Below are 140842 nucleotides of genomic sequence, written 5' to 3'. Positions count from 1 at the left end.
AAGCCATTGGCGGCTGCTTGGAAGGACAATGCTTGATTAGCTAATTCAAAGCCTTCTGCAATTCACTAGAAATGTAAATAGAAACTATGAGGTCTTGATATCACACGATCATGTCAGATAGGGTACTGATTCGTTGAAGGATCAAAATCTTAATTAAGCATCGCAGAAAGCTCTCTAATACTGATCTTTTCTGTATTAAATTATAATTAATCACTAATGTGCAAAGCTTACTCTTTTGATAAGGACTTAGGAGCTGCTTTTTGCAACATTCTAACAAGATCTCTAAATTTATTATGGCAGTGAGTCTAAGAGAGAGATCTTAGACCAAGACATCATTAAAATAATTCTATGATCATTTTACCATGTAATAATTTAGGCTCGCGAATTGACTTTTTCCAACCTGCAAATCAAGTAAGTCAAACCGTCAAAGGGGGGAAAAAGATAAATGGAAAATCCACTATAATTTATATGTAAAAATCAGTTTATATATATATATATATATATATATATTTGGTGGAGACATTGGTATTTGGAAACACAAATTGAGCCCCTACTAATCCAGTCGAGTCGAGTTAGTCTACTAAGGATAAAGCTCTTATAACGTAGATTTTTTTCATTCACAAGACTCGAACTCAAGATCTTACTTGAGGAGAATAAGCGCCGAACAACTTGAACCGACTCACGATGGTCGTTAATTATATTTTGACTTGCTAGTCTTCTATAAAGCTATTAACAACAGCTTAGTTATGGTAACTTCATAGAGATTCATCTCAGCTTTCGAGTTCTTTGATATCATTCCACGTAAATGGCAGAGTTCAGTTTATACGTTCAATTTGCCTTAGTAGGAGTGATATTACTCTTGGGAACCCTCGCAACTTCAGGCATGTCCGGTAGCGATTGGCATGCTTATGAAAATTCCATTGCTGCTGCTGCCGCCGCCGCTACTGCTCCATCTCCTGGAACCACTGCTGGTGGAGATGGTGGATCCGTCGCTGCTGCGATTCAGCCTCACCTGGTCACTGCAGCTTTCTTTGCTTCCTTTGCATTACTGACAGGCAGCTCCATCCTCTAGCTGCTAATACATGTGTCCCTCTTAAATGAAAGTTTTCTTGTTGAATTATTATCTCTGCTTCATTCCATAAGGAGATCTTTATGGAAGGCACAAACATATGATAATGTGTAATACTGATTAATCCTCGATTGGAGAAACAAGATTGCCTATTCCGACTCCGAAACATTCCATCATTCTATTGTAATTTTAGCACCGCTTTGTTAAATGCGCAGTACTGAAATATATATATATATATATATATATATATATTGTTGTTGTTCGTCTGTCGGAAGTCAAACATCTTATTCGCCTATTGATTCAGCACTCGGGTCCGCTTGGACAAATTTATCCATAGTTCCAGCACTTTCATACCAAGCCTCACGAGGACGAGAAAAGGTGTTGCTTGCATCACCAGTTTGACCGAAGCAGCAGTATTTATTTGAATCAACTCATTTAGTTTGTCTTTTTTTTTTTTATACATTGGAACATATCGAGAAATAATGTAAAGCAATTAAACAAAAGGTACTACAATATATGGATTAAGGCATTAAATCAACAACCGTTTTAGCTCTGATTGAGCAGCGCGCAAGGAGTGGATGCATCGTAATGCATTGAGAGGACGTTGTCTCGAATCTCGATTGACGACAGAGGAGATCGAACATGCTGCATTTGAGTCATGAACTACGACTAATGTTTGAAATTGGCAATGCATTATTTCTGTGTTATTCAGAAGCTTCTCCGCAGGTAAGGAGCTCTCCATTGTGTTTAGTATTAGAGTTGAATTGAATTTTAATTTTAATTAGTTTGTAATAAATTGTGTTATTGAATTATGAGAAAAAGTATAAAAAAAGTAATGAATAGTTGATAAAAAGTAATGATTAAGTAATGATTGTATTGTTGAATTGTGAAAAAAATAATGAGTTGTTGAGGGAATTTAATATTAAAAATTATATTGAATTGTTAAAAAAATTAAAGAAAAAAATTAATAATTATATTATTAAATTAAAAATAAGTAGAGTTGAATTGAATTGAATTAAAAAAAAATTAAAAAGTCAAAAAGGAATGTGCTTCCGATTGTAAACGCTGGAATTATGTCAGTGGGCCAAAATTTATAATGAAAATTGAGAAATCTACACAACACTTTTTTTAACTTTTCTGTTCACATTTAACTTATTAAGGACAAAAATGGCAGCAATCATATTTCCTCTAGGAAAAGTGGACTCGAGGAAAAATCTATCACACCCTCACTAAAAATCAGACTCCACGATCACGAGAAAATATGATACAAGGACAAACTGAGTTCTCAATGAAAAATATTTGACTTGCAATATATAAATTTGAAATGAACTGGAGGTGCTCATATATACGAATTAGTTTTGGCCTATAAATCAGTAATACTTATAATATCCCCCAACACTTCCCCCCCCCCCCCCCCCCCCCCCCCCCCAATAAAAAAAAAAGGCAGCTCCACACTGGTCCATGTAAATGTTGGATCGCTAGCAACACAAAGTTTCATCGAGGACCACATGCATGATCATTTACAGCATAATAAATAATACAGCAAAGCAAGGGATGAATTTAATTAACTCAGGGTATGGGACGACCCACACCAAAAATTTTCTAAACTAAATGGCATTTAATTATCTGTAGAGACATCCATGGTATTCCCTAGTTTATATTAACCATTATGAATATATATGTGTATATTGTATATCCTGGATTGTAGATATGATTCCCTTTCTAGATCTTTTTATTATTCTCAATTTATTTATATGATATTATATATCTGAAGATAAATTAAGTGTGCTCTAAATAAGACTTACTTTAGTGCTGGAGTGGTGCGAGTTTACTGACAATATATTAATCCTTTCGCAGACAAAAAAACCACATGATTATCACATGAAATCAACAATGAACTACATTTGTATGTAACGGGCCTAACGGCTCTAAACATACCATTTCGTTGGTCTATTATTTGGAAAATTACAATTAATTAAATAATCAAGTTAGTAAAATAAATAAAGGAAAAAGAAAGCCTAATGGCCAGATTTAGCCAAACATTGGCTAAATAGGGCGAAGAGAAACAAAATAAAGGTAGAGAACCATTGAAATATATCGCTGGGGAAGGTAGGGTTGCAAACAAGATAAACTCCTCATGACTACTCGAACTCGGCTCGATAAATACTGGACACAAGACTTGATAAACTCTTGAATTTAAATGAGCTTACCTACAATATTGCCACTCCTAATTGAACAAAACCACATTTATATGGCTCATGACTCGGCATTAAGATTACATATTTCTCCATCACCAAAAAAAAAATACATTTTCTCTTTCTTTTTGTTATTTATTCCGATGATTGTTAGTCAATAAATCTTGCTGTTCCCATACTCTTGTTTTTCAATTCTAACTCTTTCATTTCATATATACTGTACAAAACTGTATGCATGTTGAACTTAGTAATCAACTACTCTTGAGTGAGCTCAAGCTCAATATTATTTTTTCAAACGTGCATCATGATGTCTGAAAGTTTAATTGACATCGAATAATTTAGTGCGAGCTTAATCGGCTTATTAAAGGGTAAAATCCTTCAGACATAAATTTTTTATTTACAAAATTCAAATTCGAAATTTACTTAAAAGAAATTTTAAAAAAAACGTAAAATCAATTAAACCAAATCACGTTAGTTAAGCTCGACACTATATTAAAGAGAGCAGAGCTTGATTTGCTCAATTATTCAGCTCGTTTACATCCCCCAGGAAAAGGCTCCCAAATTAGGAATAGCGACCACGTGAATCTTGTCGGGGAAAGGTCACTGGTAAGGGGGGCCCGTTAGAGATACCACTTGAACTTCAGCTTTATCAAAAATAAAAATAAAATTTGAACTCACAGCAGAAAATGTTAATTAGAAAATGTCAATTTTATTTATCAAAATTCATTATTGTTCTTTTTGACAGACGTACAGTACTCAAATCCTCTGTCTGCCTCTCGATAGAGTCTGTCCACATGACAATGAGGACATCGACGTGTTCCTTTTTCCCCTTTTATTTATCAAAGAAAATAAATTATATACAATATATAAGAAGATCTTATCTTCTTCTTCCACCCCAAGCCCGAGGTAAAAATTTATTGATCAAACTCACTTTCTTTTAACTTCGGCCTGCAATCTTTCGGCAGCTTTCTGTGGTCAGCACTTCCTGTTAAATAAAGGACAAATTACACAAAAAAAAATTAATTTTATAAAATATCTTAATTTTATTTTAAATTTTATTTTGTAATAAAAAAATTATATGTTTTGAAAATCGTCGCAGATTTGACCTCCCGTTACCATTATGTTAAGTTTGCCGTCTATTTGCTACGTGTACTTCACGGGACCCACAAAATTTACATATAATCTGACCATCTTCTCTTTTTTTTAAATAAATAACTTAAATTTTCAAAAAAATCCAGTTTTGTTTCAAATTTTATTTAATAATTTAAAAAAATACATATTTTAATTTTTTTTTTCAGAAATGGTCCAGGAGATGAGATGCTAGCTGGGGCCGACTTTAGGAGCAAAAACATATGATTTTTTTCATTACAAACCAAATTTATGATGAAATTGAGACTTTTTTGAAATTTAATTTTTTTATTTAACCTATCTTATTTTTTTTATTGATTTATATCTGAAGTTAACAGTTCACGTATGCAAAATTGACGGAATTTATAACGAATGTCATTTTTAAGACAATTTTAAAAATTTATGGTTTGTTTTGTTACAAAATAAAATTTATGATAAAACTGAGACGTTTTACAAAAGTTAAATTTTTTTGTGTAATATACCCTTAAATAAATGTGTTCAATCCGTCGAGGGTGTCTATCCTGTGATAGAGGGCAAATGATATAGAGCCGGATCGATCTTTTCTTTGGCATATTTGAAAGTTCAATGAATTTCGATTAATTCAATTTTAATGGATCAACTCACTTAAGAATAAAATTAGGTCATCATAATTTTTTTTTCATTTATAAGATTTGAACCGAAACGTTATTTAAGATAACGACAAGGCGAGCAGCCGGGTCGGACCTTTGCCTAATTCGAAATTCCATAACCGTTAATTTGGTTTCTCTCTCTCTCCTCTATGAGAGCCGAAAGTTGCAACTTTTAAGCACAATTTTCTTCTTCAACCTCCAGCCTGTGTCTTGCGGTCTCATCACTGTTCCCCATTCTCATCCTCATTCCACACACAGACAGAACTCACTCGCTCACTCACTTTTGGCACTTAGCTACTGAGTTGCCCTTGCTCGAGTTGGCACTGACTCGACCTCGGCTCAGCTCACAAGCACTCCATATCCTCCCCCCTCTCTCTCTCTCTCTCTGTAGTCTGTCCTCAGTTTGGAGCTCAGGCATTGCATTAATGGAGCTCTCCATCTCTCTCCCGGGCCTCTCTCTGTTTCTGCTGCTGCTCCTCTCAGGTTCGCTCTTCTTCGCCATCATTTCCTCAAATGGGTCTGCTCCATTTCCACCATTAACGGTCGAGATCTTGCAGGGGACTTCATAAGCAAACAGCTTTCAGTTGGCAATGTCTCTCTCGAGATTCTTGAATTTTTTTTCTTTTTTGCTGAATGTCGTCGTATTTTGTGATGTGTATGTGTGTTGGATATAATATAATTGTTGTTGGAAATTGTTTGATGAGTGCACTTCTTTCTAGCTCTTCCATTAATGGCGTCTCAGATTTTCGAGGGAAGTCAATCGGTTTGAGACGAGATAATTTAAACTTCTCGCGTTTCGGAGATTAATTTGTTTAACTAAGAAAAATGTGGTCTTTTGTTCTTTTGTGTTGTCATTGGGACGAAACTGCGACATGCCCATGAAAATCCTGCTTGCATTTCTTGGCTAATTCATATTGTTCCTGTCAAAATAATTCAGCTATGGCGGCTCCTCCAATGGTGGCCGGGATCGGGATCAACTACGGCCAAATTGCGAACAACCTGCCCTCACCCGAGCAAGTGGTTCCGCTCGTCAAGTCCATTGGGGCCACCAAGGTCAAGCTCTACGATGCTGACCCGAAGGTCCTGTGCGCGTTTGCGAAGACGGGCATTGAGTTCACGGTGGGACTGGGCAATGAGTACCTGGCCCAGATGCGGAACCTCGACCGTGCCCGGGCCTGGGTTAAGAACAAAGTCCAGGCCTTCCTGCCCGACACCAAAATTACCTGCATTGCCGTTGGTAACGAGGTGCTCACATCCAACAATACCGTCCTCGTTGAGAGCATTGTCCCGGTGATGGAAAATGTCCATACTTCCCTCGTCGAGCTCGGGCTCGATAAACAGGTCACTGTCACCACTGCCCACTCCATCGCTGTGCTTGAGACATCCTACCCACCCTCGACCGGCAGGTAACATACCCACTAAACAGAAAATTTTGACACGCGAAATACAACAAAAAAATGCAGTTTCGCGATATTATTGTTATTATTCAGTTGCACTGCCTTTATAATAATAGTTCTTTCATAATGAGTTATATAGAGGTTCGTCATCCTCAACTGTCCTATGTTGCTATTATTAATGGTCCTAAAACCTTAATATGGTCCCATGGAACTCTGGTCGTGTTAAACTTCTCATTGTAATGATTTGGGTCGTGTGGCAGGTTCCGACGGGATCTGACAGGGTGCATGACCAAGGTCTTGGACTTCCAGTGCAGGACCGGCTCGCCGTTCCTGATAAACGCCTACCCGTACTTTGCCTACCAGGCCAGCCCCAAGCAGGTCACCCTGGATTTTGTGCTGTTCCAGTCGAGCCAGGGGATCCTGGACACATCGACCAACCTGCATTACGAAAACATGTTATTTGCCCAAATCGATGCCATGTACTCGGCCCTGAGCGCCATTGGATACAAGAACTTGACTGTCCATGTGTCCGAGACCGGGTGGCCATCAAAAGGAGACGCAAATGAGGTCGGAGCAACACCAGAGAATGCAAAGAAGTACAATGGGAATCTGATGAAGATCGTGTCCCAGAAGAAGGGTACACCAATGAGACCGGACCACGAGTTCAACCTCTACGTCTTCGCCCTCTTCAATGAAAACCTGAAGCCCGGACCCACCTCGGAGAGGTACTACGGTCTGTTCAACCCCGACGGCACCCCGGTCTATTCCCTGGGAATTCCTGCAAAGGACGGCAACAGCAACAGCAACACCACCAGCTCCGGTGGCAGCGGAGGAGGCTCAGCCATTTGGCCACCACCCCCAAACGGCTACCTTTCGATCACTTCCAGCTCGGTGAGTTCAGAGTTTTTTTCCTATCAAATATTGGTTTCATTAGTCAAGCTATGATTTTAATCCTCTGTCATGGTCGGAATTTCCATAAGAACTGTTTACTGAGGATGGCGGATATCTTAAACATCAAATGAGAACTCATATGTTCTGTTCGGTGTTCTCTTTTGCCCAACAATTTCGGGGTGGATTATGAAAGTGATTGCTTATTCAAACGAAGAGAGCCAATCGGATTAAGGGCTGAATGATTGCAAATAGGCCACTGGGATGCAATTATTAGATTCTTCTCGGATTCGCTATCATCTCTTGATATAAGCATATTGAGAACGATGGTGCAATGCGGCCATGTATGATTAAACGCACATGTCCCCAGCTGTCTCCTCTTTAAGGACTCTGACTGGAGTGGACCTGAAAATTGTCATATTTCTGTGCTGCTGTGCCATTAAAGAAATGGGATGTCCTGTACATTGGAATCTTGTTAAAATCATCAATTCCCTCTTGAATAAGATCACTGGTCGGGTTATGGTCCTGGTCATCCATCAATTTCATGCCTTGTCATTTTAGATTTACTGGGATAGTTTAGAGAAGAAGTTCATTCTAGTATAACGGGAGGTATTGATTAACTTGTGAATCTTTAACTTTACGGAACAGAATCTTTTGGCTGCTCATAATCATAGATCTCTTTCGTATTCTTCTCCTAGTAGAGGCACTCAGAGAAAGGTCTCATACTTTGCTTTGTGTAGGGTCGAGTGGAATGTGTTTGGTCCTTCCCCGAGCTGATGACTCTTGTTCTTTCTAATTTCAGGGAAGGACGGAACCGGCAGGTGCATCTGTTGTACTGGGCCTGGCATTGCTTAAGCTGTTCTTTTTGTATCGAATTTATTGAGCAGTTGATCTATGTGATACAAAGTGTAATCGAAATTGAGCGATGTTGGAGCTTTGGGGGAAAGGAAAGGCAAATAATGGGCTACTTTGCTAATCCTGAAAGGTGAGAATTTCGCTCCTGTTTATAATGAAACCATTCCGCTGTGATCATTCCTTCTCTCCTTATGATGCCAAGCTGCGATACTTTGCGTAAGACATAAGATTTAAGAGTGCGAGCATGAGAATTATTTATGGCCATCGTATACATGGTCTGCAATAAGCAATTGACTGGATCTGGTTGGACTCTACACCGAGGACCATGAGCCATTCGATCATTGGGACCTCAGCGTAGGATCTGCAGTGCCTGATGGCTCGTTCACGATAGGAAGATTTTATGTATAGTTAAGAAGGACCGACGAAACAACCAGACAGACGGCTCATATTAAGATGATGTACGTCCAGTGCACATGGAATTCCCTGTAGAGCGCTTAACATGTGGCGCGGATATCAGTTTCTGGAAACTGTGAAGGAAGTGGTGATAGTACATGTAGGTAGGGTCATCTGAGTGATTAAAGTTGGGGCAGGACCAGCTGGCTCTGAACTATCCCTTTTCTAGTTACAAGGCTAATAAAGGGCACGAATAGTTTCACAATGAGTATCGTATCGAATATGAAATCTCTTGACTACCGGGCGTGAGTATCGAATATGAAATCTCTTGACTACCGGACGTGAATATGTGTATTACTGTGTTATACTCTCTTTGATTATGTGCCTTCTCACTCCCTTTTTCTTCCTTAGTAAAGAATATATTTTTTTTTGGTCAATTTTGCAGGATATTTATGGGGGTGAAGAATTCAATGTGTCAATAATTTTAGATTGCCAGCGGCAGAGATTGCGGAAAGATTTAGGTAAAGGGTGTGATGGTAGATGATGTATTTGTCTTTTTGTAGGATAGCTGCCCTCTTTCTTGTTATGAGGCTACGAACCTGTTTGGTCAGTTAAGTAATTGGAGGTTTTTTTTTTTTTTTCCCCCGAATGGACATTCGTTTATTAATGTACTTACCGCTGCTTTTATATGCGAAAACTGCCTAAATACCAAACAATCGAGCGGGCTGTGTCCGGACCAACTTTCACCTATGCTACCTCCACCGATACTATAGCACGAAGGACTGGCTAGTTTTTTTAAAATCGGGAAAAATGATATGACATGCTCCAAAAGCTACATCACAATACGGTGTTAGATCACCCGAGGTTGCGAAAGTTCCCTACACGGCACTGGGCTGGCTGGGTCTTGGATTGTCATGATGGGCATGAACGTCCAGGCTACTAAGCCTATAAAAAGAACCTCAGTGATGAGATCCTGAACTGTCCGTAAAAATATCAGTGCTCCATGAGGTAATGCGCGTAGGGTAACTCGGACCATGTGATCGGGATTTAATTAACTAGGCTCATAGCCGCTTTTAGTGGGTGCGGTCAGGACTCCCGACCAAATATTTGCCTACTGAGAAGATTCCAAGAACAGAGATCAGTACATGCTCTTTCATTACTCTTGGCTGCTCCTCAGCAATTGACAGAACACACAAGTAATTAATTAATAACAGTGCGATCTGCATTGTAACATCCAAGTTTTGCTACAAGAATTGCTAGAAAATATGCTCCCGTTATGACGGAGTATTATACGAGTCTGCCACTAAAACAATCAGCCGTTGATATCCCCTCTTACCAAAAGACAAGTATATATCGTAACTTTTTATAGCAATACCACAACTAATCAAAACCCGCCTAGCTCCCATTGGTCGTGCTTTCCGAAATCCCCACCAAGCTACTATTCTGCTAGTGCAATCGGAGCGCCGCTTTAGTTGTTAAAAAGATATCCAGAGACCTTTGGCTCTTTCGTGGTGTGTGCTTTCAACTGACATGCCTTGACAAATGCGGAGAAGAGGACTGAGCATGAGAAGCTACCGGGAACCCAGAGACACCAAAATTGGACTGCAGCCTATTACCCTTCAAGAAGACATCATGTGGCTCCGGGATGTCTCCCCCACTCAGACATTGCGATCGGTGGCTTTGACTCTTTGGTAGAACAATAAGTATGCAGCTGCAGTCCTTATCTCCGCGTCACCAACTGGAGAAACATGACTGTCGTCAAAATGGTACCATCTGTTCTCATCGATCAGCTGCATAGATTAGCAAAGAAAATTGTGTCAGCTAGTGAATATATGCCAGGAAACCTGCAAGAAATGCATCACAAAGCCCATCTATATGGTCCCTATTCACAGCTTCATAAGAAACTTTAGGTGTATTAGATCCCAGCAATCTATTCATGGCTGACTGAGTCATGTCGGTCCGCCAGGGACCAGGGAATGGTAATAATCACAATCACCAATAAAACTGCTAACCTTAGCATAGGCGGTGTAGTGCCCCCCACCAAGACCACCGTAATGATTGCTGATAGCGTATAGCTCGTACACGTATGTCCGGCCATTGTCGGCTTTCACGTATTTCGTCAGATCGAGATTGTGGATGGGGAAGTTAACGAATGTATCGAGTTTATTCTTCATAAATCTGCTGTAGGAGAACCTTTTCAAATGAACGACAAGAATGTCAGGCAACTTCCACAAGTCCAGCTTTTTTGTGGCCTGTCTATGTTCCTTGCATCTGGGACAGTACCTGCATCCAAAAAATAAGTGAAATAAACACGTGACAACAGTGACCTTTAAAAGCTACCTCATAAATTAGTGTTTCGCACAATTTCAAGTAGCATACCACATATCATCGGGCCCAAGTGGTTCTTCCTTCAAAAACGCATCCAAACACGAGAACAAGGAGATTGCTTCCTGCCTGGTCTTCTTCACAGTGAACCCACTCTTATGGACTTCAGGTAGATCTTTGAGGTAGCTGGGATCATATAGTTCACGCTCTTCCTCAGTCCAATCCAACATAACCTTTATTGTTAGACCAGGCTTGATGATAGTATCTTTATGAATTGGCTTGATAGTAGAAGGCCTATCCTCAACCAAGGACAGATGGAAGGCTAGCTCCCTACTCGAAGAATCCTCCTCATCCGTCTCCAGCATTTCGTGGTTCTTAGATCCAGATTGGTCACTGCTGCTATCAGACGGCTCTTCAATGCCCCTTGAAGGGGAGCCGTTATCAATTTTGCCCGGAGAGCATGCTCTTCTCAAAGGAGACAACATTCTGGAAACAGCCATTTCTATATCTGCTCCTGTTAGTGAGTCTGCTCCTAAATACATGACGAGAGGTGTCAAAAAGTGCTTCCGATCATGGCCCTTCAAGCTGTCCAGTGTGTCCCTATGAGAAAGAAATTAAAAACAATCGTTATAATTTATACCTATATAATTAGCAAAGCAGCCCCTTGACATGAAAACCCCCTACATAATACATAATACATCTGATGATGCACACTTCCATAATTATAGCAAATCGTATGCTTCAGCCAAGTTTCCAAACAGATCAAAACACCTTGGGCAGTCTTCCAAGACTTTTTCAATAAAAATGCTCAGCAAGGAGCAACTCAAGGAGCAAGAGACCTCTATCATGCTCTAAAAGTATCTCGAAAGAAGCAGATATGCTCTCCACACTAATCAATCAGTCCAAAAAACTGACAATGTTCTGCAGAGTCCAGAGCAACAGCAGCAGAGCAGGTACTAAACTACAAATTGGCCATGCCGGAATAGATAATCTCCCACACAAAGACAAGTCAGAGACTTAACAAGACTTTGCATGTTGTCTACCATAAAGTTAAAAAAGTGTGATGTGAAGAAGAAAGCTCACCTTTCTAGCCAACGATGCATTATTTCCAATTTTGTTTTTCCAGCCCCTCTGTTGGGAAGCCGATATGCGACTAAACAATCCTCATCCTTAACACTGGTCAAATCCAGTGAGTTATCCAAATATCGAAATATTCGATGATCATAAACCTGAGCATTGGAAGGCAGTGCTTTAGCAGCTGAACAATAATATGCTCAGAACCCAGCTATAGAAGGCATGCAATGACTCATGGCAATAACACCTCAAAAATAACATGACAGAACACCTTATAAGTAATAAATCTAATAATTATAAGATCAGAGCCAGTGGAAGTTTCATTTACCTCAGCCAGCAGAAGGCTTTCATCAGGCCTCAAGCAGCATGCTGTACCCAATGCCTGGCTCAGGTCTTTACAGGAACCATGTTTAGGCACTGTCACAGTATATGGCATTGGAAGACCACTTCCATCACAGTAAAACACTGTTACTGTAATTATACGCGTCACATTTGAAGGTAGTGGCAGTGTCAGGTACATGAAGGGATCGAATGTTATAGAAACTTTGCCGCAAACTGGACATACAAGCGTTGATTTATACTGACCCTGAGAATTAGAAGGCAGAAATTATGATGTTAAGCTGTAGAAACTAGCAATCTGGGTCAAAATCCAAAGACAGACAATAACATTCTTTCTAATTATAATAATTGGTAATAAAATGTTCATGTATGCTGCATGCCCACAAAGTCTATTTGTCACTAACCCAGAAATTATAAGCCACACGTAGAAAATAATGAGAAAATAAAACATAGTATGCACTTCCATCATTCCCTCTCCTGAGCCTCAAATAATAAGAGCTACTATTACCAGTGAAATAATAAGTCTAGACACAAAGGTTCTGATTTCTCTTCAGAACTATCATATTTGACTCATCGAATCTGATAAGTATCACAAATCCAGGGAGCCCTTATAAAAACAATGAGAAACAGAAAATTAAGAAGATTATTTACCTGGCACACATCCACAATTATGGAATCATTCCGTGCCTTATGATATCTCCAGGATTCTTCAGCAACTTCCTTGTCTGGACGACCATCTGAATCTTTTATCTCAATGTAAGGCTTTTTTTTAACACGATTCAGGTCCTCGTGAAGCCCATCCAACAGGAAGGCAAGAAGTTCCTATAAAGCAAAAAGAAGCAATAAATATCAGTGAGCAACAAGCAACTCCTCCATGAAATTACATTTACACGGAACACATTGGTAAGCTTAATATGTATGCTAAAAGTTTAACTTCTTTTTATATTTAATTCCATTATTTAGCTGAATAAATCAACATGGATGCACTCACTTGAGAATCATGCTGGTTATAGCCACTAAATTGTGGCGCAAATCTGCCAAGCTTCCCTTTGAAAGCACGTGGAGCCATTGTGGTTCGCCCTGAGGACCACAATTTCCTCAACAACTCACCAAATGCAAGGGCAAGCTCACCCTGCAGGAACAGAATATATGAGAAATTTCTTTGACGTAATTTGAAGCACGCATTCTGAAATCCTAAGAAGGTACACACACGCACGCACAGACACAGAGAGAGAGAGAGAGGAAGAGAGAGAAAAAAAGACCAGTTCACTCACACGCATCCCAAGTGGATTCTCTGCATTTATATCATCAGTATAATCTCCCAAAAAATACTCAACAATGGGGGTTGTGTGGACTAAACATTGGATGGCACTATTCATAAAGCATGTATTTCCAAGATTTTGCAATCCTGCCAGACCTCCTTTCTCGCCTTTACTGGTGGAGCTGAATACATCATATGCATCATCCTTATAAGAACTTGTTGAACTTAAGGAACTTCTTTGGTAAAAGTTTTGTCCTGTTGAATGACCATTTGACATAGTTGGTCCTCCTGCAATTGTCACAGATGACCTCGAAGGTTCAAGGGCTACCAAAGCTAAATCATTCCTACTAGAATGGGTACCAAGTCGAGGATCAAAACTTCCATCATCTGCCACCTCCAGAAGTATCTGCAAAAACAAGAAAACCAATAAAATAAGTGATTACAGAATGAAGCATAGAATAGCCCATGGCAAGAAAGAATTAACTACATTTTGAGTATGAGCAGTAAGAAGTCTGTATCAGATGTAAGGAGGAGCAATAGAGTTGGAGTACTCACCTCCTGGTCCATTTGCAGAAGCTCATCGTCTAATGTGTTGCTTGAACGAGCTAATAAGACCCTCTTCTGTTTGTTGAAGCAATCCCAGATATTAACCTGCATCAAATATACTACGAAGGTTCAGAAATCAACTTAGCCAGATAAGCCAAAAAATATAGGATTTCCTTCTATTCAACACTAAATAACATGGATACAAGCAACCAAATTAGCTAAAAACGTTATAAAAAGATCAGAGGTACGAATCTTAGTTTTGAAAAAGATGAGATTGCGATGGATAAAGACACACCTTGTCTATCTCTAATCCTTTGAGTGAGCATACTCTTTGATAAAGCTCATCAATGGAAGCCTGAAATGCAGAAAATGACTCAGAAACTGGCATGAGGAGAGTCACTTTTATCCAAGACACTTTTAATTCAGAATGAAAGTGGCGATACCTTTTTGCTTAACCTTATAACTGACTGGCTATTGTCTCTAGAGTCGACTAACTTCAAAGAAAGCAAGTAAACCTCCACAATGAAATTATTAGCACTTGAAATCATCTTTCTGGGTAAGGCTGGTCCTCCTTTATACCTATGAATAACAAAGGAAAAGTGACAAATCATTTACCAATTTTTTACACTATAATATTGTCCAATTCAGATCGGTGTTTAGAATGTTTGTAAGAAGACAATGTATCTAACCACATCATGAACAAATTGACTAGCTCGACGCCGAGAATAACAGAATATTAACTTTGATTTTGTATATATCAGACCGTACAAAATAAAATGATAATAGACTAAATAATGCAGATTTCAAGATGGACTGACAGAGTCTAACAACATATAGCACATTCCACCACACATTTTCCTAATCTCATCTTTTCTATACTATACTAAGAAATGACAAAATGATGTAAAAATGGAGGGAGTAGGCAGTAGGAAAAATGTTACTATGAAAAAGAAAGTCTCACCAGCTGAAGAGCTTCTCCCAAACTTCTTGAGGAACTAAAACATAGTCTTGCCCCTCTTGTAGCACTCTATTCAACTCTAGATCATCACCCTCACAAGTAGTCACATTCGACAGTATATCAGAATTATCAATTGGCCCCGGTCTATTGGATGTATCTGAAGAAACCAAGGAATCTAATGATTGCTTGCCATCTAAGTTTTGATCTCCACTCTGCGTTACATATCGCTTCCAGGAACTGTACCACCTGAAACAAAAGAACAACCTCAGACTTGATATCATGATGTACAGGTTTTTCTCGCTCAAAAAATACATAACTTGTACAACTCCCTGGAAAATGCACAGTGAAGCCTTTTTTTTTTCCCAGCTAAAACGTTGTTAAAGAAGCATAAAAAAATGCTCGAGATTGCCAGTGAAAACAGAGTGATATATTGACCTCGACAAATATGGCTTCTGATAAGTTTGGCAAATATTATAATTTGTGGGAGGGGGGGGGGGGGGGGGGAGATGGAGGAAAGAAAGTCCAAGATCAATAGCTTCTTCCTGCCTTCGTTAATGATAATAGCACAAGGGCAACGATCTTTAGTTTGAAAAGATAAATAACTTTCAAAAGCTACGTTCAATCAAAGTAACGGTCACCAAAAGGCACAAGCTGAGCTTCAAACGTGCAACTTCACTATCAAACGCCATTGTTATTCTAAAAGCTTGCCCAAGAAACGCTTCACTCTTAACAATTCTACAGTGGCTTTATTACATAATGCATAACCTAAAAATTAACGAAGAAATGGCCATCAACGAGCTACCCGCAATAATTACCTATTAGAAATGACGTAGTAGACATTGCCTTCCTTCAGATTGCACTCAGATATCTTCGTCAACTCCTCGACGATCCGGTACTCCTCCTCCGGAGGGATAGGCAAGCAGCTCGCGCCATCATCCATCATGGACCCCGAATCGGGGATCGTCATAACCAACAGCTCGAGACCTGCAAATCCGAAGAACCGCATTCACATCAAATCCCAAGAAATCGCCTCCTGATCTCCAAGATTTTCGAATCTATCGGCCTCGCAATACAGACGGCATTCCAATCGAACAGAAAGATCAAATCAGGCACGGCGGAGAAGAAGATCGGGGAGGGGAAATGGCCGGAATCCCATACCTTGGAGGAACCGGCGAGCTAACGGAATCGAAGTTGAGTGAGCAGGAGAGCAAGAGGGAGGGGGAGAAGGGAAGAAAGGAACCCTAGATTGGCGGGAGAAGGTTGGGAGGTAGGGAAGAGGAGAAGGAAGGTGGAAGTAATGATCCGCGCGAGGAGAGGGAAGGGAAGCGACTAGACAAATCTTTTTTCAACGATCGTATTCATTATTTTTCCTCTTTTAATTTTTTTTTTCAAAAAAAAAAGAAAAAACTCGACTTTCCCTCTTTTATAGCCTTCTATCCTGAGACCAAAAAAAAAAAAAAGGAACAAAACCGGAAAATAGCTTCCAATAAATGAATTTTCGGATATTCCGAGCCCAATCTGAATTATTTTTACCTATGGGAAAGTCGTTCATCGAGTCCTAGGTATATACTCTACATTTTATAAGCATGAATAGGGTTGTGAACGAGACGAGCCAACTCGTGAGTTATTCAAAATTAACTAAGTAATAACTCCAACTCGACTCAGCCTTGTCGAGCTCAAGCCAAAATAAGCTTTTCTTTCAAATGAGCCGAGTCGAGCTCGGTGATACTTGGTTCGTTCAGCTCGTGAACTCAGTCGAGCTTCTATATAAATTTACATATATCTCCAATTATTAGTAGAAAGCTTAAACCCATAACTCATAGGCTTTCTCATTATTTTTCTAAGCCTAAACTATTAAAATAAAATTAAAATTGGAATACAAAATAATAAATAAAATAGCCAAAAACCTAAACGAGTTCTAATGAGCTGAGCTCGAGCTCAAGCCTCCATATTGGAGCTTGACTGAGCTCAATTTCGAGTCAAGCTTGAGCATTTTGTTTAACGAGTTGAGTTGAGTTTGCCTATATTCGAACTCGAATCAGCTCATTTACACCACTAAATATGGACCGTGTCGAAGTTGTAATATATGATGATGATGATGATTGAGAATATAATTGAAATGCCTCATTTTCTGACTTGGTAAAATTATATGTGATCTCATTTCGAAATTTGATTCTATAGGTATCTTAAACTGAGGATCGGTCGCTTTATTTCATTTGCAAATGTAATTAGATGAAGACCCATACATCGAATAGGAACTAACAAACATATCTTTTAATGATTGTGGTGAAGAATAATATTATAAATTCATGGTTTTCTAAAGAATATGGCTCATAAATTGACGTTGTTTAATAGAATATAAATACGTAAATATCTCTCAACTATATATATTCATAAATTCATAAATTGATTTACGTATATGAGCATTGATCAACCAAATATCATTAATATATATATATATATATATAGCACATCCAATCAATATATGTGAGAATTATTTATCAAATAAAATTTTCGTATAATAGACGATTGATATATCTAAATATCATATAAAAAATATATCGTGTGTAATAATAGTGGAAAACTCTATTTTAATTGGAAACTGTATATTGAAATTATATCATTAAAAGTTCTTAAATTTTTTTTAAAAAATATAAGATACTGATATGACGACATGAAATAGCTTAAAATTTCAATGATATGGCAGTGTTAGAGAAGGTGACTTTAATTTTGATGATATGGCGGCATAATACACCAGCTCGAGAGTTTATTATTATATATGCTAGTCGTGGAGCCTGTGCATTCCACGAAATTGGACATGATCCATTTTTCATTTTTGTTGATTTTATTATATGTTATGCTCGTATTTTAAACTGTTATAAATCGTGATTTACAATTAACAAAAATATATTATATCACTAATATTGAATTAGAAAGACGGTCTATTTTATTCAAATCTTATCATAAAATATCTTTTAAAAATTAAAAAAGAATCATTTTTCTTAAAAATTATTATAAAACTAAAAAAATGCCATTTAGTGATCGATATTAGAAAAATTCATAATTTTTTTTAAAAATTTAATATTAAAATTAGAAAAATTGAAAATCGATTTTTAATTTAAAATTTCAAAAACCCGTGATTTATTAAATACGTCAAAAAATTTAGAGGATATTTCTTTTTATTTTGATTTATCATAAAATATCTTTTGAAATTTTGAAAAAAAATTAATTAAAAATTATCACAAAAATTACAAAACTAAAAAAATTAAGGAAATTTTATTTAGCAACGAAGCATTCTGAAATCATGCACACTATGTTCTTGCTTCTATATATAAATAGTTTTGATTGATTAGTACAGAAGAGTATAAAGTACTTAAAGATAATTACGTTTCATTACAGGTATGAACTTCACTGGATAGGAAATCAAATGTGATGATACGATTTTAATGCACTAAATATATTACCGAGTTATTTTTTTTGTCTTTCGATATTTGTTCAGTGGGGAATGATGAAAGCATATACCGCAGAAGTGGCATGGAAGCTATCCTTTCCTTCGGTATTATAATATTAACACTATTACTATGAGAGATGCAAATTCCCTGACCACACAATGATCAACCCTCCCAACAAAAGTCCATTGTGACGTAATTTCCGTGACGATTAAACGATATATCCCGCACTCGAAGCCAACTCTGAAATGCAGCTGTATCCGATAGATATCACAGAAAATGGTAACAGAACGGACCTTGGTTACATAAGATCAATGGGACATTATTCGCGATGGTACCGGAAACAGTAACTTAGACCGAGAACACAACTACTGACCACAAAACCAACTTCTGTACAAGACCAAAGCTCTAACATGTTCGAAAAGTCTCTGAGCCAGAATCAACAGGCCCGCTGACGGCAATACACTAGTGCTACAACAAAAACACCAAAAAGGACACGAGGGCAATCTACTGTGGCTAAAGAATTTAGCATTAATTTACATTAGTACATCGTTTCCCTCGGTCAGACCTAAAGACTAGCAGCTACCTGCAATGGCTTCAAAACCCATTTTACCTGAAACAAAGGCCTACCAGAACTACGAGTTGTTAACCTCATCTGAGCCGCTGGAGTCATCTCCGCCTCCTCCCCCTTGGATCTCATCTTCCTCAGTGAAGATGCTGTCCTCGGTTGAGTTTGAGAAAGCTCCATCATCATCGTCAGTGAGCATATCAGCCTTCCTTCTGCTCCTCAGATCCTTTACGTCTCTTCCTTGGAGAGCCAATCTCCGCCTCCGTGCTTGTCTCTTGCCCTTGGGGAAGTCGTCCCGCTGAGACTTCAGCCTTTTACTCTCCATGTCCCTCGAAGTTCGCTGCTTTGAATCCTCGTCATCCTCAAAGTCCTGAGAATCCACCCTCCTCCTTTTCCTACTTGAGTTAGACTTGGGACAGAAGCATGGAATATTTCAATTTCTCCAACAATAAGAAGCTGAAATAAGACAAATGCATCCGCATATACACAAAAAAAGACACCACAAGTATCCTCCTACCAGTAAACACTTATCTCTCTCTCTGTTAAACTTTAATGTCTCTATGAATGATGATATTACTAGCATCTATTCTCATCAATAATTTCGATGCTCACCGAACTAAACAAGCCATTACCAGTAACCCTTCAGATCACTTAAGCCCACAATGCCATCTTTGCGCTCCACGTGCAGTCAGTTAGCCCTGGACTATTTTTACACAAGGTATATAATCTTGTTTAAAACCAAGCTGCATGCACTCTCTTTCAAAATGCAGCTCTTGCAAAATTTTCTCATAACAGGAGGAACTAAAAGGATGATATCCGTCCAACTCTGTATCCTCAAGTAAGTTTGCTGAACAAGATGAAAGAACAGCAGCCGTATACATACCTTAGGACCACGATCAACGAGCTGAGCCCATTCCTGCCGATTTCTCAAGCAATCAAGAACAGCCTGTGAGTGACTTGAATAAGCGTAGCGCTCTCCATTATGCTTCCGCAAAGAAGGCCAATGCTGCAAATAGGCACATTAGACCATAAGGATAAAAATTATCTTTCTGATGATAAAAACGGGAATAAGATGAAGGTGAAGAAATCAGTCATACGAAAGCAACAGTACCGGCAAGACTGCATCACAGAGTTCTTCATAAGTCATCCTCCTGCCTTTGCTCATGATTTCATTTATCAGGCCTGCCAATCTCACATAAGGAAATTTCAATATCAACCAGTCAGTGATAAATTTTGGTCACTGCACAAATACATCGAGTCAGTGCAACTGCAAATGCAGGAGCATTCACCAACTTTCAGTCATTCAACAATTGTTTCTACCTGGTAAAGTACGATAAACCGGAGGCTGATCTGTGGTGAAATCATCATCGGAATTGCTCATTGGAGAAGTAAGCCTGGCAGGCCGCTTAACATCATTTGCCTCATTGGAGGAAGAAGGTCCACTGTTGGCGCTGGTGCTCAACGAAGCAAGCCTGGCATTCAAGGAATGCACATGGGCTGGGGATCCTTTGGCCTCTCTTGTGCAGGCATCTCCACTGGAAGGTCTATCCTGTCTCCTCTGATCAGATGACGATGTCGCTCTGCTCGTCTTCTTAGCTTCATCTTCAACCTCACGAGGACAAGTTGCACTCTCTTTAGCAGAGTCCCTACCCTTCCTTTTAGGAATCTGCAGATACTGTCAGTTATTAGCTCGAATCATGACACAGATTCTCATGATCTATGTTGCAACAGTCAACAAAAGTGAGCAGGTTTACGTATGCAGCCACCAACAGCATAACACAGTAAAAAATACAGAGAGATCAAAAGGGCTGAATCATCTCACCAGGTTCTGATCCTTTGTCCCTGAGCTTGAAGTCCGCTTTATATGTAGGGTTGAGGCAGCTTGAGAAGCCAGCTGGGGCAAGTTAGCTTGGCGAACACGAGGTACCCGAGGAACTCTAGGAGAACTATTGAGCTCTTGGTGCAAAAGTAAGGCAAGCTGCAAAAATAGTTGCAAAAAAGCTAAATGAAATATGCATTTCTGAAGAAAATATCATCATATTAAGAAAGAAGGGTATCAGTAGGCACACACTTCTTCATCACTTAGAGCAGCAGGAGAATTAGATACAGGTTGGTGTGCTGCTGCCGAATGACTGCCTTTTGAAGATGGAGGGATGGCTGCATGGTTGGATTTTCCAACCTTTTGATGTAATCCAGATGTCGAAGCCCTGTTTTGTGCTGGCAAAGCACTTTGATTTTGCAGAGTACGTGTGGAATCAGCAGAACCTAAACTAGTTGAAACATTCTGAGCAGAAGAAGATTTTGAAGTAGACGAAACTGCACAATCTTTTGAATCAGATGCATTTCTCTTTGGAACTGAAGTATGAAAAATCCTGCTTGAACGCTCCTTCTCTGTTTTCCGCATTGCATCTCGCTTGCCCTCATCCGTTGTGGTGTCATTTGAGGCATGGTCCTTAGAATCAGCAGCTGGTTGGTTACCAGCAGGAAGTGTATTCCGAGAATCAGAAGGATTGGACTTGTTGGAGCTGGATGATTTGGAGATGACAATGGAGGATACTGTAGGAGATGATTTTCCAAGAGAAACTGCCACTTTGAGCCTACTTGATGGCGCTGCTGAAGATACACCACCACCTGATTTTGATAACTCTTCATCCCCAGAAGCATGTTTAGGTTCTGACAAACTTTTGCACAACACATTTGAGCCTTCTGAGCCATTTGCCTCTTCTTTATGGTCATTGTGGTTAACAGAAAAGTCAACATCTTTTTGCCCCTTATTTTCACTTGATTCCCCCTCATTTAGAGTAACATCCACGGACTTCTTGAAACCACATTGCAAGCTGCTCACCACCATATCATTCGCTTTGCAGTGTCCAGATATGTCTTCCGAGACTACTCCAGTAGACTTGGCAGTATCAGGTGACATCTTCAGAGAGTTTGCGTCAGGAAGAGAAGCAGAGAGATTCTTCAAGAGCCCTTCTGAGTCATCATGTACTTCAATTTTCACATTAGGCTTTGGGAATCCAAGCGACTTGTCTGTGATAATCGCTGATGAGGTCTGGGAATCCTTAATTTCAGGACTTGCATCAGCTTTACATTTTTCAGGAAGATCTAATAGCTTATCAAAGGAACGACCATTTGAATCATCAGTAGCGCAGCTCTCTCCCTATTACAAGAAGAAAGAACTGTATTCAGCATATGAAGAAAAACATATTTTTCACGTGCAGTCTATTAGGCAGCAAGACATCACACCGATTCAACCACCACATCAGAACACCATATCAGATATATGCTGCAAAGCAGCAAACTACCATAATTTAACAAAGAATAGTGAAAGAACCTCCTTTTTTTTTTTTTTCAATCACAGTGAAAGAATCATTAGCTAGAAGAAATATGAGAACCAAGACAATTTTAAGCGATCTCTGCCTACAGCCTGATTGATGACTAATGGACAGGACATTCATATCTGAACATGTGAAGAACGTAGAAGTCTTCTACTATGCATCATCCAGAGATGTATCCTACACCTATATCTAATGCTAATACTGTTTATGTAACAAATATATTAAACTAATATCCATATATCAAAGAGTATCAAAATTTAACAATCCGCTTGTAATAATAGGTTCAAATCCAAGTCACAAAGTTCTATTTAACTGTCTCTTTTGCCCAATATCATACGTCAACTTTCTGACAAGCCAAAACTCAAAAGTCAGGCCTCTAAGCCGATCATTTATCTCTCAGCCTACGATAACAGATAATCAATTAACTTACATGAAATACAGACATTTCTTGTTTTCTGACCAAAGTTTCAGTCACCAACAAACTAGATTTTTCTTCACCATGACGGACTTTTACCAGTAAAGTGGTCCAATTTGAATTTTTCTTTTTTTGGGGAAAATTTTCTAATTTAAAAAGTTAATATGACCAATTATTGAAACATAGCACCCACAACAGCTTAAATTGCAACTGAGCAAAACTCACTCAACCAGCAACAGATCTGTATCCAAGAATTGCTGTTACGGCAACACTCATATGTATCTAATCTCAAGACCATCAGTTTGTTAAAACATTAGAGGACATAATTAGAGCAAAAGCATCACCTTACAAAATAAATAAATCCATCAATATTAAATGGAGATGGAACATACCACTTTCATTTCGCAAACACTATCAGTCCCATTGCATCCTCCCCCAGAAGTACCTTCCTCTGCTGAACCATTAACCCCTGAAACATTGTGGGGAATCTTGTCTTTCACCAGTACATCTTGATCGTGATTAGTCAATTCAGATAAAGAGCCTTCCGGAACACACATTGTGGCTGCAACATCATTCTTAGGAATCTCATCAGTCTTGCTAACTGCAATACGACAATCCGAAGTTGGTTCCACAGCTACAGTGTCCCTTAAATTCCTGTTCTTGACACTCCGAATGTCAGTCTTGAAAGACCTTGCACCTCTAGCCTCATAAAATTCCAATTGTTTTGCATCACTGGTAGGTGTAAACACTAGTAGTAGAAATGAAAACAAAAAGCTGAGTCAACAAGCTAATGTGGAATTAAAGTGACCCGCCACTAAGGCTTTTGCCTTGAACGTGGCAAATAGGTTCATGGCTGAAAAAAAGATTCACTGCCCTAAATGTACATATATGCACATAAAATGAATGAAAAATTCAAACACATTGAGATCATGCAATAGATCAAATTACCTGCTTTAGAAGCATGTGCAGCCCTCTTCTTAGTATCTAAATCGTTGTCAATAATCCTAGCCTTCTTTTTTCCACTTATATCTTTGGACATGCCCGACTCTTCTTTCTTCCTTTTACCAGAATATACTATAAAAGGCCTACGCAAACTCTTCTCCTTCCTCGCTCCATTCTGAGAGCGTCTAACATCTGCAGAACCCACCTCTGATTTCTTCGTTTCCTTAGAACGTGCTTTCCTATCATTACTGACATCATCAACCTTGGTCCGCGTGCGCATGATAGCTGTGACAGGGGAAGCCAGAACACTTTCCTTAGACAAAGAAAATAGAACCCCTGCACCCTTATCTGCAGCATTCTCACTGTCCTCTTCAACATTAGCAACATCCTCTTTGCCAGAATCCCAGCAAGGAAACTCCTTATACTGAAAATTGAACTTCTTGGGCACATATCCGGTGCATTTCCATAACTGCTGAGAGAAAACCGAAGACAACCCACTGAACAACCCTGGATCCCCACCTGGAATCCCTTGCACATGAACCTTCTCCTCCATCGGATTCTCTGTCCAGATCCTAAAAGGCGGCCTCTTTGCAGACCCAGTTGCAGCATAGTTACTCTCGATCCTCACGGTCTTGGTAGGCAATTCAACCAGAAACTGCGCGACCTCGGTCTCCTCAATATCAGTCTTATTGTTCTTATTCTTACATTTATCACAAGCAAACAGCTCCTCCTCCTTCACATAGCGGGAGCAACGGGTGTGGACCCAAACCCCGCACTCATCGCACTTAACCATCTCCTCCCCATCATCAAAATTTACACCACAAATGCAGTCAACAGTCCACGACCCATCCACCCAATCGTCGGGCGGGTTCGCAGTCTGAAGCCGCTGCGACCTGCCCTTCATAATTCCAATCCTCTATGCCCTAATCTCCAACATCAGCGCAGAACAAACCCTAAATCTTGCTGCAAAATCCCCAATTCCCGCAGGACCGATAAGATTGCTCCTACAATGGAATCGCTGGACGTTTAGGAGAGTGAATAAGTTACCGCGAAACTGAGCACCGGCACAGGGACGCTCCGGCAGCGATTCCGTCCAAATCCCGGAGAAGAGCGGAGGCGCGTCCTAATGGCGATGGAGATTGAGACAACGGAGAGGTAGTTTTCGCCGATTCCGGCAAAGTCTACAAGTGATAAGATCTCTCTCAACCCGCACAAACGAAACGACAATGGCTTGCCCTCCCTCTTCCTTTCTTCCCTGGAAGTGAAAGGATAAATTGGCGATGGGAAGCCCTCTTGGCGTCCGTTGACACTTTGACCTAGAAACGAACTGGCTCGGCTCGGCTCGGCCTGGCCTCCAAATATCAATTCGGTCGAAGAGCAGGCTGGTGAGCAACGGCCCATGATCCGAGAAAACTGGGCCTGCATCAGCCCATTAGTACTTCAGTTCTAGAATCAGGTACCACGCGGGTGGGCAACTGCCAAGTCCGACACTTTTAAAGTTCTCTCGTTGGATCGCGACTCGACTCGAGTTCAAGTGAGCATCAAACGCATGAGAGATTCAATCTACCCGCAATTGATTCGCTCGGTTGATCTAAATAGTTAGAATTGGAAACTCGTCAGATGACCGCAGCCTGTGGGTGGAGACGGAGTCAGGATTTTCTCTTAGCTGGAGTAAAATACATATAAATGCATATCTACTTTTTCAGCGGAGGCAGAACCTTAAATAATTTACAATTTATTGGAATAAAACCTTTAAAATGTACAGTTTATGGGTAAAAATTTAATGGTACGTTTGATTTTAGAATTAAAGTAAGTTTGATTTTGATTGTGAAAAATGACAAATGAGATGAAATTATAAATTTGACTTGGAAAACGTGTATTTTTGTTATGTAGTGTGTTGAGTTAAAATCAAAATTATGACTCTAAAATCAAACTTACAAATCAAACGCCTCCTAAATGAGGCACGATTCCATGAGGGACAAGTGCCCCCCCTCAATCAACTGTGGCTCTGTCCCTGCTTGCGAGTACTTAACTTCCAAACGAATAAAACACATGCCGCTGAATTGAGGAGAAGCCATATGTAGAAAAGTCGATAACCCAAAGCTTAGGGTGGGGCCAGGGATCGATCTAGGATTTGATTCCAAGGGGAGCAAAATGTAAACGTAAAATCAAGTTTCTTTTTCCAATTAGAGAAAATTCACGAACTAATACTAATTTATTTTTATAATAAAATCAGTAATTTAAGTAAACGAGACAATAATAAAGTAACTAAATACTTCCCAAATATCCATGTAATTATACTTATAAAGAGTCACTAGTTTCCATAGTATTTGATATATAAATTTATATCTACAAAATATATATACCAAAAAAAAATTACTGTATAATTCTATTTCTCAAAGATAGGCATCATAAGCTGTATTCTTCAGTTTTTCATGAGATCGAAGTCATCGATGATAGAATCTGTTGAAATTTCTCGAGCTAAATGTCCTTCTTGATATATGTCACCAGGTAAGTTGAGAGAAAATCATCCTCCATCTTGTTCCGGAGCCTTGTCTTTTCAATTTTCATGACTGAAAATGCTCGTTCCGTCGTTGCAGTAAACACTGAAAGAGTAAGCACGAGATGAATAATCCTATCAACAAGAGGATAAATTCTTGACTTTTCTGTCTTTGCTAACACTTGACACAGCTCTCGTTTTGTATTTTTGAAGGGTATCTAAATCTCAGTACTTTTGTAATCGGTTCTAATCTTTAATTTCAATTTATAATTTATTCAGGAAAAAAAAACACTTGATATAGCTCCATAATCATTGACACTTTTTTCAATTCTGAGTTTTGATGAGCATGAAGTTCGAAAGGCTCTAATTGAATCTTAAGGTGCTGCTTTTCTTGCTCGGTAAAATCATCTAGATAAAAATTAGGGACTTCTATATCATGAACCTCACAAAATATGCTTATCTTCTCAAAAAGAGGATCCCATTGACATTCTCTGAATTTCTAAAGAAGCGCCTTAGTGGATGACACCAACTATATTACATTTAGTATATCCTGGGATTTCCGCTGCAAAGCTTGGCATAAATCATCAATAATTCCAAGTATCTCAATGATAAAATGTAAGATGAAAACAAACTCAAAAGATGTCATTGCATCATACACTCCATCAGCATCACTTCTTTGAGAAAGGTTCCCAAATTTGATGATATCCCGCAGTACAGAACAAATAGAATCGAGCATCCTCATCAAACTGTTAGGAGAAGTTACATGAGAGCCACATCTGAGTATCTCCTAGACATTGGAGAGTGCCAACTTGATTTTTCCCCTTGCTAGTCTCAAGGTCACCATTATCAATCAATTCCGAAATATGAGATGCCTCAATATCTCTTAGTTGATCATGTCGCTTACATGACGAACTAACCAAATTGATTATGCTAGTCAAATATGAAAAGAATTGACTAACATGAATCACCTTTTTAGATGCGGCTACTAATGTTAATTGGAGACGATGCGTAAAGCAATGAACATAATACACAACATTGTTTAGCAAATAAAGCTTGCAATCCACTCCATTCATTACGCATATTACTTGCACCATTATATCCTGTTGGGGTTAGGGATGTACTCAACCAAACAATAATGCAGCAATTAATCTTCCTCCCCTACTGGTGTAATCGAGATAGGAACTAATCAAATCAACCAACAAGCAGTAAAGTAAAACAACACCAAGAATTTTACGTGGAAAACCCCAATGTGGGGAAAAACCACGGGACCAACTCCGAATCAACGATCCACTATGAAGGTTATACAATGTCTTTCATCAAGGATAAACCCTTGGATCACCAAACTCAAGAGAAACACTCTCTTGGATCACCCAAATACTAAATTCGTCACCCACACCGGGTGGTTCACAAAATCAGCTAAAACAGCACCTACAGAGCTCGAATAGAAATTCTGACCGTTCAGAAGTTAACCCCACGTGTTGTGAAGCTGCTGTCAAAATTTCGTCCCAATCGGAGTTCGTTTGATGTCCCGATCGAGGTTTGATCTCCAGCTGCGCGCTGCCCCTGTTGAGCAGAATTCGGCTCTGCTCTTCCTTTGTTCTTTGTGCTGTTTTGCTGCTTGCAGCTCCTCTGCCGCTGCTGTCTACCTTCTGCTGCTACTGCAGTCTGCTGCTGCTTTTATACCTCAGCTGATTTGCTGAAGAATAAACCCTAACAAAATGGGTTCTTGGGCTTATTAAGGCCCGATAAAAGCCCAATACAATTTGAGCCCAACTTCCTCCAAATTGGAGGGATACCCAACAAACTCCCCCTCCCGACTATTTGGAGGCTTCAAGCATACCGGCTATACTTCGGCAAACATGAAGTTTCTCCCTAGCGAGAGGTTTTGTCATCATATCAGCTCCATTCTCATCAGTGTGCACTTTGTCTAGCTTCACCAGCTTGGACTCCAACACATCTCTAATCCAATGAAACTTGATATCGATATGCTTCGATCTCGAATGGAAAGTGGGATTCTTGCAAAGATGAATGACGCTTTGACTATCACAGTGTAGAACATACCTTTCTTGCTTCAAGCTCAACTCCTGCAAAAACTTTTGCAACCACAACATCTCCTTGCAACCTTCGGTCACCGCAATGTATTCGGCTTCCGTTGTAGACAAAGCGATGCACTTTTGAAGCCTTGACTGCCATGAGATAGCTCCCCCTGCAAAAGTCATCAAGTATCCCGAAGTGGATTTCCGGGAATCGATATCTCCTGCCATATCTGCATCCGTGTAGCCCTCTAACTCCGGCTTACCAGTGCCAAAGTGTAAACACACCTTGGATGTTCCTCTGAGATACCTCAGGATCCATTTAACCGCATTCCAATGCTCTTTCCCCGGATTGGAGAGAAAACGACTTACCACACCAACAGAATGAGCAATATCTGGCCTTGTACAGACCATGGCATACATTAAACTTCCTACAGCTGATGAGTAAGGAACTTTCTTCATCTCTTCTTTCTCCTTCTCACTTGTAGGACATTGCTTCGAGCTAAGTTTGAAATGAGAAGCAAGTGGTGATGAAACTGGTTTAGCATTACCCATGTTGAACCGATCCAAAATCTTCTCGATGTACTTCTCTTGAGAAAGCCAAAGTTTTCCACTTGATCTGTCACGAGAAATATGCATCCCAAGGATCTGCTTTGCCGGTCCCAAATCCTTCATGGCAAAGGACTTGTTGAGCTCTTTCTTCAACTCTGCAATCTTGCTCATATCATGACCGACAAGCAACATATCATCCACATATAACAGTAAAATGATAAAATCACCTTCCGAGAATTGTTTCACGAACACACAATGATCTGAAGTTGTCCGTGTGTAGCCATGGCTCAACATGAAAGAGTCAAACTTTTTGTACCACTGCCGAGGTGCTTGCTTAAGCCCATACAAGCTCTTTCTCAGCCTGCACACCAAATGCTCCTTACCTTTAACTCGGAATCCTTCAGGCTGCTCCATATATATTTCTTCCTCCAAGTCACCATGCAGGAAAGCTGTTTTTACATCGAGCTGCTCGATCTCCAAATTTAGACTAGCTGCCAGTGCGAGAACAACTCGGATCGATGACATCTTGACAACAGGCGAGAAGATCTCCTCGAAGTCAACTCCTTTCTTCTGGTTGAAACCTTTCACTACCAGTCGAGCTTTGTATCGAGGTCGCGAGTTCTCTGTCTTCAACCTGTAGACCCATTTGTTCTTCAATGCTCTCTTACCTTGCGGTAGCTTCACTAGGTCATACGTGTGATTTTCAGACAAGGAGTTCATCTCCTCATTCATCGCCTTCAACCAGTGCTCCTTGTACTCATGTGCCACAGCTTCATCATAGCACTCAGGTTCTCCCCCGTCAGTCAGTAGCACATACTCATGAGGCGGATATCTTGTAGATGGTTGTCTTATTCTATCAGATTGTCTAGGTAGATCTGCAGGCTCTAACTGTAACCGCGAGCCTGTATCATCCGTAGTCACATCATCATCTACCTGAGGAATCTCACCCCCAGTCGTGGTTTCTTCATACTCACCAGGTACCTCTTCCACTGGATGCTCTACATCAACCGGTACAGGAATAGAGATCTCGTGAGGATTGCCTACACTGGCCTTCTCTAACTTTTGCAAATCCTCGATTGTCTGGTCCTCAAAGAAGACAACATCCCTGCTCCTGATGATCTTCTTGCTATCAGGGTCCCAAAGCCTGTACCCGAACTCTTCATGTGCATAACCCAAGAAGATGCACTGTTTTGCCTTGGCATCAAGTTTTGATCTTTCATCTCGAGGAATGTGAACAGATGCCCTGCACCCGAATACTCTGAGATGCTTGTATGATACTTTCTTGCCGGTCCACACCTGCTGGGGTACATCTCCATCAAGTGCAACTGACGGTGTAAGATTAATAAGATCAACCGCTGACCTCATTGCCTCGCCCCAGAAAGGCTTAGACAGTTTCGCTTGAGAAAGCATACAACGAACTCTCTCAACAATTGTGCGGTTCATTCTCTCTGCAAGCCCGTTCTGCTGTGGTGTCTTCGGTACCGTCTTCTCAAGTTTGATACCGTGAGTCCTGCAATAGTTCTCGAAAGGACCCTTATACTCACCACCATTATCAGCTCTGACACATTTCAGTTTCATGCCTGTTTCTCTTTCCACTGCTACATGGAAGTTCTTGAAAATCTCAGTCACCTGATCTTTAGTTCTCATAGGGTAAGCCCAAACTTTCCTGGTGTGATCATCTATAAATGTCACAAAATAGAGAGCACCACCAAGAGATCTATCCGACATAAAACAAACATCTGTATGCACAAGATCAAGTATATGATGGCATCTAGAGGGACGACTTCTAACAAAAGAAACTCTCCTCTGCTTACCAGCTAAACAGTGATCACAGGTGCTCAAGTGCATACCTTTAATGGGCAAAGACTGCTTTCTAGCAAGAATTTGAATACCTTTCTCGCTGATATGCCCAAGTCTCCTATGCCATAGCTCGATAGGATAATCCTCAGCAACATTAATTTGACCGGAATTGTGTCTGGCACGCAGCCTGTAGAGAGTGTCGGTCTTCTGACCCCGTGCCACAATCAACGAACCCTTGGAGAGCTTCCATCTCCCATTGCTGAATTCATTACTGTAGCCTTCATCATCAAGTTGACCCGTCGAGATTAGGTTAAGGCGAATTTCTGGAACATGCCTCACCTTCTTCAAAAACAACTTGCAGCCAAGCTCGGTCTCTAGACAGACATCACCAATACCGACAATCTTGCATGATTGTCCATTCCCCATTCTCACATAACCATAGTCCCCGGTAGTGTAAGATGAAAAGAAATCCCGATGAGGAGTGACATGAAACGAGGCACCTGTATCTGCAACCCAGGTAGAGTCCTGACATGTGAAATTCACATAAGCTTCATCACAAATGATGTAGGTCTCTCCATCACATGCCACTGCTGTAGTGCCTTCTTCCTTCTTGCTCTCACCGTTGCCATTCTGATTTTTCTTCAGAGCTCTACACTCCCTTTTGTAGTGTCCCTCTTTTCCACAGTGATAGCAAGTGACCACTTTCCTCGTCTTCGACTTTGATCTGCCCCTCGATTTGCCACGTGAGTTACTATGCTTGGAAGAGAAATTTCTGCTTTGACTTCTCCCCCGTTGTTCAGTAACCAAAGCTTCAGACTGAATGGAAATTCCCGTGCCTTTCCTTCTAGTCTCCTCATTAAATAAACTGTCTGTCACCGTGGCCAACGATAGCTTCTCGTTTGGCGCAGAATTGCTTAATGCAACCACGAGTGTGTCCCAATTATCCGGTAGAGTCCCTAAAAGTAGACAAGCCTGCAACTCATCGGGTAATATTATCTCCAGGTTCGTCAACTGATTAATAATATCCTGGAAATTACTCATGTGCGCAGCCATATCACATCCATCCTGAAAACGAAGATGAACCAGCTTCTTCACGAGGAATGCCTTATTTTGCGGTGTCTTCCTCGCATAGAGATTTGTCAATTTATCCCACAAAGCTTTTGCATTTGTCTCCTGAGCAACATGATGATAAATACTATTGTCTATCCACTGCCGAATCAAACCAATAGTCTTCCGATTTGTGCGTTCCCAAGCCTTGTCATCCTTATCTTTGGGTTTCGCGGAATCCCCTTCAATGGGATCGTACAAATCCCTGCAAAATAGAAGATCCTCCATCCGAGACTTCCATATAGAGTAGTTGGTTGCATTCAACTTGAACATAGATCCTGTAGATTCCTCCATCTTCGAAAACACCGAAAAACTCAAAACTTCTCTAACCCGAGGCTCTGATACCACTTGTTGGGGTTAGGGATGTACTCAACCAAACAATAACGCAGCAATTAATCTTCCTCCCCTACTGGTGTAATCGAGATAGGAACTAATCAAATCAACCAACAAGCAGTAAAGTAAAACAACACCAAGAATTTTACGTGGAAAACCCCAATGTGGGGAAAAACCACGGGACCAACTCCGAATCAACGATCCACTATGAAGGTTATACAATGTCTTTCATCAAGGGTAAACCCTTGGATCACCAAACTCAAGAGAAACACTCTCTTGGATCACCCAAATACTAAATTCGTCACCCACACCGGGTGGTTCACAAAATCAGCTGAAACAGCACCTACAGAGCTCGAATAGAAATTCTGACCGTTCAGAAGTTAGCCCCACGTGTTGTGAAGCTGCTGTCAAAATTTCGTCCCAATCGGAGTTCGTTTGATGTCCCGATCGAGGTTTGATCTCCAGCTGCGCACTGCCCCTGTTGAGCAGAATTCGGCTCTGCTCTTCCTTTGTTCTTTGTGCTGTTTTGCTGCTTGCAGCTCCTCTGCCGCTGCTGTCTACCTTCTGCTACTACTGCAGTCTGCTGCTGCTTTTATACCTCAGCTGATTTGCTGAAGAATAAACCCTAACAAAATGGGTTCTTGGGTTTATTAAGGCCCGATAAAAGCCCAATACAATTTGAGTCCAACTTCCTCCAAATTGGAGGGATACCCAACATATCCTTGACCTCAAATATCATTCACATTAAGACATTGACGTGAAAGAATCTCACAAACTACTTTTTCTAAAGCCAATGATGTGGTCTCATTCACATGAACTAAATCAAAGAATCGTTCACGTATAAAACCTTCTATATCAACGAACCTCAACACAATTGCCATCTGTTCTCTCTTAGATTCATTTCGAGCTTCATCCACTATGATGCAAAACTTTGAATCTCTAATTACTTCCTGAATAAATCTTTGAATCTCTACAATAGAGAGAATGTCTTTTTGCACTGTTGGACTAACATATAATGCATTTTTATGGGCATTTTATAAGACAATCACCCATACTTCCTCATTGTAAGAAGCTAAGAGCTTTATTAATTCGAGAAAAATTACCTCGATTTTTTATATCTTGTGCTTCATCGCGGCCTCTAAAGGCACAACCTTGAAATGGACAACATCTATGGACACCTTCAGTTGTAGCCGATTTCTTGCAACTTGTTGAAAAGTTTGTTTCCTAATAACCCTCTTAATACTTTGCAAGGAATTTTGAAGATCAAGATAACTCTTCGTTGCTTTCTTATGTAAAGAATTTGCTTATCCCACACGAGTAACAAAGGGACATTGAGATTCTTCATTGACTTTCTTCCATGACCGAAATCCCTTACTCGTAGAAGTATTTTCATGACGTCCAAATGGCTTGTTGAAGAGAAAGCGGCATTCTTACTTAATGAAAACTCAAGCCAATCCAAAAATAATTTGTACCAAGATGGGAGAAATCGATGTCCATTCTTATCGGCATACTCGGGAGATCTTGGAGGAGTAGGTTAGTATGGCCCAAACTTGATGTAAGCTCGACGAATTTCATCTTATTGATTCGAAGAATACTCCCAATTGATTTCCGATGTTCTGGATTACGCTCTAAAGAAGAAGCATCTAAGTCCTTTATTTCGACTCTAAGAGCCTTACAAGGACATTCACAACCTTGCGAAGAATCAATATGAGATCATTGTTTATCACTAGCAACGAAAGATTTTGACATCGGTGGATCAGTATTACTCTCAGACACTCTTTCCTTGAAAAAAGATTCAATATTTTCCGTTGATCATGATGCGATAACCTAAAATAATAAATCAAGCGACTATGTTAAGTTTGCATCAATTGCAAAATAAAACTAATGTGTAATGATTGTTTGGTTTTAGAGTTTATATTTAACTTTACTCCATTTATCTTCAATTCACCAACACATTATTACTTTTCCATTTTTCTTCAATTTTTTAACCATTAAATTCAATTCTTAATACTAAATTCTCTTAACTATTCATTACTTTTTCCACAATTCAACAACACAATCATTACTTTCTCTCAAATATTCATTATTTTTTCACACTTTTTCTTATAATTTAACAACACAATCATTACAACCCAATTAAATATATAAATATATTTATATATACACAAAGTTAGAATAGTGTTGAGCTTAACTCAACTCTAATCCCAAATAAGGCATAAAATATCATACAATATGATCACCAATTAACTATTAAAAGATCAATTAAAGTTCTTATGCTTATTAAATATGCTTCAATTTGATGGATTTTTAATGAATATTAGTATATCTCTCTAATAAAGAAGATCATATGTACGTAAAAAAGATAAACAATTAGAGATAGACTTTTTTTTGGTAAATTACAAAAAAAAAATCTAAATTTTGTAAAAAATTTCAGTTTTGTCCTAAATTTTACTTTATAATAAAAAAATTACATATTTTGAGAATTGCCTCAGATTTGACTTTCCTTTATTATTCTGTTAAGATTTTCATCTATTTGCTTACGTGGACTTTACGAGACTCGCTGAATTTACGCATCACCTAACCATCTTCTCTTTTTTTTACAAAAATAATCTAAAATTTCAGAAAAGTCTCATTTTTATTCTAGATTTTGATTTGTAGTTTTATATATATATATATATTAAAATTTTTTAAGAAATGATCCATGAGAGGAGATGCTAGTCGGGGCCGACTTTAGGAGCACTGCAAAGAGACACAAACAAGGAGAGAGATTATTTTCAAGACAATTTATAAAACATATGGTTTTTTTTTTCATTACATCGTAAATTTATGATGAATTGTGTCTTTTTTGAAAATTTAAGTTTTTAAAACCTATCTTATTTGTTTATTAATGAAGGTTTTATAAGTGCTGTTTATGAATGTTTAAAATGTCACATGAGTAATGCCAATCAATGATTTCAACATCTCTGTATCGAATAATCAAAGCACACATAAATTGAACATATTTTAAAATAACTTTTATAATTGCAACTAACAAAATACTCTTCCAAGAAACATACATATATATATATATATGCCAAATCGATGCCAAAACATACCAAATTCAACAAACTCGATATCATGCTAAAAAGACCCAATACATGTCCAAAACATACTCAAGACCGTGCCAAACTAATTAAAGTCAGAGATTTAATTCCGAAAAAGCCTAACTAAACATCATATAAACTATCCTAATGATGCTGCTACTCTTGATCAATGTCATATTGATGTTGTTGTTGCTGATGGTACTTATGTTGTTGTTGTCGCTGTTGTTGGTACTGTCGCTGTTGTGGTCATCTGCTACTTGAAATCATTCCTCCATGTGTACCAATGTAGCTAGTATTAAGTGGTTCTTTGGGCATCTAGAACAATGACATTCAGTACATTATAAATCGAAACATTATATAAGCAAATTCAACAAGAAAAAATAATCAAAAGTACTTACGTGAATATATGCCATTCATGGGCAGTGCTCATAAGCACACCGTGGTTTTTTTCTCACTTGAGCCATCTCCTAATGCACAAGTCTCTTGATTCTTACCTCTGAGCTTTGTCCCCTCAGACTTCTTACCTTTGGTACCAATCAATTTTGTCTTCCATCCTACCTACAAATCTGTGGTTATTATGGATTAATATTCAGCAACAATTACAACAATAAAACGTCAATAAAGATAATCATACCAATACATATTACCAGTATTTTTGGCTTTAAGCTCCCTGTTAAGGATGGATGTTACTCCCCAACTCTCTGATTACCCTTAGAAGAGTGTGCTTGACTATTCACAAATGGCCGTTTTTGGGAAAACTTCTTTTCGGGGCCTCCCTATTTTTTTTACCTACAACAATCCCGACAAAGGTAATCATATCGATGCATATTCATTAGCATTTTTGACGTAAGATGCTCTGTTAATGATGGATGTTGTTGATCATATTGAAAATACTACCTGTTGAGAGCAGTTTGTTCATGAACTCTAGAAACGGATAATTAAGTATGCTGCTGACCAACTCCTTGATTTATTCAAAGAGTGCACTTAACTGCTCATGATTGACTGTTTTGGAGGGACTTCTTTTCCGAGCATCCCTCTCTTTTTTTACCTGCAATGATCAGTAAGAAAAATTTGCAAAAAAAAAAATCATAATAGATAATAACAATATAAAAAAGTTAGATTACTTACTTGGTTTGGTTGCTGCTCTTGGATCGGTGGCTCCTTTTTGCAAATTTTTTTTATTGTAACCATATCATTTGCATGTGGACTTTATATCCTTTCCTAGGATTATTTTCTTGTTCATGTATATCATTTTTCCTTTGCTTTTTAGGAGTTCCAAGTTGTTTCTTCACTTTTGGGGCATCACTTTTTCATCAGTAAACTTCATCAACATCCTTTTGCCATTTAGTGACAACATAAGATTCTCATATGCCATCATATATCTTTCATTCTTCAAATGCTCGTCTACAAAATCTTCAACATCCTTTTTTTCATAATTAATACAACTAATAGCGTGATGGCAAGAGATTCCACTAATATCCACTTTTTACATGTACATGTCCGAACCTTCAAGTCAACCACAACACCACTTCCATGCTCCATGACCTAGAACTTCCTATTTCCAGCATAAATTGGACCGCAAAATTTGCTATTCATCTTATTTTCTTCTACCTTCTTCCTCACTCTAGGGCACAATTTATTATTACAATTTACCATCAACTCCTTATTTTGTGCCATTTTCATCATAAATACTAGTTCTAATCTCTTCAAGCATATCAATCAATGGCTTTGCCATGGCCTTCAATATGAATCCGTTAAAACACTCACATAGATTGTTATCTAACAAATCACACTTAGGCAATTCCCTAATGTCATGCCTTCAAAATTTATCAACACCTATAATCTCAAAATCTGTAGATGCTTTCTCAGGTAGTGACCTCATTTTATCCATAGCCTCTCTGTTGTCAGCTTTATTTGAACTCTTTACTGCTCTCCAGAAAACCATCTTCAAAGCACGCCTAAAGTGTGGTTCTTCCTCCAATTTGCATAAATATGTCGAGCACAATTTCTATGCTCAACATATGGTAACAACTCTCTGACAACAATTTGTAGACTCTACATTATGCAAAAATATAAAGTATTAGTCAACACATATAACTAACCATGTAAAAAAATATATAATAAGAAGAGGAAATGACCATGTAATACCTTTTGTTGGTCACGAATGAATGTCCATCCAAGTCCACCATGAAAAACTTTGGAATAGCAAGAAGGAACAATTACGTTGATGTAGGAGTTAAATTCAGATTGCATGGACCGAAAGAAACTTCACGAGTCAAAGGGGAAGTTAGGGTTTTCATATTTGGGGGGAATTGTTCTCTGAGATGGAGAGACGTGAAATAAGGGGGAGAGGGTGGGTGATGGTGATCCGTAAAAAATGGATCTTGTAGAGATGATGTTAAAAGTTCACTTATGCAAAATTAACGGAATTCATAATAGAGATCATTTTTGAGACAATTTATAAAACTTAATATTTTTTTATTACAAAATAAAATTTAGGTCATATCTGAGATTTTTAAAAAACAACAACAACAACGATCTGTCCACTTACGCAAAGAAATAGCCGAACCCGAAAACATTCAAGTAACAAGATTCAGCTAAAAAAAATTCAACTTCAAGCAACAAAAATCAAAAGATCTTCCTAGTTCTTACCCTAAATATATAACAAGTCAAAAGAGATCATCAATAATTACCACGGCCTATTTTAACGATGATCAACCAAAGTTTACAATTCATATAACAGTAAAATCTCAATCACATAATACTTGCTCTAAAATCACATGGGGCAAGATGATTCTTCAATTTTTTGTAGCCGTTATTCCGTATCTCGGACTCCGAGCTTTAGTTGACTGTCGCTCCGTTCCCTCGCGAATGGAGAAAGATAGAGTGAAAAAGAGAATAAAAGAAATTGTTTAAAAAAGAAAAGAAAAAGAAAAGTCGATTAAAATATTCAAATAACGATCTGGGCCTAATAAAATGGTTGGGCCTCAAACGAAATAATGCTTATGATCGTGACCCAAATCTTGATGGTAAAGTGTTTGGAGTTTAAAATTGAAATCTGAAGGACCAAATTTACATCAATATTTAGTATTAAAGTTCTATAAACTTTAAAACTAAAATTTAATATCTTATTTTACCAAAAAAATCAATCTCTAATATAAATCTCGTGGCAAGGGGGCGAATTAAGAATATAAGTAAAAATCATATATGCAAACTAAAAATTTAAAATGTTCAAGGGGAACCACAGCCCCTCCCCTGGGTCCATTCCTCAGGGTAACATTTTGGAGAGTCTTCAAATGTGTACTTTTGCCTTTTAGAAAGTAACTAATTGAAGTTGTATTTGCTTGTCATGGGTGTACTTCCCAAGATGCTTTGCTCTGCTTTTTAATCAGATGGCATCGGAATTTCATTTTTCCGGATAGATAGTAGCAGCATTTATCTTACCAATCGAAGCTTGATCACCTCGTCGACCACCCTTGTGCGATGGGATGGCATCTTCTCGTATGAGAAAAACCATAGTTTTCATACTATGATACTTTTTATCGTGTTATAAAATGTAGTCGAGGCGAGGCCTTTGATTTGTTAAAAAAATCCACACGGGATCGGGATCGGGGGATCATTAATAGAGACATAAGTGTTTGCAAAATAATTTATAAGTGAGGCAAACGGATTATTAACATGAGATTTGTCAAATATTATTCCTCAAAAAGAGATTTGTCAAATCTTTGGATGGACTGAGCTGGACTCTACTAGTGGAACTCTCAACAGAACCTTCCTCTCCAACAACATGATTTATATATGTTTTTGCATTTGTTTGTTTGTTTGTTTTTTTTTTATCCCCCGTCTGAAGCTTAAATTCGATAGCAACTTTGCAACCTCGAGAACCACTAACGTGGCATGACCATGCTGGTAATAGAAGACTTTATATTTAACCACGCGGCAACATATGACTTTGAACTTCAAAAAATGATTTTAAGCCATACTTAGACTTCCGTGATCAGAAAACACACTTACCATCACGAGCTGAGTTTCTTCTTCCATAGTCGGGTGAGAGGAGGAAGGGGAATAATTGTTGATGAGTGGGGCTTTCCTTTCGTACTCGGGCTGATTAATAACCACTGAGTTTACACTTGAGCTTGACTAATATGAGGCTCTATTGGTTGCCTCGACAATAGACTAGACATGATGCGGTGTGAGCTTATACGTGCGCGTAGACACGTAATTCGCTTCGATATCATATAAAATTTCCAGAAAAAGCATTGACTGTTTGTGTTACACATCGTATATTTGAAAACCATCAATGCTACTTTAATTGCACAAATAACTAGTCATTTGTTTTGTCCTGTCTATTGAGATAATGAGCGCATGACGTAGTGACGCACACCCTGACTTAATAATCAAGAGATTTCAGGTTTGATACCTAACATGACTACCCATATCCTTTTATTAGCTATTAGGATTTTTATTTCATCGTACTATAACCATGGGCCTCCTTAGTAACCGAAAATTGTATTTAGAATTTTAATTGAATATCTCAAAAGCGTCCGAGCTCTTACTAGATGGGCCTAATGAGCTCCTAATGGGCCTTTGTGGATCTAATGAGCCTATCCTACCCGTTTCTTGAGTGGATTTGAGCAAATTAGTGATCTAAGCTAAGGCATGTCCTAGGCGCATGATTTTTGTTCTGATTTTCTCTCTTGCCCCTTGTCTGGATCGTGGGTTAAGGACTGGGGAAGGATGAATTATGAATTGGATTATGGGGCTCCATAATTTATCCCTCATAACCCTCTCTTACCTGCGATCCAAATAAGCGGTTAATCATGCATCCGATTCATTCATGAGTTTAACTAAGATGAAGTAATTCAAGGCTAACAACGTAAGCTAAATGCATGATTGTCGGAATGGCGTGCTCCCAGTTACGTCTTTGGGCAGGTAATTGCCATATTTGTCTGCAGAAAAAGCTCCATACCGAAGCTTTAAAGTGTCTCTAATTACAAAATATATATCAGGGGTATATTATCGGGTTAGTTATCGCAACATCACATCCTTGCAATAAGATATTCACTAAATTATGTTTTGGAGGTTTGCACATGGATTCTATTTGCACACGATCTGGTCCAAAATCATTTTAATTCGATACGAATAGATACAGATAGACTAGGAAAAGTATATAATATGCCGCTTTGACACTTTTCCTTTTAATAACTATGACCAGTTCCCATGTTTGATTGATATGCAGTTTATTATCGCCTTTTGATGCGAGACTCGGTCATGTTATCGGATCATAATCCAAATAATTGGTTAACATCTAAACATCAATAGAATAAATTGTCTAAGACAACTGCCTGCCTCATTAGAACCTCCGCGTGCCGGGGTGAGCCACCCATGCAATTCATGTGTCTGATGCCGTGAGATCATCCTACTTCGGTACCGAATCTTGAATTAATTCTGATTTTTATGGTACCAATCGATGATGAGAATATTGAGTGGGATGGGATGAGATGGACGATGTAATGTGATGCGGGAGGAGGGGGAATGATATAATGAGTAAGAAGTGGTTGGTAAGTCGCTTGTCAGCCCAGATAATTAATCAAGCATGATGATTAGGGCATAGAATTCTGGAGGCAAAAAAATATTTAACCACCATGATTATTTGAGATTATATATATATATATATATATATATACACACGCACACATATGAAGGGAATATATGCGCCTAATTAAGCTTTCTGGTGCTACCGTTATCTGACCGGAAGGCATCATTTGTTTATAGGCCAAAGTGGTCGGACACTCTGTCGGTAAATAATTAAGTATTGACAATATATGGGTCTCATGTTTGGTATGACCTCTTTCTTTTTGGGGCAATTTTGGCATGACCTAATTAATCAAATGCATATGGATATAGTGCTGATTGGTAAGCATATCGGTACGTTTTTTTTATTTTTATTTAATCACAACATGGTCCTTGACTCCTCGTATTTATCAGAAAGGAGAACCGATATATTACATATCCGTTTACTCACTCAATTATCACGAATGTAATCAAGCACACCCTGATTTTGAATTATCAATGGGTCGCCTTCGAATTAGTAGCACATCCAACACACACACACACACACACACATATATATATACATATGTCGCCGTTTGTGTGTCTATACTAGATTGACTATGGGTGCATAATCAATAAGTGTTATCCATACATTATCCATCATTATAATATGACTATAGTATATATGTTATTTGTCAATGGAAAGTATCAACCATACTGTAGCTTGTATAGCAGCTTGAGGTTTTAAGCAAGTATAATTAAGATATGTTACTGCGCATTGAAAGGCAAAAAAAATTAAGAATGCGCTCTTTGTCAATTTCCACGATGACTTATCTTCTTCATTGACATACTACTGTCAACTAATTAATCGATGCAATTCGGTAATTACCAGAAAATCAAGAGTGGGGAGTTACTAATATAATAGATACGCGACCATGGGAGTTTGGTGCCATGATATATTTTGTCAACTAAAAATTATGAGTTACCTCAATCCTTGTTAGTAGGACTTTCATGCCCCTTATTTAGATTTTAATATTTTAATACTAGACGATAGGCCTACTTATATATATATATATATATATATATATATAGACCAAGGATTAGCCAAGAGACCACCGATACGGTAGTCTAGTGGTTAAGTATCAAGCGCTCCACTTGAACATTACTAGTTCGAACCTCACTAAGGACGTAGAGCTTGTCACTATGTAGGTGTATTATGAGATGATAGTGGTCGGCTCATAATACTTGATCCAGTGAGCCTTAGACTTAATTCACTAATGTGTTGGTGGAGCTGCGGTGACCAAGTTAGGCTAAAGTCTCAGCGAGCTATGGCGAAAGGAATATTCCGTGGCGTTTAGGTTCCCTTAGTTGGGGCAGTCACAGGGCTAATAAGCCGACCTAGCCTTTAATTCAGCGGAAAAAAAAGGTTTAGCCCAGAGAAATATATAATAATTTGTAAGAGAAAATATATATTAGCCGGAGCTGATCGGTCCAGGAAAAATGAAATATTTGTAGTAAACTGACGTCATGCTTGCGCTGTACATATAATTCGGAATATCAACGGTCCAGAATTAATAGCAGGGCTAATTTGAATTATCTAGTCTTTTAATTAGAACAACATTTCTTTACGCAGGACGTATGAAACACATGCTGAAACTATCCCGATTTCATATGCCCGTGTGCGCGCCCAACTATATATATATATATATATATATATTAGTGAATTTACTGTATTGCATATAAAACATTCTTTGATAATGTTAAAATACATAATACTCGAACAATAAAATATATAAGAAAAATCTTTTTTTTAAATATATAAATTTTAAGTAAATTAATAGTATCTCCTTTTATATGCATTTGTGAACATTTATAGTTAGAAATCTATTTTTACTTCAATTTATAAATAAATAAAATAATTAATAATATCTATGAGGATTGATGACTCAAAAAAGAAAAAAATTTGGCATTTTTATTATTTCTAGCACAAATTTTTTAATTGAAAAAAATTACAAATTATGAATTTCTTATCACGTCTAGTATGCCATTACTTTCCTGTCAATTTTAAAGGGTTTTTCTAACATGGCACAAACATTATAGACGCAGCACATGGAAATCTACCAAGTGGACCTTATGAGTATTTAAATATAAAATAAAAATTAAAAATTATTAAAGGAAACTAATAATATTCACAAAAAGTATTCCATTTAATTTTATAATAAAATAAATAAATAATATTAAATTCAATGAAAACATATAGATATATATTAATAATAGTATTTACATATGTGTACCATAAAAAAGTATATAAAAAATTAACATATTAATGACAAATCGCTATATCTAAATATATGTATCAATTTTACGAAATTATCCCCATTATTTTTTACTCTTTTAAAGAAAAGTAAAACTGAATGCAATAATCAAACTATAAAAATGCTCAAATTTTAGATTTATATATCTTATTTCGCTGCTCCATTAATTCACACGTGGTCATCTTCCGCTCTAGTTTTTACTTATTTCTCTTCAAGCCCTATTCTATCTCTGTCTTAACTGAAGTTATTTTTCTTTTCTTTCACTAAAAAAATTATTTTTTCAAATTTCATCACAATTTTTTATTAATAATAGTACAACTATGTAGAATCACAAAGGGTATATAATGATAAAAATACAAAGGCAACATTTTAAATTATGTTTTTATTCACATAGCGTGTAGCGCTTGTGCAAAATTTAGTGTATGAATAATACGAATTTGATAAGTATGATTCAAATATTGAAAATGATTCTTAAAAAAATAAAGTTAATGCAATTTAAAAATAATTTATTTCAAGAATTTTTTTTCAGTTAATATATTTTTCCAATTTGATCTTTCATTTCAATAGAATATCCTAAGACAAAATATAGAAATGAATTTAAAATTTTAATAAAATTTTACAAAATAATTAATAAAAATATTATTTTCAAGAATAGTATTCCAATGACACACATAACTTAAAAATTTAGAAAAATTCGACACAAATCGATCGAAAATTTTCGATAATTAAGGACCTTAAGGGTCGGATTTAAGTTTTAAAGAAAGAAAATTGGAAGGAAGTTGATCGAACCTGATTTTATGTATATATAAATTTAATAATTTATTATATATTATATTTTATTCTTAACAAATAAAATAAAATAAAGTAAACAATATATTTTAGATCTCACCTAAGGCACAAGAGTAAATTTAATTTCAGTTGTAAACTGAAAAGTTGTATTGATAATCGATATTAAATCTACATTGGAAACAACTCATATTTCCCTTTTACACGCGTGCACTTGAGAAGCAAAAACGAGAATGTATCTAGAACTTGTGAAGGAGGACATCAATAACATGATGACTTTAAGCTTGTGCAACATTGTTAGCAGTTGATGGTGGCAGGCATTACAGTGGCAATAAATAAAACGGTAGCCAATGTCTGTGGCCAAAAGAAAATGAAGAGACAAAGAATAGGGAGAGAATAAGAAAACTGAGATAAGAGAAAACAAAATTAAATAAAAAAATTAATGATATCGTATCTATTTTCTTTGAAACTATTATTCTTTTTCTTTTTTTGTAATCTCCCAAATGCGTACTTTTATATCTAGAAAATCCCATAAAAATTTTGATTGGGACTTTGAAAATAAATTATTGATGGCATAATATCTTAAATAATTTTTCAATAAATTAATATAAATTTTGAAAAATTCATCAAAAAATATGAATTTTATATCACATGATATACGTCAGTAATTATTAGAAAATATATATCTATAAATTTTTTAAAAAAATTCTTAATATAAAATTTGAAAATCCATCGATACAAATGTAAATAGGAAAAAGAGAGAAGATCTGTGAGTGTTAAATGGAGATGTTCATTCATATTTGATACGTTCGTCAGAGTGAATAATTATGGGAAAAAACATATTAGGTAGTTTTTATAGTGAAAAAGTACGAAAGAGTGCCTTGAAATCGAAATGTCATGAGAAAAAATCGGTATAAGTTAGTTTTTAAAACTTGAAAAAATAAAAGGATTATGGCTGAAGAAAGAGAATACGGAATTTTTTTTTCTAATGATTAGCAAAGTCAAAGAATAAGAAAAACTAAAAGGAGAATTTATCAAAAACCAAAAGAGAAAATAGGAAAGATACAAACGTAAATAGAAAAAGGGAAAAAGGAACTGCGAGTGTTCAATGGAGAAGTTATTTCATATTTGATGTGTTCGTCAGAGTGAATAATTATAAAAAAGAACATGCTAGGTGGCTTTTACAGTGAAGAAATATGAAATGGTGTTTTAAAGTAGAAAGGTCGTGAAAAAAATACGTAAAAGTTAGTTTTTCTATTAAAACAAATGAAAGTATGACATTCTACTGAAAATATATGATGTTTAGTATCATTCGTATTATTTGAGTAAATGGTAAAATAGTAATATTATTAATTTATCAAGGGCAAAAGGTAAAAAAAGTTTGAGAAACACTTTGGGGATGGTTATACTTTAGAAGAGATGTACAAAGTTTAACTCGGCTAAGGAAATATATGATAAAATATGTGAGGCAATAAATGTTGACAATAAGCGATAAATAGAAAGTTAAAAGTGTATGAGAAAAAGTCAAACTAACAAAGCACACCAAAAGTGTTGAAGTAAAATATATGAAAAGAAAGGTATAAATTTACGAAGAATACTAGTATTTTTTGGAACAAAAATGGGAAAATAGGAAATTTAGAAAATAATCGCTAATTCATAGCGATAAGACAAAGAATAATGTATGAACATGTTAGGACAGCAAACCTTGAAAACAAACATACGAGGCAACGAAATTTGGAAACTATAAATCGTTATGAAATAATAATAGAACAAACATACTCGTGGCGAAGGGTTAACTCGATTAAGAGAGAAGCGAGGCAATAAAGTATCGAGAATGAATAATGAATAGAAGGAGCCGATTTATATATTATATAGTGAAAATGTGCGATCAAAAGTCACATATCGAAAAGGTGTAAAGAAAAGTCAAGATGATATAATGGCATTTTTAGAATATTAAAAATAGAAGAAACGTAACATATTTTATACATATAGTATAGATATACATATACATATACATATATATATATATATATAGTTTGTCAATATATGCTCCCTTAGTTTAATATATAATGAAATTGATGGGGCACAACGGGACGTTTGTTGGATTTTATTGATTCATGGGCTTGTTTCCAACAACATTTTTAAATTGGAAAAGGTCAAATATATACTTTTAGAACACAAACTAACGTGGTATTTGTTTGGATTTAATTTTAAGTGTTTAAATTTTAAGCACTCAATGAAATAAGTGATTAATAAATTAAGTCAAAATTGTTTGGGAAATCAAATTTTAAAAATTTGAAAAATTTTAGGATTAAATGAACGTGTCAGCCTATATTTTCTTTCCTTTTCACTTTTGCCCCCAAACCTTTAATTCTTTTACAATTTCTGAAAATTACAAAAAAAAAAGATTTGAACCAAAGGTGGTCGGAGAACCAGGGGCTCTGACGCCAGCCCCCACCACCATAGACGAGGTCATCAACGAGCGCAAAGGTTGCCGGCTTGTCTATGGTAGTGAGGGCCGTTGTTGGAGCCCCTACCACCCGATCTTTAGATCAAAGAAGTTCAAAAAGGAAAAAAAAATTGAAAGATTCAGAGCTCGATCGGAGGCAAAGGGCAGTGGTGGCCCCGATCCAGGCCACCACTGCCCAGACGGCGTCGCTAGCTACCTCGAATAGGGATGTGGTGGCCTCGATCTCGGCCACTACCAGTCTACCACCACTTGTCTTCGATCAAACTTCGAACCCCTCCATGCCCCTTTCTCTCTAATATTCTGGCCAAGATTTGGGAAATGAGTCCAAACTGCAAAATCAAAAAAGTTTAGGAGCACCGCTGCAAAACAAAAAGATTAAATTCAACACTTTTTTGACTTATTAAATTAAGCCAATTTTCATACTGTATTACCAAACAAGTTTAACTCAATTAAGTGCTAAATGATTAAATTCAGCATTTAATTTGAGTTATCAAACACAATCTAAGTAGAGAATAAAAAACAAAAAAACAATTAATTGCTGCTAAGATGACGATTTAATTAATTTGCAAGAACTGACTGCGATGGTTCTATCATGCGTGCGACATTGGTTTTTGCTTTTATATTCATCACAGGAAATTGTTTACAAATTATTTTCAATAAAAAATTAAGTAATTTTATATTAAAAAATAAAAATAGCTCCATCATAAAAAAAACGTAAATGTATCTCGTGGAGGTATAATATTCTTGGTCTTCTATAAGTGGGTGGTTTAATCAATCCATACGGCTCCAATGAATTTATGTTTTGATGGTTGGAAAATGGGAATTTAATTAATTAGTCATTCCCTGTTTGACTTTGATTTCTCACCTGACGATCATGTTTGTTGCGAGTTTGTAATATTTACCCGATTGTCGAGCACTCTGTCAACAAGATATTGGCATTCAAATGCTATTGGAAAGGGCAAAATTGCCTCGATTAGTCATATTCATATATGATGAGAAAACCCCCATTGGTCAAGATAAAATATTATTAGCTGAGGTGTCTCAGGTACCTTTCCTAATTTTAATTCACATAAAACTCATTTAATATGCTATCATCTATCAATTTTCGAGAATATACTGTCGAGCGAAAGCAAAATGTCCCATAAAATTATCAACTATAGACATAACTCACAGGATTAGTGATATAATCATGACGTCTCAAAAAAATTTTTATTTTTTATTTTTATTTTTTTAAGTACAAGCTATCAATTGAGAATGTTAATTTTATTCGAATATATGGTTTAATATTTGCACGAAATGCTTACAAAGTTACAACAGGTTTTGAATTTATGCATTTAATTTCATGTAAAGACTTTCCATACACCGACAACTTAATTTGATAATTGCATCACATCTTTTGGTTAAGTGTCCGTTTTATATACAAAATATTTCTATTGCAAAATTGAACTAATAGTACACCAAAAAAAAAAAAGAACTAAGTATACGTCTGGTAAGATATATATTAGAATTCTTGGACATGATATTATTACTATAGAGAGTATGTATTTATCCAATATATATATATATATATAGACAGTATATAAATTTGCATGGAGTGGAGTACGGCATGTATGTCATGTCGAAACCTTAGTAATATGACCAAGCAAGATAAGCCTATAGATTTCAAAAAGCATCAACTTTGGTCGCACAATGACCACGAATTATAGCATGTGGGACGCGTACTTTCCCCTAGTCCACCCTTGGACATGGGATTCGAAAGTTGAAACCCTAATGGTACGCAGGGGCGAAGCCAAGATTTTTATTCGGGGGGGCAAACTTATACGTTTGGGGTAAAATTTAAAAAATTCAAAGTTCAGAGGGGGCAAAGTACTAATTTTATATAAAAAAATCTCATACTTTGGGGGGCAAAAGTTAAAAGTTTCAAAGTTCAGGGGGGCAATTGCCCCCCCTGCTTCTTCATTGGCTCCGCCCCTGATGGTACGTGTTGATCGTTTTGAAAACTTTAGCACAGCCGAACTAGACTGCAACCTTGGAGAACCCGACTTTTAATTAGCTCGTTGTTAGTTTCACTTTGATCAAGCAAGACAAACCTAGATTTCGAAAAGCATTGGCATTGTTCGCACAATGACCACTCTTGAAAAACCTGATTTCTAGAACATCGCGAGTTCCACCCCGATCTTGTCCGTTGCACAGAATCAGTCTCATATGCATACACACGATCGATGGAGATGTGTAATGTAGTCCATGATCGATGGTGTCTTTTATTCTCCTTTGGGGACCTTGACAGCTCAGTGGCTCCGACCCCATCATCTTCCCACCCCCAATGTGCCTCCTTGTCGTTGAGGTGGTTGCACAAGTAAAACACTAAACACCAAGAGAGAAGAGAGAGACAGAGAGACAGAGAGAATATAAAGAAATAACGGGTAAGGTGGTTTGGTGGTTTAAAAGGTGGTTTTCATGGAGATTTTAAGGTCGACTGTCATATTTGAGATGGAGGCCTCTCCTCCGCTTTTGCCGCGCAATATTCGTTGCCTTGCCCGCCCTCCCCTCACCCACATTCTTATGAATATGTGTGAGGTCCATATCTCTTTGTGGGCCCTTTGTCCTATATATCTCTTCTGTTCTAGCTAAGCTAGGTGGTCGAAAGAATTTTGATGATAGTCCCGGCTTGCGATACACGGGTCTTACGTAGATCCTCCTTTTCACGATGTAATAGCTCGTTTGGATTGCAAATATAATTTTAAAATCACAACTTTAACCTAATTCTACCAACAATAAAACAAAATAACTCATACAAAATCAAAGAGTTTGGCCCCATTTATATCACAACAAAACAAAATAGCTCATACAAAGTCAAATGGTGAGTCCTATTTATACCACTCTTTTTCAAAATCAAAATCTGATTTTAAAATCCTACTTTGAAACCAAAAGCAGCAGTAAATGTTTATTGAGAAATCGGTTGTTGTCACATAATGTACGTGGTTCGCTTCTAGGTATTGAGTCGTGTATAACGCTCCATTCCCTTCTATTCTTATTCTATACAAATTGTAGTAACTTTTGTATTCCTTCTCTAATGGGAAGTTTTCACTTCTCTTTACTTCATACTTTTGCTTAAAATGCATCTAATGTTTCAAGCCCATATAATCAAACATCAAAGTTATCTCTACTAATGGATAGTCCAATCGCGTTTGAATTAGGCTGTCATTGTAATAACTTTCGTTCTTGTATACCCGGGACATAAGCCCAAGAAAGAAGAAAAAACACTACGAATTTCAGAGGCGGAGTAAAAAAAACCCCAAAAATATCACTAAACAGTAGCACTCCTACACCAAAAGCCGGATGCTGATGAAAACGTAGACCAACGGGAAATGCAATGAACTTTGTGCCAATCAGTCTGCACACGAATTCCCCTCCAGATAACTATGCACTACTTGCACTAGCCAATCCCGATTAATGAGCACCTTAATCAACGCTACCAAAGGCGAAAATAAGCTTTGTATCGCGGCAAAAGGCAATGGAATCGATGCCGTACATAGTTTCTTCTATTATCTCCGGTAGTTGACAGATGGTACGGGTAATAAAATCTTCATTCATAATGAATGTCAAAATTTGATTCTTTATGCAGAATTGTCTGAATCCTCTATTCCGGAAAAAAAACTGTCTAAATACTCTTGCTTTATTAATTTGATAACATTTTCCTTTACATGATATACATTTTCCATTCTAGCAAACTAACCGTGACCCAATAGAGCGGACTTACGTTATAAATGTTGTGGTAAGTACATTAAGTCCTCGAAATGCCCCGACTTTTACTTGCAGCTTTGGACCCTTTACCGGGGCATGTTCTTCATGTCCTACCACACCATTATATATTATCATGACTTACATTGCCCTTTTACGCACACCTTTCCTCACTGTCTTCTCAGTTCCTCATCTTTTCCATTATCCTCTTTCTCCCTCACCCGATCTCTCTCTTCACTGATCTGCACGGCCAACCTTCCATAAAACGAAGGCTTTTCTTTTTTCAATCTGGTTCAAGAAGGAATTAATGCATCATTAAGAGAGGACTCTCAGCAAACATTCAACCCGATTGGTTCCACTTCTGTTGATGCCACGAGACATGAATCTGTCCATAAATGGTCAGTCCCAGGTTCCCCCAGGCTTCCGCTTCCATCCGACCGAAGAAGAGCTCCTCCACTATTACCTGAGGAAGAAAGTCGCCCAGGAGAAGATCGACCTCGATGTGATCCGCGAAGTTGATCTCAACAAGCTCAAGCCGTGGGATATTCAAGGTACATAATGCACATTCGAGCAGTCATGCTGCGTGTATGTACCTTATGATATTCATTCAGCTTCTCCTTATTCTTCTTGTTCTTCTTTGGTTGCTTAGAGAAGTGCAGAATAGGGTCGACGCCACAAAATGATTGGTACTTCTTCAGTCACAAGGACAAGAAGTACCCGACAGGGACTCGGACAAACCGAGCGACTGCAGCCGGATTCTGGAAGGCGACAGGGCGCGACAAGATAATCTACAGCGGGTTCAGAAGGATTGGGTTGCGGAAGACCCTGGTGTTTTACAAGGGGCGTGCTCCACATGGACAGAAGTCGGACTGGATCATGCACGAATACCGGCTAGACGAGACTCCAAGCATTGATCCGAGTGTAAGCCATCTTAAACGCTCTTTTCTGTTGACTGTTTAAATTTAGATCATGGAATGAAGTGTCATTGACTTGATCACATATCCCCGTTTACAGACAAGATAAAGCAAATCATAGTATCCTACTATCCTTGACAACATTATTGGAAGAGAGGTTTCTTTTGTTATCCCGGGTCGAGATAATTTTTGACATCCGAGCTATTAACAACAACTCATTGATGCATATCATGTAATCTATCATAGAATATGTACCGTACAGCGAAACACATATAGTCTTTCAATCTATCTTGTCATATAATTCACTGTTGATATTTTCAACAGATTCATAGATTCTTAGACTTACTGTACAGAATGGAATATATACAAAAAGAAGTATTGAATTTGATTGAGATCTCCGCTAATTCCATAACTAATCAATTGATATTCTTTTTTCAAGGTCAAGCTCTGTCCAAAAGTGGAACTTAACTCACTTTCAAAACAAGCATATATATGCTTTTTGAAGTAAATTCAAATCCATAAAGCACTTTTATTAATAATATTATCATCACATATACACAATCAAGTCAGATAATCTTGTTCATCACTCAACATATTCCTCTCTTGTTCGACACCAAACAAGCTATATGAGCTCCCTTTCTTTCCTTTTTTTTTAAGTAAGATTACAAGGTGTTCTTAACTTATTAATGGAGACTAATTTAAAGTCCGCTGGTAAACTTCGTTAATTAACAACATAATTTGTCATCCGTACCACACCTTACGGTTAAATACTGTTTGTTCATCTTGTATTTTCCTTCTAGTAAAATAACAATGCATCTTCATCAGCTAGCTGATAATATATTGAATTATTGAATTTTTAGGCTCTGAATCCTACAGTCGATCAGTTGAGTACAGAAGAAGGATGGGTAGTATGCCGAGTTTTTCGGAAGAAGAACTTCCAGAAAACCCTAGACCACAGTCCCAAGAGCTCATCCTCCACCTCCATGGACTCAAAACTCATCCACAACCTCAGCACCACAAACAACCTTAATATTAACAACATCAAAGACAATCCTAGCAGTGTCCTGGACCAGATTCTCCTCTACATGGGGGAAAGAAACAGTGCGTGCAAGATCGAGACTAGTCAACCCCGAATGCCTGTCACACTCGACCCTTCCGACTACTGCGACACAGTCTCCAGCATCAAGCTTATTCACCAGCCTCTGCCCGACCTCCACGAACGGTTCATGCACCTCCCGAGGCTCGAGTGCCCAGCAACCCTCCCTTCCATCTTCCCCACACCACCACTTGATCAACACAACGTCCATCAGCCGTTCGATGAGTTGACTGATCATAATCAAGATCAGTCAACGCAGTCACTCACAGTTGGAGACTGGGCTGCGTTCGACCGGCTTGTTGCTTCCCAGCTTAACGGCCAAGCAGAGACACCAAGCGACTCGGCCTTTGGACTCCAGCTAGCCAATGAAGAAGAGGAGGAAGAAGAAGAAGAAGATGCCAATGAAGGGCAGGTCCCATCGATTCCGAGGTTCAGAATAAGCAGGCCTCATCATCAGAATCTGCAACCGTACAACGGGAACGAAAACGCCGATTTGTGGAGCTTCACCAAGTCTTCATCGCCGCAGCCATCTGACCCCTTACGCCACTTATCGGTATAATCAACCATAGAAGCATTCAAAACCATGTCATAGATACAGTTAAAGTCACGATCAATAAAACTCAATATAGTATACGTTTGAAAGAATACATGATCACCATGTATATTCTAAATGATTACAGTCTGTGATTAATCTTATCATATCACATGAATAGAATTAACATCTGAATATTCTAATTCGTTCTGAAAGTAAGTTGATGGCACATATTATTGAGTAGGCCTCAATGGACATTTACACAGGACTTAGCATAAGTAAAATTATCACGTTGATATTTTTTTAAAGATTAATTATTTCTACGTGAATATCAAATGTGTAAAATTGGCTTGTTTTCTCTATGATTTATATCCCGACACAAGAATCTACTTACGATGCTATATGGACGAAAGATCGTAATGCATAAAATCTTCTAGTTTGAATTGATGAGATTAATTATGATGACCCATGTCGACTAATTACTTCCCATTATACATATGTCCCAACTAAGATAATTGCATTGGCATATTTGTCAAACAATGCCAACCATCGTAGATACATGCATCTCATCTTCAATAACAGATAAATAAAATCAGTCAAATCTGCCATTCAATTCAACATATGCCAATATGTACGTTTTGCATGATACAGTCTCTCCACCCGATGGTAATTATGTCAATTTCTTACCCACAGCTGAAAAGATATTTGAGAAATTTCAATGATGGCCTGGTGCTGACTTTAGAGAAGGAAAAAAGAGACAAAAATATTAATTAATCATATTTTGTGTACCAACTAGTTGGCCTTTATGGTCACGTTGGTAAGATGTCATTTTTTCTATAAGAGGGCAAAAAAAAATAACATATTAATTATTTATTTTATTGATAAAGAGAGTGTAGAACAAGAGTGATAAAGAGAGTGTAGAACAATGTACACACCTCCTCCTGATAATCAAGAGATTCCGAATTTGATTTTTGTGATTGATTATGACTTTTTTATTTACCTTTTCATTTCTTTGTACTAAATTCATTAACCTCTTCTATAATTATAAAAAGAATAATTATATGATCGATCAATCCGTTAGTGTGTAATATCATCCGTGGAACATTTTGGAGGGTCTTTCCGTTTTCTTACCTAACGAACGCACCCATAAAGCTATAAACGACATCTCAAAAGGCAGCTTCCTTTTAGGATTTTTTCTGGAATAATTCTCTAACAAATCGAGGGGACGACAGAACTCAGAAGTGGAGTGTCGCACGTATCTCATGTAATATGGTAGTCATCACATCACTATTTGATGGGGTCTCCGTCGATGAGTACATAGAAATTCAATGTGTAGTACCGGGTAGGCCCAACAATCTAGCGGCGTGAATTAACTGAAGTACTGTACCAGTGGAATATTGTATAGTTTTTCATGACAAAAGAGAATACATAGGAAATCAATGTGTAGCTAAGTAGTTTGGAGAAATATTTCTATAATTGCAGCAAGTCGATGACGCTCCTCGAAAGTTGAAACAACCCGATGATTTTTGAGAAACTGCCCGCGATGATTAATATGAAAAATGACATAAATAACTGATCTTTCGCTAACTGATCAAGGGCTCATTAATTATTGATTGCATATGTAGCAGTAAGTAATCATCTTTTCTAGAAGCTTTAACATCCCATTAGGTGAAAAGGATAAACGGAATCATCTCCATCTTCTAAAGTCATCTCAAAAAATTATACATGATGAAAGGAAAATTATTGCATTCGCCGGGTTTCTTTTTATGCTAAAAACAACACTTTTGCCACCCTTTTCTGACTGACTAATAAAATCTCACCCGTTAAAAAGTAGATAAACCAAACTAATTTTACATTTACAACCATATATCTTATTCTTTCGGTAAAATTATGAGGTATTCGCAGCCTATTTAGCTGAAATAATTCTTGTTCGATTGGGTGTCGGTTTTTAGATGTATGAGTCAAGAATCAGAAAGCTCAGAGACAAATTTATATCGCAAATTGTTGTTAGTATTATTATTGGGTCATTGACTATCCCAATTAATAAGAAAAAAAAACAAAAAGAAATATATAAACGGACACACACCTCTTCTCCTGCCGACTAGAACTCGAAAGAAAAACATGTGATTAACTTTTCGTGTCGAGCTAGGCCACCCTCTGATCTCCTGTCCTGTGTTAGGATGATGTTGCTTTCTGATCGGACGACGCTTTGCCTAGAAAATTCAGTTTGTTTTTGGCTGTATTTGTTAGGTGAGGTTACATCTCTGGTTGGAGTTTATCAGCAGAATCAATTGGAGGAGACCAGCATTCCTCTCTTCCTAATTAAATTCACGATTAGAAACTTATGAATAACAAAAATTGTTAGTATAATACGTGGTTTAAGAATATCCGTCAGTTATCTAATCAAAATCAATCATGCGTGTTTAATTACAAAATTCGTCGTTTAAATAACCCGCGATGTTAGCGCACTGGGGCGGTTGAGTATGTATCGGACTATACTGCACATGAAAGAGGTTTTAGGGCCGATCCCACCTTACTTGAAAATAGGGATGGATATAGGAGTTTTTATAGTTCAAGAGACGAAACTCAAGAAAAAGTAAAGGAATAGTAAAATTGTAAAACGAAAGAGAACAACAAAATACAATATTTTCATGTAAAAAGATAATATCCACACGGAGTGTAAAAGGCACCTCCATACATGCGATATTAAGTACGGTGTATATGCTTGGTGCCCTAGAAGGGTGGGACACCACTTAGTCCCTAAAGAGAAAAATGCACAAAAAATAAGATTGAGATGGACATGTCTTGTTCCTCTGTCCGACAAGCATAAGCAATTTACATTACAAAAACATATATTAGTACTTATAATAATCTTGTCATCCTAAAGTTTCCCAGCAATATTGTCCCCAAAGCTTGTTCAATTGTAAGTTTGAAATTCGCATGGGACAAGGAATTTCTAGAAGGGGACATCCTTAAACCTGCCTTCGAAGAGATTGAGGTATTGAATAAAATGAAATATAATGTAAGAAAAATGGATGTAGTTTTCATAGAACCTATAGGGAATGAAGCAACATTCAATTGGGCATACGACCACAAATTAATATCAGCAGAATTCATCACTTTAGGGGGCCCAGTCTTCATGTGGGGTATGCCTACTCCCAAATCAAAAGAGAATGAATGAATGTCCATTTACTACTACGCAGCTACGCAACTGATGGATATGATAGCTACGTTGGATGGCAGATGGCACCGTGTCATGTTACCAATCTTGACTTCTGCTTCACGTGACTTGATGTATTATCGTAGCGAATTTAGCAATCTGGCGGCAGTTTTATGTTTCAAATGGAAGAACAGAAATGCAAAGGATCTTGAAACACAATCATGCTAACTTATCAGACATGCTCGAAACCTGGAATATTATCATCATACGTAAGAAGTCCTTTAAAGTTCATCGTTCTGCAACAGATGAGGCACTCGGTGGCATTGGCTGTAGCAAGAATTACCACCAGTTTAGGAGCATCAAGAAGTCAAGAGAGTACACTATGATCGTCGGTTGTACTGCAACAGATTGAAATGCAGCAATGAACAAAACATATCTCGCTTGACATGGGTCGAGTAGGATTAAAGAAAGCTTTGAGGATGCCACCCAGCAGACAATCATTTTTGCAGCTGGTAAATGTAACTTCATGTGCATGCTTGGTTTAACTCCACCAAGGTGATCTTCTCGCTATGCTTCTTTCACCACAACTTCTCCCTCCTCACATTCTATTGCCACAAGAACATATTACATGTATTGTCGCATTGCGAGTTGCAACCAGACAGTCAATGGATCATCTCGAGTTTATATATCACAGGAAGCATTTAACTGATAAGATCATACAGAGGGCCAGAGTCGTACATGCTTATAGAGCGTTCCCGCAATAATTGCATCTCTGTAATGAATGTATTGCTAAACCAAACATGATAAAGCAGGGCATGGTAACCATTGCCTTCCAAGGAACGAGCTTGAAAATCCAACTGCATTGGTAGTGTCGCTTGCAAATTGCTACTCAATTACACTGTATACTTAAGAAGAGCAATAACATTGCAACTAATATCGTTTATTCTTCAGTTGCATAAATTGTGTGCATTGAGATGCCCAAAACCGAAGATAACGCACAAAGACACATTCCGAGGATTGAGACAGAAACTTCATTAAACCATTTCCATTTCTAACATGCCATGTAAAAGCGTAATATTTGCAGACTGGATATCCTACTATTGTGAAACCAAGCTCAAGCACGACGAACAGAGCTTAGGAAGGTGGCGAATAAATCAACCAGGACTATGCTCAGCTACGAATCGGGCATAAAAATATCATTTATTGTTCAGTTGCATAGACTAAGTGGCTTGAGATGCTGAGAAAAACCAAACAAAATACATGAAACCATATCCTTGGCATTGAAACAGAAACTTCATTAAACCATTTCCATTTCAACCATGTAAAAGCATGATATTTGCACACAGGATATCTTACTATTGTGAAACCAAGCTCGAGTAGAGCTTAGGAAGGTAGCAAATAGAACGACTACGAGTAATCTCAGCTACAAATCGGGCATAAAACCAACCCGTTCTCATTACACTTGACGCATCTGACCACGACATTCCTTGCGCTACTTCTTCTCCCGCCTTCCACCAATTCATCTCCCTCCTCTTCATCTCCTTCTTCGCCTTTTGAGATCACAACTTTGCAGCTACCATTGCAACGAAAACATGGGAGGAATCTCACGCCCCCGCATCCCTCACAGATCATCCTGACCTTTCCCTTTGGCAACCCCTCGAGCAGCTCCGCCAGCTTCCCTTCCTCTGCTATCCTCATCACTTCCTCCGCCCCACCAATGTACCTTCCCCTCACAAAAACCCTGGGCGGGACCAACAACTCCTTCCCCTTCCCTCTCATCAGCTCCCGTAGCTCGTCCCTGAACCCGCTATGCATCGAGACATCCCTCTCGCACACGGCCACCCCGAGGCCCTCGATTGCGGATCGGACAGAATTGCACGCCTCGAACGAGCTCCGGACTCCCCGCAGGGTCGTCGTGTAGAGAACTACCTTATTCTCCCCGTTGGACGGGCAGAGGAACTCGAATTTCTCCAATACCGTCGATTTAGTGTTTCCGAAATTGGGATTGCAGTTCTCTTTGATCGGCAGACTCAGATCCTTGAATCTTGGGGGTGGGAGAGGGGAGAACCGGAAGCTGTCGGCGGTGTCAAGGCCCGCCATTAGCTCCCACGAGTTGATCACCTCGGGCTCAGGCCGAGCCGGGCAGAGCTCGGATTCGGGCCGGACGGGCCTGAGGGGCCTCGGATCTGAGAGCGGGGAGGGGAAGATGGAGCCGAGGGTGAAGCGCTGGGGAGGGGTCGGTGGAGTGGTGGCGGAGTGGTGTTGACCCGGCTGAGGCGGGTCCATGGAGAGGAGGCCGTAGGTGGTGGAGGTGAGGGAGACAATGTGGTGGCCCAGCGCGGCGCTCCCGAGCTGCGGGAACTCGTCGTCGCGGCTCAGCAAACTCGAGGAGACACAACCCATTTCTCGATCGGCCCCTGCGCGGACAAAGTTAGCGACTTTCGATCTACTTCTTCAGCTAAAAACTCGAACTTGAAGCGACAAAGCGAGAGAGCTTGAAGATGAAGCAAAGGACTTCGATACAGGAGATGACTTTCAAGCTCAATAAATTAATGTCCTGCCGGCGAATCTAATCTATGGAAAAAGGAAGGAACCGAACAGTGACTGCACTCTTCATTCAATTTTCAAATCCCATGGAACGCAGAAGAACCGCTGAACTGTTTAAGAGAGAGAGAGAGAGAGAGAGAGAGCGGTAAAATTTGAAATTCTTCGCCGGAGCTGAAATCAATGACGGGATTCCCGGGCAGTGGGCCCAACTTCTGATTTATGGGCCTGGTCCCACTTATTGTAGAAGCCCATGGGCTTTCTCTTAGGCAGTCCTCCAGCCCAAAAATAAAGAAAGGGACCTTAATCCAAGAGTTGGGAGTTGGGACCGATGAACAAATGGACGATTAGACTGGCCTAAACCTAAGTAGAGGGAAAATTGGGGTTTGAAATGGCGATACCCTAGCTTGGAGCTCGAGGTTCGCGCTCGATTTCCGTTGGTATTTTCTTTCTACTCGTCCTCCTCTCTTGCCAATCGGGTACAATTTTGGTAGGACAGAGGCTATGGGCGATGAGTTCATTGCGTACTGAAGAGAATTATAAAAGAATTACAATACTGCGTTTTACCGAGCAACATATCAAGATTATGTTTTTTTTGAAAAAACAATAATTAAATTTTTAGAAGAACAATGTTCAACGGATAGGGCATTGCATTTGATGGACCATATTATTTTAAGACTAAAATATGCATATTTTTAAGACCAAATTATGCATGTGCATTAGGTACAATTTGATAGGAAAATGTAAAGCGATGGGGATGGATATTCCACTAGAACTAGGAGCTAAGCTTTTAGTCAGTAGGCAAAAATAGGCCATTGGGCTAGGATTTGGAGTCCATTGAATTCCTTTTGACAGTCCACTGAATAAAAAATTGGAAGAACCAAACTGCCCTATCCCTAACCCAATTAATAGACCATCATAGGAACTAATTAACCAATCCAATGAAGGTCTAGATCCCAATTATAGGAGAGAATGTGTCCACATTGGTACAGGGCTGCGCCTCCTTCTCTACAGCAATTTCAATAATTTTATATTTGCACTATTCCTCGTGCAAAATCAACAAAATTATCGGAAGTTCTGATTTTTTCCCCTGTTGAATGAATTCCATTCCTGCTTCGATATCGTTATGTTCATGCCTGCCACAAAGTACTTCCCATAAGTTTTAAATTTCTATAAGATTACGTTTGGTACACTAGAGTAGAGATGAACGAATTTGTTTCTCGGTGAACAAAGGAATGAAATTTGATGGATATTTCATCTTTTCACTCCATTTGCTCTCTATAACGAGTTGAAAATTAGAGCCTTCCATTTTAATAGTTGTTTTTTTCTTCAATTTGATGGAATGACAATTCTTTCATAAAACTTAAGCAATTAATGTTCATTTCATTATTCCATAACTAATTTTCATACAAGTACCATATAATTTCTTTTACGCTCTTATATGTCTATACATATATATAATGGCATCTAATTGGTAAAAAACTTCGCTCTTTGAATTGTACTCCTTTATATATGTGTTCAAGTTCAATACAAAAATGAGCAAAAATTCTCCTGATAAAATTATATTTCTCTTTGGGGAACAAATTAGATTCGAATCTGTTCTATTTCCGGCATACCAAGCATGCCCTAATTAATTAGTCCACTCATTAACATCGCAGTTTGTTTTAGTACCTCTTAGATCTAGTGGATGTTTTGTTTTGGATATTTCGATGATATATATTTGTACAGTTCCCTTGAATTATTTGAGAGTTACCTTATCCTGCTCTTTTTTTTTTTTTTCTTTTTCTTTTGTTAAGGAAGGCTGAGCAGTCTTATCAAAGCCCCAGCTCTCCCTTTTGGGAAAAAGCAAGATGCAACTCACGTTCCATAACATGGAAGGCTTCCTCCTTTTGTTTGTTTCGGATAGTTGCTGTTTCCCCGGTTAAAAGCTATACAATGAAATGACACTTCTCAAGTAACTGCATATATGTACTCCTCTCACATCTCACGGACTTACACAAATTGTTGCTCTTAAAAAGGAAGACATCAAAGCAAAACCCCAATAATATATGTTCGGTATATAGTTGAGGTTTGTCTTGAATTTTCCAATTGGATTGATCTACTAATTGTAAATCGCGAGAGCTGGGAGATGAGGGGCATCATCTATCTCTTTTTCGGTGTGTACCATAATATTCCAAAATCTAATTATCTCCGACTAACTCAGTTCGAGTCGAATCGATCCATTAAGAAATAAAGTTATCTCAATCAATGATTTTCTCCATCCACAACATCGATATCTTTATATATATAAACAAAGTGCATACTTGCACTTAAAGTATCGAACTCATATTTGAAGATAAGTATGTATAGCTAGATGATTAGAATATACATGTTATTGAATCGAACGTAAGACAACACGGGATCGCAGCTCGGGTGCATTGGATAGTAATATGAACGTCGGCACGTTTCCCTCCATCGCTTAAAACGATAAAAAAAAAGGGGTTAAAAATAGAAAGTGGAAAGGTTATCTTTACGTGCCATTGATTATTTAAGTACCCTTTAAGAGAATATATGATCTACGGTCACATGCAGCATCACATGCATCAAATTATTACTCCGCATTCCCATGATGTATTAATTGGACGGTAGATTTTTTTTTTCTTTTGTTAAAAAAAAATGGCCCAGGCAGTACTACGTTTAAGTGGGTTTTTCAAAGCCACAACAGTCGCACACTATTCACAGAGCATACGCGTGTCTTGTCCTCTCTCGACTCGTTAGGTTTGGACGATGCGGAATCACACAATAATTATAGTCTTGCTCTCGGTTTCTCTTTCTCTTGGCATTGCATAATAGGACTAACTACTTTATCCAATTTCAATAAACGCAAAATCATGTGGATACTGATAATCATTCATTAGGGACCTGTTTCTTAGTACGTGAATCAATTATATCTCTTCCCACAAAATTTCCCTCTCTCGATGTTATGTCAAATCGAACTTTCTCTATTTCCACTTAACCACCTTAAACCAAAATATCTCTGTCTTCAGTGGCCCCCCAGCCATTTGATATCCCAGACGCAAAGAGATGTGGGACATCACCCAAGTGGATGCTCAGTGCACTGCCGAATCCCTTTCCAATTCTTTTGCAAAAATTTGCATGAACAAAAAAAATTAAGGGAAATAAGTGGGCAAAAAGAAAAAGAAAAGGAGCAGAGCTTCATTTTCGTTTTAATGGTAAAATAAACTGAAAATTCAGATGTAGTAATAAACGGACAAGAGTCGATTTTGGAGTGTGTAGGAACAGCGTTTGACCGGTCAACAGGGGGAAGGGGGGAATGAAGCCAAACGTAATTGTCATCCCAAACGGGGAATCCCTTAGATACGTAGCTGTCTGCATTATAAGCCTATACCTTTGCCAATAGAGGCCTTCGAGGACACAGGTATATACCTATATATATATATATATATATGAGAAGTATAATATAATTAAGTTAATATATAGATACGTACAGTACACATGGGTGCATATTTTTAAATGCATGCCAAGAATACCATGAATTAACTCAATTTTCTTACCCTTATTTATCAAAAAAAAAAAAACTCAATTTTCTTATATTTATTTACTCAGTGGTCTGCATCCCCTCAGCTGCACTGGCCTTAACACGTGATGCCATTTACACCTCCGCCAGTTCTCTTATTTAATACCTTCACACCCACATCAATATTACTATTGAGGAGAGTCTTTAATTCCATATGATATTAAATACATAATATATAATGATTGAGAGAGCATGGGCTTAATAATAATAATAATAATAAGAAAGGTTACATTGACATTGTCTATATAGAATACTTGAAGTTCGCAGGGAACGGTCGCATTCCACAAGCCATGCTATATATATCCATTTTATTACATTATTATTCATGATTGACTAAACGCACTTGGCATTCCTTCCCATATTATGGCGGAATAATACGACTATAACGACTCTCTCAACTATGACATCTCTCCCGCGTTGATACTCTATAAGCCTTCAGAGCCTTGGACATCTCTTGTTCTCCCTTGAAACTTAAAGAGGTAACGAATTATTCACGTCACTTTTCAATTATGTTATTCATACATGTCATTGTTTGTTGGCTCAATTTTTATTTTTTCTCATGTCAAATTGAGTTTTTCTTACGATTATTCTTTTTTTTTTCGATTGTAAAGAAGGCTTAAAGTCTAGTATAATGAAAGAGAAATCGTAAATAACTAATAAAGCGGTACAGTTAGTTTCACTAGATATCAAACATATAACCTCTAGATTAACGGCCGAAAACATGTGCCACTGCACTACGCCCTCTTCTGATTACAATTACCTTTTGATGAACAAAAAACACATATCAGTCTTGTTTTACTACACCCGACATCTGTAATAAATGGATTGGGGGTGATGGGAAATTAAAGTGAAACTTATAAGAAATAATCTTAACTTCATAACATGTCACGCCATCATTTTTCACAATGCAGTCATGACTGAATCAATATTACTGTAGTTGGACTCAGATAGAGCCTTTTTCATCAAATTATATTATTCATCAATGATGTGCACATTTTTCTCTATAGCAACAAATAAAACTCGTAAGTTTGGTGACAAATATGAGAATCGAATATTAAAGAAAATATAAAATTTGCTACCAATAAAAGAAAATATAAAGGGACGTCAAAAACCTTAGCCATATATAGAATGGAACATGGTCATGATAACAAATCCTATTTCTCAACGATGTATATCTCTCTCAAAAAAAAAAAAGAGTACTATATTACATACATAGAGAGCAAGAAATTAGAAAAGCCTAGGAGGGATCAGGCATAAGTTATCGATATGGAATCAAGAAATCACTAATTCAATTCTCACCTTTTATACGAGATTCTATAAAAAAGAGAAAGAAAAATAAGAAAAAATGAAAAAAAAAGGGCAAAGGAGCTTTTGGATTCTAGCGGCTGCATTGAAATTCCCTCTCCTCACTCCCTCACTCGCTCTGTTCCCAGGGGACACCGCTCAGCAGAGCACTCAGTCAGTCTCTTCTCCCTCCCTCCCATACATTACATTATTTAACTCATCAGTAGAACAGTTCATATCATAAAACCAAAACAATAATAACAAATAATTTCTCTGACACGACTTCTTTTTTAATCCGTTACATAAAAATATATTTTCAGTTTTCACCCGTTTCCCTCCCCCCGATGCCCGCTAGAAAACACCCAAAAGCTTGATAACCCCAAGCAGCAGCAGCTCATGCACAACACATACATTGGATAGAGAGAGAGATGGGGGGAGGGAGAGAGAGAGAGAGAGCTTTCTTTTCTCTGTATTTAATAATTAAGGAAGCACAACCATAGTATATAGTACACTGTCTGTGTATGTGTGTGTGTGTGTTTCCACTCTCCACTCACTCACTCTCTCTCTCTCACTCAATGATAGTTGGCTCCTCTCCTCCTCCTCTTCTTCTTCTTCTACTACTACTCCCACTGCTCCTCTAATGGTGAAAGCAGCCCATCTCCTCCTCTGTGCTCCTCTGTTTCTTGTGTGACCCCAGCTATGGGAAAGAAGACTGGGTGTTCTTCCTCTTCTTCCACCTCTTCCTCCACCACTTCCTCTTCCTCTTCCTGGCTGACCCTCGTGAAGAGGGCCTTCAGGTCCCCCACCAAGGATAACACCGACAAGCGCAACGGCAGACGGCGAGAAGAAAATGCCCATGAAGACGAAGAAAAGGTACAATCAACACGACCATCAATCCTCCAACTTGCACCGCATTATATATGTTCTATTGTCGTTGTCGTTGTCGTTATCATTGCTTAGGGAAGCTTACACTTGATCCTAACAGTGTTCATTATGAAACAAGGACATGTGTTCATCATGTTGTTAAGGAAGGAAGATGTTCTCAGGGGCTCGTTCGTTTAGTTGGTTATGTTCTTGTTTTTGTTTTCATTATTTCCCCCTTTTTCCGAGCATTTTCTGTGTTTTCCATTTCCTGGGATGCGCATCAGACATTTATGACACCACTTCACCACTTCAGGGGGGCGATTTCCATTTCTCCAGAAATGGACGGGGACTTGATTTTCCATATCTTCATTTATCGGACATCTCTTTCCCAGTTGTCGTTTTCCACAGTCCATCTCTGATAAATCCTTACCGAGTACCAACTGGGAAACAGGATTTCCTTAGACATTAATATATATATATATATATATATATACTTTTTTTTTTGTTGCAACGGAGGTACTTAGTATATCAAAATAAAAATCCTAAATATCTAATAAAATGATACGGGTAATTTTACTGGATATCGAACTTAAAATTTCTTGATTATTCTATGAGAGGTGCGTCGTTGCGTTATATTCTCTCTTGATCCGTAGACATTAATATTGATAATGATAACTTCTCCATTACCAAACTAACTAATCCCGAAAGGTTGAGTTTCTTGTCGAACCAATTAATTCCTCCATTTGGGTCCGTTCCTCGCCTAATGGGTTAGGCCTTCTTTCAGAAGAGGGAGAAGCGAAGATGGCTGTTCCGCAAGTCGAGCTCTAGCCAAGCTGAGGCCAAGCCAAAGGCGGAGACGTGTGCAACGGTGGACCCCGTCATAGTGAACGAGCAAAGGCACGCGATTGCAGTGGCTGCAGCCACAGCTGTGGCTGCCGAAGCGGCAGTGGCAACAGCACAGGCGGCAATGGAGATTGCTCGACTCACTAGGCCAGCCACCAACTTCTCCAAAGAAAACTGGGCTGCCGTCCTCATTCAAACCGCTTTCAGGGGTTACTTGGTAAGTCCAAAGCTCGCAAATGGAAACTGTTTTTCGTCTTATGGCAAACTCTTCCGTTTAGAAATCCTAATGACTGTAGTTGGAAGTGGTTGAGTGGTATTTGGAACGGGGACTGAATGTTATTATGATTCAGTATTTTTCGTAATCAATGTGAGATTCAATTCCATATTTTCGTGTGAAGGCAAGGAGAGCTCTGCGTGCCCTTAAGGGCTTGGTGAAGCTCCAAGCCCTTGTTAGAGGCCACAACGTCCGGAAACAGGCGAAACTGACGCTCCAGTGCATGCAAGCCCTCGTGCGAGTGCAACACCGAATGCGGGACCAGCGTGCGAGGCTGTCTCACGAGGGTAGCAGGAAGTCCATGTTTGCTGAATCTAACAACCTCTGGGAGTCATCCTACCTTCAGGACATACGTGAGAGGAAGTCGATTGTCAGTGTTTTTTTTCTTTTCCCTGTTTTTCTGTTTCTATGTGCACAGCAGAAGTATATTCTGATGCAAAACACGACTTGGTGATTGATACTGTGACCGAAATTCTAGTAAAACGCGGTCGTTTCCTTGATGGGGCATTTTACTTCATACAGTCTAGGAACACGAGTTGCGCAGCAGATTTCTGGGATGAGCAGCCGATCAACGAAATGGTCGATATTGAGGCGATGCTGCAGAGCAGAAAAGAGGTTGTGTCGCAGCGAGAAAGAGCACTATCGCGAGCCTTTTCTCAACAGGTCTGTTCTTCCAAAATTAATTTGTCCAATAACCTATTTGCACGCTGAATTATTACATGCGGATTGGATGCAACAGGACAACCTACGACTCATATCGTGGTGTTGCATTCAGTTGATTTCACAGCAGGCATTAAATGTAGGACTCAGTTAAGGGAACTTCTCACAAATCCTAGTATTATATTAGATGTGGAGAACTCAACGTCACCCGTCTCTCGGGGATGAAAAGGAGTTTGAGGAAGAGAAGATCAAGTGGCTTGACCGGTGGATGGCAACGAAGCAGTGGGAGAGTGACGGTAGAGCTTCGACCGACAGGAAGGACAATATCAAGACCGTCGAGATTGACACTTCTCGGCCTTATGCAGTGCCGAGAAATGGCCGAAGATCAGCTTCCTATCAAAGTCACCAGCACTACTACAACAGACCTGCGACCCCACAATCGGTTGCTTCTCCGCTACATCGGGCCCACCAGAGCACGCCCCTCCACCAACATTCCCCGGCAACTCCTTCTCCGTCCAAGACTCGGCCTATCCAAGTACGATCGGCGAGCCCGCGATGCTACAGGGACTTGGAGAGGTGCTACTCGGCGGCCAACACTCCAAGTCTAGCTGCCTCAACCAATTACTGGCTTAACGCCACTGCTCACAGGAGCAGTACTGGTGGGGCTGGAATGGCTCCGATTTCCACGTCGATCCCCAACTACATGGCAGCCACTGAATCAGCCAAGGCCCGAGCCAGATCCCAGAGCGCCCCGAGGCAGAGGCCATCCACGCCCGAGCGAGACCGGGTAGGCAGCGGCTCCTCTGCAGCCCGGAAACGCCTGTCTTACCCTGTCCCTGATGCTCAGGGAGGATTTTACGGGATCAGCGGCACGAGCAGCTTCAGCCAGAACCTGAGGAGCCCGAGCTTCAAAAGCGCTCACTGCAGCTTTTACGGGATGGAGCAGAGATCGAACCTGTCATGCTACACGGAGAGTCTCGGGGGCGAGATCTCCCCTTGTTCGACAACCGATCTTAGGTGGTTTAGGTGAAGCAATTACTATGTATCCTAGGAGAGACAAATCATCACAATTCTGCCCGCGACGACACAGCTTGATTAGGTCCCTTGTTAGGCAATTTGTTCTTTGTTTGTTGTCTTAGTTGGTATTAACCTAGCTACTCAGCGGATGGAAGCAATGGTTGGGATATCTAATGCTCAGTTTGAAATATCTACCGGTGAGCAATGAGTCAACGAACCAACTGATGAGCGTAATCATGTCGTATGCCTCGAGCCTCGACTGATGCGGGGCGGTAGTGCGGACCGTCACATGAATGAACAATATGCTTGCACCCAACAATGCCTTGATTTAGTAGATTGGGTTTGATAACACCAATGTTTAGGAATGCAAGAGATTCCTGCTGTCGAGCTGAGCAGATGCTTATAATATTCCAAGCATGGGGTAAAGCTGAGAATATTTGTTTGTGTTCCCCAAGACAAGATTTGATTTTAATGCGTTAGAAGCAAGATCTGCTCGAGAATGTGAATACAGAGAATTTATCCAATTACATGTCCCAATTTATTTAAGATTAATTAAATTGCCTAAACTCATCTTGATTAAGCTGACACATAGTCTGCAAGGAGAATAATTAATCCAATCCATTGCATGCCAACTCCTTTTCTGTCCTTTTGCTCTGACAGCTGCCCACTATCACATCACTTTCCAACTCAACATTGCATTTTGTAATTTGTATGTATGGCATTTTGAATCTATGTAGTCCCTCTTTTTTTTTTTTTTCTTTTAAATTTCTTTTTCCTTTTTTTTGGGAAAAGCTTGTTTTTTCCCATGGTTATTATTCAATTGCATATAGTTACAACAATCTATATTGCAGCTTCTTGGATCAAGTTTAGGACTGCATTCGGTAAAAAATTGAAGAGTATTGGAGCTTGATCCCGCAGGCTCCAGTTTCTCGCGTCGGTTTCTGGAATCAAGTTCCCTCGCTACAAATTATTGAGAAAGCTGAGGAGTGGAATTGTCGTATAGGATGGAACACATCGTGTAGTTTTGCATTCCAGTTTGGCATACCAGAGTACTCGAAGTTCATTTGCATCGGCCCTCCTCGACATAAGCAAAGCTAGTTCAAGAAGATTTTGACAGCTGAGGGTTAAAGGCTCCCCCGGTGCCACTAGGACAGAGACCGGGAGATTGTGGGCCTATTCCAAGACCATATTTTGAACCCAAAAATTGTAATAGCCCATCACCGGACCCGACATGTACTTGAACATGGTTGTCACAGGCCCATCATCGGACCCTGGCACGTACAAAATCATGTGTGAAAGAAGCTCATGGGACTATCTTCCAGAAATTTTGGTGACACCGGTATTTATGAGTTGACAGACAGGTCCGTTTCTTAGCGCCGCAAACTATCAGGTATTCCGCCATATTCAGTTACAGAGGAAAGTTCTGTCCAATCAATAACAGTATGCATGGCTTTTCTTTGGTTGTTAAAAGGGGTTGCTTATGTTCAGAGACACCTAACGGATCTTTGGTATTCTTGCGGGGAAGGATTGCCAGGAGAACTCTCTAGTTCAGAGAACTACGTATTTTCGAGATGGGACTCATGAAATCTCTTGTTCAACATCTGTGCTCATCGGGAAATGATTGGACATCCGGGATGAATCGATCTAAATTTGAGCTTAAGATAAGCTAATTGCTCCCAAAACCTTCCCAGGACACACCCTTTCTTTTCGATACGTCTAAGAACAGTTGTGTCAACTGAATGGACTGTCAGTCGGATAGTATTCAATGTCTTCGGACATGTATGAGCCTCTTATTATATTGCGAGAAGTAATATAAGTACTCTAAATTGATAAGCAGTAAAAAGCCGCTCTTTCATGAGGCGGCGAGATAAATTCAGAAATACTAGGATGCTTGCAAATATTACGAGGCAGGAAAACACAAGAAGGGGAATAAAGTGCTCTAAATTCAGTAGCAAGTTAACAAATCGTAGAAACAAAATGAATCAACAGCTCTCGATGTTCCTTGCAAGTTCGTGTCAGCTATCTAACAGAGGTTTTATGTTTCAATTCAAAACGATTTTCCTTCTCTTTGTCTCGATCATTCCCATCAGCTTTTTCCTTTCCAGAGACTGACCGAGACAGGAGGAGAAGAAAGTTGCCGAACTGCATTCTCAAAAGGATTTACTTGTTACCTAACTGTTTTACCTTAAGTTCGTCCATTAGGAGTCAGGACAGGTCACTTGGGGATGATTTCCCAATGCTTGTTGTGCCAAGGCATAAGGCTTCGGCAAGTGGCCCGCCGGGGCTCATCCAATGGGGCCTCGACTCAACTCTCCTCTCACACTCCCCAGTACTACTGACAATATTAAGCCTGACTCCAAGGTCCATTTGCCCGACACTCTCCCTTCCATCATCATCGCCTTCCTCTCCAACTTCTCCCCTTCCACCGAACATGGCCAAACTTAGAGATGATACTGGTTCCCTTTTGGATGAAGAAGCAGATCCCTTTGGGCAGTTATGACCTTCCAAAGAGGCCATCCCAAGTAACAAGCTACACTGGTCATTCATAAGGCCTCCTCCTCCTTGGGCTTGGAGTTCTTGGTCAGGCCCATAAGAGCTCAGAGGCCTATGCCGTTGTTGCTGTTGCTGATGCTGATGAGGTGGGTGCTGCCACTGTAATTGGTCTGAATTGGGAAGAGCAATTACTTCTCCTTTCATGAACCACTCCAAGCTCCTTCAGGAACCATTCAATTCACATAGTAAAATTAGCAAAAAGTTAAAAGTAAAAAAGATAAAGCAAGGGAAGAAGTTCAATTCAATTCAATTCAATTCGGTTGGGGTTAGAATAAGGACAAAGCACTGGGCATTTATTGGCAAGAAACAAGAAGACAAAAAGATGTGCACCATCACTTCGAATACAACCAGTTTGGATAAGCACAAGGGATGTAATTTATTATTTCACAAAGAGAAGAATGACTGGCTTGCATACATAGGAGTTCAGGAACCTCTCCTGTTTGCACTGTGGGCAATTCCACTCAGTTAAAACAGTCAAAACAGAGTTCTCTTAAAAGATAATAGATTAAAAAAAATAAAAACCGAGGTTTACATGAAAACAGGCCTGAAAGCTTACCTTTTGTCCTTAGAAAACAGAAATTTCCTGGCTTAATGCATTTGAGACCATAAATTTTCTGGGGAAGAGAAAGCAGGGACTAAAATTGGTGCTTTTGATCCAAGAAGGCTAACATAATTAGTTATTTAACAGTATATAATAAGTGAAAGCATTTGCGGGAAAATGTGGCTATTGAGTACATAGGACTTACAGAAGAAAGCAGGCACTTGCATACTGTAAATAGCTGTGATTTAAAAACAGTAACCATGGAAAGAAAGATTTCATCACCAGACAAAACACGTTGTTTGAGATTTGACAAATTGTCATCACCCACCTTATAAGTGCATCAGATAAATGGCAAGACTTAAGAGAGAAAATCATACTTATTATAGCAAATGCAAATATATGTTGAGCAAATCCAATCCAATGAATGACTAACCTTGGAGTAGCAGAGACCACAGCATGAGAGAACTCTTTCTGGGTGTGGTAAGGAAGTAGATGAGAAAGGGACTCCTGACCGGTGACGGACGAACCAACGAGGGTCGAGTCTCTAGATTGCATAGGCGGCTTGATAGCGGCGTTGTTACTGAGGAATTCCACAGGCTTTCTTGAACGGGGACGGTTCTTATGTGAGTGACGCTCGCAGTACTTCTGGTGCGGAGCCACATCCCTGGAGCACCTCCATTTCTTACCGTCCGTTCTCTTGCATCTCCACGGCTCCGGATCTGAAGATGATGAGCTCGAATTCCCTGCCAAAGAAAAGGAAAAACCCATCACTATAATCATCATCATCATCCATATGCAAAGTAACAAGAATTCAGGCCACGTTCGAATTGAAGAAGCCACAAAAGCTCGTTTCCAATTCATGTCACCGGTACGGGACATGGCCTTGCGGAGTGGTAGTTTTGTCAGAAAAAGAGAGGGAATATACGAGTCCAGCCGAGTGTGGTGTTTGATTTCAGGGGCAAGAGGAGCTGAGGAGGAACAGGAATAGAGGCCACCATGTACTTGAAGATCATTGTCTGCCTCTCCAGTTCTTCCCTCTGCGCGAGTGTGAAAGCTGCCCTTGGGTTCCCCATCGTTTCTCCTACAAAACCCAATCCTCAGATTAGATCAAGCCAACAAAAAAATGTCATCTTTTACAAACCAGAGACATCAAGAACAAAGCTTTCTCAGATTGCCATGAACCCATCAGACTAAAACTCAAGAATCCATAAGCATTTTCTCATCCGACAGCACCGAAGTTCCTAACAAGATGTCCATTTCGCCCCTTATATGAAATTCAAATGCTACCACCAGCACAAGATCCAAAATTTATTGTTACCCTTCTCTCTATCTCTTTTTGTTCCTCTACAATCTACATGACACTTCAGCTTTATTGATTAATGGCATAGAAAGGAAAAGGAAAGAGACATTTTCTTTTTATTTATTTATTTATTATTACCTGGGGAGGAAGAAGAGGGACTGAGGAATGAAGTATCAGCGAGAGCAGAAGCAGCAGCAGCAGCAGCAGAGGAACTAAAGGGAAGAAGAGATTTTGTGGCAGCAGCAGAAGAAGAATTAGCAAAAGCTGAACCACCACTACCCTCTCCGTAACCTCCGAAACCAAATCCACCTCCCGTTTCCGTCAATTTCATCTTCTTGCCATGGAACACAACATCCTCAAACCCGACCCAACGAACCGGTACTCATGCACGTGCCCAGTCTGCAACCGACTCCGTTCTTCCTTCTGGTGACAGAGGAAAAGCATCTAATCAAGAACTTGGGAAAGATGGTTTATATGAGATGGGAGCCTGCGGGTGGTGTTGCCGTGAGACGGTGCCGCCTTTTTGAGCCATAGATGGACAGACTATACCATGAGAAGACTTTTTGAGGGGGTTTGCTCTCTCTCTCTCTGTGTATGCTTTTGCTTGCTTCCTTAGCTTCCAACATTCACAGCCCCTCCCTAATACGACAACCCCATTACTCTCTCTCTCTCTCTCTCGCTATGTCTGTCTGTGTAGGTTTGTGTCTGAGGACAGATTGTGACACCATGAGGCCACTTTCTCACACCCGTCAAGTCTTCTTTAACTTTAACTCTGTCAAGAATTTCTCCATGACCTTTATAAATGTTTAGATTACTTATCTAAAAAAAAATAAAATTACATCTTATTAATTTTAACACATATTTTTTCTTAATCTAAAAATTCATCAATTATTAATTTGATATCAATAATAGCACGAATTCTATTTTTTCGATTGGTGGGCCTCAACGGCAACCGATGCCGGCCCAATTGCGGTTGCTCATGACGACAAATATTTTCGATGACCCCAATTACGTAGCCGAAAATAAGACTTTCACCACTTATCTCCTTCATTCATTCTCGATTTTGCTTTTTCTTTTTTCAAATTCGGACAATGAGGGCTTCATCGGGCCCACCGTAGCCCCTATAAGACAACTGGCGACCTCGGCTACCTCGATCGAAGGGTGTGGCTATAAATTCTCGTTTAAATTAAAGGAAAAGTTAAAGGGTGCTAAAATTAATATCAAATTATTAGTTTGTGCATTTTTAATTCAAGAAAAAAATTTATATTTTTAGGTGAAGAAAAAGAGTTTAAGTCAGTAAAATTAATAACAAATTGATAAAATGTAAAGAGTTTATATTTTTTTAGATAAGTAACCTATGCTGATAATGATATGGCCAACTCCCCTTATGTATAACATATTGACCAAAAAGTTTATTAACGGATCATAAGATACCCATTTTCTTGTTAAAAAATATAGTAATAGTAACGAATCGGGATCCTTTTAGGTTAGATATAATGTAAAAACAGTTTCAAATGCTCATTCTAATGTTACAGTGAGGAAGGGATATTGATCCGACCTCATTTTGTGACGAACAATTTTGAACTGCAATTCGTATTGCAGAGAGAAACTTCCACTGAAAAAAGGAAATTTTTTTTTTACTTTTTTCATTCTCTCATTCTGGCATTATAAAAGGAAAGGGAGATTGACACAGGATCTCGCGATGAATTGGGCAATAAGTCATATGGATTATGGACATTCAAAATGAAAAAAGTCACACCATGACGTCTGCCGGGACACCAAAATAAAAAATAAAAAAATTTACAACACGTGAAATCCCATTAGCGGAAACCGAATATTGGGATTTTCTCAAGCTCATGGGAGTTATGCCCTTCCTTCCCCTTTGTCATTTTCAAGCCATGTTTTCATCATTTGTAACTTTGACTTTTCATCCCCTACGGCAGCAGGAGGGGGGGTGGGGTTTCTGCTCTGACTTGTTTGACCCCGGTACACCGTCCTCGTCAGCAGCCATTTCCGCCGAGTAACGTATTCTATATTACCTACCGTCCATCATCCCGCCGTTAAATAACGGAAGCAGTAAAAGCCCCCCCCACCCACCGACCCCCCCGAGAGAGGCATCGGGAGTCGCAATGATAGAGAAAGAGAAGAGAAGAGGAGGCCCACTTCGACTTTCGTGCACTATAGACTCGAGAGAGAGAGAGAGAGAGAGAGAGAGAAGAGGGGACCATAATGAAAATTGGGGGGTTGATGTGATGCCCCAACTGATATCTCATCCCCACTTCTTCTTCTTCTTCAATTCAATTTCACATGCCAATCTCTTTTCCATTAATACGGAATTCCCCCCTCCCCCCGGACCCACACGAAAACAATAATCTCTCCTACAAAGACAGGAATCTAATTCGGCATCGATGTCCTCGACCAAGACTCCCGACAACTATCGAAAGGTTAGATTGCTCACGTGATGAGACTTCTTCGTACTTGTATCAGGGCCATGGAAGAAGTAGCGGTTACAGCAAATGTGCGAGCTTTTCATAGGCCCGGGAGCAGTTTGGGCCACAGAAAACAGTTGGGAAGGCCCATCACCTCATTGATGAGGTTATGGCTCACCTCCCGAAATGAGTATGGAGGAAATGCTTAAAATTGACATTCCACCAGGAGCAATGAAAGTATGAGGGAAGCGTGAAGTAATCACCATTGAGGCAGGGAGAGGTAAGAAAGCACCCCTACAACCACCCGTGCAACAAGTCAAGCCAAATACAAATGAGAGTTTTGACAATCAAGACCGGAAGGTAATTGCAGATCATAGATAAGCCGTCCAAAAGAGAAATCATCAGGGATGTAAAGAACAAGTGCATAGAGTTCGATAACTTATAGGTGAACCGGATAATACGAAAGTTCCAAAGTACTAAGCACTGCGAGATTGGAGCCAGGTTATTATTATGCACATCGCTGTGGGTAGATTAGATTACCTTTGATCCGCCAGTTAGTTTGTCCCTTTCGCCGTGTGCTTGTACCTGGAGTATGACACCAGACCAAGAAGGTTGTATCTTACATGCTATGTGGACTGGAGATCAGAAAACCCAAAGAAGGATTAATCCATTCCAGCAGCAAGAACGAGAAATATCGGAAGCAATTCACATCGAATCAAAAAGGTTTGAGATTTTGGCTTATGCCAGGTTTGTAAATGCTACGACACATGGAGAGGCAACAGAAAACATTGTCAAGTAACGTCATGCCAGCAGAAGCATTCATGAAGCGATATGACATTGTCCTAAGCTGCTTGGTTACGACAAAAGCCGAACAGTAAAGATCTATTTTTTTTTGCCTCTAGTGCACCATTGACATCTGAAAAACAACAGTTCTTTGGGAACTTTGTACGACATAGAAATCAAGACCAGTGATACTTAGGATGAGCAACCCAATGCTGCTCACCAACTGCTGTATTCGACTGGGAATCAAAATACAGTTAATAAAGGCAAGGAGGCATGCACCTAAGCTTTGTTTGCATCGTCTGTCACAATGCACATAAATGGTCCAGGAGAATGAGGATGAACAATATCCTAATAATGGAGATAATGTAAAATATTGCTCCAATTTGCCAGAGATGAATGATGACTTCTATCATGTTTCTTTAAATATATTGGACATCACAGCAAATCTAACAGCAGCACATAAAGTAGTATGCAAAACATTAGAAGAGGGCCAACATAGGTATATACCATGTAAAGATATTTACTTTATGAACCTAAATGTTGAACTCACATAATTAGGAACAACCTCTATAGAAGTTTGTGCCCTAAAAGATGATAAATATTAATCATGTCCAAAATTTTCTCGGCCCATTGTCTTATCAGCCAAGATTAGTCCACAAGCCAGCAACTAAAAACAGGATAACCTTTCTTCCACGAAAAGCCATGTCTAGGATTCCCATATTCGACGAAATGTGTAGAGGCAAAAAAGTATTCCCAGATATTATTGCAGAATTTAGGATCAGTACATACAAATATGCACTATTAAATTTGCACACATATATCATTTGCTATCTACTGAAAAAAGGAGTACTCTGGGCTGTCAACATTACAAAATTAACAAATAACAAAGCACAAAGTATACCCTACTATGCATGATTGATCTGAGAAACTGCTGCGCAGGCCAAATTGCTTGATCGAGATTTCCTATCCAGTGACAGCAGCAGCTCATCCAATTGTCCAAGCTCAAAACTTTTGACCCATCCCTCATAATTCAAACTCATCTTCGAGCTTCAATGCTTCAGCTGCAGCCTCTTCCTCCTCGTCATCAATCACAAAGTAAGGGTTATGTGCCTCAGGCCTGAACTTATATCCTGTGAATGCGTAGAAAGCCAATGTTGCCAGCTCCGCAGCCACCACACTAGTCCAGAGATACTTATATGACGTGATCGTCTCCAAAGCATAAACCACAACCCGGGTAAAGTAGATATAGCAAATAACCACAATGTAATACTGCCTGAACAGGGTCAGCTTCATCAGGTTCACTGCCGCCTTCCCATCGGTACGTGCAGCCTCACGCAGGTTCTTAATCGACCACACGATCGGGAACAAGACAGCACAGCAGCAAACCACATCGACCAGCAAAAACACCTGCTTCCACGTGACCCAGTCCTGCGCAAAAGGCCCAGTCTCATCGATCACGACCTGGGCAATATTCGCCACGACCTGAAGGGGAATCACTATCATCAAGACCTTCTTCTCCTTGTCCTGCAAGTAAGGTTTCAAGAACGACCACCCAGTGCCGATCAAGACAATCAGGGTGAAGAGCATAATTCCCTTCAGGAAGCTAAACATGTAGAACAGCACATCCCAACCATGGGCACTCCCAGTGCGCTTAATATACGATTTATCCTCAGCTTCACACAACAAATTCAGCCCTTTCAGGACAACCACCGCAAGCATGAAGAAGTGGATCTTAAAGACGGTGAGGCGTTTCTTGTAGAGGACATAGATCCAGAGACCCGCTAGCGCAAAATAAATCAGAAAGAAGAGGAAATAAACCCTGGGGAGGATGGTCCTGCCGGCGGAGAGGTAATCCCTCGTGCCGCTCTTCCCATCGAGGTTGTACATCGCGGATCGTACATCCATGGAGACCTTCAGAGGCTGCGGTTTCTGGAGGCAATTCGCGAACACTAAAGTGTACTGGTCAGCGTCGTTCTGGGAATACACAGTGTTGATGCTCGACTTGTCACCCTGGAGCTTGTCGAAGCTGAAGACATGCTTGACGAGGTCGGACTGGAGGACGCAGGAGATCTCCTCGTCCTCGAGCTGCTGCAGCACGTGCAGCCACGAGTCGCGGGTGCAGAGGAAGAACCCGACCTTACCGAGCTCGGAGTCGGGGAAGGCGGGCGAGAGGGTGATGTGGGAGAGATTGAGCTCGAGCCGGCCCGTGTGGGTGAACCCGAACTCGTCGAAGGGGATGATTGGGCGGTCATCCGATCGGATCTCCGTGAACCGGATCTCCGCGGCGGCCAGCGACGCCAGGACCAGGATCAGGAGATACAAGAGCGGGACCGTCCTCGGAGACGCCATTGTCGTCGCCACAGATCTGACAAGTCTTCTTCTCTCTTCTCCTCCGAGTGGTTTCTTTCTACCTCTGAGAAGTCTTCTAGAAAGAGAAAGAGAGGTAGAGAGAGAAATGGCTCAACGAATGCCGTCCTTAGAGAAGAAGTATGTTAAATATTAAAAATAAAAAAAATCAATTATTAATAAAATTACGAATAAGCCCTTTTACCCATTTTAGGCTCGAATTTGCTGAGGAAATCTTCGTTGCGAAGCTTCCGGGCAGCTCAAAAGGCATGGGCAGAATGGTCAATTGACTAGGTGGGGGGCGACGACCGACGCGGAGTTGACGAGAATCGACGGGGTTTCCTTCTGCACCCTGGAGATTATAGTTTTGCTAATTAGGACTCTAAAGTTTCATGCTTGGCCCAATTTGATCCTTCCAAATTGCTTGCATTAGATTTACGCCCTAATAGTTTTTTTTACGTCTCAAAATTTCACCAGATTAGCATATGCAATAAAAAGAACAATTCCATAAAGTCTTGCTATGCTATTAATCTTGGAAGTTCTTCGATCTTCTATCCTCACAGTAAGAGTTGTCATAAGACAGTCGAGGTCAAGAATGCAGGCCAAACCAAAATTCGTCTGCAGGCCATATATGATGCAAGTAGAACTAGAAGGACAAAATTGCAGAGTTCCGGACTTTGACAAGGCGAAACATGAAACCTTAGGGTTCAAAGGCGAAACATGAAACTCTGGGGTTCCAATTGATAGCATGTAAGTTCTAAGGGGCGAAGTGTGTCTAAACCGAAAAGGTTAGGACGGAATCTAGAAGAGTGGAATTCAGGCCCCGACTAATTCAGAGCTAGCTAATAAGGGATAAAATCTCACAATTAAGAATTTTCTCCGTTCTGACCTTGTTGGTAAATTCCTTTGTTTTTACAAAAAGAAATGCTTTTAATTGCATTAATTGAAGAAAAAATTTATTGGTCAATTTGAGGCTTTAATATCTTTCCTGTTTAAACCGCACTCGAAGTTTGACCTGTGAATGCACCAATTGCCTAATCCGAAGTAAAGACATTTATGAAAACTTTGTTTACAAAACCAAACTAGCAAATAAAGCAAGACATTTATGGCGTTGACTGATGAAGATTCCATTTCCTATGCCATATGGTAATTGTGTTAGGTCAATTCTGTGCGTTCAAAGTAGCATTTACTTGTTTCAATAGGAACTTGTTAAGTTGGGTGATGCCGTAGGGCCGGCAATATTTGACACGACACGATAACATGACACAGATACGACACGGAGTTAAACGGGTATGGATTGTGATTTTTTGATATTCGGTCTAAACGGGTTGAACCCGTATAATCCGTTTATATACCATTAAACCTGTTTATTTAGACGTGTTTAATCGTGTAGCCCGTTAATCCGTTTATCTAATTGAATTTACTAAACTATCCTTACACTAACCCTAATTTCGAAATTTCCTTTCCTCCTTCCAGACTTTAGTTCCACACTTCCACTGTTCTGTTCCAGTAGAAGTTCTGCTTCCATCCCGAAATTCTCCCGATTCATTCATCTGATTTCCTTCCTGCTTCCAAGGTTCCACCCGATTTCCTTCGAAATTTGGATCCTTGAGTTGAATTCTTCTAGATCCAACCTCCACCTGAGTCGAAGACGACTTCGACTGTCCGCTCAGACGAAGCCTCCACCTGAATCCTTCCGCCGTTTGGTTGACAACACCGAGACGAAGGCGACCTCACTGCGCCACCTCGATCTCGGGTCGCGACCTCCCTCTCTGAAGCAGGTTCGATATCACCGTCTTTTGCATTTCTTCTCCAACAATCGATCATCTTCAACGCCGTTCCCTAAACTTGGAGATCTCAGCAGCTCATCAATGTGCAGGTCTGTGCTTAAGGTTCCACCTCGAGAGGCCCTTGAAAGTTTGAAGTTCATCTTTCCCCCCGTCAAGGTATCGTCTTTCTTGGTTTTTCATCTGTGTTGGCCCTTGATGTGAAGTCTCGACTGTTCGGCTGCCTATAAACTGCTCGAAAACACTAGGGTGGCGTTTAAAATTTAGGTTTAATTTTAACTTGACTTTGATTGTGATTTTACGGAGTATTTGGTCAAACTTGCGGGCCCACATTCATTTGAGAATATTGTAATTATGTAGTTGTATTAAAATGGAGTGGTGTAAATATTTATGGGTGGGGCCCATTATTTTAACTTTGATGAGTGTAATTTGTTTTGTTATGGGTATAGTTAAAATCAAAATCACGATTCTAAAATCAAATCCAAATTTCAAACGGGGCCAGAAAACCCTGAATCCAATTGATTATGATGATGAACAACATTGTAGCGTCTCCCTCCCTTGATTAATTAGTTCGTTTCCATTTCGTTCTTTCTTGACGATCGATCCAAAAGCAGGAGCCTAGCTAGCTTATTACTGATATATATGGTGGATCCTCTGTGTGCTGTGTTGTGATGTGCTTTGTATTTCAGTTTGTATCGTTCTTCTTTGAATGGTTATATGATAAGACTTGCATTTCTTGGTATCATACTCTCTCAATTGTAGAAGTTTCACCGTCAGTTTGTTATCTGGCATGAATGTTTCTTGGGAATTTGCTGCTTAGTTTCTTCTTTGATTGAAAAGATCATTTTGGGCTTGTAAATAACAGAACTTCAGGCATCAGTTGTCAAAAGATGTTAAGAGACAAGTATGAGTGAGAAGTAAAACATCTCATCTTTTATATCAGTAATGTACATATGTGCATATGTTAATTATACTAACGAGACTACTCAGCTCTCACTCACAACCATGCCTAGTTTATACCGTATTTTAAAGCTAAGACATCGGTTTTTTCGCTACTGTCCAGTAAAGGCCTCTCTACACAGTGTAAGCTTGCTGAATCGTATCCAATTTTGTCTCCTGTTTTGGTTTTTTTGAGTGATTTGCTAGTTAACTTGTTTGCAGATTTCATCTCCACTCGTTTTCAACCAATTGTTTTCTTTTATATCATTTGTCTCTAGCTGCTGCCATACAAAGATTGCACATCATTTTGCATTTCTGTATAAGAAGTGCACTTCCTTCTTTTTGATAAGCAAGCAAAAGATCGGAGTTTTTGGCCTTTTGTTTTGGCTCTTTCATGTGACTTGCTGTTTAACTTGTTTGCAGGCGTATGGACTGAGGATGAAATCTTCTCCCAGGAGAAGATAAAAAACGCCACAATGTTCCGCCCTGTAATTGATGAGGAGCTGAGGAAGAAGAAATTGCAGTGGTGGGCCAAAGCCATTGAAAGGACATTCGACTTGGCCGACCTCTCCCTTTAAATTCATTGACTGACAGTTGTTTCCTTTCTATACATTACGTTACTACGGGAAAACTCGAAATTAGTAATTATCTGGTTGTGTATTGATATCTTTTCTTGAATAAGAATATTTCTTGGTGCCCTTTGGTATTGAGTTAAACAATAATTTGGTAACCGGGTTAAATGGATAAATGGGTCGTGTTAACGTGTCTGGGTAACCGGGTTGAACGGATAAACGGGTGGTGTTAACGTGTCCGGGTAAACGGATCCATCGGATAAACGGGTCGTGTTAACGTGTCCGGATACCGGTTATAATTGTGTCATGTATACGTGTACATGTTATGATACGTTTTAATAAACGAGTTTAAACGTGTCGTGTACGGGTTGATACGGATATAACCGTGGCGTGTTCGTGTATGTGAAACCTAACCCGTTTAATAATCGTGTCGTGTACGGGTTATAACTTCGATGACACGAATCCGTTTAGACACGACACGTATAAACACGACACGACACGAATTGCCACCCCTAGGTGATGGAAGTGTAGATTCAAACTTCACAAAGTAATATTCGACGGAATAATGAGCAAAATGCCAATGGAGATTCTACGACACATAGATTCCGAGATTGACAACTGATCAGAATTTCTATTACATAACAAGTTACCCGTGAATAAGCCGTTATGCAGCCCCCGTAAATTTTCCATAATAATTTCTAGCTCTGTTATGGCTAGCCCAACAATGTAAGCTGGAAGATACTTTTTTGTTTCCACATTCACTCCAATGGAGCCTTTCCATGGGGAATGAAAATAAGCTTAAGCAATGAAGAAGTAGGAATAGGAAGACAAAGCCTTAATGGCCTGCCGAACTTTGGCCTGATAAGAACGCGAGGGCACCAACAAACGGAGCGTTGATATATGTGGCGGGCTCCGATTGCTGGTAATTGTTCCGATCATCTGCAAAGTTGTCGCTGTTGTCGGGTCCGCCGACTATGGCCCCAACTAGAATGTTTGGGTTGGCCGAGCCTGAGTAGAGGTACTGGAACCCAGTGCTGCAGGGGATGCGGTCGGGGTGGTCCCGGACAGAGGGGACAGAAGAGCCCCTGTGGTGGATATGCTGCGGGTACTTGGGACCGAACCCCACCATGTAGGACATCTTCGCGGGGTTGTCTCCAAGGATGTAGTCTACCTGCTTCTTGGCCTGGGAGATGAGCTGCTCCGCCGTGATTGTTGAGGCCCCGCAGGAGACGCCGGCTTTTCCGTTGGATGTCAAGTACTTTGCATAAACCAAGGTGAGGAATGATGCGGTGGTCACATATTGGAGGTTGCTCTCACTTTGCTTGTATAGAAGTCCCCCTAGGATATTGATTGAATGTCAGCGATTTCATTAGCTGTATTAGTTTCTTTCATTTGAAAGACATCCCGTAGTTTTCGGGTTCGTGGGGTCTAGTTGATTGCAGCGAAACGGAATCATTAACATTTGCAAGTTACCTGGAGTATATTGAGCACTGAAACCAGAGGCCCCGGGAATCAGAGAGCATATGTATCTGTCGGAGTGTGCCTTATACAGCTGAAATTCTTCCGAATTTTTCTCTAAAAAGTCCTGCAAACAGAAAACGACCAGCCAAATCAAAACGTTAAACAAGGAGGAATCTTAGAAGGAACTCGATTAGGCAGAAGAATCTGACCTTGGAGAGGAGGATTTTCGTGCCAGCCCTCTTGTCGTCCCAGCTGAATGAGAAGACATCATCATCTGCTCCCATCGTGTGGCCGTTGGACTGAATGTAGGTCAGGTAGGAGCTGTCCTGTGAAGCTCGATGAATCCATGACGCTCCCCAGAGAAGCTCATCTTGGTATCCTGAGTAGGAGCAATAAAATGGGCACACAATGGAGTTGAGGGAGTCGCTGTAGGATCCACGATATTTGTCCGCAAAATCAAAGACCTATCGCGAGCCAAAAGACCGAGTTGAGTACATGAACTCTTTGAGACCAAAACAGCACAGCAAGGCCCAGTTAAGACAGTCTAATTTACTTTCTTGGCAGTCTCGAGCAATTTTGCAGAATAAGAAGGGTTAGAGTCCTTGAACACGATGGAGGCTGCAGCAAGGGCTGCTGCAGTCTCAGCCGCCACATCAGATCCCGGATTTTGGGTCGACACCTTGTACACATTTCTTGGCGTATCCATGTCCTCTGGCCTCTCCCAGCACTTGTGGTCCATGTTCGGGTCTCCCACCTTAACCGTTCAAACCAAAAGGCATAAGCTCATATACATATCTCAAGTGCAAAAAGTTTATGTAACACCGGATTCATATTAACGGTGTTAAGTCTGTCCTCTATCATCATATTTCGAGGCAACTTTTATTTTTTGCAGAAGACAAAAGTTGGCAGCTTTACTTGAACATATAAGGTGCCTGGAGTTGCGGTGGCTGCTTTGAGGAGATAATCAGCGCTCCAACGGACAGCAGCCCTGGCATTCTCGATTTGGCCCTGCATCGAGCTCCCAAACTCTATCACGCTCCACGCAAGCAATGTGGTCGTGAAAGCCATCGGCAACCCAAACTTCACATTGTCTCCAGCGTCATAGTACCCCCCTGTCAAGTCCACCTACGGAAAAAGAATCCAATAAAACATTAACTTCCCAAAAGAAATATAAAATCCCAGATGGCATAAGAAGTGGTCTTAGCAAGCCACACATGATAAGACGAGCCGTCAGATAGGGCGGAATCGCCCCTCCAGGTAAGCCGCTGGTTAGAGGGCAACTTCCCGGACCTCTGGCCCTCGAAGAAGAGGATGGACTTCTCAAGGGCATCGGAGTAGTCTTTTGACGTGAATGCCGAGCAGACTAAGCAGCTCGAAAGAAGGATGAGACTCAACAATGGCAGTGGCAGAGGAGATAAGTTGGCATTTATGGCCATTTTGGTGCAAATGGTACGCAGAGAAGCAAAGACCACTGCACTGAGAGAGGAGCAAGGAATAAGTGGAAGTTTTTTATCAGGAGAAGCTGCTGTCTTGCAGTGGAGGACTTGACTGGTTGGGCACTGCCAATTTATAGGGGAGGAGGGAGCAAAAGCTGTTTGAGTTCGTTAGCCGTTATTTAGACTTGTGTGAGACTATTTTTTGTCTTTTTTTTTTTCTAGAAGTATTTACCTAAAATGGCCAATGATTTGCCCGTTTTGTCAAATCTATCATATGTTTTTTTTTGTCAAATCCATCCCATGGTTTACTTTTTGCATCAAATCTATCTTGGCGTTATCTTTTTCGTCGACATCTAACGACCGTGCTGACGTGGCACCTACGTGGCAAGTGTGGCCCACTATCTCTCCACGTGCCACGTCAGCACGATGTTGACGGAAAAGATAACGCCGAGATAGATTTGATGCAAAAAGTAAACTATGTGATAGATTTGACAAAAAAAAAGCATAGAATAGATTTGACAAAACGGACAAATTATGGGTCATTTTAAGTAAAAACCCTTTTTTCTATGATATCTTTTGGAAAATTCGTCCGTCCATACAGAACCCGACAATTGGTCTTATTCGGAATGAGGAGAGAAAATCTTAAATTGTCATTTTTTGCAATGACGTAGCGAGAAAAAAATAATATAATTCTTTCATCATATAAATTCATGACTCGTTATCAATGTGTTTGTAAGCTCATTTATCGGTTTGTTGTAATTTGATTGATATTTTTTCATGTTATGTCGCGAGGTACGATCACCTAAGAATTCCTTGAATAAGCATAATGCTCCCGCTCTAAATTTAGCCTGACCCTCTCTTTCCCTTGTATTCTCTGTGTAGGGAATGCATTGACCGCCGATACTTTCCTAGGAGTAATGAGCATTAAAATGGAAGTACTTTGATCCTAATTTGTTGCCATTTAATTGATACTTTCTTATAGTTCCTCAAATGAGCATGACGCTCCCGCTCTGAATTGAACATGATTCCCTCCTTTTCCCTTGTATTCTCTGTGAAGTGAATGCATTGACCACCACTAACTTGATCCTAATTATGTATCGGGTAAATGACTGCATTATTACAGAGGAGTAAGTGCACAGTTAGTGAATGTGTGCATATTGGGCACTCACAAATGTAATACTTGAGAATCTTAGTGGCTCACCTACTATGGCTTGTCATGCTTACTCATTCCGTGCGTTGTAGGAGGTGTACGGGACCCGAGGATTAGTTAAATAGACTCGGGACACTCCCGATTATAATTTAAGTGTAATACGTGAGAAAGAAGAAAAGAGATCCCATGGAGAGTGGGCGTGCTCCATTAGAGATGCGAACGAGAAGGTTCTTGTACTGCAAATTGTATGTAGTTCTCATTCATCTCAGTAATGAGGATCCATTACTGTAGCATTTGTGTTCGTTCTAAAAGGTAATTCAGTATGCGTTAATCCCATGTGGACCCGAACGAAGTTACTAAAGACATATCTCGATCTATCTCGTGGTCATGCTTTACCGAAATTGTTATTCGGGTCATGTTTCCCAACAATACCTGAGAGAGATTTCTAGGCAAGCACCTTGGGTGACAAAAGGCGCTTAGTTTTATATTATGGACGTCAATGTACATGTTTTGATCACTCATAAGTGTATAAGCGCACGGATGTACTGCACTTCCGCTCGCCTCAATTAGAACAACATCGTATCGAAATCAGAAAAACCTTAAACAATTCTATTTCATAATAAAGTGGTGACGAAAAACTAATCAACCTTCTAACAATCAAGTCTTGCAAGTCTTCCGACGTGACGGCCCTCGACCCCATCCCCTCACATGTGATTGGGCTTGAGAGGAGGGGAAGAAGAGGGGCGGTTTTGCTCACGGGATCAACTGCGGCAAATGGGAAGACATCCTGTGGGGACAAGCAACATGCTTTCTATCCAAAACTCCGGAAGTTAGGTGCAGACAAGACAAAAAACAAACAAATCGTTCTACCGAAAACGAAGAAGCAAACAAATCGCATTTTTGTGTATTTTGACACTATTTACGAGCTTCTTTTTTTTTTTCAATTTTTTCATGAGATCATAAAATATTTTTCAATTAATATATCAAAATTCTTTTTTATTCAGGTATTTATTTAATATGGATTACGAGATATTTCTAATGAGTTTCGAAGGTATATATTGCACCCGAAATCCGCACACGTGAAATGCAATTCACCGATTATACCATCTTTTTCTTGTTCTTTTCCTATCGGCGTCCATGAATTGTCAAAAAGATCCACAGTTAGTTGAAAATGGAAAATCTTGGAACTGCGTGAATTCTGAGAGAAAATCAAGGGAGCTTGGCGGGTGCCATAATTCCAGGCGGTACGTAGCCTCCTTTTTTCCAATTTTCTAATGTATTTCTTGTAGCATTTTGGACTTTTCGGCATATCCATAGAGAAAGTCACGGATGGATGGGGAAGAATGAGAATCACATGAGCCGCTCACCTGACTATAACTAAATGTTATGGAACAGTCACCGCATTCCATATGGAATATTGAGGATAAGGAGGTGGGATGGGAGGCCCCCGTCTGTTTAGGTGAGTCGTAACAACGGAGGGACCGAATAGGGGTCGAAATTCCAGTAAAAAATAGAAAAACTGGATCGGTGGAAGATGAGATTTGCTGAATATAGAATGATGCTCCATTCATGTGAATTGCGGATGCAAATAACTCACAGTGCAGTGGCACATAAAATTTTGCGTAAGCTCAGTTTGTTTGTTAACATCTTTTGTTTTTGTAATTTCGGCTGTTTTCAAGTGTAAAATCGATTTATAGATAAGCCCAAAAGGGCTGCAGATGCTTAGATTACCTTTGGTACATGGGATTGAATTGAAAACGAAACCAATGAATTTTAAATAATGAAACGTGGTTGTGTTGAGATGAAAAATAGTGAGTTCTACGTTGAACTTGAGAATATTCAGAGTATATTCAAGTAAACGGACTCAGTCACTAATATATTATCATATGAAATAATAAATATATTTATATTTATGGACATAAGAAAATAAAATAAAATATATGAAATTTACAAAAAAAAAAAAAAACAGAAATGGTGGACTAAATTAAGTTCTTTTTGAAAGAAAGATCATTCAGTCAACTTGTAGGAATAATGTCTTATAAATGAAATGTTCTTTTTAACTCCGAAAAAAACACAATATAAGGAAAATAGAGTGCAATAATGAGATATCCATTCCATTTCATTCTCGTGTACTAAACAGGCTTTACGGTGCTGCCTATACAAGCTCGGACAAGGAGATGAGAACATGGTATAAATAAATACGACTGTTCTCTCATGTGAGTTTTGGAGATTGCAAAATGTGAGTGTTTCTGGTCTCTATGCATCATGTGAGTGGGAAAGAAAGGCATATAAAATCACATGGAAAGCTTAGCTAGCTACGGACTACTTGCAATATAAATTTAATGTATCTTTTGCCCAATTTTCCACCTAAAAATATGATAAAGTATCCGGCGTGAATTGTGAAATTATGTATTTGTTTCTTTTTTATTCCAACTGCCAAGGACTGATGCAGCCAAAACACGTTGGATGTGCTCAGTTTTCCTCGTTAGTCAATTCGGTATATATAGTTGCTCTGCTCACTGCCAAATAAATCCTATACCGATGGTAAGTTCTGTGTCTTACTGTGTAGCAAACCGAATCATTGTAGAACACCTACTGCTGTTCTTGGATGGGATTAGTACTAGGATGATTGAACTGATGAAATTGTTCGCGTTACATCTCTAGTTAAGCTATTTCTTGCGACACATTTGAAAGAAGCTCGGCGTGTTAAAAAGGTTCATAATTTGGCAAGGGAACGGCGAGGGAATGGTTGAACAAGCTAGAATTATATGCTTTAAGATGGAGAAACAGAATCCGAAACTGCACCGACTTGTGTAACGGTGGTTGTCAGTAGCTAAATTGTGAAGTTGGTTTACGCATACTAAGCAGTTATTCTTCAAGGGAGATCTGTTTTGGTAATGAAACATTTCCCAGTGAAATCGATTGCAGGTTGAGCTATCCCGAATCATTTCTGTATCATCAGTGATAAAAGCATTTCAAACTCATCATATTGTATGATGAAAATTGTGTCAACTGTTTTTAGGCTAATATCTGACAGCTATCTCCAAAGGATAAGATTTTTGCAGAACTCTATATATGTATATTACATTGTTGAACAGCAAAATCGAATCAGAAACTAAAGTTCCTATACAAGGGATACGTAGCCTGTTGGGTTCCCCAATCCCCAGGAGAAACGAAATTCTCTGGGCTCACGGGGCACATGATTCTATTAACGTGGATAATAAGCTCACTTTTGCCCCGCTTTGGAACTGCAAAACTTGATCAAATCTTCGTCACCGATGTCGTATGTCGGGGGGGGACCATTCATGGAAGTTCCAATCAACTTATGGAAGATGGATAAAAACATATACTGTTATACATAAACGCATTCTTGAAAACAGCGTTGATTAACTCCGAGTGTGGGTCCTGTCGGTCAAGCTTGTAGTTTAGGGCAGACAGAGGCATTAGGATTAGCCATTGAACCTGCACAAAGTGAGATAGTTAGAAGGCAGGGGGATGAAGATGATCGTCTATTGTGTTCTTCGAAGTGAGAAAATGCTCACAAATTTCCGCAAAACAAGGCTGTTTAGACACCGGATCCTCCTCAAGTGGTGGCGGAACTTGACCATACACCATATCACAGCTCATATCTTCGAAATCTGACCGTACAATTCACGAGAAACATGTCAGAAACGGAAGCTAGAGAAACTCGGATAGTTTGAGGAATATGTAGGGATATGCATGATTTACTTGGTAACATAGTGAGGGGTAGCCCGAACTCGTTAGTGAAGAAATCCTGGGTGGGCATCTTGCACATGTTCACGCACATTCCCACGCATCCGCTGTTCTCCAGGTACCTTGTACGATTGACAAGAGGGTTCGAACCATAAAATGATGAATCTGACCTTCGAGCTTTGGAAGGAGATGATAACATACTCTGCCTCTATTTCCGGTTAAAGAAGTCAAAAGCAAATCGGTTTTTTGAACGGCCTATGTGCCAAACAAACGATTTTACGATTTATCCTATGAATTTGAAGAAACTTTTGACAACTGTGTGAGAAATTCCTGAAGATTATTGAGTTAGGTTGAGACAGAGAGAGATTACTTACCGGCATTTCTTAATGCGTACACCGCTCATCTGCTTCACTCCATTTACCTCAACTTCTATGACCTGTCAAGCAAAGGCTCATTAGTTCAGCCATTGAACTTTGTGGAACTCTAAGAAAATACCAAGATGTTCTGGTATGTGCAAGTTTGGTGCCCCATAAAACCGGTTGAGATGAAGACTAGACATCAATTCTAGACACTAAAAAATTTCAGGGCGACGGCTACAGAGTTTTCAAAGCATTAGCATCAGATTCCCGAGCATCAATGGAAAACTTCGGCAGTAACAGAATTTCCATATCTGATACCTAAAAAGCACTAACCGAAAGCCACCATGAGTAACTGATTTTTATTCTTCTCTACTCATGTGGATATTCCATGATAAGTGCCATTTGTCGGAACTGATGAAGGGTCAGACGAGTGATATCTGGTGACATTTCGGGGCACAAGTACACCGTACCTCAGAAGGGCCAACAAGCCAATGAAAGAAAGGAACTGTGAGTGCAGCATTGAACTCTGCAGCCCATTTCGTCGGCGGAAACAACTTCCGGAACTGCAGCAGCAGTAGCAAAGTAGCAACTGTTAATCCGTAAGATTTTCAACACTCTGCAGTAGTTTACATCAATCTGTTTACCATAACTCCTTAGCGCTGAACAATGCACCGATGCCAATCCCTCTAATTTACCGTCAAACAATGTAACTTCAATACGCAGCTATCTTCCCACTGCTTACATAGAGCAGTCGTTCATCCCATCTAAAAGTATTGTGCGACCGAATTGAAGAATATGAACAACAATCTGAAATATTAGATAAGGCCTAGAAAACCATGACACTGGACAAAGTGTACTTCTCGCAATGCCATAAACCGATCAGACTGCACGAACCTGAGCAGGCGCACCCGGTGGAAGCATAGAAAGGAGCACCTCCCTAACAACCTCCTGCTGCTGAGTCCGAGACCTACCCTGCATTACCCTCTTCGACACGTCCACGAAGCTGTCGTAGTCGTAATCGAACCACCCTTTCTTCTTCTCCTCGTCCTTCTTGCTCGTAGGGGAGACAAACTTCTCCATCTTCCGGGCGAAGAGCATCATGAATGCCTTCTCTAATAGCCCATCATTGTACTTGGTCTTCTGCCCCACCGGGGCTGGCTTCCCCGACGGCTCCGCAATCCCGCACCAGACCACGGAGTGTGGCACACGGCGCGGGTCGCGGACATGGCTGCAGCCCAGGTTGCAGGGGGTTACTGCTTGGAAGCTCAGAGCCACCATGAACTCCAAATAGTTTGTGTAAGAATTGGTCCCGTGAGTGGTCGGGAAGTCCTAAGGAACCGTTTCGTTTGTTCGGTGTGTTCGCGTCCATTGGAGACATAATGACCATACAATGATACGAGGGAGTTATGGGAAGAGATTTTTCCAATTTTATCTTTTTCTTTATTTGTGCGGTTTAATATTTCTTATTTTTTGGAATGACCGATGTAGCCCTTGTAGGGTCATCATATCGGGAGCTTTAATGACAAATGCCGAGGGTAGTTTGGGAATTCGGCTGATATGAGGGTGCATTTGTGCCACGATCATGAGCCGTGGACCGATAGTCCTCTGGGTCCTTAAGAAGAACAAAACAGAAAAGATAAAACCTTACTACGTGGTCTCTTGTTATATCAACTCGATTTGCAATGACCGAAATGGTCAGATTTATAGGTTAAACCTATCACGACCGAGTAGGTATTCGTGATGAATAAAAGTTCCGTACCGTAAGCAATTAATATTTCGCAACGTGCCGAGTGTCAATTTAAATATATGAAACCATAATCAAGAACACAAAAATTCTATGTCCGTCAATTAATTCATAAATAACCGTCTGAATTCATAAAAAAGAAAATTTCCTCGCTCAATCAAAATTTTATGTGTCAATTAAAACACACGGGTCTACGTACAATCTGGATGACATGTGAGGAACAAAGTACACATCTATGCATTTACGAACCAAAGAAAATCTTTCCCGGCCAAATCAAAGAGAATTTTTCGCTGTGTAATGTGTCATTCAAAAGTCAAATGAATTCCGATTAATTCCGTACGATTCAGGTTAAATAAAACTCTTTTATCATGAAAATCAAAGAGAATTTAATGGATGTAATAAAGTTATGACGTCCTCCTCTTAGAGCATGTCCAATGCTTGACACCTAAATGGGTGACAATGTGGGCCTATTGCTTGCCACATATTTACCGCATCAAAAGATACGACACCCACATGCTATTTTGAAAATATCATCTAATGATTAGCACTTCATTTGGGTGCCAATGGGGACCCACACACTATTTAAATTATATATATATATATATATGTATAAATAATTATATATTTGAACAATATAATTGTTATTAGTTAATTTAAGTAACTAATTAAGCTTTACAAACTAATTATGTTGGTTATTACATTATTTTTATTTATTTTTACATAATTTTCTAAATTTCAGTTTTTTTAAAAAAATAAAAAATAAAATTGGTGAAAGAGCCCAAATTATTAAAAAACTAATAAAAAAAATAAAAGGAGTAGGTGCATGGGCCCGAGCAGGCTGGTTCGGCACTCCCACACTGGCCCGTGTCCAGTGGGAGTGCTGATGTGGCGGCACCGGCGCTCATTTTTTATCCCGCTGGACATACTCTTTATCTAGTAGCCACCGGGATGATTTGGAGCCAAGCAAACAAGCGCCCATTGCAGAAGCAAATGGCGCTTCGTGAATATTCGTGCTGATAAGAAAAATTAAGCGGTCAAAGAAAGTTAATTAATAATATCATAGTCCACTAAAAAATTCAAAGAAAAAATTACTAAAAACAAACAAAATTAGTATTAAAAAAGAAAAAAAAAGAAACCTGTTGAGGTCTTTTTCTTCATCATGGACGGACCCAGGATTTGGATTTAAGGGACCTAGGATTTGGATTTAAGGAAGTGATTAGTAAGATAATTTTTTCAAGTTAGAATGGTGAATATAAGAAATTTCCTCAATATTTGAAGGATTGCATGCTCAACCCCATCATTCCATGCGACTCTAATGTTGAGACATGTACTTGTGAACTTTTGTGATTGATAGCGGCGTGAACGAAATTCCAAATTCACAAGTAGAAATTTTCACGGGCCGTTTGGATTCGGAGTTAAAGTCAACGAAACTTTAACTTTAACTTTAACTGAGGAAAAAGACAAGGGTTTGTGGGCCCACCAATTTGACTTTAAATAAAATAAATGGATGTAGTAGATAATTGTGTATAATGAGATTGTGTGTTTGAATAAGATATGGGACCCACCAGTTTGACTTTTCAAATGTGTGTTTTGTTGTGTAGTATAGAGTTAAAGTTAAAGTTAAAATCATGGTGATTTTAACTTCGAATCCAAACAGGGCCTCAACATCACAGCCGCATGGAATAATGAACAATACCAATACCAATATTTTTTTTTTCCCTTTCTTCATGCTAATTTTGTTATTTTTAGTAATTTCATTTTGTTTTTTTGAACTTATTTTAATTTTTTAGTGAATTATAATGTTATTGATTAACATGTTTGAACTGTTAATATTTCTTAGTACCTTCTTACTCGGTTTTCATCCTCCTCGAGCTTCCTCTTCCTTCACTTCTCTTGCTCGAGAACGCAGGGAACAACGTGCAAGGAAAGAAAGAACCGGGGAGAATCGGGATTAACAAGTATAAAGCTACCCAAGCTCATAGAAAGAATTCATAACATCGCAAGTTCAAGCTCGAGCATATGGTATCTAGATGAAATATGTAAAGCTAATTAACAAGAAAACAAATCACGACGGTCCTCAACCGCACTCGGTAAGACATAGTCAAGGAAAGCAAAACGAAAATGCAAGCATAGCTCTTGTCGAGCTGAATTTGCAAATGAGCTCTGAACATCATGATACTTCCACGTAGAACACTCCATCTCACCCCGATGACCTCAGCAAAAATAAAGCTAAGCAATCAACACTGGATCAGCCACAACATAAAAATATATATAAAAAAGACCAGCTTAACGAGCAAAGAGGCCTTCGAGAAAGACAAGAAAGAGTCACAGCAGCAACATGAATCATAAGAGGCATTTAGTTCAGCTAATTAATATATACCCCAAGATGAAAGCATATATTAGACTCCATTAACGCAGTTCCAAGTGGTAGACCATTGTACCGATCATTTTTTAAGTGGAACTTTCAGATCACAAGTTGGACATTATCATTAATTCGAAGTATTAAGAAGGAAGCGCCCTTCTACTTGCATAATGAATAGGATTAGTATAATGCGTTGTATGTTAAGGGTGAATAATATAAAGAAACGAGACAGTTTTGACAAATGAAAATAAGTCGGCATAAGTCCTTATAAGGATAACAATGGAAGAGAGATGTGGATGGGTATAAAATTTTTATTGGCCTTAGTGTTACAGCACGTGCGTTGCACGTGTAATACTTTAATAGTTATTATGTAAAGGCCCTATATTATCAGTATATATCCATACGATAAAGTATGTGCCGTTGGCATGTTTAATTAGTTTTCCTCAATTAATTAGCACAACCTTTTTTAAGCTCTCATCCATTTGAGAAGAGGACATGGAGATGAATAATGGAAAAGGACGTTGAACCGGAGTCATTATAGATATGTCGTTCTCCTATGTTCAAGGATGAGATCTCTTTGCTTTACTGGTCTGACCGACATGGTCAGGAACAAAAACATATGTACAAAACAGATGTAATCTAAAATGACAAATGTCTCAATATCCGTCCAAGCCTCTTAAAGAAGAGCATAACTTATTTATTTATTTACTTTTTGGGTGTGAATTTGGGGTCGAGGCCTTATCGCTTAAAAATATAAAAGTCAAGCAATACAATAACGAGACACGGTGGTCTCAACAATATCACCAAATAACTTTTTTTTTTTAATTGGCACAATTAGTATGCCCCCTAATTAAATTTTGGTCAATAAAATTGTAGTCAATTAGGTTGTTTTAACAAATGGATTTGTCTCTGGACAGTTATAATAGAAGCATATTTATGACACAATTAATATACCCCTAATTTAGTTTTGGTCAATCTAATCTGTACTATATATAAATCTATATCTATATCTATACTATATAAAAGTACGAAGAGTTTTTTCAATTTTTCTTCCCATTTTGCCCTCAATTTTATAATGATATTACAATTCGATCCCTTTCATAACCAAATCTTATAATTCTCATACCTTTTGATTAGTGTTTTTTCACTAAAAAAATACAAGTGAATGTAAATATTCAAGAGATACTTACACCTATACGCTTTTCCACTCTAACAAACGCATCATTTTGAAAAAATCCGTGAAAATCTCGAATATGGTTCTATAAATCTATATCTATATCTATATCTATATCATATAAAAAAGTACGATTCCTCTTATAGTGTTTCTTCAATTTTCTTTCCATTTTACCCTCACTTAACATAGTGATATTACAATTTTACTTTTGTATATAATTAACATAATAAATCAAAACTTTTTAAATCATCATTAACTAATTTCTCTTCAGTCAACTTTTGTGTGGTATTTTGTTTAACCCTTGTTCATAGGTCATACTTTTTATTCTAGTAATATCATCGGCTCTTCCATTGTTTCGAGATTATTTGATCGTCTCGTCTCTCTCACTTTAATTTTTTTGCATATTCTTGATACTATTTTATTTTTCTTAGGCCATTCAACAATTCCAATCCTTATTTAATCTCATGTAGACGAAGAAATATCATTCTTATTTCATGTGCTTATATGATCTTGAATTTCTATTTGCCAGTGAATATATGTGAATGAAGAGATAAGTAAAAAAGAATCTCTTTATCATGTTCCTCTTAAATTTGTATCATAACTGCACATTTTCAGTAATTCAATTTTTTGTTCTTTATTTTAGTTTTTTAGGGTAAGCTTAGTTGAAGTTTGTCCATGATAAGTGTAAGCCACTGCTTCTCAATCTCTCCAATGGGGGGGAGAGAGAGAGAGAGAGAGACTTGTAGCATAGCCAAGAGCTATGAGTTTGGTTAGAGTTTGTAGAGAAGAGAGTAGGAAGGAGAGAGGGAGAGAGAAGATAGAGACAACAATTTTCTTTGAAGAGAAAGGCCACAAAGAAAAGAAGAGAGACTATGTTTGTTTTTGTTTGATAAGTACAAAAAAAAGATAAAATACAGTTACACCCACTTTACACATAAAGAAGATTATTTAAAATTATTAATTAGTCATTAGTTTTGAGTTTGTTTCTATTTTTTCAAAAAATTAGAATTATGAGCATATGAATGTTTTTGTCATTTTTTTAAAACTAATTTCACTCTTTTCTATCCCAATTATCTTGATTTTGTTCTTTCTCTTTGTTAGGCTTGTATTGTTAATTAATTTATTGCCCTATTTTTATTTTATGGTGCTTTTCCTCTCATTTTACATACAATGAAAACATAATTAGGTTTTTGTCTCATCATTTGTTTTTGATACATAATTAATTCAAAACCAACAATAAGTATATAACATTTTAATAATGCAATTTTTTATACTTTAAATATATATGTGTATAAAAATTAGTATGGAAAATTAGAGATTTATAATATATTTATTTTAAACTGGCTATTGTCATACCTCATATTGGATATTGGACATGGAGCTTGAGGACTGCATGAAATAATACGGAATACATATTTGAAATTTTGAAAACCTAGGAAAAATTGTTTTATTTGAAAATTGGATAATTCAAAATATGCTTATTATATAATCTTGAAAATTGTAAAAATTCAAAATATATTATGTAAATATTTTACCAGAAAGTACTTATGTAAAATTAAGAATTAAAAATTTATTAAATGATATATTGTGAAAAAAATGTAAAAGTCATAAATTTGAGGCTTGTTAATAATTCATGAATAATCTTCTTTACCATGAATTTTAAAAAAGATCAAAAACTGAAAATATTAGCATGTTATATATGATTAAAATTTTTTTATTGAAATTTAAATTATGTCTACATTTTCCTACATTTCGGTAGTATGCATTATAATTCAATCGAAAAATATTTCACATGCAACGCGTGTGTAGATCTACTAGTATATATAATAATAATAATAATAATAATAATAATAATAATAATAATAATATTCTTACTATAATAAGTTAATACAGATAATTATTTTATCGCATATGAAATATGTATTTATAATACAACTACGACAAATATTCAATTCAGGCATACTAATTTCATTTTGCTACTTTTTTAAGATAGATCTTTTCAAGTTTTTATATGCATGTATTATTTTTAATATGACTAAAAATTGATACAATTAGTGACCTGTGATAATTTGTATATATGTTTAATTGACTACTCTTAAAATAGTATTAGCTTTTATTAGTGTCGTTTATTATATTTGCAGTTCATTTTACTAAATATATAGATATAGATAGATTTACGAAACAGCAAAAAAGGGACACGTTTTGATTTCTAAGCTCATACTATGGTTTAGCAACCTCCGCCACTGTTTTAATTTCTCGAAAAAAAAAGGGATAAAGATTAAAAAATCGATCTTTGTCAGACCAAATTGATGGTGATCGAGTCTGGTTGGTCGGAATCCGACCGGAATGAGGTGAGAGGAGAGCTTATAGAGAGAGGGTGAAGTTGTAGAGAGTCCTTATACACCGAGCCTTGACTAAGTCGGTGCCGGGTTGAGAGTCCAGATGGATCCCTAATGGGCCTTTTCTCGGGCTGAGCCCTGTCTACTGGCCTTTAGTTCGTGAATTTGGGCTCAATCATCTCTGGGCTGGGCTTAATCCATTTCGAGCCCAATTTCTATTCTCAATCCTTGTACTGATCACAAATCCTAGGAACAAACAATCAAGTCCCATGATTGATTCTTCTCTTCGCCTGGGCTTGTGGCTCCATGGATGACTATTCAGACTTCTATCCATTTTGCACTTTTCTATATGCCCAAACGTCTGATAATTCTTTCAGAAATCATTTCTTTGTTAGTTGTTACTCTCGAAAGCATTTGATGAGCTTTGTATTTTCCGGCTCCGACCTCCTTGTCTACCGAAAGAGGGGACAAAAAAAATAAAAACATTTGAAGATACGACTCATCGCACAGGAACTATTATTGTATGATGATCGGTTCATTAGTATCTTCTCGTAGCAGATGCTGAATGTGTTTTACCCGGCTTAATGGTCCGCCAGACATACTCTTGCAGCGACATTTACATCTGCAGAGTCTGACTTGGGTGACTAACCCCTTAAAACAGTTGAAATGTTGCCATTGTACTCTGCATCTACTACCGACTTCCCCGAGCACCAGAATGTCCAAATGTTTTGTGAATATGTTCTCCTTAGTCCTTCGTTGATTCCTTAATTTCATACATAACCGAGAGTCTCGTGCCGCTTGTTACATTCTAATGGATGTTAGAAACCGTCCAATAAAGCTCCTCTGCAAGGTAAGGTCGGTCCATCTCCTAACGGAACTGATATGGACATCATTTGGACAGAGGTTTTGCCTCCTCCCTCTCCTGCTGTTACCAGTGGCAAACCTTCATAAATGCTTTGATATCGAATTTCTCTGTATATCAATTTGACATAGACTTCAACTAATTAAAATCCCCGTCCCCTGGCATACTATACTTTTGACGTGGTCGTCTCAAAAAAGGAAATTCTCTTTGGTGGGTTCACCTTCCTTATTATATCAATAATTAATCTCAACTAGATCTGCTGCACTAATTCTTATTCTCGACTCTCATAACTAAGAGGTGACTTAGAATTCACTCTGCGGTCCAGAGAGTCAGATCCACTTCAAAAGAAGCGAGCAGCATATTGAAAGAAGGAACTAGCCAGTCCGACTTGCTAAATAGGGGAGGGAACCGAGATTTGAATCGAGGGAGGCATGGTATTCGGGGTGACAAAGAACAAAATATAGATTCCGATTTAGGGTGCAAGTATAAATGCGCCGAGAGTTATGAAGAATAATCTGTATATTTCCCTATAACATTAAAATTTTAGGGAAAGTGACTGTTCTCCGTAGTTCACGTTGGTCATTCTCTCTTCTGAATGTGAAGTACGTGTGATATATTTAATCTCAGTGTTAATTAGCTACAACCATAATTATGGGCGGCTATTGTCCGAGGAGGGAGGTGGGGGATCGGCAGTTGGATTGTGATTGATCTTCAGTTACCGACCTTAGCCATATCACATGTACAGTTATTGCGTAGGGGGAAAATCTTGACATCAAGAAAAGAACGGTAGTGAAATCGACTAGTGGGATAATCGCCACCAAAGACATTACATCTGATCAATATAAGAACGGTAGTGAAATCGACTAGCGGGATAATCGCCACCAAAGACATTGCATTTGATCTTCCCATGTAAAGTCTTCCAAGACGCCTTTGCAAACAAATGTTGTGTGTAATAAATATGAGTGGAAGTTTGGATAGCGGTCCTGTTTGACAAAATATCACTATCATTTATGAGCTCAATCAACCTGGTTTAGCCGACTCCGAGCACTTTTTGTATATCTTTTCACATCCGGATTTTATCCTACTAATCTTTATAGCTAAAATAAACACCCTCTAAATTTGTGAGTCAGGTAAATACGTCCATATGCAAGTAGTGTTGCTTGCCCAATGAAGGATATTCTCCTCTATGAATTTAGGATAACTCGAACTTACGTAATTTCTGAGGGAGAGTCGTGGCACCGCAATGTCTTGGCTAATAACTCCGAGCAATATTTAACAAAAAAACCGACTACAACAATATTATGAGCTGTACATAAAGTGGATGAGAAAAAAATGTCACTGACTCGAATCAATTTCTGTCGGGCAAGCAAATGCCGCCAATGCTTGCTCTTAGTTTCCAGAAGGGGAAAAATAATAATATTATATTTATATAAGCATAATGGGATTAATAATGGGTGGATGTTTTAATTAATGATTTGCTCGATTATTTTTATTGGAGAGTTATTATTATTTTATAAATGTAGCTAGAGAGATAATCAAACTATTTGGGCAAGGAAGAAGAAATAGCATTTCTTCATCGCCTCGGCTTGGTGTTCAACCACCACCAACCCTTGAACCATTCCCCCCCTGCACGGAAACCTTTTTATCTCAAATTGGCAAACGCACGGGATAATTTATCATCCTGCCTCATCATTTGATCATGCAATTCTCAATACTAATAAAGCTTAATTGATTCTTAAAATATTGCTGCATGGTACTTCATTTAGTGGATGAATGCTGTCATGTGGACATTTTATATACCGTAACTTATGCTAAAGCACAACAAATATATCGACGACCTATATATTGAACTTTTCTCGTAGAGGGTGTAGATTAATTTATTTTAAAAAAAAGTTTTAAACCTCTATATATATTTTTTATAATGAGCATATTTGGATTTCGTCCGACTGATTTTACGATTTACGTGGACACAATGTAAGCTCACGAGATAGATCAATTCAGTTACAGTCCGTGTGGGTGGTTCAATAAAAAGTATATTCATGCTTGATTTTCAAGACAATTTGGAAATTCCCAATAATGACAACTTTTCGCCACCAGTCTCGCTGGATTTCGTTTATATCTATTTATATATATATATATAGAGAGAGAGAGAGAGAGAGGGAGAATCTGAAATCGTATGTCTGGAAATCGTATGTCTGAAGTTTTTTCTTTCTCTAAGACAAGGGGCATTTTTCTACACGCCTTCACCAAATGAGACATCTTCCCAAGCACGTATATCTCTGTTCTTATTTTCTCTCCAACTTTCGACATTAAGGGGGGCAGTGTCACGCATCTGCAGCCCATTTTTCTAATGGAAGCTTAGAAATCTAGAACAAGGCCTCATCAATTAGGCGGAGAGAGTCGGCTAGATGGCGGCAGCGGCATTGGCGCGGACCAGGTCTGCTCTTACTGCATTCTCAGTGATCATCAACGACGTCGTAAGCTTCCTTGTATTCTCCTTCCTCGACCTCCTGGACCTCATCCTGTGTTACGCCTACCGCATTGCCGATTATATGATCGAGTCCGAGTGGAAGCCATGCTACTGCACCTCCGCCCTAGAGGCCATCAACGGCAGCGGTGGCAATATCCTGGTCTCGGAAAGGGGCGAGCTGGCGAAGGTGGTCCGGCTAAGCTCGAGCCGGCTCCAGCTCGAGGATGTGTCTGACACGCTCTACTCCCGGCCCTCCCTAGTGGCAGACGTCTCCCAGTCCACCGTCAAGCGGCTCGCAAGTCGCAGCAGCAGCAGGAGCTACTCAGTGAGGCAACAAAAGAGGTTCGGAACGGCGAGGACTTCGGGCTCGGGTTTCAGGCTGAACTCCAACATTGTTGAGATGCTCAAGGATCGGATCGTGGGGATGAAGCCACATCCCATTCCGAGGTGGTCCGACTGCAACTGCAAATGTTGCACCTCGTGGACAGATTCTAGAAGTAAATCCCTCTTTGTCAGGTCAAAAGGCGCTAAAGGTAATATTGAAACGTCCCTGCAAAGTGCATGCTCACTAACATGTACCATATGATACGCGACAAATTGACAATTGACTCGATGCTGCGATCTCAGGTTACACGAAGGAAGATGTGCTCTTCATCCACGGGTTCATTTCTTCGTCCACATTCTGGTCAGAGACCGTGTATCCTAACCTGTCGGAGTCAGCCAAGTCGAGCCGACGGTTCTTCGCGGTGGATCTGCTCGGGTTCGGGAGGAGCCCGAGGCCAACGGACTCGCTGTACACCCTGAGGGAGCATGTGGAGATGATAGAGAAGTCAGTGGTGGAGGCCCACAAGGTCAAGTCCTTCCACATTGTGGCCCACTCCTTGGGCTGCATCCTGGCCGTTGCTTTGGCCGTCCGGCACCCACAGTCCGTTAAATCCCTCACTTTGCTCGCGCCGGTGAGTAACTCTTCCAATCACATCAGCAATTAATTGACCGAATTAACTAGGAGGGTAATCAAACCGATCAATCATTTGAATTTATTTGACTGTCATATATTATCAATATCGACATTCGAAAAAGAATTAGTCTCCACTGATAGAGTGATAATACTTTGCGATTTCATAAAAAAAAAAATGCATGAAAAATGTTGTCTTTCACTGCATGGTCTCAGTACAGTCTAGCTCAATCGTGTACCCAGTCCATCGAGCCCTTCTGATCTTTATCAAGATCAATTGTTTACTATCAACGAGAGATCAAAGAAGGTTCTTGTGCGTTGGGCTAAATCGGTGGGCCACGATGTTCAATGCATTCGTAAAGTCTGTCCTCACAGCTACTTTCTTTCTCGAATTCGGTGGATTCTCATAGAATTAAATCACCTATTTCTTATCAATGATATGCGAAATTCCGCACCCCTATGGTTTGCTCCTGCGTCACATCACTTTCAAGTCCCCCGCATTTTGTGACAACAGGGGCTGTATAGAATCAACCGAAAAATAATTATTCATGTAAATGGACCTCCCTTATATACTTAAATGAAAATTATTATTTACCTTTCAAATTTTCTACCTTTTTTATTAATAAAACAATTGAAAAACAAATATGTATATGGGGCCAGCCGTATTATCCAGTACCAGAAGGGGAGCAGGCAACGCAATACGTGATGAGGAAGGTGGCACCCCGGCGGGTGTGGCCGCTCATAGCGTTCGGCGCGTCGATTGCGAGCTGGTATGAGCACATCTCTCGAACTGTTTGCCTGCTCATCTGCAAGAACCACCGGCTTTGGGAATTCCTACACAAACTCCTCGGCATAAACAGGTACAACTCCCCCTCCTACTCAATATTGCCAATTTTGGAGGAATATATATCATAATATGATATGAAAATGATTAATTCAAAAGTAGTAGTTTTAATATAATTTGTGCTGAAAAGTATAACACGATGAAATAATTCAAAATCAGAAAGTCTTTATATATTTTGAGTTCACACGTACGTAGCTCTGTCGATTTCAGTTAATTATCAAAAAAATAAAAATAAAAAAGAACCTCAGTTCAATAAGACTAGATCTTTAATTATTACAATTATTCAGTCTGCTGAAGCACATATTGATTAGTCTAAAAGGTTGGTGTTGGTCTTAATTGGTCAAGCTCAACTCACCACCCGGACTTCTGATTAGATTATCTCTTTTTTTTTTCTTTTTTTTTTCGGAGAGTTTACTTTTCAAAACCATGCAAGATGCGTTCAACAAACTCTCATCTAATAATAAATTTAATAAAAATTAGCTGCATATATATGTTAATTTATCACTTCCTACATAATTCAGCCAAAATTTGAAGGGAACGTGACATCTTCCAAAAATTAATGGCACGGTGCTCACAAATACAAATACCCATTGACGTATGTGAAATTATATATCACACCATTAGAAGTTTTTGGAGAAAAATAATAATGTCTTAGTTAAATTTATATGAAGTATTTTTCTTTTTGATTGCTATATTAATTTTATTATATTCTAGAAATTTATACTATTTTCTTTACTATATATCAGAGGACGTGTTTTGGGAATATTACTAGCGATATAGTAAACTCATACGGTCACTCTAATTAAATAGCCATTTCTCTCGAAGTTTTATTATAGGTCTTCATCAACAATTCAAAGATGTACGGCTATGTATCTATCACTCGAATACTTTATGGTGGTATGATTGTCTTGATAGTGTGGTGGTATGATTAGTGTGAGAGATCAATTAAGGATTTGGAAGGATCCAATATAATGAGGAATATTACATCATATGGTTTTTTAATTATAAGAAGACGTTGCATCGTGATGATTCAATATCCTGGTGATGCAATACCATCACTTAAATAGCATCATCATTATCATCATCAAGATCTATTAAAACGAGCACCCTATACGAAACTAGACATATCCATGATAAATTTTTAATTTGTTATAATCAAATAAACCATTATTGAGGTTTGGTGCATGCCCATACCATATATTGAATTTACAGCAATATCATGAAATTGTAACGTCCCTATAATTGCATAAACTATCACATCACACTGTAATTGAATGAATAAGATTCCGATGTAAGAAATGAGATTCCAATGTAATGAATGAATAAGAGTCTCCCATTTATCATCAAGAATCAACCACTTCTTTCTATTAATTGTTTTCATTTATGTACTTACGTATTTGGTTAATACTCAACCTTTCCTAATCAAGCCAACCCTTAGTCACCAGTCATCAATAATTCTTGCTGAGACAAGAACTTAGGACGGAGCCGTTTCGTTGGACGAGGAAAAAATAATTTATGTAAACTTCTTCTTTTCTATATGCAATTTTTTTTTGAGTTACAAATGAGACTTACGAGTCAAAAAAGAAATAGGAGAATGAAAAATAAAAAGACACAAGACTCTTACCAGTGAAAACTAAATCCTTTGCTTCTTAGCTCCGAGTTGAGGTTATTATTGTCGCACGTAGTACCCTATTCTCTTAGGATATGCACATTTAAGTTGTACTTTGTGTCCCATGTTTCTTTATTTTTGTCTATTTTGACTTCTTTCGTCACCAATTCTCTCTTCGGTAATTATCACTGCCATGCATTAGATGGAGACCTTTTCCTACCTTACTCACATTTTTCATACATCATTAATGAAACCACATTTACATTTGATCAATCTATATTCTCTTGGTACATCAGCATCCCCATGTTCTTGCTCGAAGGGTTCTTCTGCCATACGCATAACGCGGCATGGCACACCCTCCACAACATCATCTGTGGCACTGCCGGGAAGATGGACGGCTATCTCAGTACTGTCAACAACAGCATGGAGTGTGATGTCAACATCTTTCATGGAGAGTATGATGAGCTGATCCCTGTAGAATGCAGCTACAACGTCCAACGGAAGATCCGCAGGGCCAGGGTTAGGGTTATCGAGAAAGAAGACCACATCACCATTGTTGTTGGGAGGGAGAAGGCTTTTGTTAAGGAGCTTGAAGACATTTGGAAGAAATCACCATCGATTGGTCATCAAGAGTCCTGATTAATTTGTTGTAGTTTCCCGAAGTAGGCCTCCTAATTATTAGTTAAGAATATATGAAAAGTTGGATAAGAAAATGGTTAATGCTCTATTATTGGCAAACTCCATCTTCTCCGCCTTTGGATGTAATTTTCCTTGCTATAAAGTCGGGAATCATATAAGAGTTCGATAATTCCCGTGTAATTGCAATGTTGGCTACATAAAATTATAAGATGTTCCATTGAGCCTGCACTTTCCTTTGTAGAATTTTGGTTCTCTCAAAACCGAAATTAACAATCTATTGCGCATTGAACGTACCGCATGATAATTTTCTACAAATTTTTCCAGACTGTGCTGGTCACATTTTATTAAAGTATGGTTAGGTCCATCTAACCTAATCAATAACCCTCGAAATGGTGCAGCGGTTGCCTTTTACAACTACCTTGAATTAATGTTCTTTGATTATGCTTAATGTTTGTTCCTATGGATGGAAAAATGTATAGAACAGTGCGAAGCTTCCTTCTCTAATGGACGGACATACGATTATTAATTGTATACCTTTTAATTTTCTCGTTCAAATCAAAACACAAATTGATTCATCGGGCTATATAGGTTCATGTAAATACTGTACGAGCTGCGAATATGACTTCTCAGACTATCCCTTTGTAGTGATATAGAAGGAACCTTTCTCAGTGCATTGGCCAACGAATTAAAACCTTCCTTGATGAGTATTATAGGAGTTTTTGGTGTTACATCCGAATATAATTTTAATCGTTATTATGGATATTTAAAGTATAGCTTTTAGGTATCATTTTCATTATTCAAAACATGTCTAATGAAATGGAATGGACTTCCATAACTCCCGTAAGTACAGACGAGTGGTCACTTATGTATCGAAACAATGGTCGTCATTCATCTCATTCCTGATATTAATTAATGCCCACTTTCAAGAAATGAATGAAATGCTAACGTGACAACTTGTTTTGGGAGAGTTTTGCAGTAAACAATAATTTAGGAGCATAAACGAATAAAATATAAGTGAATATTTTTTTAAAAAAAAGGGCCCCTGCAGCAGCAGCAGCAGCAGCAGCACTCGATCTCCATCACCATCTTCATCATCTTCTGCTTCTTCCTCGTCCTTCTGCTATCTCCCTGTGTCTCTTCCTGGGGGGACAGATAACACACGCAGACATAAACACACCCTTCCCTTCTCTTCCTTCTCACCTACCAACTCCTTTCTGCCCTTTCATCCTCGGTCTCCTCCCATCACGCCATCTTCACCTCCATCTCCTTCACTTGCCTTTCTCCATCATCTTCATCATGACCATCACCTGCAAAGCCGACCCCTCTACCCGTCACCATCTTCACACCTTCTCCGTTCTTCATGCCATCTTCAGACCCCTCACTCTCCGCCATACACTTATCACCAAAAACCCCATTGTTGAGAAGTAAAATGGGATAAATCCCACATCGGAAAAGAAAAGGAAAATTCATGGGTTAATATATGACTTAGGTACCACCACTTATCAGCTTGAGCTTTTAAGTGGATATGGGCCTGAGCCCGTATAAGCCCAATGGAAATTTAATATGGTATCAGAGCGAGTTATGCTTCCGCATGCCTACGCGTATATGCGCATGGACTCACACCACGCCAGGCCCAGTATGTCCGAGTGCAGCCAAGAGTGCGCCTCGTGTTAGTGTCCCCCCTCGCCCGAGCAAGGAAGATGAACCCGGCTCGAGGTCAATTGTTGAGGACGGGTATTTAAGGGCGACTGACAACGTGTAGGCAGAAATAAACCACACATTGCACGTGAGGGCGAGTGTTGAGGAGTAAAATGGGATAAATCCCACATCGGAAAAAAAAAAGGAAAATCCATGGGTTAATATATGGTTTAGGTACCACCACTTATCAGCTTGAACTTTTAAGTGGATATAGGCCTGAGTCCGTATATTTCCAATGGAAATTTAATACTCATCATCTTTACTTCCTCTCCTCTCTTCCCCTCAGCTCCATCACCGACTCCATTCTCTTCCCTCCTCCCTCCATCACCGTCTCCGCATGCTGATGGGAATATGACTGCTCAGACTATCCCTTTGTGAATATGACTTCTCAGACTATCCCTTTGTAGTGATATAGCATGAACCTTTCTCAGTACATTGGCCAAAGTATTAAAACCTTCCTTGATGAGTATTATAGGATTTTCGTGTTACATCCAATATAATTTTAATCGTCATCATGGATATTTAAATTATTGTTTTTAGGTATCATTGGCATTATCTGAAACATGTCTAATGAAATTGAATGGACTTCCACAACCCCCGTAAGCACAAGCGAGTGGTCACTTATGTATTGAAAATGTGGTCATCATCCATCTCAATCCTGATATTAATTAATGCCCACCAACATTTTCATACGACCGATTAATTAGGATGCTGATGTTTCCTTTCAAGTTGAGATGTTGAAATCATATCATTTTTCAAATTAAGAGAGTTGTATTTACAAAAATAAAATAAAATTAAGAGAGTTGTTCTATTTCATTGTACTAAGCTTATGTGCCTCTCTTATTACCGAAAAAATTAAGAGAGTTGTCATTTTGTTATAATGGAGAAATTCTTCAGCCATCATTCCTTATAGCGTAACCTTAAGAATTTTTTTTATTACAAAAAAGGTTCATAAGTTTGGTACAATGAAATTAAAAACCTAATAAAGATTGGTAATCCCACAATGAGAATTGAATCTGAGACCTTTAGGTTACCAAAGGAAAATGTGTGCTACTGCATTACACACATTTCGCTAAAGAAAAACTAATTACCAACGTGGGTTGGTTCAAGTGGTTCGGTGCCTGTTCTCCTCAAGCAAGATCTCAATTTCGAGTCTTGTGAATGAAGAAAATTCACGCTATGAGAGTTTTACTCTTTAATGGGACGACCCGGCTCGATTGGATTAGTCGAGACCCAATTTGGTGAGGTTCATGCAAAAAAAATTTAATCACAACATATATAGACAAATTCTACGTACCTTACCTTAGAATCTCCCATGATCGGCCCTCTTATTCGCGTCTTTACATTTCAAACATTATATGTCTTCTCTTATTCGATATATGCAAAACGCGAGACCAATAATAATCTAGATTATTACCATAATTAACAAATTAAATTAATCAAAGGTGCGTATGGGAATTCTGGAATGACAGTGATATTTATTCCCCTCACATGAAGTTGACAAGAACATTTCTTAGAAAATAATCGTTTCCCCTTCGCCTGCAAATCAGATTCGACTGAAATGTCATCTTATATGATAAATATATTATCGCATCCATGAGCTACGGATAAGTAAGAATCTTGATCTAATATAATAAAACTACGCATTTCATGGTAAACTATTAGTGAATCATACATTTCTTCATCGAGAAGAGATTCTTTTTCCTCGAAATATAAGATGCAGAACCCCTCGAATTAATGGTTTCGTGGACATGGCTGAACCAGGTCGCGTGGTGTTTGTGATAGTACATGCTTGGCCCTTTCGCAGTCCCTGGCCATGATCATCCCTAACAGCTAAGGACAAGGACATGGGTTGCGTCCTACAACGATGATCCCTCACAGTTCGTCCATGGAATATGCGCCCAGACTATTTAGGGGCGTTTGATTTTAGAGTGTGATTTTAAAATTATGATTTTGATTTTAACTCTACCTATAACAAAATAAATTATCTCATCAAAATCAAAATTGTGGGTCCCACCCCTAAATATTTATGCCGGGTTGTTTCAGTAAGGAGGGCAGCTACCAGTCAAATTGCTTTGACCGGTCAAGGGAGTGTGGGGCCCGCAGTATTGAAAAATACCCCATTCAAATCAAAATCAAAATTAAGTTAAAATCAATCTAACAAATCAAACGGGCCCTTAAAGTCGCCCTGATCTAAACCGATGTAAAAGTATGTATTGTGGGGCCATATTTATATTAGTGCACTGTATATAGTGTTGGGGAAATGGGCGGAGACGATCGATCCGAAAGCGATATGGGGTTAACACGATAGGATTCGAGGCGCGAATGACGCTTGCCAAAGAGAACTATTTGCTCCCACACAAAGTTGCTAGAGGGTTAAAGCAAAGGTCATCCCAGGATACAACAAAGCTTTATGAATTCCTTCAACTAGCAAAATCGAGGAATTCCCTAACTCTCACTCTGATTTCTGAAATTTTCTTAATGATCATTTGAGCACTACAGCGTCTCTATTTATATGCACTCAATGGACACTATCGAAGAGTCAGAACCATTCGTATTGAACGTAACTCTTAGATGGAACATCACCCATGGATAAATTATTAATGATCTTACATGAACACTTAGTTAATGTAGACACTTCCATATACATTACTTGTCTTGCACTCAAATGTATCCATTGAATGAATGAACATTCACTTCGTAACCCGAATTCGTCCAAGTACTCATGAATTACACTAAATGACCCATTAATAAAATTCAATAAATTTACAATCTATAATTTCCAACTTATGGTGCATTGCTTTTCGTTTAAAAGGTCCAATATGACAATCGGTCAATAGTATTAGGCTCATAGCCACTGGAAACGCTCATAGCCACGATCGATAGCTGGAATTAAAGGATAAGACGTCCGCTACAATTAATCAACTGATGGAAGTGGGCCTTACCACAAGGACAGATGGAAGATTGCGTGCACGGAGACCGAAATGGTCGTTCGTTCTCTCAGACATTGAAGATTAGCTCGTACACCTTATGTCAGATGAAATGGGGACTGATGTACAATCTCCTGATTCACATAATAAATAATAAGCTAGCACTTGGAGATTGATGGACATTACCACAACTACTTCGGCGGCTACGGTGCAAGTGAGGAATTGCTGCTGTCGGCAGGAAGGGTATGTGCAATGATCCGTAGGACAAGAGTCACTGAGATCTTTGTCAGACAGAACTGATCATATATTATATGTGTAAGACAGAGCCATCTCATTCAAGGGCGTATAAATCTTGGGTTCCTTTGCTTTAGCATTGCCAAATTGGTTGGGTCCCTGTTGCACTGTTTTATGTGGTACATAAAGTTATCTAACAAATACGATATGAATCGGGACCAACCTAGAGATTTCATGCCAGAGGCACGCTAATACATCTATCTAAGAGAAAAAATATTGAGATTATCAAGCGGAACGAACTAATTTTATGAAAATTATTGAACCCCAATTTGTGTACAGAGTAATTTCTGTCTTTTCCAGCTCCAAAGGGGCAATTGGCACCTTGCCTAGAGATCCCGTTCTCGAGAAGGTTTTCCACTTCGCTAACAATAATAATATCAATCAATAATTATTAGCATTCAACGTGTGAATATATCTTTATCTTAAGGATTAAATGCACTTTACCTTCCAACTTATGAGGTGAAATTATGTTTGCTCCCCTGCCTATGAATTTTGGCAGAGTGCCCCTCACCTAATCCAAAAATAAGCGATGTGACTCCCGGATCAAATTCCGGTCAAAATACTGGCCAAAACAAGTCACATGCTGATTAATTTGAAGAGGGTAAAATTGTCACAGGAAATAATTAATCAAAAATTGGATTTTTGCAAAATTAGGCACCTATGATTGTTCGTCATCCCCTATTGTCTACAGCTCTGCCCCAACCACCAACACCACTATGAAGACTCCGTGACTGCCCGACAACCAATTTAAACTTCAATTCACCAATGTAAGAACGTAGTCCCGATGCCCATCATTGGGGAATTGATAAGCAAAATCAACACCAACCCAACCAAGCAGGACAATTATAACCACAATTCGATATTGAATTGTGTAACAATTGCATCAAATTGCAGAACGAAGAGGGAAAAGGGGACAAATTCAACAGAGAAATGGGGCACCCACCTGAACCAGAGTCTGGTGGCGCAGGGAAATGGTCCTCGTGGGTACTTGGGGAGATGGGCTTGTAGGGTTGGTCAGTGTATATTGGAGTCCGGTCGAGGCCAATCGCTGGTGATGGAGTCGCGAGGGCAAGAGTTTGGTCTCTGCGTCGTAATCTAGTCGCACAGGGAAAATCACCGCAGCTGGTAGGCGAAATAGGGTCGTGGGGATTGGCTTGAACCGGAGGTCAGGGAGATAGGGTCGCCTAGAAGATGGATACGTTCCACTGTTCTCTTATGTTCCTTTTGTTTTGTTTTACCTTTTTTTTTTGCAAGTAATTAAGAAATATAGGGACAATTTTATCCTTTTTAATTTAATTTAAGTGAGTGGCATGAATCCTCTTTTAGATGGAATTTAATCGAGGTGGCATGTTGCTTACTTCCGGTAAGATTGGGAGGCACTTTGCGAAAATTTAAAGGTCAGGGGTATACCTTAACTCACCTTTAGGTCGGGGGTTAAGTGCATTTAACTCTTATCTTAATATACTAAAATTCTTGCATATCTTCATGTTAATGTAAAGTGTTACACGTTGCCATTTCCTTTTCCACCCTTAATTTTGGCCTTCTCTTTCTAATTTTGTGATTTCTTCTACAAAATTTGATCGTATTTTGTTTTTGTCCCTTCCTTTTTCCAGTTACAAAGAAGAAGAAAATTAAAAAGTCAAATAAAGAAATACGAAAAGTTCCATTAGAAAAATCAAATCAATAACTTCTTGATTTCAAGCGAAAAACATGTTTGCATCTGCTTTTTCTTTTGTGTCCCTTCTTTTGATTTTTTATCTTACATCCTCTAAAAAATTTCAAAATTATCATGCCTTGACTATTTATATAATTTACTAAAGCATTTTTGGTTTTCTCTTTTCTAATTTTGTATAATTTCTTTCACCAACTTTATTTTTTTCTTTTTTAAATAAAAATTATAGAGAAGGCACGTGATGTGACATTAAACAAAATTTTGTGCCCCTAACATCAAGCGAGCTTCCAACCTAGTATTATATTATATTATACTATAATTCAAAACTCGTCCATAGGATTCCTACGGTGAGTATGGTGGGTTTCTACACTCCCAAGGGACCCACCTTAATTAAAAACAATTCTTCATTTTAATTTAATTGATCATATATATCTTTTTCTCGGTGTAGAACACATGGTATTTGGAAGTCCAACGAGTTCAATTAATCTAGGTTTGAGGAAAGTCGACAAACTAAGGGATAATTTCACTCTCTCGTTCGTGGATTTTCTCTAATCACAATATACGCATTCGAGACTTTACTTAAGGAAAATATCTATCGAATCATCTAAAACCATCCACATCGATGAAAGGTTTATTCCAATTTATCAAAGTTTTTTAGTAGATAGTTTATCACAAATTATAAATAGTCTCTTTTTATATGGGTCACTTGAAATGCCCTTATTTTCCTAGGAAAAGCAAGGTTACGGTAGCATGTTGACTAAAACTAATTCTTGCTTGGACGTTGCCGAGGTTGTTCCATGAGATCATTTTAATGAATTTATAAACTCTACTGCATGTAAAATTCGTCCATTTAGAATTAACGAGCCAAGTAAAGATATTGCTTCATGATATTTTTAGTTTAAAATATAGAAAACTCAAACTTAAAATTAGCGACACATGTTAGCTTTTATATCATATGAAATATTAATCAATATAATCTTTCAAAAAATCCGAATCATTTCCTATCAATCGATACTTTATAATTTTTACACATATTTACTTTTATCATTAATTTCGATTATATTTTATATTAATTATTATACAAACTACTATCATAAATTAAAAATTGATGATAATTTTTTCCAACCCGCTGTACTGCGCGGCGTTGCATCTTAGTATTGATTTATTTATAAAACATATAAACTTGGTCCATGTGAAGGAAGGAGAGTATAGTGGATTTTTCCACTCTCATCCCCATCCTTCTTTTTTAAAAAAATTAATTTTAAATTTTTAAGTGTAATAGTTTTTTGGTGTCTGCCATCTACCATTCGAAAGTCAAACGGATCCGATTAATCTAAATTTGAGCGATATTGGTCTACAATCGTGAATTTTCTTCTATCATAAAACTCGCAATTGAGACATTAACAAAAGAGAATAAGCATCAAATTATTTAAAAACTAACATGCTCCATATGAAGGGGGTGGCAAATAGGATGGATTTTCCTACTCTCACCCATCCTCCCTTCTTTTTTTCAAATTTTATTAATTTAAATTTTTTATTTAATTTAAGTATACTATTTTTCCCTGTTTATACCACCTGCCATCCAAAAGTTGAACGGGTCTGATTATTCTAAATTCGAGTTATATTGACCTATTATTGTGGATTTTCTTTAATCACAAGACTCGCACCTTACATTCCTTAAGGGAAACAAGTACCAAAATCATTGAAAAACTAACCCATGTTGTAAAATGTCTATTTCAATTAATTTATTGCCAATTTAAGTCCTATTTTATTCACAGTATCACAAATGTGTTTTATTCTTTCTTAAAAAAAATATTATTTTTAACTTTCTAATTTAATTTTACTTTTTTTCCATGCACAACGCCTACCATTTGAAAGTTGAATGGGTCCGATTAATCCAAATTCAAGCGATATCGACCTATAATTGTGATTTCCATCGATCAAAGACTTGCACGTGAGACATTATTGATTAAAAGGAATAAGTACCGTATCACTTAAAAATTAACTGACATTGAATAAAACCTATTTCAATTAATTTATCATCAATTGAAGTCTTTTTTTTTATTCGTAGCGTCACAAACGTCTTTATCTTTTTAGTGAAATGTAAGGTTACGTCAACCCGCTAATCATCGAAACTAATTTTCACTTGGGCATTGACTTGATTGTGATCACTAGATACTTTTAACGAATTTTGAATCCGAACGGCAAGTAAAATTCATTCACTTGAAGTTAGTGGGCAACTTCAAAATTATGTATTATATTGCAATCATGGTTATCTAATTAGATACTTTGAAAAATTTAGATAACTTATTATCAGTAGAGAGTTCATTATTTTTGCACATAAATTTAGTTCTATCATTAGGTTCGGTCATACTTTATATTAATTGGTTATTAATAAATTATTATGATAAATAAAAAAATTAATGAAAAATGTTTTCGTCCGCGGCATCGCGTGGGTTTGATTGTACCCTGGTATGGATACTGATCACTGTACATGTAGATTGCTAAAAGTTGGGCCTCCAGAAGAAAGCAGCTCAGAGAATAGTGACGGGCCGGCCACGGCGTAGTGAGGTCAAGGCCGGGCTACCCTTTTCATATATGCGTAATTGAAGCCCGGCCTTGAAATACAATCCATAGCGAAAGGGACTCCTTGCTCGACCCTGCCCTGCCCCTTTTTTAATTAATCACACCATTCAATTAACTTCTCTCTCTTTTTTTTTTTTTGGTTTCCCTGAATATTGTCATTCACGTATCACTTATCCCTCCATTTCCTTCTAATCAAAGAATCAGTGATTAAGGGAAGAGTGAAAGAAAAACGACAGAAGTATTGCGAAACTGCTGTCATTCCTCACGTGCTTCGCCGGATATAGGCTGTTGAAATCAAGTCCTTGGAGTGTCGGCACGTAAATACCTAATTAAATTATTGTCCTAGACATGCAATGACAAGATAAAATGATTAAATTGCTCTGTTCATGAACACAATCACTTGATGTTCTTAGTAGGGAAGCTCCTATTGTCGTCCATATGGCCAATTAAAAAAAACAAAAGACGTTGGGAAATGACGAGAAAAGCACGTATGCCGACTTTGTTGGACCTGATCGATGATGATGAGTCAGAGCAAATCTTTAAGAGCTTGACTTTTCTTCCTTTCTGTTTTCTCAAAGCTAAATAAGCGAAGAATTGATTCGTCAATGACAATAACACATGTCACTGTTTTTGGATATTTAACAAAGTCTTGCAATTTTTTCAATCCCCATAATTGGAACTAATAATTAATATTTAATGATATACCTAGATCATCGGCTCCTTTTCGATCTGGGAGATCGCTAGCCTTTGTATAGTGCTGGAGTGCCTCATTTGATGAATCCTGAAACCTGATGACGTTTAACCGTAGCTAGGTATATATAAAATATAACTTTATGCCCTGCATACTCCAGTGGTAAATAGAGAATACAAGTAGTAGGAAGGCCCGACGGAAAGGTCTGACTGCTGATGTCTGTGTACATTATACATGCTATAAGAGGCTGAGATTTGAAAACAAACATCATGATTTCATCGGTTTCGTATAATATTGAGACAAATTGGCTATGCGACTCAGGGCCTTGTATACTCTAAGATTTGCTTAAATTTACTTCATTTCAAATAATGTAGGAGGCTAATGAGCTTCTTCACCAAATTACACAAGGCTTCATGAATTATATAAACTTAGATGTACCGTCCATCAATTTACGGCTAAAGATTTTAAAAAGCGTAAGATTTTAAATTCAAATCTTAACAGAATAATGGTCTGCAAAAACTCTAGTAATATAAAGATGAATATATGCCGGGTGGGCAGCGAGGGGCGTCACTATTTCATAAAAATTATAGACGATAAAAACTGAGTACCTCGATAACATCAAAGAGAGAAGAGTAAGAAGGATACATCCCAATCAATATTTAATCATGTAGTCAGCATGAGTGAAGGGGGGGAATGGGAGCATTCATAGGGCGTAAATGCTTTGATGTTGACTCAACTGTATTATGGTAAAATCCAAAAAACACAGCCCAGAGGGTAACTCAGTCAATAGAATCCCTATTTAAAGTGAATTCAGTGTTCATTCCATTTCAATTAGGGCTCCAGAAATCGATGCCAGAATATATTATACCAGTATACATATCCATCCCACATATCCAACGATTCAAAATTATCCAACAAAACAAAAGGAAGGACCTTGAATTCGAAGCTTGACATGATACTTGGTGGGGTTAATATTGACTCGTTTGCGTTTGCAGCTCGGAAACAACTCATCAGACTGGTAAGAGGGTGTCATGTTTTGAGAGCAACGAGCGTCTCATCGACGCCCTCCTAAATTGAGAAAATCTTGGTTTCGTTTTGATATGATCTTCGAAACTGCTTTTCTTCCGTCTATACATATGCATATGTCATCCATGTTTCCAAGTTCATGTATGCATTGAAGTGGATCTTATACTGTGGGTGAGGTAGAACAATCCTGAATTTGCAACATTGGGGTAAAATATCAAAACAACAGCACAGCTCACCAACATCTTCATGTACAAGACAAGACCACAATGTCTAGGGAAATCACAGGTCCCATCTTTCACATCACTCTTTCTGTCTCTCCCTCTTCCTCTGTTCATCATCTGCCTCTTCTTCTTATTTTTTACCTAGCTTTCGGTACTCCTCTACCGATGTAAATTATCAGTGTCTTCGTTCGATGATAATTCATTCAACAATGAACAATGTACGTATATTTTTTGATCCTTAATGCATAGTTAAAACCTTGAGAGGATTAGTTCGAAGAGCTGGCTAGGTTGCTTCTTGTGCACACCTTCACCTCTGATATTCTCTTCTCCATACACCGAAGAGAGTGAAGCACAAGCTTCTCCTAAAGCCAGACAGAGATGTTCTGAAAAAGTCTTATGATGCTGTGCGATCATCATCATCATCATCATATATACTGCACTACAATCGAAAGGTTGTGAATGGAACAAAGCTATAAAGCTGAAAGGGGGATGAGAGAAGGGAATAACCCTTTTCCCAAATTTATCTTGTCATGCATATACACAAGTTATGATTGATCATGAGGCAAGAGAGAAGAGAAACCGAATATCGAAGATTTGACAAAAGCTAGGATTGATATGGGAAGCGTTTTTCATGATTGTTACATGGTAAAATTGTTGACCGATCATATACAAACACGAACAAAACTCATAGATCTTGCACTCAAGACCTTAGCTGGTAAAATTGTTGCACTCGATTTTCCGTGGCAAGGACAGAACTTGCTTTGCTTTTTGATTGATCCAACAACCTAATTATTCAGCCCAAAGTCTCCAGTTTGAGATGCATATAGAGCATAAACTGACGACCTAGATCATCAAATTGTTTCAATAATGTAGATCGGAAAAAAGAGTAACAAATTTTCATGTGCAAAGCTAATTTCTGGGATATATATGAGTGATCAAATACGTACACATGTATATGAATTTAGAAACCCTAGTGATGAATAGCCAAAGAAGGGGCATCAGGACAGAAACAGACAGGGAAGATCCATGAAGCCATCATGAAGAAACTCAATGCAATGATTATGAAAATCAACTAAACCCCTTCCCCCCCCCCCCCGAAAATGTTGGCACTGACAAGAAAACAACCCACTAACTCATCAATCCATAAATTTCAGAGAAATAAATTTAAACGAAAATTAAGAAATATAGGGGGTAATGATGAAAACGCCCTTTTTAGCAGTCAGAAGAGAACAAAGAGTCAAAGTCCATCATCATTACACCAATCTGCTCATGCACACGACGTTAGTTTCCTCATATTTATCCGAAACTCAGGCTTGAAAGATTGAAATCATAAATCTTAAAAAAAAAAAAAAAGACTAATTTACAAAGCTTGAGTTTTATTACCTTCCCTAGAAATAATTGGTTGCTGGGTGTTGAGAGATTTGTGCACAGAAAACCGATAATTGGGGGGAATGAAGCCTGGTCCGACGTCGCTAGCTCAAAACCGGTGAAACATTTGCACATGGGTCTCGATTGATATAAGTCGTGGAAGCCGAAGCGGTCAACAGTCGATGTGCAATCACGGATCAACGAGTAACGGCCTCGAGCCAGACAACATTCCCCTCAAAAACAACGGCTTCCCTTTGCTTTCCTGGAAGATCCAGCGAAGCAAAACCCTTATAACTAACCATACAGGAGCATGGCTATGAACACAATTAGGAAGAGGGGGAGGGGGAGAAGGGAGGGTTTCTCGGAGGGGAAAGGAAGGAGATGAGGTGAGAGGGGAATGAGAAGGGAGGAAAAGGAGGAGATAAAAAGGGGAAGAGGAGAAAGATGGAGGGGTGAAAAAGGACAAACAAGGCAATAAAAGTTAGCAGACCAACCTGACCCCATTCTCTCTCTCTCTCTCTCTCTCTCTCTCTCTCTACCATGCATTTGCATTGCATTATAGAATTCAGCTCCCTCCCTCTCCCTCTCTAATATTATTTCATTTTTTTTCCAAATATATTTATGTGGAAATTAAGAAAAATATTAAATGTCCCATATCAAATGGGGGATCACCATGACCTAATTATCACGCCATCATTTTCTTAGCTAGATGTTTAAGAGGCGTCTCGATAGTTCTCTAATTCCCTTTCTCTCGGGTCGCCCCTTGTCTTTGCTCTCATGCCAACTTTGGATCAGCGTATTAATTTGATGATACTTCTTGGAACTGGTTGGACAACTGAGCCAACCGCATGTTGAGTTTGTTGTCATTTCTGTAATATTTACTAATGAGCTCATTAGGGGTTGTTAGTTTTAGCGGCGCTTCAGCTCAATCACAAGTAGTCATATATATGCGAACCCTGCAACTTTAATAGTTTATGAGCAAGTTTGGGTCTTGCCATACCCATAAGTGAGACATGCGACTTTCATTTGATCCTCATGTAATATGCAAGGCATTTACATAAAGCAAAGACCAATGAGAGTACTTTCAGCGTATAATTATAAGGAAGAAGGATGATGGAAGACTCTAATTTTATTAGAATCTGTGTAAGTAAATAACAATGTGATTTCTTTAATATAGATGACCCACAAAAGAATGAAAACGATATAGATGACTGTTAAATAGTGAAAATTTAGAAACCGACACCCAAATTAGGTCAAGAAATTGGTTGAGCTAATTCCGGCCGACTAGAATTAATCTACACTCCATAGCACTTCGTCATTCAATTCCTTTGCACCTTTGTTCATATTGTTTTGGGCTTTAAATTTGGTCTATTTAACCAACGTAGGATAGGTTGAAGTAGATCGATACTTATTCCCCTTAAATAAGATCTCGGGTTCAAGTGTTGTGAACGGAAGAAATCTACACTGTGAAAGTAGTATCCCTTAATGGCTGACCTGGTTTGAATCGGATTAGTTGGGACCTAATGAGCTTTTTTGGATATCATGGCGCATGCTGAAAATTTTCTCTATTTGGTGGGATTTAACATAATTTTTACCGATAAAAATGAAAATATCAATAATAATAATAATAATAATAATATGTGTGTGCATCACTTGGTATTAGAAAGAGCAATATATTCTGATTAATGTAAATTCGATTTAGGTTGACCAATTAAGAGGTAAATCTCTTCGCTCTATTCAGAAAATTCGAATTATAAATCTTATTTAAGGGGAACATATGACAGTTAATTCACCTTATAGTTAATAATATAGTAGTAGTAATGGTTTTCAATAATTTTTATAAATTACATGAAATAAGTAAAATAAGAACATGAGAAAGGGAACCACAATTTGGCCTCGTTCAGTGCAATAACACTCCTTTTTCTACGCTCGCGGGGGATTCGAGATGACGACAGACATACACAGACACATACATATGGAAGAGAGAGAGAGAGAGAGAGTCAGCGTACTGACAAGAGAAATTATCGCCTACTTTTCAACCCACCAAGTACTCCCTTGGTCTTCACCTCTCTGATCTCTCCAAAATGTCCAACCAAGGGGGCCCTGGGCCCCCACTATCTACTGTCCCCCTCTGCCCTCTCATCTCTTAAATCATGAACATATAATTACGTTTGTCAGATAGGATATCTTAAGATCGACGCAAAATTTCAGGATCTGGGAATTGATTAATTGATGCCCTAGCTAGTGATCGGTTGTCACCCCATGTGCCGTTTGGTCGTGTTTAAAATCAACCGATGGCTTTTGACATGGATCGACACGATAATTAATAAAGAGATCTTTAGAACAAGTCCAATGGCAATACTGATCCGAGTGCCTTGCACACGTGGCACTGCCATGGCACCCACTCCAGCACTCCCATCCGCTGGAGAAGGCAATCGGGGTAGGGCACGGTGCCTCTACGCAAGCACTCCTTGACCTGAGTACCCACCCAATGGGGGAGGACCACGCGGCCTGCTGCTGTTAGTTGCTTTTTTTTTTTAAGGCAAAAGAGCCATGCGTGGTGCTCGTTGCTTCTGCCACGTGGTTGACAGTTGGCGATACACTGACTTTTTTCATTTTTTCATTTTATGTTTTTTATATGTAGAAAAGTGTAGGGCCCTCAACGGGTGCCTCCATTGGAGTAAGGCGTGCCTCTTCGAATGATGTGATGCCTACGTGGAGCCATGTGGGCTCCAAATGGCACTCACATGGGTGCCTACACTGGACTTGCTCTTATGAAGACTTCGGGTTGTAACTTTCCCCGGTCAATCATAGCTGAGAGCCACATGAATTGTTTGATGATAAAAATACATTGAAATTTTTATTCCAGAAATAACGTAGATAAATTAAGATTGCACCAATTACTGGTAACGTATTTAAATGCGCTATATTAAGTAATCAGACTTGATACGATGGGCAGATTAAAACTTACCATAAACTATGATCGATTGATCAATTGCATTAGGAGTTTTATCTCCTTACTCTTTTTGATCAAGCAACATATGACAAAACTAAGGAGAGGGCATTTAGTTTACAATTTATTATGACTCCATTAAAAATCTAAGTTCGCACCACTATTTATCCACAACCTCCATTAATTGAAGAATATTAACCTGCTAAAAAATCACTTATGAAATTGGCTTATTATTAACCTTTTAATGGATCGAGTCTCTGCTTTTCTTTCTTTTTTTTTTTTTTGGTGAACATGTAAATACTAGCAATATAGATTCCAACATGTGAATCCTCCATCATCTGCAAAAGGAAACAAATCTCTATGTACAGCCAGGCAAATTACAAAAAGAAATACAAAAGGACTCCCTATTTTTCCAAACATATATAGACAATTTTCAATTTCGAAATGTTTTGCCAAAATACAAGACTCCAAGATCTAGTGAAAAGCAAGTCCACTATTTATATGGATGACATGTTTGTCATGTTGTCCAGGGCTTCCCGAGCAACTGTAATTTCATTTCAACCGATAAACTAGATATAGTTCAAGTTCTTAGCGAAAAAATTGAAAAACAACAAATAAGGGAAGAAAATCACAGGCGATGGAACCTCGGCCATCTCTTGGTCAACGATGGGTTCCGAAGGACTCAAGGCCATTAGATAATCACCTCCACGTCCTTCCTCTCCTCTGCCATAGATTTTTGAGGAAGGAGGAGAAAGTAGCGGCAAACCATGCCTTTGTGGCCCCTGCGAGGCTGCTAGATGACGATGGGTCTGTAGGCGACCCTCATAGTCACCCGACTAGCTAGTGGTCGGCTCTCTCCGGCCTTTTATTTATTAAATTTTCTTAAAAATTTATAAATGAAATGCAAAATAAAACTGATAATGTGTTATGCTTACCCATGAACAGTTGAATTATTATGGGATTAGTTTTGAGACAAGTTTAAAACCTTCACAAACTTTTAAACTTTGTGTAGGTTTTCAAAGAACAAAAAAAAGACCTAGTGAAATATGTTTGGCTTTTTATCTTTGTCAACCAACAGATTACCGATTTGATTTTCGTGATGGGACTATTCGTGTTTCTTTATTATGATTTTTATTTTTATTATACTAAATTCATGCGCCTCTTTTATAATTGAAAAATTAATACAATATATACATACTTCAAAATTTTGTAAACATAAATCTGCTGTGCAGATCATACAAATCATATAATTTCCAAAAACCGTACCAGTCGACCCGTGTTGTTTCTGATTGCTCAGCACAATCAAATCAAGAATTAATGATTTTAGCATAATTGTACATCTACTTTTGCTTTGAAATCAATTGTTCTCCTTTCTGTTATGTCATGAAATTTCTTATTCCTCCCTCCCAAGCATCTTTATTAATGGAGGTTGACCTAACTTTCTTTGCTGTCTTATTAACACAGAGACGACGACCGGCTAGCTGAGCTTTTTTCTTGCACCTTGTTTTCTGTTCTTTTTCCCGTTTCCCCACAATGCATAACATTAACGGCACTGTCCCCATCTAGTAAACCCTAGCTACCTGACATATACACTTTGCAATACAATTAAACAATAAAATTTGTAAATATACAACATATACAAAAAAAAAAAGAAGGATATGAATAAGTTTATGAATAAATTTTCTAGAGGAGAGAAAAGTTAATGGTTTCAATTCTATTTTCGTAGAATTATATTACTCTACATATTAAGGCCATGAAACTTTTCTATGGAAAAGAAATGAGCTGCATAAAATATGAGGAACAAGTCATTATTGCAAGCAAAATTTTCTTTCTTTTATTATCAAAACATTTTAAGCTTATATACTTATATTTAAACGATAGTATAAGACAATTGTCATCAAATAAGTATTTTTCTTTTACAGTATAATATTGGAGAAATCAGCATATCAAGAATAAAAAAAATGAATTTGTAATTTGGCACTAATTTTGCGTAGAATTTAATGGTAATTTGAGAATCTATAAAATTTTGTAGATAGACGGAAAAAAATAATTTAATTTTTGCTTAAAGTCGATTGTCTTTATACGTCTATAAGCATATTTAATTATTTATGTTTTGAATAATCTATCACATGATTTTCATTTTTTATATTATTTTTGTTTAACACATAAGTATTAATTATAATGTCATCTGCAAATTAAGACGTGAATTGGTTACATACTGATTAGGTTAGCTCCGTAAAAGAGTTTGCTCTTCAATGAAAAGTACAGGAAGTATATATTATACTTTCTAAATAATCATCTCGTGAGCGAGTTAGACATTTTAAAATCATTTTGTGTAGCTCAAAGGTATTAATTAAACAATTACTAGTCCCGTGAAGTGTAATTGTTGGAAAAATAAAGTAACCTTAGCTGTTCCATTCCCTTATTCTGAGACCAATTTATCCCACAATTCTGTTAAAGAAAAAGACACAATTACAAGGACCTTAATTTTTCTTTGAGCATAGGGTACAAAGCATTTCAAATCAAGAATTGTATTTTTGTTATAATCTTGAAAACTTCAATTCGTCCTAATAAAAAAATTTAAACAAAAGTAAAATTTGTAAAAAAGCTATAAATCAAAGAAAAAATAATAATAGTTCTTTGCATGGTATGATGTATTTTATTTATTTATTATTTTTTTACTTGAAGCTTATTATTATTACGTGCCTCTTATAATTGTCGCCAGACTAACCAGAAAAACCTTGATAAAATCAAGCAAGGATCAAAATAAGCTCAAGACAACTCCGACAAATTAATATGTGCAAAGTTACAGAGTATTCTTGTTAGTATTTCTGAAATATTGAATGCACTATCATTGCAGGAATTGGTAGGTTTAACTTGCTTATCAGATTATTGTTATTATAGAAAGTATACTACAATCGTGAATTTTCAATTACTAACTCTTATACTTGATATTCATTAAAAAAAAAAAACTTGTCCTTGATTACTTTAGCTTTACCCAAACATGACAAAGAGTTATTCAGGAATTCGGGAAGATTAAATTTCTACTGATAAACACGCAATTCAATATCAAGGGCCAAAATTTTTCGAGAAATTTCAAATCAAGGTTCGCATATATTCTTTAGACAATACATGCAAGACACAAATTCAAAATCAGTCAAGGTGAGAGCCAAACTGAATAAAAGCCAAAAAGACAAATCGGAGCAGCTAAGGACACGCACTCTTACGTTGTTTATCATCAACTGAGAGACGATGAAATCATTTACTTTTGCTAAGCGATGAAATCAGTTATTCAATGTTTTATTCTCAAGACCAATTTATTAATAAACCATTAATTAATTAAATTATATATCTCTTCTTCCGATGACTAGAAAAAAAGAAAATTATATGAGGAGAGTGGTTGAAAAGTGGTAAAGGCGAACAACCTTTTGAGCATGCTTTTCGTCCAACCCAATGTAAGCTTTGATTGCAAACCTAATTTTTATTTCAATATTAAAAAAAAAACAGAGAGAGAGAGAAGATTCTTAGCAAACTAGACAACGTAGGAAATAGCACCAAAGTCTCCGTGGGCTACTCTTTTTTGGGTTTTACAAATTTCATACCCAGACATACGTACCCCGACATATTGATCTTCTCAAACCAGCTTCAATCATGTCTCCTACACAATACGTTGCAATATCTGAGCATAACTTTGGGTGTGTATATTTTTATACTATTATTTAAGGAAATTATTCATATTATAACCGCTACAAAATTTCCCATACTCAAATTTTATTTTTAAAGAAATAATTTACTTGCCCAGCTAAATCTGTGGCCAATTTTATAAAAAAACATAAAATAAAAAATAACCTCCGACTCTGGGGGCGTTCCAATGAAAAATGAGGCCTAAAGTTGCGGTCTTTTATTTATTTATGATGTTAAAGTTATTCTTTTAACTTTTTAAGGAGCAAAATTGCTAACAAATCTCGATAATTAATTTTGTCTTCAAGTTTCTTTTTCAATTGATAATAAACTAATTTGTTTAATCATTCCTGAGACATCGTAAATCTGAGGTAAGATTTTATTAATTTGAATGTTGAAATTTGTTGTTCTGCCAAGGGTACCGGTACGTTATTCAGCCAAAGGTGTTGGGAAGTAACAAGCCCGGCTATCTACTAAGAGCTACTAGGAGCTAACTAGCTATCTTGGTAATGCTCTAAACCGTAGACTTACAACAGCCCTTCTCGTTTCAAACCTTCTCGTTCTGGAGATGGATTCAAACGTTCGATCATTAGAAAAAACTCCTCCTCAATAAAGAGAAAGAAATCCGTACGAGTAGAAGTCGAGCGGTCATTATGGAGCAACAAGGCGAGAAAGGGGATAGACTAACAAAGAAGCCCGAGAAAGGACCCGAACGAACCTTGCCTTTCCCGAAATGCCCTTCCCTTGCCGTGCAAAGGTTAAGGTTATTCTGTAGACATTGTATGTATCTTGGAAAAGAATCAAGTTTTTTATGTGATAGAGCATGTCAATTTAAACCATCAATCTTAGAATTACCACTATGTAATAAAGAACACTAAAATATAATGAATTGTTTTTCTTTCTTCAAATTTTCATGGTTTAATGATATCCAATTTTACAACTAAACAGAAAATAAAAAAATATTTGCACTTAAAAGTTGACTAAATCGAAATGGTTTGGATGTAATTGAGAGAAATTACGGCATTAATGAGTGATTCGGGAAAAGTGGGTTGGTAGAAAGAAAAATATAAACAAGGGAAAATTAAAGTTCAAAAGTTTGCCTCAAAATTTAGAGCCATATTTTAACTTGAACATTTTATATGTATAACTAATAACCTTTAGAAATTTCAAGAGGATTATACCCAATCATTATACACCCCTCTTTACCTGTCAGATTGCTTACTCTATGTTCAATTATTTTACTTTTTCATTTTATCCTTGAAATTTATTTTTCTTATTTTTTTGTATTTTCTCAATTTTTGTGAATTTTGTATATTATAATATGTTTTCACGTTATTATTCTAAATTTTTTAACTTTTTTTAGGTTTACTGATTTGTTTTTTTGTAATTTTACTCTTTTTTTTCATTTTTAAATTTTATTCGTTTTATATTAGTCTTTAAAATTTTTGATGTTGTGTTAGCAATCCGTTTGCCAAGTTAGGAAAATAAATAGAAAGACTGACGGTTGCAACATTTGGGAAGAGAATAAAAGTTGATGCATTTTTGTGATAAAACATAGTTTGTGCTAAAAACAAGCCAAGTTCTTGATGTTTTGTGCAATTAACCTGCTAAAATGCTAATGGAGAGTTTATAATTTTTGCAGGATAATCTAGCACGTGCGAGAGTAATATGATCTGAGTTTGTGCAATTCATTGGGTTTGATGGTATGGAAGGGATGATCTATATATATATATATGTATATGTATATATGGACATTATAATCTAGATGTTGGATCTTATTAGAATGCGAATTGGAGAGAAGTTTACTGGGTGATCCTACTGAATTTCAAATTAGATGAAACTAGGGACTTTGTGTTAATCACTCAGATAATCACTCATAATTAGATTGGTAAGGACAATCTCCTCATAAGTTGACCAAAGATGAGGAACGGTGCAGGACTCCAGTTTGTGACTCTCAACAATACTCGATTATTACTTCACGTTAATTGGAATATCATCACTCTATAAATCGAACAAAACTTATTGAATGAATCAATGTATGTATGTCTGAATCTTCTCTTTAATTCGATGTTTTCATATATTTATCGACCGTCAAAATTTTGAAGGCATTGACATCATTTTCATTTCATTGAAATAAAAGAATTCGACATGTGGTACATATTATGTATTTTCTAAACAAATAAATACATGTATATGCGTGTATATATATATATATATATATAAATTAGCTCATACGTACATTGTGATAAAGGGGCATGAAGTCCTTCCTCTTTAATTACTCTGCCTCGGGAAAATGCTTCTTTTCAAAGGCAATGCCAGTCGCAAAAAGCACAAAAACCTGTTCTTAGCTTTGTGTGTGTGTGTGTATATATAATATAAACAAATATATATATATATATATTGCTGAAGATATACAAATAAAGTGTCAATGAAAGATTGCTTTTCTGGCGACAAACTTTTGTTTACATTTAGAAAAAAGGGCGGAAAAGCATTACTACAACGAAAAGTAGGGTATAGCCCTGTCAAAACATGAATTTCCGCATTGACTTTCAGCCTCAGGAAGAACAATTTATTAGAAAATTAATTAAAGTAAAACACTAAAAAGAAAGTTATTGTTATTTTTTTGGCCAGCCACAAGAAAAAAAGAGGAATTCTTAACATTACAATGATATATAATTTTGTCATATGTAGATCGAGCCATTGAATTGTTTGCATTACATTTATGAGGGAACTGAAGTGAAAGCTTCAAAAGCTGCAATCATGTTTCGTCCAAGATCACAGTTAATTTGACGATGACCACACACTAATAACACTCACAGGTTAGGAATCACAAACATAAACATATGGCACGATCGACTCGCGTACCTCGATTTCTCACATACGTCTACATATGGCACTCGACTTATGTACCTCGATTTCGATAAGATGTGTCAGGAACTTGAGATTTATTGATAACATTGCTCTAACAGAAACTTTTAGCTACAATGAGATGAAAATTTACAATTAAGACGACAATCTTCAAGATCTGGAGTTCTTGGGAACCTCGCATGTTCTCTAAAATATAACATACAGAATGAGAATAGCTTCATCTCTATAATACAGACGGGCAAAGATGGTGCTGCAGATACCACAAGGGGCGAACATAAAGGAGCAGAAGAATCAGGCTCGTTGTGGAGCAAGTCTACAGCTCAGTTTTGACCTTCACATCCCCATTCGGTAAAATATTTTGGGCCTGCACCAGTCGTTTCGAGTCCTGCATCATAGAGGTCGTAATGAGAATTTAAATGACTCATTTGGCAACTACAACCATATTGTAGTGAACGAGGATCAATGCTTGACCATCATATACTGATAGAGATAGTATGGAAATCTGTTTCCCACTAGAGACAGATGGTTTCTAAAGGGCAACGAATGAATCGGGCAAGAGTAATCTAAAGGAATATGCTAATGATCTTAACCTAAATTGGATAAGTATTCAACTTGTATCATGCTATTCTCAAACAATGCAAGCTGTATCTGTGCCAGTAGAGATTTGTTTTTACGAAATAGGATTGCGTATCACCAAAAAGCATAAGCTAAGTCACACAGTGAAATACAAAATAGGAACTACACTTAAGGTTGGGTATAGATTCTGTCATGTTCAACCACTAAGAGCAGAACTTACGGCAGCGGAAGCTGCTCTGATCTCTCTGAAAGATTCAACTTCACCGGGAAATGCCTGCTCAAGTTCTTCCAGAAGATGTTTACGCAAACCCTGCAAGGAGCACAAATTAGAAGGTAAAAAAGATCAGAATAAACAAAAAGAAATACTGATAAGAGCATTAATCGTGGCATCCAGCTTTACCTTGAAGGCATCAGTCTTTCCCTTCATGATCTGATTTTTAGCTATGCAACTGTTCAAAACATCTCTTGTGAACTCATCCGGGTTCTTACCCTCATCAATCAAACTGTATAGTCGCAAGCAATTATATCATAAAGAGGAAACTAAAATAAAGTTGGTTCAAAACTGACCGATCAACATGAGGGAAAAATATCACTCACTTGAGGACTTCCATTGGGACCTGAATATTGCACTTCTCTGATAATTTGACCATGTTATCAAGCTCCATGACCAGAGAATTTCTGGAAAAGATAAAGACCCAATCTACTCAGTCAAGCACAGACCCCAATGTAAAGGGTAAATCATCAATTGCAAGTCCAAATTGATGAGGAGAATAAGCTTTCAGAAAGGATACATGCGCTGGAGGAGAGGGAGTTGAAGGGCAGCATTGTAGGAAGAGACGGTGAGATAGAGCTGGTGAAGGAGGCCGAGAGTTTTCTGGATTGAGTTGATGACTTGGTTCAGGTTTTGCTTCAGATCATCTGATCCAGCTCCTCCTACATCATTGGTCTGTGGATTTAATATCCCATTTCCTCCATTCCCCCCGGTCCCTGCTGGGGTGTTCTGAGACATATCCATCAATCCCCCAGTCTTCTGAAATCCACTTGAGAATTAACCAAATATGGATTCTGTTCTTCGAGTTTGATCTTATTACTGCCTATTTGAATAAACAAAGAAAAAGACTTAGCCAACTTATAATACGTGGAAAAAAAAAATGAAGAAGCAACTCTCTTCTTCCAATAGCAGTCAGCAAAACTATCGTTAATCCGACCCGTTTATTGAACAGACAACAACAGAAAGGAGTAACTTCTCACAAACTGCTGTATCCATCAATCACAAATCAGAGTCTATCTATCTCGACCTATACACACACCATGTCATATATCTTAACAAACTTCGGCTCGAGTAAAACGTCGCCCCCATCTGTCCTCGACAACACATCCATTTTTTAGAGACAAGCTCGGAGACAAATTGGGGGCAGTTTGAGATTCGAGACTTCCTCACAATACCTTGAGCTGAGCCTATACCTATCCATCTATCTAGAAATTATCAGTAACAGCAGCTTCCTCACAACTAAAGATCGAAACTTTCCTCCGAAGCATCCCATCGGAGGAACAATTATTCGCAAACGAATCAACCCCAGAATAATCAACAGTCATGCAAAACCCTAGAATGAAATTGTCACCTCTTTCACTTCGGTTGGGCAGTAAGCGGCAGAACTTGCAGTCGAGGATTATCGGAGGTCGCCCAGAACGACCGGAGAGGGTGAGGAGGAAGAAGAGATTCAGGGGAAGCAATGAAAATGGAAAGGGTTATATATAATTATACCATAGCGGAAGCAGCCGAGGGAGATGAATACAATACAAAGAGGTAAATGGGCTGAAATGGGCTGGGCCTTGAAAATGCTGAAGATGGGAAGGAGAATATTATGACGAGGCCCATGAAATATCATTAACTTCAGTAAATATTTATCCATACCGACCGACGTACGATGTATTAAAAAGCGAAATAGAGTCGATATTCCAAATCGGTAACAAAATTCCATGGAAATTATTTCTCGCGTGTTATTTATTTATCTTATATATATATATATACACTCTGATTTCCTCACACGTCTTATCTCTAATAATTATTATGTTATAATCTTCCAAATATTCCTTGTTATCTAGAAAATAATTTCATATGATATCCTAGTATCACTAATTATATATTTGGCAAGTAAAAAAGTGTCTCGTTATTATTATTGCTTTTGTAAAAGAAAAATGTCTTGTAAAAGAAAAATCTTCCAAAAATGTTGGTTTGAAGGTTAGGGAGCAAATCTAAACTCACCTCAGGTAAAAAAACGACGTTGAGAAAGATCTAAAAATATATATCAACGTTAAGCTATATGATGCAATAAATCCTAAAATAAACAAAAATAGGATCATGAACAAAGCTTATACTGCATGTTCGTGAATAAAAAAGTTCGTGAATTGTCCCGAGAAGTGGTACTTTGTAAAGAAGCATTGAATCAAATCGAAATTGAAATTAAAGTTGGTCTCTATGAAACCAAAACCGACCTCTCCTGACAAATATGCTCAAGCCAAAGTCGTAATACATATCAAGTCACTCTTCTTAGGTATGTTCATTTTCCGGGTATAGTACCGACTATGGTTTACAAGCCAGCTACTCGAATACTATGCGAACGGTAAAATCATGTGCAATTATAAAACACATCATAGCATTTGTATCGATTATTTCTCATGGAGGAAATTTTCCTTTTCACGGTATCTGTTGGGACAGAGAATGGAAATGCATACAAATTAGATCTTAGTTTGCCCAACCAAAACGAATGTTAAACAATTGGCAAATATGCAACTTCTTGGCATTTATAGTAGCAGATAAAGACTCAGAGGGTTACAGGGAGACGAAGCCCATCGTAGCTGAGTTGTATGTTGAGCCCCTCTGTTTCCATCAGTTTCTTAAGATCTTCGTTTACGATGTCGTGATCCATCAAATGCATCATACCTTCACCATATTGGAAGAATGCAAGAATACCATAATATGGGTCAAGAATTTCTCATCATAAATAAGAAAAAGAACGGAGAAATTAACATTCAAAGTCAGTTCGAATAGGCATCATCAGCATACCTGTGAAGAGCGTCCGCTTTGGTCGGATTTTTCGCACTTCATCTAAGGCCTGATGGAAAACAAAAGAATTCTTATGGATCTTAAATCAATCGAGGAATGTACTCGATACGTCTACTACAAAATAGTCCTTTTTCTATTTAGCGTCTCCTTCGATCAAGGAATGAGAGTACATTGACTAATACATATATACAACTTACCCTGGGGAGCCCAAAATGTGTTGAAGAGGACCTGTCTGGCCTTAGAGCGTCCTATAGAACCAATTTCTGCATCAGTTTTACAGCTCCAACAGTTTTCGATGTTAAGGAATAAGAACTAAGAAAAAAAGAAAGAGAAGGGCACCATGATCAAAATATCGCAGTCCTCTAGAAGGGGATAAGTTTCATCGGGTATTTCACTAACGTCACTGCAAAGAATTGTTAATAAAGAGAGTTAAAAGCTGAAGAGCAGGTCAGAGTTCATCGAAGGAGCCATGAAATGAAGGTTTTTTACCTAATGTAACAGACATTACCAAAGCGAAATCCAAGGGAGCGATAGCTTCGACCATGCCATACTGGTAGAGGAGTGAACTGAAGCATCGTGCAAATGAGAAAAAGAGAGTCAGCGCTGAGCCGGGAAAAAAAATGATATTTCATTATAGAGACGAGTGGATAAGTAATAGATAGTATGATCAATGAAGTGAACAATGCTAGAAACCTTTAAGGCACCCCGCAATATCAAACAAATCAAATTTATAGCATATCTCACAGATAATCAAAGTAACTTGAAAGTTGAAACTAGCGAAATTATAGAGATAGAATATATATGTATCTGACCGTCATATCGTGTACGACAAATGGCTTCTCCTCTATGATGTTAAACTGAAGGTCCGAAACAGCAGCACCAGGTGTTATAACACTTGTGTCGACTATATAATAATGAGTTTTCTTCATCACCTGTGATTATTTTCATAGACAGAGCAAACCTACTTATCCAAAGAGGTGGAGAAAAATGCCAAATAATGGAAAGAAAATAATTATCTGAAGTTACAAGGAAGGTGAAAGAAACTCAAATTGAAAAAGCATATAAATCATATCAACTTTAGTGTCGTAGATGTAAATTCTCATATGTAATTTGGAATGTACGCATGCTAGACAGGGGCTACTAAAAGATCGATTAATCTTTTGAGCTCTGGAGTGACCCAAGCCCGAGCATAGCAATTGGCTTGAGAGCAGGTTACAAGCCTCATCAAGCTTCTTATATATTAATAATTTTCACATTATTTAATAGCATAAGTCACAAAATTATCGCATTTTAGAGTTTCTAGATTCCAGAGCCTAACTTGACCCATGTTTGAGTTGAACCGTAATCTTATAACAAGTTTCAATCCAGCATCAATGCTGACAATTAGAAAATCGAGTCTAGCTTGAGCCTGTTGAGGATCATTTGTGCCAAACTTGAGGATAAAAGTATTTGACTAAGCTTAGCTTCAATTTCAAATCATATTTTGCTAGTCGGCTCAGCTCAGTTACGCTTTTAGACAATGACGTGATAAACAGCATTTTTTTTTCCTCTGCCAACAAACAGGCTAGAGTGTTGACAGTGCACCTCAAAATCACGTTCTGCTACGTAGATGGGAATGGAGGGTTGGACATTGTTAGTCCAATCCCGAAGATCATCAAGACCTGAGGAAAGGGAAATAAGTCACTTTCTGCTCACAGTGGCGAAATGGAAACTCCGGAAAGAGTTCAGAGACCTCCAATAGCATCAGCGTGAGAATGAGTAATAATAACCGCATCAATTGTTCTTATCCTGACATAAACGCAACTAGTTACTTACAGGCAAAGTGCTAACAAAAGACAAATAAAATATGAAAGATGTCCACAGCAGATCTATTTGAAGTTTATGCTTTTACTGTTTCTCATAGTTGCATTGCGAAAAGGGGGAAAAGAAAAAGAAAAATAAAAATCAGCATTCGCTTCGCGTTCATTCATTTCAGCCAGTTCATTGTTTTTCTTTGGTATTTAAATACAACGCACATTTACTCATCCGAAAAGAAAAGGCTACAAGTTTTTATTTAAGGGTACATTCGCATGGTTTTTCTGTTTGACACCACAATTTGAACCAGCAAATTGGTATATCTCTGCCTTTGATTGGCATTGCCGTGGAGCATGTACTCCAAACTTAGAAGTAATAAGTGGGAGCATTCTTTCAGATGGAACCAACTTATTTGAGTCTGACATGAGAAATCAAGAGTGACATATAGAAAACTAACCCGTATGCAGGGAACCAACGGAGGGCACTGTGGTAGAAAAACCTGCATACAAAGAAGGGTGGATAGATACAATAAGAAGCAAAAGTACGAGTAGAACTTACTCGTACTTTAAGAAAGAACAGCAAATACTCTTGTTCAGGGAAAACAAGATTTCTCACTTACTTGCCAGCATCTATTAGAATGTTAGATTTGCCATTCAATCCAGTATAACGAATGAGAATGCCAGTGTTAAGTCTCCTATTCTTGCTCCCTGGTTCAACAGCTTTGAAACACACCTGAAGCAGAAACAGAACCATTCACTTATCATGAGGATAAAGATATCTGCAGCGTACAGAGAATGTTTTGACTGTCAAGACAGATGCATAGATGCGGTCATACTGGGCATTTCTTCAATGGGTTAGTCAAGCAGCTCACACGCGGAATACCTTCACTGGTTCCTGTCCCCATGAATATAATTTCGGATTGCTCATTCTGTGAAGTTCCTCTACTCGCATCATCGCCGGTGACGGAACCTGAAATACATTTTAAGTCATTGCAAGATACTAATGACAAGATACTGGTCTAGAATCACAATCTCGTGCTACAAAGCTAATGAGTAATCGATCATAATCAATCCACTTGCAATTCTTTTCTCTTCCATCTATTCCCCCTCATCTCATATCCAGCCAAATGCATGCTGCAAGCTCCATCGCGCGTGCATTAACCCCAATCAGAGTACCAAAAATCTCAAATTTGAGCACAAGTGAGTAACATCAAACTAGAATAAGAGAGCCAACATGAACAATTAAAGCATCTATTAGCTCGAGAACTTCTACGAGGGCTGATTCAGTAAAAGATCCATATGAAGATCCGAAACCGGGACAATGAGAAGAGTGTCGGAGGGATCACCGGAACTAAGGGAAGCACGAAGCACAGGCCTTCTCGGAGACGAAGCAGGGAACCCGAGCCTCATGATTGAGGTTGCAGGGGCAGAGCGGCGGGAAATTGGCGCCAAGAGGGTCATCCTTGGAGTGGAGCGGACAGTGCCCAAGAAGAGAACCATCTGGGAGCAAAAGCTTCAAATTTTCTCTGCGACCGCAAGGGTTAAGGTTGTAATCGAACAGGGCAGGAGAACAAAAAGGACAGCTGCTTTCTATTCTGATGCAACAACGACACAGAACCAAAGCCACATAGTTCCTCCTTTTCCCAGGAAGAAAAAGTTTTTTGATCAAGTTGGTTAAGGTTGTAATCGAACGGGGCACGAGAAAAAGATTAGTCAGCCAAAGATTTGGTTCTTGAAAGAATTTTGCCACCAATTGGATCTCCAAATCATGATTTTATTTTGGGAAAAAGTCAAATTTGGCCCTCTATTTTTTTTATCTTAGTCCTGAACCTTTTCTTTGAATGAATTTCGTCTTCAATTTTTTTCACACGGTATGAGTTCAGTCTTTCCGTCCAAAATTTTATCCATTTTCCTGACATATATATTCATCAAATGAGAGTGCGTCACGTGCGCGACAAATCACTACTACTCTAAATAAGTTGTTATAGAGTAAATCCAATTCTTTTTTTAATCAGACCCGTAAACTAGACTAAAATATTTTCGATTCTTTTAAGATTTCAGCCATTTTTCGGTGCGTGAGACGATAAAAGAGAAGCGATAGTTGGAATCCTCAAAGAACTGAAAATATCTTAATCCGATTTACGGATCTGATTAAAAAAAGAATCGAATTTATTCTATAATAACAGGTTTAGAGTAGCAGTGATCTGTCGTGCACGTAGCGCACTTTCATTTAACGAATATACATGTCAGGGAAAATGAACGGAATTTTGGACAGAAAGACTGAACTCATACCGCGCGAAAAAGATTGAGGACGAAATCCAACTAAAGAAAATGTTTATGACTAAGATAGAAAAAGAGCTAAAGGTTGAGAACCAAATTTGACTTTTTTTATTATTTTATATTATTCAGTGACGGTGTTAGTTCATGTGTGCGTCCACGTCAAATTTCCATCGCACCCTTGAATGGTTGGACCAAATTGGTAGATGGAATCACGATTCAGGGATCAAATTGGTGACAAAATTCTTCTAGGGACAAGGAGCAAATTGATAGTAAATTTTTTTTTTAAAAAAATGCAGGTGACTAACAAAAAAATTAAGCTTTGAAACAACTTTTTGGGGGAATTTCATTGATTAATTGGACGGCAGTGGACAAAGAAAACAGCTTGACGAAGAAGAATGATCAGCTCCAGCTGCTGAATAATTCTTCTTCTTTGATTGAATCAAGAAGTGCCCGAGTAAGGAAGACCCAGAATGAAGACGAAGCAGAGCTGCCCAGCAGCAGATGCAGGCAATGTGGGCAGAGTCCTCTGGGCCCAATACTGTCGGCTTCCTCTATCCAATTCCTCGGTCCTCAATTGACTTCTACTAATACTGTAAGTTTTCTTTTTCTTTTTTTTTTGAAAAGATATACTTTATTAAACAAGAACTCAGAAATCTACAATGATTTATTCAACCGGTTTCACGCTTGTTTCCCTTAATCAAATCTTGATTCCGAGTCTTGAGAATAGAGAAAATTCTTGATTGTGATAGTTTTATACTGTTCTAGACCGATTCGGTTCGAACTGGATTAATCTGTATAATAATTATGTACAGCTTCCTCTGTGAGTATCTTTCAAAAAGTGCCCCAGGGAAAGGGTGTAGCTAGCAACTGGTTCTATTCGCTCGTGCGAGGACCCTGCAGGAGATAACATCATAAGTTTTGCAACGCTATTGTCGTTGCTCACTGAGAGTATATACCATGCATGACCCTATCAGCCGAAGGCACTAACTTATAAAAAATGACCTTATTTCGTTTCTAACCAAAGACACCAAGACACAATGCACTAATAGATAAAGGATTCCCTATTGATCGAACCGCCCGGAGGGTGACTAAGCAAAAGCCAATCCCGTAGACACAAACCACCCTGAGACTCGACCGCACACTAAACCGAGATGCAAACCAAACCTGGGACCCAAAAGGACAAGTCCACATCAAGTGATCCCAGGTTTCAACCGAAGAGAGACATAAGGGGCACCGGTCATCATCGGTAATTCCTCGATGCTAGAACCCGGGGCGAAGATGTAGTGCTTTTGATTCTCCATGCCAAATGAGCATCTTGATCTTAGGCAACAGATTAAGTGCCCAAAGTTGCGACCAGAAAGTGGTGGAGTGTGGACGATATGATGAAGATGACCCGTGTCGGAGATCATCCGAGATTTTTATTAGAGTCGAGTATCCTGACTTGGTTGTGTAAACTCCACTAGAGTGGTGCTGCCATATGAATTGATCCTCACATTTCCCATAAGGAGATGGAAGATTAAGAACGATTTGTACCACTGGCTCCGGTAGGCTCTCGCGTAACCACCCTGCTTTCCACGACTTTGTAGAGGCTTGAATAGCGGCCGATGCCTTTAGGATTCATTCATCAGATTGCCTTCTCCGAACTGCCGAAGCAGCAATGAATCGATATGTAAAATTCAACACTTCTCATAATTTAGGTGACACAATAACACGCCGATTAAATCGTTTTCTTAACAACGCGATCTGTGAGCAGAGGCATCGCATACTTTCTTTGACACATAAGAGAACATCTGAATGATTGGAACTTCACAATGAGCTAACGCGGGCACTGCTGATATTTCTCATGCCCCATTTCCGTACCCCCATCTTGTGTTTTGGGCTGATCTTATATAATCACCAAGCGCAATATTGGAAAAATAATTGTATGATTTTGCTAAAACCTTATCCAATACTTGCAATTGTCATACAGCGAGCCTTTTAACAACATTAACAAAATCTACTTACTTATACCAACATAGATTGGTTCAAGCGGTTCGACGCTTGATTCGCTTAAGTAAGGTCTCGGATGTGAGTCTTTGTGAATATAAAAAATTCACTCTAAGAGAGTTTTACTCCTTAGCGGGTCGACCCAGCTCGACTAGATTAATCTTGGATCATGTTTCGGATATCAAGGTTCACACCGAAAAAAAGTCACTTACTTATCCCAAAAAAAAAAAACAACATTAACAAAATCGAAAATCTCATCAACTTGCAATAATTAACTTGCACAAAAAGGAACCACAAAAGCAACCCCATTTCAAGTTTTATATATACGTATATGTTTCATTTCCCCACCCCCCACATCCACACAAGAACTAATATATGCATTTTTCCCACTACCTCCGATATACGCATTTTTCTCTAATCCTGCCTTTTGGTCTAGTGAAACGAGGGAAAGTGAGGAAAGTCGAAGGAAAGTTACACAACTCTTTTTTTTTTCATACGACTTCCTCTCTTCCATCTCTTTTCCATCATTGATTTCTTCCATTTTATCCAAACAAAACATTAGAGGTAAGGTTCACCCCTCAAAAAAAAGAATGCATAAGAGCTAAGTAAATCATAATCAGTGACCCCATATTCGATCCGTTTTGCATTCTTGGATTAGGTTGAACATGAGAAATACAAACGTGCATCGCGTCGTATACACTGATAATTTGGGTTTACATATTATGTGATCCATAAAGAAAAATAGCAAGCAAATGTGGGAACATAGTGCTTGCACACATCATATATGCGTATACGTGTGTGAGATCAATCGACCTATACATATAGAGCAAATGCAGCATTTTTTTTTCTTTGCTTTGCAAATTGTGGGGACCTCCTTGGATATATACGTGTAAAGATTCTTATATGTATATATATATTAATTCCCCGTTAAGCCCTATACATAAGTACAATGAGGATTAATGCAGATGTCCAAATCATGACCTACCAAGCTAATAACCGCGCGTGCACCTATTTCACTGGATTATTAGTACCTATTATGAACTTTTTTCGATACTTGATCTTTTCTATTCGCCCTCGTAAGTATATTTGAATATGTAGTGCACTTGAAAGGTTCTCAAGCATCGAACCAAATGAAAGATCTCATAGAACTCGGAACCTATATACATGTTGGAGGTTCACCCCGAACAATCCGATCATCATCTTCTTATTGAAAATTTTTCATATGATGGCATCTTCTTTCTTTTCCTGGTGGGTTCGTACAATGTTGGCTGATCTCATTCTTTTTTCTCCGGACCAGATTAGATATTAGATATAATGATGTTAGTCACCAATCATTTAATATAAAAAACAACTCATAATGCGAGGAGAACAAAATAGTGGTGGATTCTGCGCAACAGTAGGAAAGCTTTTTAAGCTTTCAAGTTGTGCATAATTAAATGGAAGAAATCTAACCAATTCATGTGGGTTGTTGAGATGGCTGTACACATCTTTTTCTTAAACAAATATATCAAACTATTCGAGTTTTGTGAATATAAAAAATTCACGTTGGAAGAGTTTTATTCTTTAATGGGCATATTTGACTCAAATTTAAACTAGTTGGACCCAGTGAATTTCTAAATACAGGTGATACATCGAAGATAAAAAGAAGATAATCTTTGTAGATATTTATATTTTTTTCCTCAATAAGCATCAAATCTTCCTCACAGGAAAGAATAAAGGGCATTCATCAATTTGCCAATGAAATCACTGATTTGTTTTTGCTTGTTGAAATAGTTAAATTTTGCACTAATTATTCCCATATTATCCAAAAATAAAGAACACCAACAAGAATAAAGGTTAACCAACGTGGGTTGGTTCAAGCGGTTCGGTACTTGTTCTGCTTAAGCAAGGTCTCATGTTCGAATTTTTGTGAATGCAGAAAATCTACGCTGTGAGAGCTTTACTCCTTAATGGGCCGACCTGGTTCGACTTGATTAGTGGAGATCTAATTATACTTCCGGATACTATGGTTCACATCGAAAAAACAAGAATAAAGCTTGTATTCCTAATTGTAACCTCAATTCCAATTTGTAGAAGGCCTAAGAAATATAACCAATCTCAAACTTAAAAAATCGAATGAGTCTCTAGCTAGAAGCTGTTGAGGAGAATAACCACATAATATTGCACCATTCATTATGCCATTTCACATTATTGTTTCTTAATATGTTTGTTATACAATTGAAACCAGTGGGGGATGAAGATATAAATAATGGGGGAAAGAATGAGTATGAATAAAACCGCGTGATTAAAATTGAGCTAAAAATCAACGTGGGTTGGTTCAAGCGGTTCGGCGCTTGTTCCGTTTAAGCAATATTTCGGGTTTGAGTCCTTGTAAACACAGAAAATTCACGCTGTGAGACCTTTACCCCTTAGTGGGCCGTCTCGACTTGACTGTATTAGTCGGGATCCAATTGAACTTTTGGATACCAGGGTTCACATGAAAAAAAATTGAGCTAAAATTTTATGGTTCTTGACTGAGAGTAAGCACAATAGAGAGAGCAAATCAATAGAAATAGTGAGTTCAGGATGGGTTTTTTTTTTTTGATTAATAACGGCATCGAGGCCCGATTGATCAGGGCGGTTTATATTTTAAGCAACCCCAGAAAAAAAAATATATGAGTATATAACCGAAGGAAATTAAGGTTGGATTTAATTAATATATTTCGGAGTTAGAGCAAATATACATTTTTAGCTCTTTTATTCTCATCAAACATAATTGGTCAAAACTACAAGGTTTATTGCTTTTGAAATATGACGCATTAACAATGCTACTCGAACAATTGGAACCAAAAGTGTAAAAGGGGGGGGGGGGGGGGGGGGGGGGGGGGGGGGGGGGGGGGGGGGGGGGGGGGGGGGGAAATGGATTTGATATCATAAAGAAGGATTATCGATCATGGCTTTTTCTCTAGGGAGAACAATCAAAGATACAGATTTGAAATTTGGTTGGTTAATTACAAACAATTTGATTTAAATATTAATAAATAATAAGTGGTCTTGACCAATGTTAGCCATTGAAGTACAAATCACCTATTCTCCTCCATTTTCTTGGCAAGTACTGTTCGCCTAATTCATTACATTGTAAAAGAATTTCTACTTTAGTTAACTGCAGCGTGAGAGTTTTAACTAATCCATGTAAGTATTTTATGATTAGAAACAAGTCGACGCCCGATTGAAGATTAATTTTCACCAATAAATTGAGACTTTGAGGTCTCAAATGAAGCAAATCAGAATTCTATTCGGTGACGTGCTGATGAGCTAATCCAGGTGAAATTCTTATTGTGAACAAGTTGTTCAATGTATGGGGCCAAGAGATCTCAGAATGCAGATTAAAATTGTTCCTTGAAATTTTATTCTTTTTTTCCCGAGAATCTGCTAATATTGTGAGAACAGTTCGTTTGATTCTAACATGGGCCTCAAGAGCTAATTTCAAGTTGAAGGGTTTTGTGACGCAGATTAATATTGGATTTGTTTTTCCTTAGATGCTAGACTATCTGCAGCTTTCTTCGTATTATACATATATGGAAGATTCTAGCAGGCTTAGCTGCAAAATAAAAAAAAAAAATCATAGTAGTTATTTTCTTTTCAGTCGTTAGGTCCCGTTAGGGTTGATTCGGGACATACACGTATCCAAATTGTTTTTCACCCCTCATACTCTTTTGATATCTTTGACGACATCCGATCGCATCTGTGAACAGCTTGAATCTAGTTATTGCACGGGTCTGTGTTTGGTGTAATTTTCCCTATTTAATATCAAGGGCTTGGGTTTTGATACCAAAATACATTCAGTGAACGTTATTTCTTCCGGTAATCAAAACTATGGGAGACATTGCTCTCGAAATTTCAAAAAATCAAGCATTAAATGTTATTACCCCTCTCAATAAGTATGCTTTCCGAGACTCGAACTTGTGTTCTCTCCTTACGAGGGTTGGAGTTACTTACCACTCAATCAATACTTAAGATGAAATATTATTTTTCCACCGGATGAACAAATATTTCTTACGTTTTGGATCTCCATCCCTTCTATTGACTTAATTCACACAATTAAGATGTCAAATACAAAAAAAAAATCATCTATCTTTATAATCTAAAATTGTTGTTTGAGGTGTTAACCCATATATAGTAGGACGTGTCAATTTTTTTTTTTTTTCATTCCAAACCTCTTTTTCTTATTTTTTAATTTTACCCATAAATTTTGATTGTTTTTTCATTTTTGTCCCTACTTCCTTTTGATTTTTTCTTACATTCTCCAAAAATATTTCAAAATTAACATGTCTTAATTATCTATATATTAATTAACTAAAACATGTCACACCCTACCAAAGTGGAGTAGAGTACCATTTTGATAATCATGAGCATTTTTTTTTTCAAAATGATGACTCGCGCAACTTTTGCCTCTATAAATTTATGAAGAAAATAACAATGAAGTGTGTGCTTTTAGAGTATTTGAATATTTCTCCATTATGATGTCTCTATACTTATCGATCCCTTAATTCTTTCGTCTATCTTTTCTTATTTGTTTAAAGCAAAAAATTATTATTGTTGAACCATTATATATATATATATATATATATAATAACGTCATAACTCATAACTCTAAATTTATAGGATATCAACTAATAAATTTTAGAAATTTATTATATATCATATAATAAACGAGGTAATTCCTTTTTTGGTAAGTAAAAACTGAGTTAATTTCATTAAATTTATATATTATAGGGGTTTTTACCTAAAATGGCCTATGATTTGTCTGTTTTGTCAAATCTATCATATGTTTTTTTTTGTCAAATTTATCACATGGTTTACTTTTTACATCAAATCTATCCCGGCGTTATCTTTTCCTTCAACATCTAACGGTCGTGCTGACGTGGCACGTGAAGAGATAGTGGGCCACACTTGCCACGTAGACGCCACGTCAGTACGGCCGTTAGATGTCGATGGAAAAGATAACGCCGTGATAGATTTGATGCAAAAAGTAAACCATGGGATAGATTTGACAAAAAAAAGCATATGATAGATTTGACAAAACGAGCAAACTATGAGCCATTTTAGGTAAATACCCCTATATTATAAGCTCAAGTATCCATATATATTTTAACTAATAGTGTCAAACTAAATTTTTCTCAAAGATTACATTGATACTTTATATGACAATATAGGTATTTAGCAAGAACACTATAATGTAGTGTTGTAATTTAAGTAGCGGGATAAATATATAAATATTGTAGTCGATATGACTTAATATAATAAGTATATTTGTGACCAGAAAAATTGCAAGACTCTAATGGTACTCTATATAATAAGGTTAACTAGGTACACAATTTCCTTTATTCTCTTTATTTCCCTTTTTTAGCTTGATTTCTTTATTTTAATTCTTCTAACTCTTTCTTTTACCATTTTAAACATGTTCATATAAAGCATAACCAATAAGTAAAATCTACCTAGATAGATTTTTTACCACTTAATACTTGAAAAATATATTTTATCTGTGTTATTATACATTATTATTGGTTATTCTTAAGAGTTACAGGCAATTTGGTCCATGACTTTGCTATGTTACATCAATTGGGTCCCTGTCTCATTTTTTGCATCAAATTAGTCCCTCACTTTTTGAAATTGCATCAACTAAGTCCTTGTAACATAAATTAGGTCATTGACTTTCCTATTTGCATCAATCCAATCCATAAAGGTAAGATTGTAGTTCAAATGGGCCTTAATAACATCAAGTGGGTCCCTCTAGATCGGATTGGCATCGCTAGCTTAACGGTGTATAACTGCCGTTAAGTCTTCAGGGACCAAATTGATGCATGAGGTTCACCATTTGATGTAACTTTGTTATGCATTCGGAGATTAGGTTACATCAAATAGGTCCCTCATTTTTGGAAAAATCAAGATAAATTATCGGTGTTCTTCCTACCGTCGCTGGCCCTCCGCCGTC

At 38.3% G+C, this 140842-nt stretch overlaps 13 protein-coding genes and 3 long non-coding RNA genes across 20 annotated transcripts; 5 read left to right on the top strand and 11 right to left on the bottom strand.

Annotated features, from left to right (window-relative positions):
* Nucleotides 1-5200: 5200 nt before the first annotated feature.
* Nucleotides 5201-9196, top strand: LOC116192642 (glucan endo-1,3-beta-glucosidase 10-like). Of its 2 annotated transcripts, XR_004154120.1 has the most exons (5): nt 5201-5504; nt 5959-6427; nt 6679-7309; nt 8109-8291; nt 9000-9196. XR_004154120.1 is itself a non-coding variant. In XM_031521238.1 (4 exons), exons 1-4 carry the CDS (start codon nt 5447-5449, stop codon nt 8187-8189), a joined length of 1239 nt encoding a protein of 412 aa, XP_031377098.1. In that variant the 5' UTR covers nt 5201-5446; the 3' UTR covers nt 8190-8349. The 2 variants fall into 2 exon arrangements, 1 of the variants encoding a protein (XP_031377098.1); XM_031521238.1 differs by lacking the exon at nt 9000-9196 and having other exon boundaries at nt 8109-8349.
* A 555-nt stretch (nt 9197-9751) lies between these two features.
* On the bottom strand, nt 9752-16396 carry LOC116192130 (ubiquitin carboxyl-terminal hydrolase 9-like). The gene is made up of 14 exons (XM_031520581.1): nt 16216-16396; nt 15873-16041; nt 15061-15303; nt 14543-14678; nt 14395-14454; nt 14109-14204; nt 13567-13959; nt 13284-13424; nt 12944-13114; nt 12282-12539; nt 11963-12108; nt 10934-11479; nt 10567-10837; nt 9752-10344 (listed from the first exon to the last, which is right to left on the bottom strand). The coding sequence occupies exons 2-14, from the start codon at nt 16022-16024 to the stop codon at nt 10213-10215; spliced, it is 2745 nt and encodes a 914-aa protein (XP_031376441.1). The 5' UTR covers nt 16025-16041; nt 16216-16396; the 3' UTR covers nt 9752-10212.
* Nucleotides 16397-18750: 2354 nt separating this feature from the next.
* Nucleotides 18751-25058, bottom strand: LOC116192128. Of its 2 annotated transcripts, none has more exons than XM_031520580.1 (8): nt 23779-25056; nt 23223-23578; nt 21146-22237; nt 20897-21052; nt 20395-20740; nt 20186-20256; nt 19958-20080; nt 18751-19483 (listed from the first exon to the last, which is right to left on the bottom strand). In XM_031520580.1, the coding sequence occupies exons 1-8, from the start codon at nt 24674-24676 to the stop codon at nt 19142-19144; spliced, it is 3384 nt and encodes a 1127-aa protein (XP_031376440.1). In that variant the 5' UTR covers nt 24677-25056; the 3' UTR covers nt 18751-19141. The 2 variants fall into 2 exon arrangements, 1 of the variants encoding a protein (XP_031376440.1); XR_004154014.1 differs by having other exon boundaries at nt 19342-19483; nt 20186-20264; nt 23779-25058.
* Nucleotides 25059-50112: 25054 nt separating this feature from the next.
* Nucleotides 50113-52792, top strand: LOC116192752 (NAC domain-containing protein 12-like). Its single transcript, XM_031521391.1, has 3 exons — nt 50113-50596; nt 50695-50966; nt 51820-52792. The coding sequence occupies exons 1-3, from the start codon at nt 50413-50415 to the stop codon at nt 52612-52614; spliced, it is 1251 nt and encodes a 416-aa protein (XP_031377251.1). The 5' UTR covers nt 50113-50412; the 3' UTR covers nt 52615-52792.
* Nucleotides 52793-56928: 4136 nt separating this feature from the next.
* Nucleotides 56929-58434, bottom strand: LOC116194797 (uncharacterized protein At3g28850-like). The gene is made up of 2 exons (XM_031523692.1): nt 58347-58434; nt 56929-58164 (listed from the first exon to the last, which is right to left on the bottom strand). The coding sequence occupies exon 2, from the start codon at nt 58148-58150 to the stop codon at nt 57167-57169; it is 984 nt and encodes a 327-aa protein (XP_031379552.1). The 5' UTR covers nt 58151-58164; nt 58347-58434; the 3' UTR covers nt 56929-57166.
* Nucleotides 58435-63571: 5137 nt separating this feature from the next.
* Nucleotides 63572-67159, top strand: LOC116193315 (protein IQ-DOMAIN 1-like). The gene is made up of 5 exons (XM_031522135.1): nt 63572-64025; nt 64801-65076; nt 65258-65503; nt 65656-65796; nt 65981-67159. Exons 1-5 carry the CDS (start codon nt 63852-63854, stop codon nt 66821-66823), a joined length of 1680 nt encoding a protein of 559 aa, XP_031377995.1. The 5' UTR covers nt 63572-63851; the 3' UTR covers nt 66824-67159.
* A 1481-nt stretch (nt 67160-68640) lies between these two features.
* LOC116192610 (growth-regulating factor 8-like) lies at nt 68641-71891 on the bottom strand. The gene is made up of 4 exons (XM_031521204.1): nt 71343-71891; nt 70830-70985; nt 70338-70647; nt 68641-69523 (listed from the first exon to the last, which is right to left on the bottom strand). The coding sequence occupies exons 1-4, from the start codon at nt 71533-71535 to the stop codon at nt 69016-69018; spliced, it is 1167 nt and encodes a 388-aa protein (XP_031377064.1). The 5' UTR covers nt 71536-71891; the 3' UTR covers nt 68641-69015.
* Nucleotides 71892-75150: 3259 nt separating this feature from the next.
* Nucleotides 75151-76892, bottom strand: LOC116189081 (protein CANDIDATE G-PROTEIN COUPLED RECEPTOR 7). The gene has a single exon (XM_031518610.1). It carries the CDS (start codon nt 76763-76765, stop codon nt 75440-75442), a length of 1326 nt encoding a protein of 441 aa, XP_031374470.1. The 5' UTR covers nt 76766-76892; the 3' UTR covers nt 75151-75439.
* A 1362-nt stretch (nt 76893-78254) lies between these two features.
* On the top strand, nt 78255-80181 carry LOC116192980. The gene is made up of 3 exons (XR_004154179.1): nt 78255-78543; nt 78642-78708; nt 79912-80181. It is a non-coding gene; the product is annotated as an uncharacterized LOC116192980 (long non-coding RNA).
* Nucleotides 80182-80659: 478 nt separating this feature from the next.
* On the bottom strand, nt 80660-83071 carry LOC116192895 (endoglucanase 1-like). Its single transcript, XM_031521593.1, has 6 exons — nt 82736-83071; nt 82437-82646; nt 82075-82275; nt 81731-81985; nt 81534-81645; nt 80660-81398 (listed from the first exon to the last, which is right to left on the bottom strand). The coding sequence occupies exons 1-6, from the start codon at nt 82955-82957 to the stop codon at nt 80896-80898; spliced, it is 1503 nt and encodes a 500-aa protein (XP_031377453.1). The 5' UTR covers nt 82958-83071; the 3' UTR covers nt 80660-80895.
* A 4025-nt stretch (nt 83072-87096) lies between these two features.
* On the bottom strand, nt 87097-89561 carry LOC116192896 (beta-carotene isomerase D27, chloroplastic). 2 transcript variants are annotated; one of them, XM_031521594.1, is made up of 6 exons: nt 89075-89559; nt 88651-88743; nt 88196-88257; nt 87837-87943; nt 87650-87745; nt 87111-87569 (listed from the first exon to the last, which is right to left on the bottom strand). In XM_031521594.1, exons 1-6 carry the CDS (start codon nt 89456-89458, stop codon nt 87520-87522), a joined length of 792 nt encoding a protein of 263 aa, XP_031377454.1. In that variant the 5' UTR covers nt 89459-89559; the 3' UTR covers nt 87111-87519. The 2 variants fall into 2 exon arrangements, with proteins under 2 accessions (XP_031377455.1, XP_031377454.1); XM_031521595.1 differs by lacking the exon at nt 88651-88743 and having other exon boundaries at nt 87097-87569; nt 89075-89561.
* Nucleotides 89562-98767: 9206 nt separating this feature from the next.
* Nucleotides 98768-103406, top strand: LOC116192683 (probable lysophospholipase BODYGUARD 3). Its single transcript, XM_031521296.1, has 4 exons — nt 98768-99664; nt 99759-100087; nt 100747-100946; nt 102836-103406. Exons 1-4 carry the CDS (start codon nt 99070-99072, stop codon nt 103176-103178), a joined length of 1467 nt encoding a protein of 488 aa, XP_031377156.1. The 5' UTR covers nt 98768-99069; the 3' UTR covers nt 103179-103406.
* A 4734-nt stretch (nt 103407-108140) lies between these two features.
* LOC116198844 lies at nt 108141-109545 on the bottom strand. Its single transcript, XR_004155401.1, has 2 exons — nt 109044-109545; nt 108141-108611 (listed from the first exon to the last, which is right to left on the bottom strand). It is a non-coding gene; the product is annotated as an uncharacterized LOC116198844 (long non-coding RNA).
* A 4302-nt stretch (nt 109546-113847) lies between these two features.
* Nucleotides 113848-116199, bottom strand: LOC116193201. Its single transcript, XR_004154215.1, has 2 exons — nt 115680-116199; nt 113848-114730 (listed from the first exon to the last, which is right to left on the bottom strand). It is a non-coding gene; the product is annotated as an uncharacterized LOC116193201 (long non-coding RNA).
* Nucleotides 116200-125226: 9027 nt separating this feature from the next.
* Nucleotides 125227-127521, bottom strand: LOC116213685 (mediator of RNA polymerase II transcription subunit 10b-like). The gene is made up of 6 exons (XM_031548719.1): nt 127365-127521; nt 126534-126836; nt 126340-126420; nt 126143-126245; nt 125963-126052; nt 125227-125551 (listed from the first exon to the last, which is right to left on the bottom strand). The coding sequence occupies exons 2-6, from the start codon at nt 126755-126757 to the stop codon at nt 125480-125482; spliced, it is 570 nt and encodes a 189-aa protein (XP_031404579.1). The 5' UTR covers nt 126758-126836; nt 127365-127521; the 3' UTR covers nt 125227-125479.
* A 610-nt stretch (nt 127522-128131) lies between these two features.
* LOC116213672 (putative hydrolase C777.06c) lies at nt 128132-132317 on the bottom strand. Of its 2 annotated transcripts, XM_031548708.1 has the most exons (13): nt 131949-132317; nt 131439-131572; nt 131223-131335; nt 131061-131102; nt 130542-130597; nt 130394-130470; nt 129622-129741; nt 129299-129375; nt 129149-129212; nt 129007-129057; nt 128810-128858; nt 128580-128686; nt 128132-128449 (listed from the first exon to the last, which is right to left on the bottom strand). In XM_031548708.1, exons 1-13 carry the CDS (start codon nt 132100-132102, stop codon nt 128441-128443), a joined length of 1053 nt encoding a protein of 350 aa, XP_031404568.1. In that variant the 5' UTR covers nt 132103-132317; the 3' UTR covers nt 128132-128440. The 2 variants fall into 2 exon arrangements, with proteins under 2 accessions (XP_031404568.1, XP_031404559.1); XM_031548699.1 differs by having other exon boundaries at nt 128373-128686; nt 131949-132315.
* Between the last annotated feature and the right edge of the window lie 8525 nt (nt 132318-140842).

Source organism: Punica granatum, chromosome 1, assembly GCF_007655135.1.
Source record: "Punica granatum isolate Tunisia-2019 chromosome 1, ASM765513v2, whole genome shotgun sequence".
Taxonomy (NCBI): Eukaryota; Viridiplantae; Streptophyta; class Magnoliopsida; order Myrtales; family Lythraceae; genus Punica; species Punica granatum.
This window is presented reverse-complemented; position numbering and strand designations above follow the sequence as displayed.

What these genes read in the sequence shown, in the direction of transcription:
- LOC116189081 (XM_031518610.1), bottom strand. Translation starts at nt 76,765, where the DNA reads ATGGCGTCTCCGAGGACGGTCCCGCTCTTGTATCTCCTGATCCTGGTC.
- LOC116192752 (XM_031521391.1), top strand. Translation starts at nt 50,413, where the DNA reads ATGCCACGAGACATGAATCTGTCCATAAATGGTCAGTCCCAGGTTCCC. An exon ending in CAAGCCGTGGGATATTCAAG is followed by an intron (nt 50,597 to 50,694) that starts GTACATAATGCA and finishes TTGGTTGCTTAG; the next exon opens with AGAAGTGCAGAATAGGGTCG. An exon ending in CTCCAAGCATTGATCCGAGT is followed by an intron (nt 50,967 to 51,819) that starts GTAAGCCATCTT and finishes TTGAATTTTTAG; the next exon opens with GCTCTGAATCCTACAGTCGA.
- LOC116193315 (XM_031522135.1), top strand. Translation starts at nt 63,852, where the DNA reads ATGGGAAAGAAGACTGGGTGTTCTTCCTCTTCTTCCACCTCTTCCTCC. An exon ending in CCGCTTTCAGGGGTTACTTG is followed by an intron (nt 65,077 to 65,257) that starts GTAAGTCCAAAG and finishes TTTCGTGTGAAG; the next exon opens with GCAAGGAGAGCTCTGCGTGC. An exon ending in CGCGAGCCTTTTCTCAACAG is followed by an intron (nt 65,797 to 65,980) that starts GTCTGTTCTTCC and finishes GTATTATATTAG; the next exon opens with ATGTGGAGAACTCAACGTCA.
- LOC116192130 (XM_031520581.1), bottom strand. Translation starts at nt 16,024, where the DNA reads ATGACGATCCCCGATTCGGGGTCCATGATGGATGATGGCGCGAGCTGC. An exon ending in TTATAAGGTTAAGCAAAAAG is followed by an intron (nt 14,455 to 14,542) that starts GTATCGCCACTT and finishes TCTGCATTTCAG; the next exon opens with GCTTCCATTGATGAGCTTTA. An exon ending in ATAACCAGCATGATTCTCAA is followed by an intron (nt 13,115 to 13,283) that starts GTGAGTGCATCC and finishes TTTGCTTTATAG; the next exon opens with GAACTTCTTGCCTTCCTGTT.
- LOC116192683 (XM_031521296.1), top strand. Translation starts at nt 99,070, where the DNA reads ATGGCGGCAGCGGCATTGGCGCGGACCAGGTCTGCTCTTACTGCATTC. An exon ending in CCCTCACTTTGCTCGCGCCG is followed by an intron (nt 100,088 to 100,746) that starts GTGAGTAACTCT and finishes ATATGGGGCCAG; the next exon opens with CCGTATTATCCAGTACCAGA. An exon ending in AAACTCCTCGGCATAAACAG is followed by an intron (nt 100,947 to 102,835) that starts GTACAACTCCCC and finishes TTGGTACATCAG; the next exon opens with CATCCCCATGTTCTTGCTCG.
- LOC116194797 (XM_031523692.1), bottom strand. Translation starts at nt 58,150, where the DNA reads ATGGGTTGTGTCTCCTCGAGTTTGCTGAGCCGCGACGACGAGTTCCCG.
- LOC116192895 (XM_031521593.1), bottom strand. Translation starts at nt 82,957, where the DNA reads ATGGCCATAAATGCCAACTTATCTCCTCTGCCACTGCCATTGTTGAGT. An exon ending in CAGGCACCTTATATGTTCAA is followed by an intron (nt 82,276 to 82,436) that starts GTAAAGCTGCCA and finishes TGAACGGTTAAG; the next exon opens with GTGGGAGACCCGAACATGGA. An exon ending in CAGTGCTCAATATACTCCAG is followed by an intron (nt 81,399 to 81,533) that starts GTAACTTGCAAA and finishes TCAATATCCTAG; the next exon opens with GGGGACTTCTATACAAGCAA.
- LOC116192610 (XM_031521204.1), bottom strand. Translation starts at nt 71,535, where the DNA reads ATGAAATTGACGGAAACGGGAGGTGGATTTGGTTTCGGAGGTTACGGA. An exon ending in TCCCTCTTCTTCCTCCCCAG is followed by an intron (nt 70,986 to 71,342) that starts GTAATAATAAAT and finishes TGGGTTTTGTAG; the next exon opens with GAGAAACGATGGGGAACCCA. An exon ending in CACCACACTCGGCTGGACTC is followed by an intron (nt 70,648 to 70,829) that starts GTATATTCCCTC and finishes TTTCTTTGGCAG; the next exon opens with GGAATTCGAGCTCATCATCT.
- LOC116192642 (XM_031521238.1), top strand. Translation starts at nt 5,447, where the DNA reads ATGGAGCTCTCCATCTCTCTCCCGGGCCTCTCTCTGTTTCTGCTGCTG. An exon ending in TCTGCTGCTGCTCCTCTCAG is followed by an intron (nt 5,505 to 5,958) that starts GTTCGCTCTTCT and finishes AAAATAATTCAG; the next exon opens with CTATGGCGGCTCCTCCAATG. An exon ending in TTTCGATCACTTCCAGCTCG is followed by an intron (nt 7,310 to 8,108) that starts GTGAGTTCAGAG and finishes TTCTAATTTCAG; the next exon opens with GGAAGGACGGAACCGGCAGG.
- LOC116192896 (XM_031521594.1), bottom strand. Translation starts at nt 89,458, where the DNA reads ATGGTGGCTCTGAGCTTCCAAGCAGTAACCCCCTGCAACCTGGGCTGC. An exon ending in GTACGCATTAAGAAATGCCG is followed by an intron (nt 87,944 to 88,195) that starts GTAAGTAATCTC and finishes CAATCGTACAAG; the next exon opens with GTACCTGGAGAACAGCGGAT. An exon ending in ACCCCTCACTATGTTACCAA is followed by an intron (nt 87,746 to 87,836) that starts GTAAATCATGCA and finishes TTGTACGGTCAG; the next exon opens with ATTTCGAAGATATGAGCTGT.
- LOC116213672 (XM_031548699.1), bottom strand. Translation starts at nt 132,102, where the DNA reads ATGGTTCTCTTCTTGGGCACTGTCCGCTCCACTCCAAGGATGACCCTC. An exon ending in ACCCATTGAAGAAATGCCCA is followed by an intron (nt 131,336 to 131,438) that starts GTATGACCGCAT and finishes TTTCTGCTTCAG; the next exon opens with GTGTGTTTCAAAGCTGTTGA. An exon ending in AAAGCGGACGCTCTTCACAG is followed by an intron (nt 128,687 to 128,809) that starts GTATGCTGATGA and finishes AATATGGTGAAG; the next exon opens with GTATGATGCATTTGATGGAT.
- LOC116192128 (XM_031520580.1), bottom strand. Translation starts at nt 24,676, where the DNA reads ATGAAGGGCAGGTCGCAGCGGCTTCAGACTGCGAACCCGCCCGACGAT. An exon ending in GGACAAAGGATCAGAACCTG is followed by an intron (nt 20,741 to 20,896) that starts GTGAGATGATTC and finishes CAGTATCTGCAG; the next exon opens with ATTCCTAAAAGGAAGGGTAG. An exon ending in TCGTTGATCGTGGTCCTAAG is followed by an intron (nt 19,484 to 19,957) that starts GTATGTATACGG and finishes TTCTGTCCCAAG; the next exon opens with TCTAACTCAAGTAGGAAAAG.
- LOC116213685 (XM_031548719.1), bottom strand. Translation starts at nt 126,757, where the DNA reads ATGGATATGTCTCAGAACACCCCAGCAGGGACCGGGGGGAATGGAGGA. An exon ending in GTCCCAATGGAAGTCCTCAA is followed by an intron (nt 126,246 to 126,339) that starts GTGAGTGATATT and finishes GCGACTATACAG; the next exon opens with TTTGATTGATGAGGGTAAGA. An exon ending in TCAGAGCAGCTTCCGCTGCC is followed by an intron (nt 125,552 to 125,962) that starts GTAAGTTCTGCT and finishes TCTATGATGCAG; the next exon opens with GACTCGAAACGACTGGTGCA.